General features: G+C 40.2%; 1 protein-coding gene across 2 annotated transcripts; it reads left to right on the top strand.

The window, feature by feature from the left end:
• The first annotated feature begins 51,412 nt into the window (after nucleotides 1-51,412).
• On the top strand, nucleotides 51,413-126,863 carry LOC140302181 (protein MTSS 2-like). 2 transcript variants are annotated; one of them, XM_072380989.1, is made up of 14 exons: nucleotides 51,413-51,925; nucleotides 81,373-81,434; nucleotides 81,689-81,762; nucleotides 108,755-108,839; nucleotides 109,865-109,956; nucleotides 110,815-110,880; nucleotides 114,920-115,095; nucleotides 116,831-116,938; nucleotides 117,034-117,131; nucleotides 118,161-118,428; nucleotides 119,340-119,414; nucleotides 121,785-121,967; nucleotides 122,130-122,295; nucleotides 122,783-126,863. In XM_072380989.1, the coding sequence occupies exons 1-14, from the start codon at nucleotides 51,839-51,841 to the stop codon at nucleotides 123,652-123,654; spliced, it is 2,412 nt and encodes an 803-aa protein (XP_072237090.1). In that variant the 5' UTR covers nucleotides 51,413-51,838; the 3' UTR covers nucleotides 123,655-126,863. The 2 variants fall into 2 exon arrangements, with proteins under 2 accessions (XP_072237090.1, XP_072237091.1); XM_072380990.1 differs by having other exon boundaries at nucleotides 51,414-51,925; nucleotides 110,815-110,889; nucleotides 114,938-115,095.
• The last annotated feature ends 17,316 nt before the right edge of the window (nucleotides 126,864-144,179 follow it).

The following is a 144,179-nucleotide window of genomic DNA, read 5'->3' as shown; positions in this document are numbered from 1 at the left end:
TTTCATGTTTTCTAGCAATTATTGATGGACATTCAGACCTTCTTGCAGCTGAACACCTCCGCTCCCGCTTTTGATCATACATGGTTGGGCATTCGCACCTTGTCTTACCAGCTTTTTAAAAACTTTAGTCGAACATTCACACTTTCTTGCAGCTGAACACCTCCGCTCCCGCTTTTGATGGTGTATAGTCGGGCTTTCGAGCCTTTTCTTCCCCGGTTTTTACAAATTATGGTTGGATATTCAGACTTTGCTGCCAAACACCTCCGCTCCCTCTTTTGATCATACATTGTCGGGCATTTGCACCTTGTCTTACCCGCTTTTTACCAACTATGGCCGGACATTCACACCGTGTTACAGCGGAACACCTCCGATTCCCTCTTTTGATGGTGCATGTTCGGGCATTTGAACCTTTTCTTACCCGCTTTTTACAAACTATGGTCGGACATTCAAACCTTCTTGTAGCCGAACACATCCACTCCCGCCTATGATCATGTGCGGTTTGATATTCGAAAATTTTCTTTCATGTTCTCTAGCAATTATTGATGGATATTCAGACCTTCTTGCAGCTGAACACATTGTCGGGCATTCGCACCTTTTTTTACCCGCTTTTTACAAACCATGGTCGGACTTTCACACCTTTTAGTAGCCAAACAACTCCGCTCCCGCTATTGATTGTGTACAGTCGGGTATTTTAACCTTTTCTTACCCGCTTTTTACCAACTATGGTTGGACATTCACACCTTCTTGCAGCTGAACCACCTCCGCTCCCTGTTTTGATCATGTATGGTCAGGCAATACTACCTTTTCTTACCCGTTTGTGAGTAATTATGGCTGGACATTCACAGCTTCTTGCAGCCGAACACCTCTCCCGCTTTTGATGATGTATGGACCGGCATTCTTACCTTTTCCAACTCATTTTTTATTAATTATGGTTGGACATTCACACCTACTCACAACCGAACACCTCCGCTTCCGCTTTTGATGGTGTATATTGGGGCATTCAAACCTTTTCTTACCCGCTTTTTACAAACCAAGGTCGGACTTTCACACCGTCTTTTAGCCGAACAACTCCGCTCCCACTATTGATTGTTTACAGTCAGGTATTTTAACCTTTTCTTACCCGCTTTTTACCAACTACGGTCGGACATTCACACCTTCTTACAGCGGAACACCTCCGCTTTAGATGTATGGTTGGGCATTCGAACCTTCTTGTTGCCCGCTTTTCATTAATTATGGGTGGACATTAACACCTTGTCACAGCCAAACACCTCCGCTCCCTGTTTTGATCATGTATGGTTGGACATTCGCACCTTTTCTCACCCGCTTTTTGCAAATTATGGTCGGCCATTCACACCGTCTTACAGCGGAACACCTCCGCTCCCTCTTTTGATGGTGTATGTTCGGGCATTCGAACCTTTTCCATCTCGATCCAGTAGAACCGCTGTCTAGCCAAGTAGAGCGTCCTCCTCTGCCCTTGGTGACCTGCCTCATCATGAATCCCTCTCAGGACCTTATCTTTTAGGTGAGTGGGCACGACATACCGGTAAGTCTTTCTCTTTGTCACAACATCCTTTGAAATGCGATACAGAACACCGGCTTTGATGGTAAGTTGTTCCCAATGTCGGAGAAGCCGCAAGGCTCCAGCTGGTTCATGTGGGCGTTCTCGTCTCGACGGCCGTCTCTGGCGTTCCACAAAGTAAAGCACTCGATCCGAGCACGGATCAACACGTTGCAACGATGTCAGTTTGTCCTTGGGCAACGGACGGAAATCAGACAGCTCAGAAGGCAGAAGAGATTGAGTGAGCTGCGGCAAGCAGAACGCATGCGAGGGCAAGCAGTCTCTTCCTAGGGAATGCTCCAGAACAGCAGATACTGCCTTTGAGGAGATAGGTGAATGCTGAGACACTGCCGCTGCACTGTTGAAGGCCACAGTCAAAGGCCGGTACTGCAGGTGGTTGAGAGGATCACAGGACAACCGAAAAGCATCCTGCACACAGTCAGGTTTTAGGGCATTCGCTTCTTCCAGAATGGCACCATAGGGGACTGTTGTGAGTCGATGGAGAACACTGGGGTGCACAAAAGGCTCACGGCTGACGGCATCTGCCACCACATTTTTAGGACCAGGAATGTACCTGATGTCAAAGTCATACGGGGCCAGTTTCGAGACCCACCTCTGCTCACAAGCGTCCAGCTTTGGTTTACTGAGAATGTAAGTGAGCGGGTTATTGTCGGTCCCGACAGTGAATTGCTGGCCTCTCAGCCAGTGGCTGAACTTGTCACACACAGCCCACTTAAGTGCGAGGAATTCCAGCCTGTGCGCTGGGTAGCGGGACTGGGCATAATTCAGCGACTTGCTGGCAAAGGCGATGGGCATTGCAACACTGTCCCCATCAGCCAGCTGAGAGAGCACTACCAAGGCCATTGGAGGAGGCATCAACTGACAGGAGAAAAGGCTTACTGAAGTCGGGGTGAGCAAGAGTGACGTTGTCCAGCAAAGCCTGTTTTAGCTTCCTGAAGGCCTCACTGCATGTAGGAGTCCAATCAGCAGAAGAGAGGTCCCGATACATAAGCTTGATCTTCTTACCCTTGGTACGTTGCGGTCTTTTCACACCAGACGTCAATGCGAACAAAGGTTTGCTAATACCAGAGTACCCCTCGAAAAACTGCTGATAAAACCCAACCATCCCAAGGAAGGATCTGATCTTGGTGGGAGCGGGGATGTTAGTGCCCTCCAACATTAAATCCTTCACAGGTCTTCAGAGAGCATCTCCTATCTTAGCACTTACCTTGTACTTCCCTACCCCCTCTATCTCTACACTTTATCTTTCTGCACTTCTTTATATGCCTACACCCTATCTATACTCTGTCACCTCTGACATAGTCAGACTAGTGGGTTCCTTCTATGTAGTTTATTGTTAGCTTTATATAGCATGTTAAATCTTCATTTGTAAGTCGCTTTGGATAAAAGCGTCTGCTAAATACATAAACATAAACATAAACATACTTTGTAGAATGAGAAAGAACTTCTTTAACAATAAGCATCTCTCGACATATGACGAAATACAGATTTTGCTATAAAATTAATTCCTTCTATCAGCCTGACTTAAAACTGTTTGTCCTCCTTATTTATCCACTTCAAATCAAATTTCAACAATTAAAAAAAATTTGTAGTTTGAGAAAGAACTACTTAATCTTCAGCAATCAGTATAAAAAGAGGGTAAGAAAAGGTGCAAATGCCGATCCATACATCAATAAAAGGTGGAGCGGAATTATTCGGCTGCAAGTAGGTGTGAATGTCCGACCATAATTTGTAAAAAGCGGGTAAGAAAAGGTTTGAATGCCCGACTATATATTAACAAAAGCGGGAGGAGAGGTCTTCGGATAAGAGTGGTGAGAATTTCCAACCATAATCTTTAAAATTCTGTGAAAAAAAAGGTGTGAATGCCCCATAGAACACTAAAAGGTGGAGTGGAAGTGTTCGGCTGCAAAAAGATGTGAATGTCCGACTATATTTGGTGAAAAGCAGGTGAAGCAAGGTCTGAATGCCCAACATTACATCATCAAAAGCGAGATCAGATGTGTTTGGCTGCAAGAAGGCCATAGTTTGCCAAAAGCGGGTAAAGTGCGAATGACCGACTAAATATCAACAAAAGTGGGGGCGGAGGTCTTCGGATGCAAGTGGGTGTGAATATCCCACAATACAAGTATGGTGGAGAGGAAGCTGTGAATGGCCGACCAAAGTTTGAAAAAAGCGGGTGAGAAAAGGTGCTAATGTCCAACCATACATGATCAAAACAGGGAGCGGAGGTGTTTGGCTGCGACAAGGTGCACCCATAATTAATGAAAAGTGGGCAACAAGTAGGTTCGAATGCCCAACCATACACCATCAAAAGAGGGAGCAGAGGTGTTCCGCTATAAGAAGGTGTGAATGTCCGACCATAGTTGGTAAAAAGAAGGTAAGAAAAGGTTAAAATACCCGACTGTACACAATCAATAGCGGGAGCGGATGTGTTCGGCTACAAGAAGGTGTGAAAGTCCGACCATGGTTTGTAAAAAGCGGGTAAGAAAAGGTTCGTGTGCCCGAATATACATCATCAAAAGCGGTAGCGGAGGTGTTCGGCTGCAAAAAGGTCTGAATGTCCATCAATAATTGCTAGAAAACATGAAAGACAATTTTCGAAAATCAAACCGCACATGATCATAAGTGGGAGAGGAGGTGTTCAGCTGCAAGACGGTGTGAATGTCCACCCATAATTCCTGAAAAATGGGTAAAAAAAGGTGCGAATGCCCAACCATGCATCATCAAAAGCAGGGCTGGATGTGTTCGGCTACAAGAAGGTGTGAACGTCCAACCAAAGTTTGTAAAAAGCAGTTACGAAAAGGTTCAAATATCCAACCAAACATAATCAAAAGCGGGAGCAGAGCTGTTCGACTGCAAGTAGGTGTGAATGTCAGATCATAATTTGCAAAAACCTGGTGAGAAAGGGTGAGAATGCCCGACTATACACCATCAAATGCGGTAGCGGAGTTGTTCGGCTGTGAGTAGGTGTGAATCTCCAACCATAATTGCTGAAAAATGTGTTACAAAAGGTAAGAATGCCGGTCCATACATCATCAAAAGCGAGAGAGGTGGTGTTTGGCTGCAAGTAGGTGTGAATGTCCGAATAAAGTTCAAATATATTAACAAAAGCGGGAGGAGAGGTCTTCGGATGAAAGTGGTTGAGAATTTACAACCATAATCTAAGAAATGCGGTGAAAAAAAAAGTGTGAAAGAACACTAAAAGGTGTGGAGCGGAAGTGTTCGGCTGCAAGAAGGTGTGAAAGTCCGACCATGGTTTGCAAAAAGCGGGTGAGAAAAAGTGCAAATGTCCAACCATACATGATCAAAACAGGGAGCGGAGGTGTTTGGCTGCGACAAGGTGTGAATGTCCACCCATAATTAATGAAAAGCGGGCAACAAGTAGGTTCGAATGCCCAACCAAACATCATCAAAAGCAGGAGTGAATGTGTTCCGCTGTAAGAAGGTGTGAATGTCCGACCGTAGTTGGTAAAAAGCGGGTAAGAAAAGGTTAAAATACCCAACTCTACACGATCAATAGCGGGAGCGGAGTTGTTCGGCTAAAAGAAGGTGTGAAAGTCCGACCATGGTTTGTAAAAAGTGGGTAAGAAAAGGTTCGAATGCCCGAATATACACCATCAAAAGCGGATGCGGAGGTGTTCGGCTGCAAGAAGGTGTGAACGTCCGACCAAAGTTTGTAAAGAGCAGTTATGAGACGGTTCGAATATCCAACCAAACATAATCAAAAGCGGAGCAGAGGTGTTCGACTGCAAGTAGGTGTGAATGTCAGATCATAATTTGCAAAAAGCTGATGGGAAAGGGTGTGAATGACCGACAATAATTGCTGAAAAATGTGTTAGAAAAGGTAAGAATGCCAGACCATTCATCATCAAAAGCGGGAAAAGAGGTGTTCGGCTGCAAGAAGCTGTGAATGTCCAGCCATAATTACTCACAAACGAGTAAGAAAAGGTGCGAATGCCCGACAATGTATGATGAGGTTGTTCCGCTGTAAGAAGGTGTGAATGTCCATCAATAATTGCTAGAAAACAAAAAGCTTTTCATGAGTTCTGCATGATTTGGGATTTTGCTTATAAAATGCATTCCTTCACTCAAACTATGTTAAAACTGTTTTGTCCATGTCTACAAAGATTTAAACAAAAAAACACGTTGTACTTTACAGTAAAAGAAAGAGCAAATCTAAAGTTTCAGGAATCCGAGTATAAGCTTGCGTTCATGATTTCGGATTTTGCTTTAAAATGAATTCCTTCACTCAAACTATGTTAAAACTGCTTTGTTCTTCATATGTACCCATTTCTACATATATTTCAAGCATAAACTTCCACATATTACCCTGAATGAGAAAGAACCACACTTGTGATTAAGCCATACGCCCCTTTTGATGAGTTCTGCATGATTTAGGATTTTATCTATAAAATGAATTTCTTCACTCAAACCAAGTGAAAACTGCTTTGTCCTTCATATTTATCAATGTCTAGATCGATTTCAACAAAGAAACAACATTGAATTTTGGAGTAGAAGAAAGAAAAACACTGAAGGATCAGGAATCAGAGAATAAGCTTATTTTCATACGTTCTGCATGATTTGGGATTTTATGTATAAAATGAATTCCTTCACTCAAACCAAGTGAAAACTGCTTTGTCCTTCATATTTATCAATGTCTAGATCGACTTCAAGAAAGAACAACATTGTATTTTGCAGGAGTAGAAAGAGCAACACTGAAGGATCAGGAATCCGAGAATTAGCTCATTTTCATACGTTCTGCGTGATTTTGTATTTTATGTATAAAATGAATTCCTTCACTCAAACTATGTTAAAACTGCTTTGTCCCTCATATTTATCAATGTTTAGATAGATTTAAAGAAAAAAAAACAACATTGGACTTTTCAGTAAAAGAAAGAGCAACACTGAAGTTTCAGGAATCCGAGAATAAGCTTACTTTCATGAGTTCTGCACGATTTGGGATTTTATCTATTAAATTAATTCTTTCACTCAAACTATGTTAAAACGGTTTTTATCTTCATATTTATCAATGTTTAGATATATTTAAACAAAAACAAACAACGTTGTACTTTGCAGTAAAAGAAAGAACATGTCAAAAGTTTCAGGAATCCGAGAATAAGCTTATTTTCATACGTTCTGCATGATTTCGGATTTTATGTATAAAATGAATTCCTTCACTCAAACCAAGTTAAAACTGCTTTGTCCTTCATAGTTATCAATGTCTAGATCGATTTGAACAAAGAACAACGTATTTTGCAGTAGAAGAAAGAGCAACACTGAAGGATCTGGAATCCGAGAATAAGCTTCTTTTCATGCGTTCTGCATGATTTGGGATTTTATTTTTTACAAATTATGGTTGGATATTCAGACCTTCTTGCAGGCGAAAACCGCTCCCTATTTTGATCATACATTGTCGGGCATTCGCACCTTGTCTTACCCGCTTTTTACAAACTTTCGTCAGACATTCACACCTTGCAGCTGATCCACCTCCGCTCCCGCATTTGATCATGTATGGTCTGGCAATACCACCTTTTCTTACCCGTTTGTGAGTAATTATGGCTTGACATTCACACCTACTTGCAGTCGAACAGCTCTGCTCCCGCTTTTGATTATGTTTGGTTGGATATTCGAACCTTTTCTTACCCGCTTTTTACAAACTTTGGTTCGGATGTTCACACCTTCTTGCAGCCGAAAACCTCCGCTTCCGCTTTTGATGGTGTATACTCGGGCATTCGAACCTTTTCTTACCCGCTTTTTACAAACCATGGTCGGACTTTCACACCGTCTTACAGCGGAACACCTCCGCTCCCTCGTTATTGATTGGGTACAGTCGGGTATTTTAACCTTTTCTTACCCGCTTTTGATGATGTATGGTTGGGCATTCGCACCTTTTTTTTTTTACCCATTTTGCAGGAATTATGGGTGGACATTCACACCTTCTTGCAGCTGAACACCTCCTCTCCCACTTATGTTCATGTGCGGTTTGATTTTCAAACATTTTCTTTCATGTTTTCTAGCAATTATTGATGGACATTCAGACCTTCTTGCAGCTGAACACCTCCGCTACCGCTTTTGATCATACATTGTTGGGCATTCGCACCTTGTCTTACCAGCTTTTTACAAACTTTAGTCGAACATTCACACCTTTTTGCAGCCGAACACCACCTCTCCCGCTTTTGATGATGTATGGTCCGGCATTCTTACCTTTTCTAACACATTTTTCAGCAATTATGGTCAGAGATTCACACCTACTCACAGCCGAATACCTCCGCTCTCGCATTTGATGGTGTATAGTCGGGCATTCTAACCCTTTCTCATCAGCTTTTTGCAAATTATGATCTGACATTCACACCTGCTTTTAATGATGTATGGTTGGTCATTCGCACCGTTTTTTACCCATTTTTCAGGAATTATGGGTTGTCATTCACACCTTCTTGCAGCTGAACCCCTCTGCTCCCGCTTTTGATGGTGTATAGTCGGGCTTTAGAGCCTTTTCTTCCCTGCTTTTTACAAACCATGGTTTGACTTTCACATATTTTAGTAGCCGAACAACTCCGCTCCCGCTATTGAGTGTGTACAGTCGGGTATTTTAACCTTTTCTTACCCGCTTTTTACCAAGTATGGTCGGACATTCACACCTTCTTACAGCGGAACACCTCCGCTCCCTGTTTTGATCATATATGATCTGGCAATACTACCTTTTCTTACTCGTTTGTGAGTATTTATGGCTGGACATTCACAGCTTCTTGCAGCCGAACACCTCTTTTCCCGCTTTAGATGATGAATGGTCTGGCATTCTTACCTTTTCTAACACATTTTTCAGCAATTATTGTCGGTCATTCACACCCTTTCCCATCAGCTTTTTGCAAATTATGATCTGACATTCACACCTACTTGCAGTCGAACAGCTCTGCTCCGCTTTTGATTATGTTTGGTTGGATATTCGAACCGTCTCATAACTGCTCTTTACAAACTTTGGTCGGACGTTCACACCTTCTTGCAGCCGAACACCTCCGCATCCGCTTTTGATGGTGTATATTCGGGCATTCGAACCTTTTCTTACCCACTTTTTACAAACCATGGTCGGACTTTCACACCTTCTTTTAGCCGAACAACTCCGCTCCCGCTATTGATCGTGTAGAGTTGGGTATTTTAACCTTTTCTTACCCGCTTTTTACCAACTACGGTCGGACATTCACACCTTCTTACAGCGGAACACATTCACTCCTGCTTTTGATGATGTTTGGTTGGGCATTCGAACCTACTTGTTGCCCGCTTTTCATTAATTATGGGTGGACATTCACACCTTGTCGCAGCCAAACACCTCGGCTCCCTGTTTTGATCATGTATGGTTGAACATTCGCACCTTTTCTCACCCGCTTTTTGCAAACCATGGTCAGACTTTCACACCTTCTTGCAGCCGAACACTTCCGCTCCACCTTTTAGTGTTCTATCACACCTTTTTTTTAACCGCATTTCATAGATTATGGTTGGAAATTCACAACCACTCTCATCCGAAGACCTCTCCTCCCGCTTTTGTTAATATATTTGAACTTTAGTCGCAGCTTTTTGCAGCTGAACCACCTTCGCTCCCTATTTTGATCATGTATTGTCTGGCAATACTACCTTTTCTTACCCGTTTGTGAGTAATTATGGCGTGACATTCACACCTACTTGCAGCCGAACACCACCTCTCTTGCTTTTGATGATGTATGGACCGGCATTCTTACCTTTTCTAACACATTTTTTAGCAATTATTGTCGGAGATTCACACCTAGTCACAGCCGAACAACTCAGCTCCCGCATTTGATGGTGTATGGTTGGGCATTTGCACCTGCTTATGATCATGTGCGGTTTGATATTCGAAAATTTTCTTACATGTTTTCTAGCAATTATTGATGGACATTCAGACCTTCTTGCAGCTGAACACCTCCACTCCCACTTTTGATGGTGTATAGTCGGGCATTCGAGCCTTTTCGTTCCCGGTTTTTACAAATTATGGTTGGACATTCAGACCTTGCAGCCGAACACCTCCGCTCCGTCTTTTGATCATACATTGTCGGGCATTCGCACCTTGTGTTACCCGCTTTTTACAAACTATAGTCAGACATTCACACCTTGCAGCTGAACCACCTCCGTACCATGTTTTGATCATGTTTGGTCTGGCAATACTACCTTTTCTTACCCGTTTGTGAGTAATTATGGCTGGACATTCACACCTACTTGCAGTCGAACAGCTCTGCTCCCACTTTTGATTATGTTTGCTTGAATATTCGAACCTTTTCTTAACTGCTTTTTACAAACTTTGGTCGGACGTTCACACCTTCTTGCAGCCGAACACCTCAGCTCCCGCTATTGATTGTGTACAGTCGGGTATTTTAACCTTTTCTTACCCGCTTTTTACCAACTATGGTCGGACATTCACACCGTCTTACAGCGGAACACCTCCGCTCCCTCTTTTGATGGTGTATGTTCGGGCATTCGAACCTTTTCTTACCCGCTTTTTACAAACTATGGTCGGATATTCAAACCTTTTAGCCGAACACATCCACTCCCGCTTATGATCATGTGCGGTTTGATATTCGAAAATTTTCTTTCATGTTTTCTAGCAATTATTGATGGACATCCAGACCTTCTTGCAGCTGAACACCTCCGCTCCCGCTTTTTATGGTGTATAGTCAGGCTTTCGAGCCTTTTCTACCCCAGTTTTTACAAATTATGGTTGGACATTCAGACCTTCTAGCAGCTTAACACCTCTGATCTTGCTTTTGATGATGTAAGGTTGGGCATTCAGACCTTGCTTCACCTGCTTTTCACCAAATATAGTCGGACATTCAGACCTTCTTGCAGCCGAAAACTTCCGCTCCCTCTTTTGATCATACATTGTCGGGCATTTTACAAACCATGGTTGGACTTTCACACCTTTTAGTAGCCGAACAACTCCGCTCCCGCTATTGATTTTGTACAGTCGGGTATTTTAACCTTTTCTTACTCGCTTTTTACCAACTATGGTCGGACATTCACACCTTCTTACAGCGGAACACCTCCGCTCCCTCTTTTGATGGTGTATGTTCGGGCATTCAAACCTTTTGTTGCCCGCTTTTCATTTATTATGGGTGGACATTCACACCTTGTCGCAGCCAAACACCTCCGCTCCCTGTTTTGATCTTGTATGGTTGGACATTCGAACCTTTTCTTACCCGCTTTTTACAAACTATGGTCGGACATTCAAACCTTCTTGTAGCCGAACACATCCACTCCCGCTTATGATCATGTGCGGTTTGATATTCGAAAATTTTCTTACATGTTTTCTAGCAATTATTGATGGACATTCAGACCTTCTTGCAGCTGAACACCTCCTCTCCCGCTTTTGATGGTGTATAGTCAGGCTTTCGAGCCTTTTCTTCCCCAGTTTTTACAAATTATGGTTGGACATTCAGACCTTCTTGCAGCCGAAAAGCTCCGCTCCCTCTTTTGATCATACATTGTCGGGCATTCGCACCTTTTCTTACCCGCTTTTTACAAACCACGGTCGGACTTTCACACCTTCTTGTAGCCGAACACATCCGCTCCCGCTATTGATTGGGTACAGTCGGGTATTTTAACCTTTTCTTACCCGCTTTTTACCAACTATGGTCGGACATTCACACCTTCTTATAGTGGAACACCTCCGCTCCCTCTTTTGATGGTGTATGTTCGGGCATTCGAGCCTTTTCTTACCCGCTTTTTACAAACTATGCTCGGACATTCAAACCTTCTTGTAGCCGAACACATCCACTCCTGCTTTTGATGATGTATGGTTGGGCATTTGAACTGACTTGTTGCCCGCTTTTCATTAATTATGGGTGGACATTCACACCTTGTCGCAGCCAAACACCTCCGCTCCCTGTTTTGATCATGTAAAAAAGCGGGTAAGAAAAGGTTCGAATATCCAACCGAACATAATCAAAAGCGGGAGCATAGCTGTTCGACTGCAAGTGGGTGTGAATGTCCAGCCATAATTACTCACAAACGGGTAAGAAAAGGTGGTATTGCCAGACCATACATGATCAAAACAGGGAGCGGAGGTGGTTCAATGCAAGTTGTGAATGTCCAACCATAATTTGTAAAAACCGGGGAATAAAAGGCTCGAAAGCCCGACAATATGTAGCGGTTATTTTACTCTCTCGTTGCGTTGTGTATTTCACAGAAAAAGATCTTCACTTTTGGCAACTTGCCGTTTATTTTGGGCATCTGGTAGGAGATTAACACAATCAGTCGCAGTTCCCTCACACACAATAAACATCAGGGATACAGCAAGGTCAGACTGCTCATTTTGTACTAAAATATAAACCGAATAACTTAACACATGTAATGTACCTGGTAGGAGATTAACACAATCAGTCGCAGTTCCCTCACACACAATAAACACCTAAAAAAAAAATCAAATGAAAAGAAAGTGCAAGTTAGCTAACAACATGCGCACTAGCATATAAAACGTGGAGCTCACACTCGTGCACCTACCAGGGATACAGCAAGGTCCGACTACTGCTCTCCCCCGGGATGCACGACCCTACCCCACAGGGGTGCTGCATTCAAATACCATAGGACGAATATGTTTGTGTTGTGTGATGAGTCTTTTTGTTTAATGGCAAGTGGAATCACACTACACCTCAACTCCGTTACACTCCCCCTTACTGATCTCCACTTGCCCATACAAACCGGACCAAAAGAAATAACAAAAAAAAAATGGTACTGGACAAAACGTTACATGACCCAAAAACATACCAGGCACCAACAACATATCAAGAAAAGGAAATGGGCAATAGAATAAAAAAAAAAAAAAACAAAGAATACCAAAGTGTACAGTGCTGCAAATCTCGCAGATACCAAATACTCCAGTCAAAAGACTATTCCTTAAGAATCAGAATGAGGAAGGGTTGCAAAGCCTTCCGACACTCATAGGAAAAACATGCCCACATACATGTCAAATTACTCAGATATCATGTCAGTACAGCAGCACGGAAATTCACCACCCGGACACACCCATATTGACACAGGTGTCAAACCATCACAGAAAAGAAAAGACACAAAACCAAAAAACAAAAACTCCTAAAAATAGAGCCAATAACCACATATTTAAGGCCGATACATGAAATAACGCTAGCGGCCAGCAAGAACTTTCTGATGCATGTTCTGAATAAGTCTGACAACTGGTCTAACAACCCTCCCACACCTTGTCCGTATTCCCTGCAGACTATCCCCGGAAAGGTTTTGCCCTGCCTCTGATACGATAACAGAACCAGCATCAGAAGGCAGCAAGGCAACAGAAAGAGTGGGGACAGTAGGTTGAGAGTCCGGTAAGTCAACAGAACAGTCAGCATCAACAACAGGACCACAAGGGTCGGACTGGTTCAGTTTGTCAGATCTGGTGTCATCTGGATTGTCAAGTCCACCTCCATCTTGATTGTCAGGATCAATTCGGTCAGGTGTGTCAGATCCTGGCTGGTCATGTTCATCCACATCATCCATAATAGTCGACTGATGGAGACTGGGAGCTGGGACCTTGGAGACTGGAAGCTGAGAGATCCAAAAGACAGTCCTGTCTTCGGGTCCCCTGCCAGGGAGAACAGTTGAACCATCATGTTCAGCACCTGGCACAGACTCATCCACAGCCTCATCAGTTAGGGAACTGTCAAAGGATCCGCCATCCTCTGGGTCAGCAGGGACAGGTAGGAAGTTCACAGGCATAATGAGGTTCCTGTGGACCACCTTCTCCTGGTTCGTGGCACAGTTCCTGAGCCTGAAGGTGTGAGTGCTATCCTGTTTTTCCACAACAGTGTATAGGTGACTCTACCAGCAATCAGCCAGCTTCCTTCGACCTCGTTCTCCTTTCTTAGCCAAGAAGACTCTATCCCCAACCTCCACAGGCACACCCCTCACCTTGCGGTTGTAAAGCTCAGTCTGCTTCTCTTGTTGTTTAGTGGTCGAAATCTGTGCAATCCTGATAGACTCTGCCAAGTCACGACGGAGGTACTGCACATACCCATCATAATCCACCACTAGCTCATCCATGAGCACAGACTGAAACATCATGTCCACAGGCAACCTGGGAATCCTGCCGAACATCAACAGAAAGGGTGCAAAACCTGTGGTTTCATGGACCGTTGCATTGTACGAGAAGGTGAGTGAACGCAGGAGTTGTGGCCATTTCTGCTTGGCTCTGGGTGGAAGAGCTCTGATCATGTTCCCAAGGGTGCGATTGAATCGTTCGACTGCTCCATTGCCCATGGGATGGTAAGGTGTCGTATGAGATTTCTCAACATCAGCGACTTGGAGCATCTCTGCAATCAGGCTGCTTTCAAAGTTCACACCTTGGTCTGAGTGCACTCGCTCTGGGAAGCCATACACGCAGAAGAACTTGTTCCAGAGTTGATGAGCAACAGCTTTAGCTGACTGGTTTGGGCATAGATATGCTTGAGCCAGCTTTGTGAAATGGTCAGTCACCACGAGTACATCCAGAGACTTGTTCGATGAGTCTTCCGCTGACCAAAAATCAATGCAGACAAACTCAAGAGGCCTTGAGGTCTTAACACTCTCAAGTGGTGCCCTGGCCTCAGGTTCAGGAGACTTACTGACCAGACAACGGCGACAACGCTGCACATACTCCTTGACATCCCTCTCCATCCCGATCCAGTAGAACCGCTGTCTAGCCAAGTAGAGCATCCTCCTCTGCCCTTGGTGACCTGCCTCATCATGAATCCCTCTCAGGACCTTATCTTTTTGGTGAGTGGGCACGACATACCGGTAAGTCTTTCTCTTTGTCACAACATTCTTTGAAGTGCGATACAGAACACCGGCTTTGATGGTAAGTTGTTCCCAATGTCGGAGAAGCCGCATGGCTCCGGCTGGTTTATGTGGGCGTTCTCGTCTCGACGGCCGTCTCTGGCGTTCCACAAAGTAAAGCACCCGACCCAAGCATGGATCAACACGTTGCAATGATGTCAGTTTGTCCTTGGGCAACGGACGGAAATCAGCCAGCTCAGAAGGCAGAAGAGATTGAGTGAGCTGCGGCAAGCAGAACGCATGCGAGTGCAAGCAGTCTCTTCCTAGGGAATGCTCCAGAACAGCAGATACTGCCTTTGAGGAGATAGGTGAATGCTGAGACACTGCCGCTGCACTGTTGAAGGCCACAGTCAAAGGCCGGTACTGCAGGTGGTTGAGAGGATCACAGGACAACCGAAAAGCATCCTGCACACAGTCAGGTTTTAGGGCATTCGCTTCTTCCAGAAGGGCACCATAGGGGACTGTTGTGAGTCGATGGAGAACACTGGGGTGCACAAAAGGCTCACGGCTGACGGCATCTGCCACCACATTTTTAGGACCAGGAATGTACCTGATGTCAAAGTCATACGGGGCCAGTTTCGAGACCCACCTCTGCTCACAAGCGTCCAGCTTTGGTTTACTGAGAATGTAAGTGAGCGGGTTATTGTCGGTCCAGACAGTGAATTGCTGGCCTCTCAGCCAGTGGTTGAACTTGTCACACACAGCCCACTTAAGTGCGAGGAATTCCAGCCTGTGCGCTGGGTAGCGAGACTGGGCATAATTCAGCGACTTGCTGGCAAAGGCGATGGGCCTTGCAACACTGTCCCCATCAGCCAGCTGAGAGAGCACTGCCCCAAGGCCCTTGGAGGAGGCATCAACTGACAGGAGAAAAGGCTTACTGAAGTCGGGGTGAGCAAGAGTGACATTGTCCAGCAAAGCCTGTTTTAGCTTCCTGAAGGCCTCACTGCATGCAGGAGTCCAATCAGCAGAAGAGAGGTCCCGATACATAAGCTTGATCTTCTTACCCTTGGTACGTTGCGGTCTTTTCACACCAGACGTCAATGCGAACAAAGGTTTGCTAATACCAGAGTACCCCTCGAAAAACTGCTGATAAAACCCAACCATCCCCGGTCAAGGGCTCCAGGGTCACTGCATGTTTGAGCTTAACAGTGCCCACCTTATCAGGACACTCATCCCCTCTCCATGTCTCCACAGTGTCCAACAGCTGCAGCAGGCCCTCCTCCTCCACTGGAATCTGATCAGCAGGAGACACTCCCCTCCCTAAGCCTCCATAGTGCTTCAGCACCCGAATGAGATGTTTCATGACATTGCTGCCAAGAATGAGATCATCACTTTGGCCCTCCACGATGAGTGTTGGAACAGAGAAGCTCCACCCAAACACCTTCATCTGCAACTCACACACACCAACAGGGTTTGTTTTTGAACCTCCACACCCGACAAGGACAACTGAAGTGGGGGAAATAGAGTCAGGGGAAACAACATTGTTCTGCTTCAGTAGAGAGAGTGCACGAGAGCTCAAGGAACAGGCCATAGAGCCGCTGTCAAGCATGGCTTGAAGTTTTACAGTATCTTGGATCATCACAGCAGTTTGAAAGAGGTCATCAGTTGCAGACAGTCTTTGTGTATTTTGAATAATCACAGTGGAGTTATCACCTGCTAAGAAGCAGCACTGCGAGTATACTGACTCAAGATCAACATCATCAGGCTCTTGTGGGGACATGTCATCTGGCCCTACACTACTCCCCTGCTCATGTGGGCCAACTAGTTTTCCTGTTGGTTTGAACCACCAGGCTGAGAAGCAGGTAAGTCAGAGGAAGGAGCACTCTGACAAGTCACAGCCTGATGTCCAGTAGCATAGCAGCAAAAACAAAGCCGCTCTCTCCTGCAGTGAGACATAGTGTCATGGTCATCACCCCCACAAATGGAACACGGGCCTCGAGACCTGCCGCGGCCACCAGCACCCGACCTTGGCGACCTGGAATGCTGGGAAGTCTCTCGCTGCAGCAACCACTCAAGGAGAGTGATGACATGTTCAAGCGACTGCCCCTCAGACTGCAACGTACTGCTGGCTGCAACCAGTTGAGGGACAGCCCCCCCCCCCTGCTGACTGGGCATGGCACTGCAAAACGTTCACAGCCTGGCTGGGTTGCAGGCTTCCAGCTGGGTTGCAGGCTTCCAGCTGGGTGGAGGCGCTTCTTCCGGTGGTGTTCATCCAACCTCACCTGTCACCAGCTCAATGTCCCTCCTACACAGGTAAAGCCTCATAGCTTCCTCCCACTCAGAGACTGAAATCCTATCATTGTTATCTCCCCTGAAAGGATGTGGCTCATAACTATCATGGTTAATTGTCAAGTTAACCTTAGAAAAATCAGCTGTGGTTAACTGAGTCATATTAGCATCATTAGTTGGGATGGACTTAAGACATGAAACAATGTTCTCACCTTTACTGGTCCCTATCTGTTTCACCAGGTCACTGAGAACATGGACATCTCGACCAGAAATTGCAGACTCACCATCCACCCCAGCATCTGCAGCGGCAAATGCACTCCCAGGACGATTGTGAGGAGTAGATGTAATGTGTCTGTCTTCACTAAGCCCACCCAGAGTAGGAAACTGACTGAACCACAGTTTAGAACCTCTACCAACATTTGACACATAATGTCCATCCATGTTCATGAAAAAAATATATATATATATATAGAAATACACAGATGAGAGTTTGTTACCCTATGCAGCTTTAAAAATCAACTAATCACATCACTATACCAATAGCATGTTCAATATTACAACCACAATGAAACTGAAATGTTTTTTTTTTTTTTTTTTTAACTGGGACACAGATAGGCCACCATACAACACAGAAAACACAGTCCAAAAACGGGCTCTAATCTACAACCGGACTCACGATACCAAGGGGAGTGAATAAAGCACCGGTGAAGCAGTCACGGGACGAGTCGAACTTGCAGGGTCACCATGGCAACCACAATTGATGCACACTCATAGTTTTTAATCCGGGTCACGGCACCATTGTAGCGGTTATTTTACTCTCTCGTTGCGTTGTGTATTTCACAGAAAAAGATCTTCACTGTTGGCAACTTGCCGTTTATTTTGGGCATCTGGTAGGAGATTAACACAATCAGTCGCAGTTCCCTCACACACAATAAACATCAGGGATACAGCAAGGTCCGACTGCTCATTTAGTACTAAAATAAACCGAATAACTTAACACATGTAATGTACCTGGTAGGAGATTAACACAATCAGTAGCAGTTCCCTCACACACAATAAACATCTGAAAAAAAAAATCAAAAGAAAAGAAAGTGCAAGTTAGCTAACAACATGCGCACTAGCATATAAAACGTGGAGCTCACACTCGTGCACCTACCAGGGATACAGCAAGGTCCGACTGCAGCTCTCCCCCGGGATGCAAGACCCTACCCCACAGGGGTGCTGCATTCAAATACCATAGGACGAATATGTTTGTGTTGTGTGATGAGTCTTTTTGTTTTATGGCAAGTGGAATCACACTACACCTCAACTCCGTTACATATACACCATCAAAAGCGGGAGCGGAGGTGTTCAGCTGCAAGAAGGTCTGAATGTCCACCAATAATTACTGAAAAACGGGTAAGAAAAGGTGCGAATGCCCAACCATACATAATCAAAAGCGCGAGTGGATGTGTTCGGCTACAACAATGTTTGAATGTCCGACAATAGTTTGTAAAAGGCGGGTAAGAAAAGGTTCGAATGCCCGAATATACACAATCAAAAGAGGGAGCGGAGTTGTTAAGCTACAAGAAGGTGTGAAAGCCCGACCATGGTTTGTAAAAAGCGGGTAAGAAAAGGTTCATGTGCCCGAATATACACCATCAAAAGCGGTAGCGGAGGTGTTCAGCTGCAAGACGGTGTGAATGTCCACCCATAATTCCTGAAAAATGGGTAAAAAAAGGTGCAAATGCCCAACCATGCATCATCAAAAGCAGGGCTGGATGTGTTCGGCTACAAGAAGGTGTGAACGTCTAACCAAAGTTTGTAAAAAGCAGTTAAGAAAAGGTTCGAATGTCTAACCAAACATAATCAAAAGCGGGAGCAGAGCTGTTCGACTGCAAGTAGGTGTGAATGTCAGATCATAATTTGCAAAAAGCTGATGAGAAAGGGTGAGAATGCCCGACTATACACCATCAAATGCGGGAGCGGAGTTGTTCGGCTGTGAGTGTGTGTGAATCTCCACCAATAATTGCTGAAAAATGTGTTAGAAAAGGTTAGAATGCCGGTCCATACATCATCAAAATCGAGAGAGGTGTTCGGCTGCAAGTAGGTGTGAATGTCCAGCCATATTTACTCACAAACGGGTAAGAAAAGGTAGTATTGCCAGACCATACATGATCAAAACAGGGAGCGGAGGTGGTTCAGCTGCAAGAAGTAATGAATGTCCGACTAAAGGTCAAAAATATTAACAAAAGCGATAGGAGACGTCTTCGAATGAGAGTGGTTGAGAATTTCCAACCATAATCTATAAAATGCAGTGAAAAAAAAGGTGTGATAGAACACTAAAAGGTGGAGCGGAAGTGTTCGGCTGCAAGAAGGTGTGAATGTCTGACCATAGTTGGTAAAAAGCGGGTAAGAAAAGGTTAAAATACCCGACTGTACACAATCAATAGCGGGAGCGGATGTGCTCGGCTACAAGAAGGTGTGAAAGTCCGACCATGGTTTGTAAAAAGCGGGTAATAAAAGGTGCGAATGCCCGACAATGTATGATCAAAAGAGGGAGCAGAGGTTTTCGGCTGCAAGAAGGTCTGAATGTCCAACCATAATTTGTAAAAACCGTGTAAGAAAAGGCTCGAATGCCCGACTATACACCATCAAAAGCGGGAGCGGAGGTGTTCAGCTGCAAGAAGGTCTGAATGACCATCAATAATTGCTAGAAAAACATGAAAGAAAATTTTCAAATATCAAACCGCACATGATCATGAGCGGGAGTGGATGTGTTCGGCTACAAGAAGGTTTGAATGTCCGACCATAGTTTGTAAAAAGCGGGTAAGAAAAGGTTCAAATGCCCGAACATACACCATCAAAAGAGGGAGCGGAGGTTTTCCACTGTAAGACGGTGTGAATGTCCGACTATAGTTGGTAAAAAGCGAGTAAGAAAAGGTTAAAATACCCGACTGTACAAAATCAAAAGCGGAAGCGGAGGTGTTCGGCTGCAAGAAGGTGTGAACGTCCGAACCAAAATTTGTAAAAAGCGGGTAAGAAAAGGTTCGAATATCCAACCAAACATAATCAAAAGCGGGAGCAGAGCTGTTCGACTGCAAGTAGGTGTGAATGTCCAGCCATAATTACTCACAAACGGGTAAGAAAAGGTTGTATTGCAAGACCATACATGATCAAAACAGGGAGCGGAGGTGGTTCAGCTGCAAGGTGTGAATGTCTGACTAAAGTTTGTAAAAAGCGGGTAAGACAAGTTGCGAATGCCCGACAATGTATGATCAATATAGGGAGCGGAGGTTTTCGGCTGCAAGGTCTGAATGTCCAACCATAATTTGTGAAAACCGGGGAAGAAAATGCTCGAAAGCCAGACTATACACCATCAAAAGCGGAAGCGGAGGTGTTCAGCTGCAAGAAGGTCTGAATGTCCACCAATAATTACTGAAAATTGGGTAAGATAAGGTGCGAATGCCCAACCTTACATCATCAAAAGCGGGAGGGGAGGTGTTCAGCTGCAAGAAGGTCTGAATGTCCATCAATATGTTTCGATCGAATTCAACAAAGAACAACATTGTATTTTGCAGTAGAAGAAAGAGTAACACTGAAGGATCAGGAATCCGAGAATAAGCTTCTTTTCATAAGTTCTGCATGATTTGGGATTTTATGTATAAAATGAAATCCTTCACTCAAACCAAGTGAAGATAGGTCAGATTCCTGATCCTTCAGTGTTGCTCTTTCTTCTGCTGCAAAATACAATGTTGTTCTTTGTTGAAGTCAATCTAGACATTGATAAATATGAAGGACAAAGCATTTTTAACTTGGTTTGAGTGAAGGAATTCATTTTATACATAAAATCCGAAATCGTTCTTAACTCATGAAAATAAGCTTATTCTCGGATTCCTGAATCTTTGGATTTGTTCTTTCTTTTACTGCAAAGTAAAACGTTGTTTTTTTTGTTTAAATCTATCTAGACATTGATAAATATGAAGGACAAAGCAGTTTTAACATAGTTTGAGTGAAGGAATTAATTTTATAGAAAAAATACCAAATCATGCAGAACGTATGAAAAGAAGCTTATTCCTGGATTCCTGATCCTTCAGTGTTGCTCTTTCTTCTACTGCAAAATACAACTTGTTCTTTGTTGAAATCGATCTAGACATTGATAAATATGAAGGACAAAGCAGTTTCCACTTGGTTTGAGTGAAGGAATTCATTTTATACATAAAATCCGAAATCGTGCAGAACTCATGAAAATAAGCTTATTCTCGAATTCCTGAATCTTTGGATTTGTTCTTTCTTTTACTGCAAAGTACAACGTTGTTTTTTTTGTTTAAATCTATCTAGACATTGATAAATATGAAGGACAAATCAGTTTTAACTTGGTTTGAGTGAAGGAATTAATTTTATACGTAAAATCCCAAATCATGCAGAACGTATGAAAAGAAGCTTATTCTTGGATTCTTGATCCTCCAGTGTTTCCTCTTTCCTATACTGCAAAATACAACGTTGTTCTTTGTTTAAATCGATCTAGACATTGATAAATATGAAGGTAAAAGCAGTTTTAACATAGTTTGAGGGAAGGAATTCATTTTATAGAAAAAATCCCAAATCATAAAGAACGTATGAAAAGAAGCTTATTCTCGGATTCCTGATCCTTCAGTGTTTCTCTTTCTTCTACTGCAAAATACAACGTTGCTCTTTGTTGAAATCGATCTAGACATTGATAAATATGAAGGACAAAGCCTTTTCCACTTGGTTTGAGTAAAGGAATTCATTTTATACATAATATCCCAAATCATGCAGAACGTATGAAAAGAAGCTTATTCTCGGATTCCTAAAACTTTTGATTTGCTCTTTCTTTTACTGCAAAGTACAACGTTGTTTTTTTTTTTTTTTTTTAAATCTATCTAGACATTGATAAATATGAAGGTAAAAGCCGTTTTAACATAGTTTGAGTGAAGGAATTCATTTTATAGATAAAATCCGAAAACATGCAGAACTCATGAAAATAAACTTATTCTCGGATACCTGAAACTTTAGCTTTGTTCTTTCTTTTACTGCAAAGTCCAATGTTGTTTTTTGTTTTTAAAATCTTTCTAAACATTGATAAATATGAAGGACAAAGCAGTTTTAACATAGTTTGAGTGAATGAATTAATTTTATAGCAAAATCCCAAATCATGCAGAACGTATGAAAATAAGCTTATTCTCGGACTCCTGATCCTTCAGTGTTCGTCTTTCTTCTACTGCAAAGTACATAGTGTTTTTTTTTGTTTAAATCTATCTCGACATTGATAAATATGGAAGGACAAAGCAGTTTTAACTTAGTTTGAGTGAAGGAATTTATTTTATAGCAAAATCCCAAATCATGCAGAACTCACGAAAAGCGTTTTCTCGGATTTCTGAAATTTTTGTGTTGCTTTTTCTTTTACTGCAAAATACAACGTTGTTTTTTGTTGAAATCTATTTAGATATTGATAAATACCAGCCGAAGATCTCTGCTGCCGCTTTTGATAATTTATGGTTCGGCATTCTTACCTTTTCTTACCCGCTTTTTACCAACTATGGTGGAACATTCACACCTTCTTGTAGCCGAACAACTCCGCTCCCGCTATTGATTGTGTACAGTCGGGTATTTTAACCTTTTCTTACACACTTTTTACCAACTATGGTCGGACATTCACACCTTCTTACAGCGGAACACCACCTCTCTCACTTTTGATGATGTATGGATCGGCATTCTTATCTTTTTTAACACATTTTTCAGCAATTATGGTTGGAGATTCACACCTACTCACAGCCGAACAACTCCGCTACCGCATTTGATGGTGTATAGTCGGGCATTCTCACCCTTTCTCACCAGGTTTTTGCAAATTATGATCTGACGTTCACACCTACTTGCAGTCGAACAGCTCTGCTCCCGCTTTTGATTATGTTTGGTTGGATATTCGAACCTTTTCTTAACTGCTTTTTACAAACTTTAGTTGGACGTTCACACCTTCTTGTAGCCGAACACATCAGCTCCTGCTTTTGATGATGTATGGTTGGGCATTCGCACCTTTTTTTTAACCATTTTTCAGGAATTATAGTTGGACATTCACACCTCCTTGCAGCTGAACACCTCCTCTCCCACTTATGATCATGTGCGGTTTGATTTTCAAAAATTTTCTTTCATGTTTTCTAGCAATTATTGATGGACATTCAGACCTTCTTGCAGCAGAACACCTCCGCTCCCGCTTTTGATCATACATTGTTGGACATTCGTACCTTGTCTTACCAGCTTTTTAAAAACTTTAGTCGAACATTCACACCTTCTTGCAGCTGAACACCTCCGCTCCCGCTTTTGATGGTGTATAGTCGGGCTTTCGAGCCTTTTCTTCCCCGGTTTTTACAAATTATGGTTGGATATTCAGACTTTGCTGCCAAACACCTCCGCTCCCTCTTTTGATCATACATTGTCGGGCATTCGCACCTTGTCTTACCCGCTTTTTACCAACTATGGCCGGACATTCACACCGTGTTACAGCGGAACACCTCCGATTCCCTCTTTTGATGGTGCATGTTCGGGCATTTGAACCTTTTCTTACCCGCTTTTTACAAACTATGGTCGGACATTCAACCCTTCTTGTAGCCGAACACATCCACTCCCGCTTATGATCATGTGCGGTTTGATATTCGAAAATTTTCTTTCATGTTTTCTAGCAATTATTGATGGACATTCAGACCTTCTTGCAGCTGAACACATTGTCGGGCATTCGCACCTTTTCTTACCCGCTTTTTACAAACCATGGTCGGACTTTCACACCTTTTAGTAGCCAAACAACTCCGCTCCCGCTATTGATTGTGTACAGTCGGGTATTTTAACCTTTTCTTACCCGCTTTTTACTAACTATGGTCGGACATTCACACCTTCTTGCAGCTGAACCACCTCCGCTCCCTGTTTTGATCATGTATGGTCAGGCAATACTACCTTTTCTTACCCGTTTGTGAGTAATTATGGCTGGACATTCACAGCTTCTTGCAGCCGAACACCTCTCCTGCTTTTGATGATGAATGGTCCGGCATTCTTACCTTTTCTAACACATTTTTTAGCAATTATGGTCGGACATTCACACCTACTCACAACCGAACACCTCCGCTTCCGCTTTTGATGGTGTATATTGGGGCATTCAAACCTTTTCTTACCCGCTTTTTACAAACCAAGGTCGGACTTTCACACCGTCTTTTAGCCGAACAACTCCGCTCCCACTATTGATTGTTTACAGTCGGGTATTTTAACCTTTTCTTACCCGCTTTTTACCAACTACGGTCGGACATTCACACCTTCTTACAGCGGAACACCTCCGCTTTAGATGTATGGTTGGGCATTCGAACCTACTTGTTGCCCGCTTTTCATTAATTATGGGTGGACATTAACACCTTGTCGCAGCCAAACACCTCCGCTCCCTGTTTTGATCATGTATGGTTGGACATTTGCACCTTTTCTCACCCGCTTTTTGCAAATTATGGTCGGCCATTCACACCGTCTTACAGCGGAACACCTCCGCTCCCTCTTTTGATGGTGTATGTTCGGGCATTCGAACCTTTTCCATCTCGATCCAGTAGAACCGCTGTCTAGCCAAGTAGAGCGTCCTCCTCTGCCCTTGGTGACCTGCCTCATCATGAATCCCTCTCAGGACCTTATCTTTTAGGTGAGTGGGCACGACATACCGGTAAGTCTTTCTCTTTGTCACAACATCCTTTGAAGTGCGATACAGAACACCGGCTTTGATGGTAAGTTGTTCCCAATGTCGGAGAAGCCGCAAGGCTCCAGCTGGTTCATGTGGGCGTTCTCGTCTCGACGGCCGTCTCTGGCGTTCCACAAAGTAAAGCACTCGACCCGAGCACGGATCAACACGTTGCAACGATGTCAGTTTGTCCTTGGGCAACGGACGGAAATCAGACAGCTCAGTAGGCAGAAGAGATTGAGTGAGCTGCGGCAAGCAGAACGCATGCGAGGGCAAGCAGTCTCTTCCTAGGGAATGCTCCAGAACAGCAGATCCTGCCTTTGAGGAGATAGGTGAATGCTGAGACACTGCCGCTGCACTGTTGAAGGCCACAGTCAAAGGCCGGTACTGCAGGTGGTTGAGAGGATCACAGGACAACCGAAAAGCATCCTGCACACAGTCAGGTTTTAGGGCATTCGCTTCTTCCAGAAGGGCACCATAGGGGACTGTTGTGAGTCGATGGAGAACACTGGGGTGCACAAAAGGCTCACGGCTGAGGGTATCTGCCACCACATTTTTAGGACCAGGAATGTACCTGATGTCAAAGTCATACGGGCCCAGTTTCGAGACCCACCTCTGCTCACAAGCGTCCAGCTTTGGTTTACTGAGAATGTAAGTGAGCGGGTTATTGTCGGTCCAGACAGTGAATTGCTGGCCTCTCAGCCAGTGGCTGAACTTGTCACACACAGCCCACTTAAGTGCGAGGAATTCCAGCCTGTGCGCTGGGTAGCGAGACTGGGCATAATTCAGCGACTTGCTGGCAAAGGCGATGGGCCTTGCAACACGGTCCCCATCAGCCAGCTGAGAGAGCACTGCCCCAAGGCCATTGGAGGAGGCATCAACTGACAGGAGAAAAGGCTTACTGAAGTCGGGGTGAGCAAGAGTGACGTTGTCCAGCAAAGCCTGTTTTAGCTTCCTGAAGGCCTCACTGCATGCAGGAGTCCAATCAGTAGAAGAGAGGTCCCGATACATAAGCTTGATCTTCTTACCCTTGGTACGTTGCGGTCTTTTCACACCAGACGTCAATGCGAACAAAGGTTTGCTAATACCAGAGTACCCCTCAAAAAACTGCTGATAAAACCCAACCATCCCAAGGAAGGATCTGATCTTGGTGGGAGCGGGGATGTTAGTGCCCTCCACCATTAAATCCTTCTCCTGTAGTGCAACAACTGCTTTCACTTTCTCCGGGTCAGTTGAAATCCCCTCTTTTGTTACAACATGCCCCAGAAACTTCACTGAAGGCCTCATGAAATGACACTTTTTGGGGGCCAGCTTCAGGTTGTGCTCCTTTAACCTCTCGAACACCATCTCCAACCTCTGCAACGCCAGCTGTTCAGTGGGGGCAAACACAAGGATGTCATCGAGATAACACAAGAGGCTCAGAAAGTTCTGATCACCGAATATGGCCATCATCATCCTCATGAATGTGGCTGGGCTGTTGCAAAGTCCTTGCGGGAGCCGGTTATATTAATATAGCCCAAATGGAGAGGTGAACACTGTGAACCTTTTGTCCTCCTCGTGGACCTCCACGTTGTAGTACCCAGAGGTCAGATCCATGGTCGAGAAGAATGCATTCCCCCCAGGGCAGCCAGGGCGTCAGCCTGATGAGGCAAGGGGTGCGCGTCATGGAAGGTTTGCGCGTTCAACCACCGAAAATCAGTGCAGAGTCGCGGGTCGCCATTCTTCTTCCAAACAAGAACAAGAGGTGATGCGTATTCACTTGTAGACTTCCTTATGATGTCACGCTCCTCCATCTCATTCAGAGCCACCCTCAGTTTCTCATAGTGAGACGGGGACAGTCGCCGATAGGGAAGTCTGAAGGGCTTGCTGTCACTCAGTCGGATGCGGTGAACAAAGTCTCTGGCTTTACCACAGTCCAGCCTGTGGCGAGAGAAGATGGACTCGTACTTAGCCAGCAGGTCAACCAGCTCCGCCTTCCAGAAGGGGGACAGGTGAGTCGCATCAATGTCAATGTCCTGCAGTCCCAGGTCAGAGAGGGTGGGACTAAGAGTCGGTCGAGCAGTACAGTCCGAGTCAACAGTCAAGCTCTTCTCACTGGCTGTGTCAGAATTGTCAGCCGTCTTTGTCACAGTACATTGCACTTCATCAGGTGAGTCAGTTACATAGAGGTAGTCAGTGTCAAAGTCTTCCAGTGACACACATGGTGACACGTCAGCAATCTTGCAGTTACGTCTCAAAGTCACTGGTCTTTGGGAGGGTTTAATGACCCTCACTGGAACCAATCCATCGCCGCACAGTGGTGTCACAACACGGCCCACCATCACTGAACGTGGCACTGTTCTTGCTTCACTTGGCTCCACAACCACTGTGCTGCCGGCTGAGAGATGTAGATGAGCAGGTAGGCGACCCCAAATCAGATGTTCGGTCAAGGGCTCCAGGGTCACTGCATGTTTGAGCTTAACAGTGCCCACCTTATCAGGACACTCATCCCCTCTCCATGTCTCCACAGTGTCCAACAGCTGCAGCAGGCCCTCCTCCTGCACTGGAATCTGATCAGCAGGAGACACTCCCCTCCCTAAGCCTCCATAGTGCTTCAGCACCCGAATGAGGTGTTTCATGACATTGCTGCCAAGAACGAGATCATCACTTTGGCCCTCCACGATGAGTGTTGGAACAGAGAAGCTCCACCCAAACACCTTCATCTGCAACTCACGCACACCAACAGGGTTTGTTTTTGAACCTCCACACCCGACAAGGACAACTGAAGTGGGGGAAATAGAGTCAGGGGAAACAACATTGTTCTGCTTCAGTAGAGAGATGCACGAGAGCTCAAGGAACAGGCAATAGAGCCGCTGTCAAGCATGGCTTGAAGTTTTACAGTATCTTGGATCATCACAGCAGTGTGAAAGAGGTCATCAGTTGCAGACAGTCTTTGTGTATTTTGAATAATCACAGTGGAGTTATCACCTGCTAAGAAGCAGCACTGCGAGTATACTGACTCAAGATCAACATCATCAGGCTCTTGTGGGGACATGTCATCTGGCCCTACACTACTCCCCTGCTCATGTGTGCCAACTAGTTTTCCTGTTGGTTTGAACCACCAGGCTGAGAAGCAGGTAAGTCAGAGGAAGGAGCACTCTGACAAGTCACAGCCTTATGTCCAGTAGCATAGCAGCGAAAACACAGCCGCTCTCTCCTGCAGTGAGACATAGTGTCATGGTCATCACCCCCACAAATGGAACACGGGTCTCGAGACCTGCCGCGGCCACCAGCACCCGACCTTGGCGACCTGGAATGCTGGGAAGTCTCTCGCTGCAGCAACCGCTCAAGGAGAGTGATGACATGTTCAAGCGACTGCCCCTCAGACTGCAACGTTCTGCTGGCTGCAACCAGTTGAGGGACAGCCCCCCCCCCCCCCTGCTGACTGGGCATGGCACTGCAAAACGTTCACAGCCTGGCTGGGTTGCAGGCTTCCAGCTGGGTGGAGACGCTTCTTCCGGTGGTTTTCATCCAACCTCACCTGAACATCAGTGGCAGTCCACTCCTCCAGGGGCTTGCAGCCAAAGACTAGGGACAACTCAGTATCCGGGCAGTGAGTGATAAACATGACTGTCACTTCACGAGAAGGATTGTCGAGAGTTTTTCCTTGTCCCTTTAATCCATCTACAGCAGTGTCAATGGCTTTGTTGAGCCGAATCCAATAGTCAACAGCAGTCTCAGTGGGCTGCGGCTTTGTATCATAAAAGTCCGCGAGAGGCATAAAAGAGGTCAGAGAGTCACTGAAGTGCTGCCTAAGTATGTCAAACACAGGTTGAGGGCCTGACTTCAAGTCCAAGGAGGGTCGACTGCGAAGCCCAATGGTCACCACATCACGTGCCCTCCCCCTTAGCTTGCTAAAAACCTCATCCACCTGGTAACAAAGCTTAATGTCCCTCCTACACAGGTAAAGCCTCATAGCTTCCTCCCACTCAGAGACTGAAATCCTATCATTGTTATCTCCCCTGAAAGGATGTGGCTCATAACTATCATGGTTAATTGTCAAGTTAACCTTAGAAAAATCAGCTGTGGTTAACTGAGTCATATTAGCATCATTAGTTGGGATGGACTTAAGACATGAAACAATGTTCTCACCTATACTGGTCCCTATCTGTTTCACCAGGTCACTGAGAACATGGACATCTCGACCAGAAAGTGCAGACTCACCATCCACCCCAGCATCTGCAGCGGCACATGCACTCCCAGGACGATTGTGAGGAGTAGATGTAATGTGTCTGTCTTCACTAAGCCCACCCAGAGTAGGAAACTGACTGAACCACAGTTTAGAACCTCTACCAACATTTGACACATAATGTTCATCCGTGTTCATGAAAAAAAAATATATATATATATATATAGAAATACATAGATAAGAGTCTGTTACCCTATGCAGCTTTAAAAATCAACCAATCACATCAATATACCAATAGCATGTTCAATATTACAACCACAATGAAACTGAATTTTTTTAATTTTTTTAACTGGGACACAGATAGGCCACCATACAACACAGAAAACACAGTTAAAAAACGGGCTCTATGCTACAACCGGACTCACGATACCAAGGGGAGTGAATAAAGCACCGGTGAAGCAGTCACGGGAAGAGTCGAACTTGCGGGGTCACCATGGCAACCACAATTGATGCACCCTCGTAGTTTTTAATCCGGGTCACGGCACCATTGTAGCGGTTATTTTACTCTCTCGTTGCGTTGTGTATTTCACAGAAAAAGATCTTCACTGTTGGCAACTTGCCGTTTATTTTGGGCATCTGGTAGGAGATTAACACAATCAGTCGCAGTTCCCTCACACACAATAAACATCAGGGATACAGCAAGGTCCGACTGCTCATTTAGTACTAAAATAAACCGAATAACTTAACACATGTAATGTACCTGGTAGGAGATTAACACAATCAGTCGCAGTTCCCTCACACACAATAAACATCTGAAAAAAAAAATCAAATGAAAAGAAAGTGCAAGTTAGCTAACAACATGCGCACTAGCATATAAAACGTGGAGCTCACACTCGTGCACCTAACAGGGATACAGCAAGGTCCGACTGCTGCTCTCCCCCGGGATGCACGATCCTACCCCACAGGGGTGCTGCATTCAAATACCATAAGACGAATATGTTTGTGTTGTGTGATGAGTCTTTTTGTTTTATGGCAAGTGGCATCACACTACACCTCAACTCCGTTACATATACACCATCAAAAGCGGGAGCGGAGGTGTTCAGCTGCAAGAAGGTCTGAATGTCCACCAATAATTACTGAAAAATGGGTAAGAAAAGGTGCGAATGCCCAACCATATATCATCAAAAGCGGGAGTGGATGTGTTCGGCTACAAGAATGTTTAATGTCCGACCATAGTTTGTAAAAGGCGGGTAAGAAAAGGTTCGAATGCCCGAATATACACCATCAAATGCGGGAGCTGAGTTGTTCGGCTGTGAGTAGGTGTGAATCTCCGACCATAATTGCTGAAAAATGTGTTAGAAAAGGTAAGAATGCCGGTCCATACGTCATCAAAAGCGAGAGAGGTTGTGTTTGCTTGCAAGAAGCTGTGAATGTCCAGCCATAATTACTCACAAACGGGTAAGAAAAGGTAGTATTGCCAGACCATACATGATCAAAACAGGGAGCGGAGGTGGTTCAGCTGCAAGAAGATGTGAATGTCCGACTAAAGTTCAAATATATTAACAAAAGCGGGAGGAGAGGTCTTCGGATGAGAGTGGTTGAGAATTTCCAACCATAATCTATAAAATGCCGTGAAAAAAAAGGTTTGATAGAACACTAAAAGGTGGAGCGGAAGTGTTTGGCTGCAAGTAGGTGTGAATGTCCGACCATAGTTGGTAAAAAGCGGGTAAGAAAAGGTTAAAATACCCGACTCTACACAATCAATAGCGGGAGCGGAGTTGTTCGGCTACAAGAAGGTGTGAATGTCCACCCATAATTCCTGAAAAATGGGTAAAAAAAGGTGCGAATGCCAAACCATACATCATCAAAAGCAGGACTGGATGTGTTCGGCTACAAGAAGGTGTGAACGTCCAACCAAAGTTTGTAAAAAGCAGTTAAGAAAAGGTTCGAATATCCAACCAAACATAATCAAAAGTTGGAGCAGAGCTGTTCGACTGCAAGTAGGTGTGAATGTCAGATAATAATTTGCAAAAAGCTGATGAGAAAGGGTGAGAATGCCCGATTATACACCATCAAATGCGGGAGCTGAGTTGTTCGGCTGTGAGTAGGTGTGAATCTCCGACCATAATTGCTGAAAAATGTATTAGAAAAGGTAAGAATGCCGGTCCATCCATCATCAAAAGCGAGAGAGGTTGTGTTTGGCTGCAAGAAGCTGTGAATGTCCAGCCATAATTACTCACAAACGGGTATATTTGTATTCTGCTAAGGTTTCTTCTCTTTTTCTTTTTTTCTTCATCATGTCAGTTGATGAGTGTGTTTTGACTGTGGGAGTACAAATGGTCTTCCATACCTTTTCTCAAATGGAGTTCATCTTGTGCTAGTTGGAGGATGCATTTTTAGGATGGTAAACAGTATACCCAATATTTCCCATTTCTTCCATGATTTTTTTCAGTCTTGACTTAATTATTCCATTGTGTCTCTCCACGAAACCTGCTGATTGTGGATGATATGCACAGTGGTTTGCCATCAGTGAGATGACATTGTTTACAAAGTGTGTCAAATTATCACTGAAGATCTTTTCAGGAATTTCAAATCTAGAAATGATTTATTTTACCCGTGCTTTTTCTACTGAGAATGCATCTGCTTGTGCACATGGAAATATTTCAGTCCATTTGGTAAAAACCTCTGTTGTCACTGAGCAGAATCGTTTCCCTTAACATTAATTTAGTTCAATGAAATCTACACAATAATGAAATAATGAAATCCAAACAAATATGTTGAAAAAGATACACTGGCTTAGGGAATTATCTTCGTTTTGGTCTTAGATTGCCCTGTGGATTGTAATTTGCACATATTTGACCTGCTAGACAAAACTTTATTCATTTATTTATTCTAAAAAAATTTTTTTCAATAATTAGTAAAACCATATGCTGTAACAACCTTGTTCATTATTGCTTCCATCCCTCCTGTTGAGACATGCCATAGTCCGTGGCTCAATACTGCAGCATATTTAAACAAATTCTTTGGCAGTATGGTTTTCCTTCCGGTCATTCATACAAGTCTATTGTAGATGGCAATTGAATAACATCTAATAATGCTAAAATATTTGTAGTTTATACATTTAGCTGTGGATGTCAACATACCTGTTTTTCCAATGCTGTGTTAACACATGTACAGTTGAGAAGGCATACTGACTGACAACCTTTTTGTTATTTAATTTACTAGCTTCAGTTAAAGCTACCAATTCGACTGCTTGAACAGAGTAATTTTTTGGTAGTGGTTGTTTTAAGAAAACTTCAGATCTGTATTCGTTAACTTGTATGAATCATTTCACTGTAGATGACATAAGTAAGATGAAATAATCTATCCAATTCACAGTTATCTATCAAGGCAAAATATATAGCTCACTGCCAGTCTCACCAGCATAGGATATATGCAGTTCATATTTGTTTATTTGGGTATGTTTTTTTGTTTTCGTTTTCGTTTTTTCTATCTCACACTTCCACTCTTTTGCACTGTTTTTCTATTCTGTCTTTCTTCCCCAACCCGCTGCGTTTCCACCTTAATAAGTAATGTTAACAAGCACGGCGCACATAGAGTTTTGAGCAGAGCACATAATCAAGTTCCACACAATATCGACAGCGCAAGTACGTATTGTAGCAAGCTCATATTGACAACTGAAACACCAACAATGGCATGTTCATGGAAGCATATATGCACACACACGCACGGGATGCTTTTAGCAAGCATCCAGCACTCACTGCGTTAGTCTGAGCATGTCCACGTTGAGGTTTATCTCATGGAATGTGCATGGAGCTGGGTCCAGGGAGAAGAGATTAAAAATCTCCAATAAATTGAAGGATTTACAGGCGGACATTGTTTTATTACAGGATATTCATTTATCAAAGACTGTAGCTTATGTTCTCACCACAGCACAGTTTCCTCATGTGTACTCAGCCTGTTACAACTCCAGACAAAGAGGTGTAGCCATTCTGATAAATAGAAGAGTAAATTTCACCGTAAACAACACAGTTATAGATCCAGAAGGTAGATTTCTAATAGTTAATTTATCTATTCAAAATATGAATTTATGCATTGCAAATATATATGGTCCAAATGTGGATGACCCCTCATTTTTTCACTCCTTTTTCACTTCACTCTCTGATCACTCAGATAACACACTCATCATAGGAGGGGACTTTAACATGGTATTAGACTCAGGAGTAGACAGACTCAGTACTTCAGGAAGTTAGCGGAACTGGCAGTCCACGAATATTGTTAAACAGTATATGAAAGATTTTGGTGTTTGTGATGCTTGGCGCTCCCACCACCCCACTCTTAGAGAATACACCTTCTTCTCACCGGTACACCACTTATATTCAAGAATAGATTATTTCTTAGTTAGCAGTTCCTTGATGAGGGATATTTCAGACACCAAAATCCACCCCATCACTATCAGTGATCAAGCTCCAGTTTCTATCACACTGAAGAATAACAGAGTTACACCACCAGCTAGGAATTGGAGATTTAATACATCATTACTAAAAGACCCTGATTTTATTAATTATTTCAAAAGGGAATGGTCTGTATATTTAGAAAATAATGACCTGCCAGGAATGTCAGCTTGTACTCTTTGGGAAGCCGGAAAAGCAGTTATGAGAGGCAAAATAATCTCTTTTTCATCAAATAAGAAAAAGAGGGAAAGTTCAAGGATATCAGATTTAGAACTCAGGATTAAATCATTAGAAATTGTCTACAGTACCTCCAAAGAGGAACACACACTGAATGAACTAAGAAAAGCTAAACTTGAATTAAACAAAATTATTGATAAACAAACACAGTTTCTGATACAAAGACTTCGCTTGGAGAACTTTGAGCACGGCAATAAATCTGGAAGGTTCCTAGCTAACACACTAAAGAGAAACAAAGAGAAAAAAACAATCACTTCTGTTAAAGACTCAAAAGGAAATGTCACCCATGACCCCGATGTAATCAACAATGCTTTTAGGGACTTCTATAAAACCTTATATTCATCACAAAATGATCCATCAGACAGTAACATAGATCAGTTTCTTAGTAATATCAACCTTCCAAAATTACAAACCGAACAGGCAATGGCTCTGGATTCACCTCTTTCAATAGGAGAACTCCATGAAGCCCTTCAACATATGCCTAGTAACAAAGCCCCGGGACCAGATGGTTTTCCAGCAGAGTTCTACAAAGAATTTTGGACTGTTTTGGCACCTGCATTTCACAAAATGGTATTACAAGTTAAGCAGAATGGCAGAGTATCCCCACACATGAACTCTGCTAACATTATCTTGCTACAGAAACCAGGAAAAGACCCCATACTTCCATCCAGCTACCGCCCAATATCTCTAATAAATGCAGACCTCAAAATAATTTGTAAAGCCCTTGCCAAAAGAATGGAAAAAATAACTCCACTTATAATACATCCTGATCAGACAGGTTTTATAAAGGGTAGACACTCATCCACTAACACTCGCAGGCTAATTAATCTCATAGACTATTCTAACATCAACAACCTGGAAACCACAATAGTCTCTCTAGATGCAGAAAAAGCATTTGATCGAGTGAACTGGAAATTTTTATTCGCAGCATTGAACAAATTTGGGTTTGGGTCACACTTCATCAACTGGATAAGGATATTATATAGCTCCCCAAATGCGTGTGTCAGGACAAATGATCAAACCTCTCCAAGCTGTCTGCTTGTCCAGCAGTCTGCAGAGAGGTACAAGACAGGGTTGCCCACTTTCTCCCTCACTTTTTACTATTTTCATCAAACCTTTAGCAGCTGCTATCAGACAAGATAGAAATATTAAAGGCATCCAACCCCAAAATATTGAGCATAAAATAAGTCTTTATGCTGATGATGTTTTACTTTTCCTTCAGAACTCTCAAACGTCTCTCACTCACACGATCACACTCATAAATAAATTCTCAGCACTTTCTGACTACTCTATCAATTGGTCTAAGACCACAGTTCTGCCCATTAACTGCAGAGTCCAGAATATACCTGCGATCACTTTACAGTCAGGAAATATTAGATATTTAGGCATAAACATTTCCTCCAGGCTCTCAGAGCTAACAAAGCTAAATTATGTGCAATTATTAAAGACCGTAGAGGACGATCTCTCTCGTTGGAAGTCCTTACCTATATCACTTATGGGGAGAGTTACAACCATTAAAATGATGATACTACCAAAAGTTAATTATTTGTTCTCAATGATCCCCATAAAACCATCTGCTACTTGGTATAAGTCACTAGATTCATGCATCTCCAAATTTCTGTGGAAAAACAAACCACCATTAACTGTGGTGGATTAGATTTACCTAATTTTCAGCACTATTCCTTGGCCAATAGGTTACAGTATATATCAAAATGGTTTAAACCTAGCCCAATAGATGAACCATGGATAAATATAGAACAAGCATTGTGTGATAATCTGGAAATCTCTGACCTGCCACTTATTAGTCAAAACGTAAAAAATCACAAATGTTTCAAAAGCATTAACATCAGCACCTCTCTGACAGCCTGGTGGGAATTTCTTAAAATAACAAAGTCTTCAATTGTCCCATGTAAGCTTACACCCATCTGGAACAATCCTGACATACTGCAAAACAAAAAAATGCTAAACTTTACTCTGTGGAAGATCAAAGGAATCAAACATCTGGAACATATAATCCAAAATCGAAATTTTATTTAATTTGATGAGCTCATATCACAACACGAGATAGGCAGCAATAACTTCCTAGAATATCAACAACTTAAGTCTATAATAACAAAGAAATATATCCTCCACCAACCAGACTTACAACTCCCGACTAGGGTAGCAGAATTTCTAAGCATCTCCACCCCAAAACTACTATCAAAAATATATAAATTATTGTCTAAAATAGATGACACAATGTCTCTTCCATCCTCAAAATGGGAGGCAGATTTATCCATCAGTTCTAGTCATAGCTTCTGGCCACAAATATGTTTGAACACCTTCAGAATGATTCAGAATTCTAATTTACAGCTCATACAATACAAAATCCTTCATAGAAAACACTATACAGGACAAAGGATGTTCAGGATAGGTCTAACACACTCAAACATCTGCTCACATTGCACAGATAACACACCTGATGATTATGCACACGCTTTGTGGTTCTGTGCGCCTGTCCAGAAGTTCTGGCTTGACGTCTGTGAGGACCTATCAACATGGCTAAAGTGTAGCATCCCTGCATGCCCCACACTGTGCATACTGGGTGACTTAGACAACATCAACATGGAAATTAACTCAGCACACATGGTTCTCACAGTGTTATGTATCGCAAAGAAAACTATTCTCATGAACTGGAAAGCGAAGAACAATCTGTGTATTAACCAGTTTAGAAATTTTCTTTTAGACTATATTAGCATGGAAACAATGTCTGCTTCCTCAAAACATCAATTGGCTGAATTTAATTCTCTCTGGTCCCCTCTGATTAGCTTTATCACATAGTGGTGGTGGTGGGTTGCTGTCCCGTCGCTCTGGGCGGTTGGGTGTGTGCTGGGGGGGGCTGTGTGGCTTCAGGCGTCTGGTGGTCTCTCGGGTCGTGGGGACCGGGTTGGTCATTGCTGGGGGGGACTGTGTGTCGGGCTTGGAGGGCAGTTTTGGGGGCTTGCGGGTGGGGCTGTCTTGCGGTGTGGGGCGGGGTCCCTTAGGGGCCTTGGGGTGGTGGCTGCTGGCTCTATGCCGGGTGGCCGGGCCGCTCTGGCGTGGGTGGTGGTGCTGGGCCTGGGCCCTGGTGGGTCTCAGGTCCGGGCTGCTGCGACTGGTGTGACCGGGTGGTTTGTTTGTTTGTTTTTTGTTGTTGTTTGTTTGTTTTTTGTAGAGGTCCTCCGGGGTGGGGTGGGGCGGGATGGGTACCTTCTGGGGGTACAGTAGCTCCCGGAATATGGTCGCTGCAGGCCCCGAGCCTGGTGGACATCAGCTCCTCCTGCCCTGGGTTAGCTCCCAGGTAGCGGGGATGCCTATTGCAGCCAGTCCCTGGCTGCCCTCTCCGGGGGAGAGTAGCTCCCCCGGTGTATATCCCCATACCCCTCTCCCTTCTGGCTCCTGTACACAGCACACACTCACACATGAAGGGTTTTGGGGGCGTGTGTGTTTGGTGGGGTGTAGTGGATGGGGCCACGTAGGTGGTCCCCTTTGGTTGCACTCTGCAGTTCCCCACCCCTGTTTTAATTACACCTTAGACATTACTACTTATCAAACACACTCACACACACACATCTGGTGGGCGGGGCTCTTTGGGTATGTAGGCTGCCCAGAGGGCCGCGCTCCCAGTTCTACAAGTTTGGCTGCCCCTCAATTTTAATCGCTCACTATTAGAAAATATTGAAGAGCCAGAAGGGTGAGGGGAGGGATCTTCTTCCCACACCCCTGCTTCCTGGTTGCTGCTCGGGGCGGGAGGGGCCAAGAGGATTAATTAATTGTTCTGCTGGTTCGGGTCTGTGGTGGCTGGGGGGCTGCTGGCCCCCTGGTGTGCCCGCTGCACTACACCCCAGCGGAGTCGAGGGAGGGAGGACGTGTGGATGTGTTGATGTATGGGACGTGAAAGTGTGTGTGGTAATGATTGGGCCTGGATCTGGGACTTGCTGTCGCCTGGCCTGCCTGTGCTTCTCCCGATGGGAGGGCGGCGTTGCCTCTCCCCGCTGCTCGCGACTTCACCCACCTGTGGGCACGTCTTGACTCCCAGGGCACTTGGCCAGGGGCGCTGGGGCAGGCGCTGACCCACAGTTGATAGAGTAGTCAGAAAGTGCTGAGAATTTATTCATGAGTGTGATCGTGTTGGACATTGACTCGGGTTATGGCTCCTCGCACAAGAAACAGTTTTGATTCGTTCACGAGTCAACTCCTCGGGTTATGGCTCCTCGCACAGGAAACAGTTTTGATTCGTTCACGAGTCAACTCCTCAGGTTATGGCTCCTCGCACAGGAAACAGTTTTGATTCGTTCACAACTCAACTGCTGGCGGCTGGCGGCTAAAAACACTGTGAGATCGGGATGTAGCCTAGTGACAGGATGTCAATAAATGATGTGGAAAGGAAGCTCAAAGAAGGTCTTTACAGCACAAAGACAAATCAAGGCAAGTGTGATATTTGGAGAAGTTTCTCAATTGTCCGTGAATCTCTTTATTAATAGCCTATAAAATGACGTGTTTTCTCCTGCGGGACGGGAGAAGACACAAAATCAGTGCATTTCTTTTATTGTGCGGGCATAAATTCTCAAAGTTTTGCGGTGAGTGTAACACACGTTGCGGTGGTAATGATCAGAAATTCAGCGGGAGCGGGGTGAAGAAAACAGTCCCGCACAGGGCTCTACTGTGGACTGAGAAACGAATTTGTCATGAAATCATAATTAATTAGTGGTCTTCGGTTCTTGTAGATATGTATAGTGTTGTGTGTAAATAGATAAATGATAATGTAATAATGTGAATAGATACTTTTGAAAATTATATAAACATATTGATTTTGTGTTATACTCTACCATAAAATAATAATATAATAATAATAATAATAATAATAATAATAATAATAATAATAATAATAATAATAATAATAAAAATAATAAAAATAATAATATTGTTGTCTTATTGTTACTTTTTTTCTCACTTAATTGTGTTACTAATTGTCAAAATCAATGTGAGTTTTACATTCACTTGTTCTCTACCAGCTGTCACGTGACAGGGCTGAACGATCGTTCTCGTTCGTTAATTTGTCACGTGACAGCTACTGAGTCAGTGTCGGGCTTTAAACAACAATGGCGGGGAGGATACAGACAGAGTCACCTTATTGTGTATTTGCTTTCCCAGGTTTTCACATGGTTTGAATTGTTTGTGGCATTTTGTGTATTGTATTTTGTTAGATCAGCTGAAGCAAACTATGTTTCCTTCAGTGTTAAGTGTTTAGAACCGTGGCCATTTTGTGCAACACCCACAGTAGGGTTACAGCGCCACCTGCTGGAAAAATGAACAAAATGATTCGTTCAAAGATTCGTTCAATTTACTGTTCGAGAGTAAATGATCCGATTCAGCCAAAAGAGTCAAAGTTCCCAACACTATGGCACACATCACATGTGCAGTTGGTTGTCTATAAATGCATGTGCATACATTAACCACTAGAGGGCAGGACTAAGCTGTGATGAGCAACTGTATGCCACAGCTGAACTGAGGTTAAACGTTCTCATATGCAGTACAAACTTTGCGCGTGGTTCCAACAGTCTCCAAACTTTGCTCTGATCCGTCTGCTGGGAGGGCTTATCCTTAGATTTCGTCCTTTAAGCTAAATCTTATTTAATTAGCCTCTGCCATTACATTGCTGCTAAGAGCCACATAGGTGTCTGTATCACTAATGTCTTTGTGCTTTTCTAAAATAGATTTACAGCCAGTGTTTCTGTGTTAAAAGAGAAAATTAAAACAATCATATTCACATTTGCTTTATACTGTCTGATGACGATGAAAAGTCAGTTGTATGAGAATTTAGATAATCAGGATACCATTGGTTTTTATCTGAACACTTGTGTAGACAACTTTTGATTATGCAAAGCTGAATACACAACAGGACTGAGAACTATCAAAGTCTGCAGTTACGTTTTTGTTCTGCTTTACTGCCCCTAATATTGGGGAATTCCTGTCTCATTACTTGAATCTTTTTTTTGGGCAGCGTTACACGTTCCAGCATATTACACTGCTCATGTCAACAACACTGAACTCATACATTCTGAAATATTCAAGTCTGAATTCTTGATCAACTGGCTCTCTGGAGCGGAGCTTTTCCTTTGCCTCCCATGGCATCCACCATCATCAAATGACATCCATCTTTCTCATTGTCTGTCTTCTCTTGCACTCTCATATGTGCTTCAGTGTGAACCCCCTCTCCCTTTCCCTGTGTGACTCCCTTTGTTTTTGGTTTCTACCTCTGTTTTCTTGGTCTCTGCAGTCCCGATGTTGTTTTCGGCTTTCCATTCCTTTTCTCTCTATTCTTTGATCAGATGCCTTGTTGCCATGCTGTATCCAGACAATGTGATGTATCTGGGCCAGCAGCAGACTATGTGTCTGAGGAGAAGAAGATACTCAGTGCTGCTGTTAACTTTTACACCTTCTGAAATTGGATAAGGATATGCAAGTCTGCTTTCTGGGAGTTCAATTATCGAACACTTCTGGTCGGCTTTTTGACATTTTGAATTCTTGAAGAAGTTTCAAGTTATTTCCCATTCAACAACATGTATGTGAGAGCCAGAATGGATTTGGTGAAAGTGAATGCACCACAGCTCTTTTTAATGATCGGTTAAACTCCTGGTTTTGTTTGTTTCCATAAATGCTGAAATTAGTACTCACAGTTTAGTAAATTAGTAAAAGGATCCCATGCACATGCTGTGTTGTGTGGGTGTAACGTCAATAGACCAAAACACAAATGTGTGCATATGTTCATTAATTTCACTATGTATTCACTACCAAAATGTAAAGACGTGTCACATGATTTTCAGCTCTTCCATAAGATCCATGGATTATTCATCAAACTGAATAACTTAACATAAAGAAACACACCACCATCTTCAACAGCAAGTCTGTACTCGGTGTGAGTGAAGATTTGCACAATCAATATAAAAAGAACTGACAATGGTGGTGGGGCACGTGCGGTTTGGGAAATAAGGAGACTGTTTGACATATATTAACCTAATCAGCTCTCCTGGGAAGGTCCATGTATGTCTTTATGCATGACAGTGACGGCGTGTCTACTTAATATTTTCAGTTGTGCTCAGTTCACACGTGTCCCTTTGTTAGTGTTTTATGAGTCTGAGGACTCATATTGTATCAGAGACGCCATGCAACATGGCTTTTAAAAAATCATTGAGATAAGTCACTTCACAATAATTTATTTAGAGAAATTCCAATACGGATGACGTTAGGGAATTCTAAGTGGGTCATATAAGCACAGATGATCTGCTTTTTAAATTAGTTTAATTTGTTTAGCTTGACTGTTTTGATGATGATCAATGGAAGAGTGAGTTTTGTTTTTATGGGAGGTTTATCTCAAGTGGCACATGCAGTATGCTGTTTGCTTTAAGGTCAAGAGAATGGCCAAACTTTCAAGGATGACCAATCAGTACTCACGATAGATGCCTCAGGGCTGACCTGGAGCACATGCTGAGTGTGTTTCATAGTTTGTTAACCGCACTCCAATCCCATGAAAAGCAGCCCTCGATAGTCTATATCGTCTTTGTCTAAATTTGATTAAATTAATCTACGCATGACGAGACCTTATACCTGTGGAGTTCTCCCATGAGAATAGTTTGACCACCACATTAGCTGAAACAATATACTATTTTTACATGCTTGGAACATTGAAAATAAAAAATAAGAATGAATAAATAAATAAACAATCAAAATTGTCATTCATCACTTTGCAGCTACTTTAAAAGTGTTCACATGTTCATCTTAAAGCTGAGCAATGAAGTTGACAATATTGGGGGGAGTGCATCTAGATTCTCCTTCTGTTAACCTGTGAAATATGATATCGTTCAAATGTTTGCTTCTATTTGTGCAGGCAATTGGAGTATCATGCCTCTGTATGCAGGTGGGATTGTTTTGTGTGTGTGTGTTTGTGATTGCAAGCATATTGCAGATGTGTCTATGTGCATCTGTGTGTTCTGCATGTCGTGATGTATGTGTTTTGTCTGGGAGATGCGTCAGTAACTGGGGCAGAACTGATTGTTGCTGATGGCTGTAGGCAAAGCACAGACCTACATTTTTGGTCCTCCATATAGTGGGGGGTTAATGAAAATTTTGGTTTTTACTATACTCCTCTCCCACTTCTCCGAGTATATGATAACCTCCCTCATTGCCTTTCTCCAGATTTGTATTTTTTCAGTTTCTTTCTCTCTCCTTCAGCCCCCTTCATCTTCTTATGTGGTCTGGTGTGACACTTTGTAAGGTCTTAATCGGAGCACAGAGAAGAAGTGACTGTGGATAGGAAGGAGGAAACAGGAAAAGGTAATGCTGAGCTGAGATCAAGTTTGGTAAGTACAGAACAATACAACAATACAATACAATACAAAACAATACAGCAATCTCAGTGGACCAGTTTGTTTCCCATAATGCCAGGCTTACCAGTTACGCCAGCAATTACACAGAGGTTATCTCTATTTAACAAGGAAATCTGGGATTCAGAGGAAGGAAGGAAGGAAGTCGTATTCAAATCTGAATTATTATTACACCCCTGCTTTAATTAACAGGTGCCCATAGTTTCTTGGATACCTCTAAAACTGGTACTTCTTTTGTAAAGTTTACAAGCTGTTTTATTTGTAGAAGGGCTGTGCGCAAATAAAAAACTTGTATCTTTATCTGTATGTGCAAACAAGGTGCTGGCACAAGTTTTGCTGTCTGTTGCATTGACAAGGTTGAAGCCTTCCATCTAGGAAATCTGACCCATGCTTACACCCGATATGACACATGTTAACATTTGATCGGGAGCTCTTGCCATTGCTTGTTGACACCAACTGTACCCATATTACATGAAGGATAACTTACAGATGGTGATTTAACTGTTGCAGAGTATGTCACAATGGCAACGCTGACAACTAAAAGGAGGAGCTTTCTGCATTGAAATGGTGTGTTTCAAAGCCTAACCATGATATTTTTATATGTTAAACCTGATAGTTTAATTAACTTAACCTCGGCAAGTACTTCTGATGCCTGAAGTTAAGCATGCAGAAAGTAAACAGCAAATGAAGTAAAAAAGATTAATCTCATACATATATCTTATGTTTACAGGTCCTGTCCTCTAACTACATTCCAACTTTCTTATATGGGTCTTGTCATCCCTTGACCCAAGCTGGGTTTCCATTACTATGTTTGAATCCCTATCAGATGATTTGAGTGAGAAAAGGTATAGAAAAGGTTCAGAGATTATAGTAATTCCTAAAGGAGATCTCTCTATTTTTCCTCTTATGAATATCCACCACAGTTTTTTTTCTATTATTCCTTGAGATTTCTTACTGTTTAAGACATATTAACCTTAAGCCAGTTAAGGGAAAAGTGTCTGATTTGCATTTCTCTTTTGCAGCTCTTCAAAAGATCTGTTTAGATTTGCTTTGTTGGTGAATTGAAATTAGTCTACTATAAGGGAGCGCAGAAGAATGACGTGCAGCATTTGATGCTGACATTTAGTGTTGGTGCAACCAGTGCGTCAGTTTCTAAGAACACTTGGCAAGATGCTGCTATAGATCTGCTGCCTACAAGTTTAAATAGAAGCTAAAGGGGCACCCACAGTAATAAAAACTGATAGCAAGCTCTACTTTCCCAGAGCAAATGGTACAATGAAATCCTGTAGGACAAGAATAACATTATCATTATAGTCAGACTAGTTGGGCAAAGTCAACAAATCTTTCTGCTGAGGAAATTTGATACCTCAGCAACTTAGATGGAGAGGCTGACAGTGTATGAAGTACTACTTCTTTGAAAAGCCAGGAAGTATGCTGCAGGCTTTAAATAAATGATTGTACTCTACAAAGTTTCATATTAGTTGGACTCTTCATACAGCCAGATCCACCATGTTTTCTGTCTTCTGGTGGCAAAGAATCCAAAGTAGCTCAGAGCAGGCTAATGATGACTCTCAAAGATCCACTGCACAACAAGTAAGTTAGAACTTTTATCAAGACTGGACAGCCAGCACCCTCACATAGCAGACAGAAAACTCCAGAAATATTTCATGTTACAGAAAAATCATGCACTGGAAGAGAATGTAGTCCACCTCAAAGAGGAGTTCAGAGGAGAAGCAAAGAACCAGGAAAGGTCATAGACAGAAGCCTGCACAACCACGGACAGTTTCAACCTTTTTGAAATGTTCTCTTTATTGTAGGCAGGGTCTGTCAGAGTGTATGCATGTAGGTGTCCTTCAACACACTAGACAAAAACACTCAACACACAATGCATATGACTGTCCATCTTTTTCTCCTTCCTAATGCCAATGTTCTTTTTTATTTCTATATTTCTGTATTATCTGCTGTAAACAGAAAGATTGTGATTATGGCAATAAAATTGTTATGAAAACATGGGAGTTATTCAACATACATTTGGATAAGGTTGCAAGAGAGTATATTATTATTAATGAAGGTAGGCAAAGGCCATGTCTTTGATTTTTGTATTTTCCCAGAGCATTCATGGATATGATTCCCGAGATACAGAGCTGCGGAAGATGTTTAAAATAGCTGAAAATGTCATCAGATTTATGTCCATCTTATGTATGTTGTATGTGCCATGTCAAATGATTCCTATTTCATTTTTGTTGTTGCCAGGAACCTTGAATAATCAGTCAGTTTTGCTTATGAACAAAACCTTTTTAGAAATTTTCCAAGGAAAATGACTTGCTCAATTCTGTTTTCTACAATTATATATTTTTGTTAAATCGGTTAGAATCGAGCCAAGCTGCTAATTCAAGCTTTTAATAAAACAGAGAGCTCAGGTTGGCTCTCTTTGAAATAACTTCCAACTGATAATCAACCAATCTCTTAAAAAAATGAAAAACTCAGCACACAAAAAACCCCACAAGTTCAAGAAATCAGATAACCTTTGTGTTTAGAACGCTCACATCTGCTTTTAGTACTCAGTATCAGTTTTGCTCAAGTTCAGCTTGCTATTCTGAAAAGAAATGCAGAGTCATCTGTTTTTAAGGTCAGCTGACCCCTGGCCTCACTCAGGGATATGGGTTTGGCAGATTTTTTGCTTTGCGTGTGTGTGTGTGTGTGTGTGCGTGTGCGTGTGTAGACACCACACACAGCTGAAACATTCATTCAAGATTTAATGACTTTTGGCCTAACCAATTATCAAATTAACCCTCAAATTAAAAGATTTGAAAAAAAAACTTTTGAAATGAAGTGGTAAATAAATAAATGGAACTGCCATAACTTAAATTAAATGGAAAAAAAGAGAGATCTGTTCACGACATAGATATCCATGGAGATTCACTCAGTCGAAACAATTCTAATATTCAGTTGTACAGCAAAAACAATGACGCCAGTTAACCAAACATGCACGTGTTTGGAAGGTGGAGGCAGGGTACCTGAGAAAACCGAAACAGGCACAGGTACAGCATGTGAACTCCACACAGGAAGGGACCACAGGTCGCCAGGTTCAAACCCAGAACTTTAAAATGACAGTCACTGCTGAGGCGCTCTGTGTACAGGAAGTGACTCAGCTTTTTTATTAGATGTCCATCTCTTGAAAAAGAACCATTTTCATTTTAGGCAGTATTACTTCTACCACTCCATAAAAGCAAACAAATAAATAAGAAAAATAACTAAAGAAAAAGTTGAATAAAACAAATAAACATGACAACAGTTTCCGTACAATTAGACGGCTTTCTTTCAGTGTTCAGCAGTTTTGTTTTATCAGCTCTTTATGCATGGTTTGCATGGGTTGGATTGATTCTTCTCTTTTATCAAGAATCATATCAATCGTGATGGTTAAACTAAATTCACAATGGTACAAATTACTTTAGAAGGTGACGTCAAATTTATCTTACCCAAGTAAATCAACTCGTATCAACATTAAAATAATTTCCATGATTGAATTACACTCGAATAAATGTAATTCATGATCTTTCCCTTCTAATCAAGTCATGTAGGCCTACAGTGGCATTCATTTGGTAGACACTTTTTTCCAAAGCATTGGGGAGAACTGTGAGATTCAGTGTCTTACTCAAGGATACTTTGATATGTAAACTGGTAAGTTGGGGATCAGACCAGAAATCTTCTAAGCAGCATACCTCCTGAGCTACAGGACAGCACAGACTAATACACAGTTAGTGTTCCCTGGTTGTGTAGTACAAACACCTCAAACATTTGTTGTTAAAACCTACATCTTCTATGAATTAGTTTGTTGCATTACTTGTGTCAGTTTTGCAGAATTAAAACTAATCTCATGGAAACAAAGAAATGAGCAGAATCAAACCACATGTGACACAAAACAACTACAATGAGATGTTAAACACAAACTGACAAGGAAAACTTGGAAGTTTTCCATTAAACAAAAACTTAGATTACTTCGAGCAAAAACCACCACACACAGACTGTCTTTGAAGCCACACTGCTGTAAGTGGTATAGAATGAGGTCAGACACTGTCCTGCTCAGATAATCACAGACCTCCTGGGAAAAGATGTCCCCTTCATGGTAACATATGTCTGTCCAATAGATGCCTTTATATCAGCAATATCCTCTCATATAAGCAAACCATCTATGCCATCTGACTAACCCATTGTGACAGAACACTTTTTTTTTAATGCCAATTTGAGATGAGTTCAGTGATTGGCAATGGTTTTCCAACGTCCTCTCAAGCCAATGTGACTATATCAACCACGGTGGCATGACATTTTCCTGTGTAGTGGCAACCTGAGAGCCTCAAGGTCACATGCATCCAACAGTGGTTTCTGTGCTTGGGCTTTAATCATTGACACTTCCCCAGGATTCCTGAGTCTTTTCACAGTGTTACGCACTCTAGAAGTAGAGAGGTTAGAGTTCTTTTTCCATATTGCAATACAATTGTTTTTTAAACTGATCTAACAGAGTTTAGCACAACATGATGAGCCACGACCCATCCCTGCCTGGAAAGCTTTTGATTAATGCTCCTTTTTATACCCAATCCAGACACTTTCATTCCTTTCGCAGATTCCTTCACCAAGGAATCTGCTGATTGGAGAAACTGTGTTACTTATGTCTTTTGGAAATTTATTTTCTTTCTTTGCCTTTCTCACAACATACACTGAATACTTTATAGCATCAAATTCTAGATTTGCCTAAATTGGGGTAAGTCATTTCCTTTGTACTTTGGGTTTGTTCAAAGAAGTTCACAAAATCATACAAGTTGTTGCATTTTAGAAAACTTCCAAATGTTTCCAGATATGGGGCTTGTTGATATAAAATAACCATAATGAGACACGAAGCATGTTGGCAAGGAAGAAGAACACAAGCGAAATGGCCAAAGAAAGCAATCAAAGATACAAAGATACCGCAAAGTTATGGAAAAATTATGCAAAACATCTGCTACATGCATAAATGAAGACACAATAGACATGTTTCCTCATAATCTGATGCATTTATGACTGATGCAAATTCTGCTTTTTTCCTTTTTTTGTTTTTGCAACCAATAGCCAAAGTAATTAGTAATTGAATATTGACCCTGACTGTTAGATACATCTTTTTAACTGACATTATGAGAGGAAAGTTTAAGTTCAAGTGCCCAAGGAGAGAGTTAGATTTGGTCACCAGCTTTAATTCTAATGGGGAGCTCTGGCTGTCAGACACAGCTGGGTCCAGACACTGTCAAATAATATCAAAGAGGAGACCCTGGAGTGCCACTGCCAGCTGCTTTGCATTATATGCAAAGACTTGGAGCAGGCACATGGTCAATGGACATATGTTTTGACAGATCATGCGATTAAACCCTATTTTAGGACCTATATGCTTGCGTTATTTCACCTTGAGTTTCAGTTACAGTTCTAGAATGATAAAATATTTTTCAGGAAGGTAAATTTACAGAAATGTCAGTTGTGAATAAAGGGGCATCCCAATCCTGTGTTTGTTCAAACATGTCTTCAACAAAATGTCTGATATCAAAAAGATAATGAGTAAGAAAATGTGACCAGGTTTTTCATGCGTACAAAGAGAAAAACAAACAACAAGCTAAATCAGTTCCACTGTTAGGAATGCAGTCAAACCTCATCAAATTGATTTAACCTAGCTGGAATCTGTCACTTCTCCATATGCAGCTGTTAATACACCCACACTGTTTTCATGTCTCTTTGAAGTAATATCACTTTCTACACTCCTCTGATCATTTTCAGGGAAAGCCTCATTGGAGATAATGAGAACCAAAATAAGTATTTCACCGTTCCTGAGCATATGCCCTTCACTTTTCTACAAAGTTCAGTATAGCCAGTATATTTTGCTGGTAGTTGTGTACGTGTCCAAAAAAGAAAGAAAAACAATGCATGGTTTTAATGACACTCATAAACATAAAGGAAGGGGTTAGAATAAGTATTGAAAATCTACCTACAATCTCAACCAGGGGATCACACTAATGTATACAATGTACATGTACCTATACATAAGAGGTACATGGGGTGTGTCCTCTCCTTCACCCACAGGAAGTTCCTCTTTGGATGCTGGAAATTTGACATCAACTTCGAGCTGAGCTTGTGTGTTTATGTTCTCACATGCATAACTCATTGTGTGAGGTCTGTTGCCACCTGCTCAATGCAGACAAAAGGGCCTTGTGATGTTTCTGTTATTTCTATATAACCCTGACAACTCCAACTAAAAAATCAGAGATATTCCAAGTGAAATCGCGTGGTTGGGTTTATTTTGAGAATAGTTCATGACTTCTGTGGTTTTTAAAGCTTAAAACTGAAGCTGTTCCAGTGAAAGGATAATATATCAACACCACATTCTGAAATCATCATGAGGTTATCATGTGACAACATCATCTCTCTGCCTGAAACCAATTTCAGGGAAAAGATTCCATCTAACACTCTCAAGTGTTGTCTCCTTTCCAAGCATTTCATTGATATGATCCATCTGTGGTCAAACCATCATTCTGGTTGATTATTGTGTCATGTTACTTTTAGACTCTGTCAGTGCATTTTATACACAGTCTTTACGCCAGATATACAGTTATATATTTCTTCTTTATTTTAACTAAAATTCTGACATAAAAAAACAACAAAAAAAACTTATCCTAACTGTAATGTTTAATTCAAAGGCTTTCTCCATGTCCAGGATTTACTGACCTGTCCAGACTCAAAATTACTATTCATGCAACAACTGCCCCAGAAAAAATATATATCTTTAGTTATTTATGACTATTATGGAACTGTGAAGATTAGTTTTTTTTCCAAACAGATGCCAACATAAATTTGTTAGTTTCACTTTAGTGGTGGTATCATACAACCAAGTGCTATATTAGCAGGGAACGGTAATCTTGAGTTACTCCTGACACTCTCGATATCAACCATAACTTTCACCAACTTTCTACTAACCTGCCATTGCCATTATTAGTATGCAGTTTGTAATTTTGTCTACAAGTAGTTTGGTGTCACTCAGAGTCACAGGAATGCACAGGAGTTCCTTTTTATAGTCATGAAGTAGCCATTTTTCCCCATTTCATTCATTTCCATGAATATGTGTGTCTGTTGCAAATTAATAAAAACGTCACAGCAGTAAGGGGAAAGACTAATATGAGCAGTTTCCCTGCCGAGTTTGATGGATTAACACATGGCATTACATGACAGAACAGGACAATTAATACAGGGGGAGGGGTGAGTTAAAAGAGGTCGGTAATCCTGGTGGTAATTTGTTAAAAGATGTGTAAACCCCTCATATGCATATCACTCCATATGCAACACAGCTTCTCATCACTTTAGTATAAATGTATCTTAATTACAAATACATACAATATTCACTTAAATGTGTTCAAAGTATAGGATCAGTTTGATTGTCAAGCTAGTTGTGCGTTTGCCTGTAGTGAGGAAGAACTGAGCTGTCAAATGGTGAGCAGGCAGATAAGTTGTGAAGGTGAGTTCTCCCACATGTATCCACAGGAACTGACACCAGGGAAACAGACTGGACTGAATCATTGATGGGAATCAGCATCGGTTTCCACAGAGGAAGCTGAGGAACAAAGGACATGCAGGTAAGTCAATCACTCAGCACAGTGGTAGAGAGACCTGATTACCACATGGAGGACGTTGACAATCTGGCAAATGTCCTAGTTGCTCCTGCTCGTTCTTAAGAAGGGCTACTGATGAGGTTGTATGAGGCACAGGTGTGCACGCAGGCGCCGGCCAGACTCCGCCCAGGAAAGCTTTTGCAGCCTGCTGAGCCCCAACCGAAGGCAACGAAACAAAAAAACATCACAGCCAGGCATAATCATGCCAATCATGTTATATTTACATGATGTGGAAAACTTGGAAATCATCCATCTTTAAGTATGGAAGGTTACATCACAAATTCAGCGACATAACAGTTATAGCTCCACGAGGATCAGTTTTAGTTTAAAAGGTGGTTACTGTTCTGGAAGCATAGAAATACAGGATAAAGTGAAAATAGCCAGGATGAAATAACATTTATGGCACAACACCTTATCTACCAAAACCTTTGTTTAACTATGTACTTCTACAACTACAAATCAGAAAAAGCTGGGACGTGTTAAAGCATGTTAAATACTAAATAATGAAAGTAATAATATCCCTACATTTACCTCTATTTAGATCTAATTGGAGTGGAAACCTAATACATTTGATGTTGTGTCTGATCAACCTCTATTTTTTTCTTTTTCTTTGTTAATGTACATCCATTTTTGCATTTTAGGCCCTTAAAAACATTGCAATGGGGGTAATGTAGGGATATAAATGAGTTATACAAATATTTCTGTTATTTCAGACAGGTAACGCAGCAGGCGAGTGTAAACTCGCCTTGGTACAAAAGCTTTATTTATGAAAGGGTGAGTTTCAGAAGTGCAAAGACGTGAAGCTGATATCCAGTTTACCAACAAACAAAATAAAAAAATAGTCTTGAAATAATATAAAACAGTGATTCACTTAGAAAGAATGGAAGGGATTTACATATTTCTCCCTCTATTGAACAAATCTGGTGAAATTTCAGTTCGAAAAGGGTGAAGGCGTGTGAGCTCCAATCTCTCATAACGCATTAAGAACTGTCGATCATCAATAGCTGATATAACCACATAGACAAGGAATTACTGTGAGAAATATTTGTCATCACAACAACACGGAGTTATATTCACAAATGCCACTTAAAACAGGCATGAAGCCTTGTGTTAACCTTGTCCAGAGGCTTTGTCAACTTCTTTGGGCTTGGAGGCATCTGGGATGGACAATCATGTACATGTACTCTTGTCAGACCAATCCGTGTTCAGATATCTGAATCTGGAAGAAATATGACCCAGACCAAAGAAGAAAACCACCATGCAGACTTTTAACATCAAATCCAAAAAAAACCCCAAAAAACAGACTCTGTAATGATTTGGGGTTGTATCAGTGCCCGTGGCCAATCTAATTTACACTGACGGCAGCATAATTGCAAAAATGTTTGTTGAGATTGTAGAGCAACAAGATGACATATTTTCATGGCATGCTTTTTCAACTCGAAAATCACATTACACATTACAAAGGCATGGTCGTGGAGGAAGAGGGTGCCCGGGCTTCCTGGCAGTTCAGTCAACAGAGTAAACAAAAATTGCAACAGCAGGTCTGCAAGTTCAGGTTATTTGGTTGTGTTAAATCACAAGAAACACATGCATGTATATAATTAAAATTAATCTTAAAAAAGGGTGTTGGATTGGATTTTAAGGTGCTTTGTTCCACGGGTAAACTTACGGACTTAAGCCGCAAGGTTGGAATTTCGGAAATCATCACAATGACACAAATGCCTGTTCACACAGGTCACGGAATGGTTACGTTTTTTCTCTAATAGTAATAAATTAGGGCTGCCGGGACACATTACGGCACGCACAGGTTGCAGGCCCTGCGGTATCTAAATCTATATGACATTTCCTCCGACTGTGTTTTTTTTTTCTGGTGGTCTTAGGTGCGCGCGCGCATGTGTGTGCGTGTGTGTACGCGTGCTTACACTCGGCCTTGTGACAGATTCTCCAGGATGCCCCCCCTCCACTCCTTTTTTTTGAGTCGCTTGCAGTTGCACGGATCGTATTACTGGCTCCTCTCCCCGCACCGCTGAGCCCACTGCCTCTGCACCAATCACAGCCTGCCTTTACATGCGAACGCATGCATACGCCGACATACACACTCTGACATACACGCACTCACGCGCACTTACGGCAACATATCTGTTCTCTCTGCTCTGCCTTCACATGCGTCTCCGCCGACTTCGCGTAGCGCCGGCTGCGCCAAGATGAGCGTGGTAGCCCCGGTACCATCTGAACGGTACCAACCCACAGTCTGACTGAGTCAGAGAGAGAGTGAGTGAGAGAGAGAGACAACAAGAGCGACACCATCGTTCCTCTCTAAAAACCCACCTTACCGTCACCAAGAGAAGACCGGAGGGCAAGCTGTTTGTTTCGGCATCTTTTTTCCAGCACCCTCCTCCTCCTGTTCTTTCTGCATAACTCTGATATTGTCGGTCTGTCGGATTCAAGGAGAAACCGGAGAGCCCGGTCGTGCTTTGGTGGAAATACATATTTGTATTCTTTTCTTTTCCCTGCTGGGTGTTGGTAGCGCGCAGTTGGCGTGCGCTCTTGCAAATTCTGGTGAATGGTGGATTTGGCAAACATGGAGACCGTGGAGAAGGAATGCGGGGCCCTCGGGGGTCTGTTCCAGGCGATTGTCAACGACATGAAGGTAAGTGAAAGTTTATTTTGTTATTATTGTTATTCAGCTCACATCAGTGGGTCTGTGATCAGGGTTCAGCACATGTGCTTCCTGTGATCTACATCTTAATCATATCGGAACCGATGTCTCACTCTCATATGTAAGAACCTATGAAGAAATGCCAGGGGATACACCTTTGGTAATACTTCTAGTTCTGAATATATTTAACATGAAAATGAATGATGGTTCGGCTTTACAAACAGTGATGCGACGAGATGTCAGTGAAGCCCGGCACAATCCGCCTCCTCCACCCCCAGAATACTGGCTGCGCATGTAAACGTCAATGCATCCATTTTTGGACGTGATCACCCACCCCCAAACAACACACACACACACACGCACTCACACGCACACACACATACATACAAAAAGAAAGAAAAACATGACCACACTCATTGAACACACAGTCCCATGTTTCCCATCATCAGTGCGTCTGAGAAATGTTGCGATGAGGCGCATAATTTTGGTCGTGTTCCGACGTGAATAGCTGCTGGGGCCTCCCGAAGTGTCCGGTGCTTTATAAATTAAGAGCTCCCTATATCTCGATGGCTTCATTGAATAAATTTGCCAAGACGATCCGATATGAATCAGGTCAGGTTTGCGTCCTGTGTTGACACATTCCGCCACACGTGTGAGCAATTAATGCTCCATCACCATCAATATCGTTTTGTTTCCCCATAAGCCAACACCTGCCGCTGTATTAAAGGTGCAGGCGTGACTGATGCCCCTTTGTACCATCCTTGCCTTTCTCGGCGGTTACTGTGCATCTATGAGAGTGCAGCGTCATTGATTTTCTGTCAGGCCGATCTGGCAGGAAAACACTGAAGGCGTGAGAGGCCATGCAGTCACTAGGCACCCAGCCTCCCTTGCCCCCTCGCTTCTCTGCCTGCCTGTCTGCTGGTACAGTCGGTCTGTCTGTCAGTCATTGAATCTGCAGCATATGGCTCCAGCATGGCACTCGGGGCTGCTGCTGTCAGGCTTTAGTGATTCGGTATCCACCCAAGTCAAAAGCTAAAGGGAGATGATAGTGTGTTTCTTTATCGAAGATGCCCACAGCTCTTTATGCTTTTTCATTAAAAAGAGCCTCTTTGTGTGTGCCATGCATCCCTATGTCTCTAAATATATTTATTTTGTCATTTGAGGTGAAATGTATGCCCTCCCCTAATTCAGGAAAGGATTATTATTTTTTCTTCTACAATGCATGATTTGTCTCTTGTCTGAAGACACAGAGGTCACAGCCAATGCTACACTCTCATTCTGTTTTATGAACAGATTATTGGCTTTCTGTAGCAATTGTAGAAAATATAATACTGGATATCAGTACAAATCATTTATCAAAGCCTAAGTCTTGTAGGAAATGTTTTGTCTGAAATATAGATTCATTACAGTTTATTGTCTGTCAGTATTTCATTTCGCCAGTTTACAGTTGTCAAGCAAAATGCTTAAAATGCAGACACGACATGGGAAATGTCATTGAAGTAATTTCTATACTATAGAATCCTATGTAAAAAGTGGAAGATTTAGTAATTTAAAGGTATAGTCTTAGAATTTATCTTGTCTTGTGTATTTACAACTGCAGAAACCTTTACAAGCTCCTATAGTTTTTGGTGAATTTTCCTTTATTTTTGTATCAGTGTCATGGTAAGTGTAACCCATCCTAGAAGCGCTGATTGTTTGTATCTTTATTCAGAAGTTAATTCTGAATTTTGATTAACATTCTAATTAATGTATGATAGTAACACTACCATTACAAAAAAAAGTAAATTTTGTACACATCATGAGAATTTTGCCCATGAAAAATACAGTTCTTTATGTTAATCACTTGAAAATATGCAATCTAGGAATTCAACAAGATTTTGATATTGTTACATCAGTTTAGTGTTCCTATATATGGTACAAATGCAACCAAGGAAAAAGACCTTGATGATATGTTATCCTTCAGTGAACTCCCTCGTCCTCAGTCACCATATCCATCAGAGAGCACCTTTAATCATACATCCTCTTGATGCGCCTGTACACGTCATCAGGGGTCACTGGGTGTTTTGGGTCTTTTAACATCATACACCCTCGCCCAGGCGACCACGCTGGGGGTGATTAAGCCCCAACTCGTGCCCAGCCAGTGCTACCCTACCCATGGCTCCACACAGCCACCTTGACGCAAGCTCTGTTGCCTCAGTGACCAGCTTCATTGCTTTGCGCTTGCGTGGGCCTGTGATGGCCATGCTTGTTGTAGGCCCTGCAGAGGGACTGGCCAATAAACCCTCTGCACCCCACCTCTATGGAGTCACACTTCACTCGCCACCTGTTACTCCAACACTTGCCCTCCAGCTCTACATATTTTGCCCTCTTTATCTCATTAGCCTCCTCCATGTGGTCGTCTCAAGGAACGGTCAGTTTGATGATGATGACCTGCTTCATGGCTTTTGAGATCAGCAACATGTCTAGCCTTAGCGTTGTGGTGATGATGGTTTCTGGAAACCTCAGTTGCTTCCCCATGGCAACTCTCAGCTCCCAGTCTTGTGTCTTTGCTAGTAGGCCAGAAGAGGTGGTCCTTTCTGATGCTGTTGGTTGTTCACCCGCCCAAAGGTGATGGTCCTCTTCTCTGGGCGGAGGCGCTTGAACTGGCTTATTCCATTGCAGATAGTGTTTGCTATTGCCTTCAGGAATTAGTTGTGGCATCAGCAGTTGCACCCCTTGGTCAGGGCTTTTGGACAGCAGCTGAGAATATGCTCGAGAGTCCCTCTCTCTGAGCACGGCTGGCAAGCTGGTGACTTCATTTTCCTCCAGCAGATGGGCTTGGTAGTAGAGGGCTGCATTGGGATTGGGTCCCGCTGGGTTCCACGGGACCCAACTCAAATCTCGCGGGAGATGGCGGTATGAACTTTGCTGCAAGCGGGAGCGAGCGGCTAAAAAAACCCACTGTGGGATCGGGAGGTATCCTTGCGACATGATGTCAATAAATGATGTGAAAGGAAGCTCAAAGAAGGTATTTACAGCACAAAGACAAAGCAAGGCAAGTCTGACATTTGGAGAAGTTTCTCAATTGTCCATGAATCTCTTTATTAATAGCCTATAAAATTATGTGTTTTCTCCTGCGGGACGGGAGAAGACACAAAATAAATGCATTTCTATTATTTTGCGGGCATAAATTCTCAAAGTTTTGTGGGTGGGAGTGGACATACACATCGCGGGAGCGGGCGGGAGTGTAACACACACGTTGCGGGTGCGGGCGGTAATGGTCAGAAATTCAGCAGGAGTGGGCGGGAAAGGGATGAAGAAAACAGTCCCGCGCAGGGCTCTGCTTGGTAATAGAGTGTCACGGCCTTTCACAGCTCAGCCCATGAGACCTTGCGTCCCACCACTTGTTCCTATCTTGTCCAGGCTCCCTGCTTCCATATCACTACCGCCCTGCTGGGTTGCTCTTATTGATGCACTGATGCATGCACCTCTTCCTGGATGAGCAACCTCCTGGCTTTCCTCTGTCTTGTCATAGTGAGGTTGTGTATTAGTGTCAAGGCCTGCCCTCCCCTGAGCTACCACCCACACAAGCGCTCTGTGCCTCAATCTTGACTCTGCAGTGCTCACTGCTTCTGATACCTTCCACTTTCGGCCTGATTTCAATCCCTGCCTGAGACACTTTCGGGTCAGCGGATTCCTAGTACTGCAGTACCTCCCTTGTGCGGGCCACCCTGAACTCTTTGTTCAGGCTGCTGAGGGGGAGCTTAAGTTTGTTTCTCTGTCCATACTAGGCGATGTTACTTAGGCTCTAAGGTAGTCCCAGCCACTTCCTCAGAAACCTACTCACTCTCCTCTCGAAGCCCTAGACTGTAGAGACCGGGACCTCATAGATCAAGAGAGGCGATAGAATCCTTGGGAGGATGACCTGTTGGTGAATCCAGGCCTTAAACTTGCCAGGTAGACCTGACTTATCGATTGCGGCTAGCCAAGTTTCCAGATCTTGGTTGATGGCTTGGATGGATGTTGTGTCTTTCAGGCTGCAGTTGAAATACCTTCCAAATGCTCTTCACTGGTTTATGGGTGATTGATGATATTTGTGCACTGCCTCGTGTGAGATTTTCCCTATCTTTAGCACCAGGGATTTGGACTGATAGCTTAAAGGTCATACGGGCCCAAGTCATTAGCTCCTCAAGACCCTTCAAGATCCACCTACTTCCTGGGACAGATGTCGTTGTCACTGTTAGTTTGTCCATAAAGGCCCTAATGGGTGGCTGTCTAACACTTGACCTGGTGAGTGGCCCCCTACACTCAACCTCTGCGGCAGCATGTTCATGGCAAGGGAGAAAAAGATTACAGAGATGGTGCACGCCGTGATGATTGCCTTCTTGAGCTTGTGCCATGCTGAAGTTGTTGTCCTAGAAATATTAGATCTTTTTTCTCCATAAAGTTAAGGGACTGACCAGTGTTTAAAGATTCTTTATCACTTAAGAAGCAGGGGTAAAAGTCTCTAAAATAAGTGGATCCCACACTATTGATGCTTTTGGGCCACACAAACATTTCAATATAGTTTTTTTTAAATACATTTCTGAGATATTTTTACTTCCTACGTAATAGAAGCTTTCCCTGTATGAGGGGAGCTATGTTTTATGTAACTGTGCAGTGAACACATGAACACAACACTTGCCATAAGAGAAAATAAAGTCTAAATATTGGAAAAACAAAACTAATATAAGCAATAGTTGTTAACCGCTAAACTTTAATCAAATCCCAGAAAATGAACCAACAGTGAAACCCTGGGTTTAATGACTCTATATAAGATATAGGAGGTAAAATGTGATTTTGACAAGTCTACCATCTGCCAGGTGATTGTTACACTGCTTCAGTGTTCCTATCTGCATAAGGAATGCAAGCAGAGAAAAAAAATCTTAAAAGGTCTCGTAACACCCTTTTCCAGTTCCTCCCCTCACCTTTAAAATGTGTATACAGTAGCTCCCCGTACAGCCAAAGTAGAAATTGTACAACACACTGGTAGTACTAAATAAATCAGGATCTAATGTTGTTGAAGATATTCCACATTCAACTAAGCAGCATTTCCAACAATGTATTGGTTGCTGTAAAAAAAATACTTCAGTATGTTAGGACCAAAATACTGGATATTAGTCACATATCTCTTTAGCATCTGGAAGAGAGTCAAAGGTCTGAGAATAATTTCTCTGTTGCAATAACCACAAAGTTGTAACACTGTGGAATGGATAGGCCAACCCCAAGGAATGCTACACAGCTGCCACAAAGGCAACATTCACCTTTTGGCTTTTTTCATGATTCAGTGTGCATGCACTGAATATTAGATAAATACTCAAAGACACAACAATAACATTTATGCTGGGCCCTGAATATAACACAAACAGGATCTCTTCTTTAAGGTTTGTTAATGGTACCATATGCATAGGTGGACGCTTGTCAGCCTCCTTGCCTGGCCGCCCACATCTCTGCCTGGGGCTTGAGTGATAGCTACCTGGGCACATCAGGTCTTTGCCTAAAACTATGCAGGGGATGGCTGCTGTTCCGAGATGAGCTCTGCGAGTTCAAAGCACTTGGATTGCATGTGTACGGGATTCCAGATTCCTCCACTTCCCTCAGAACCTTAATCTCAAAGCGCTGTGACAGTTTCACACTAACTGTCATGCACCTTGTGATACTCTTTCCCCTTCTCCTCACTCCTGTGGTGGAGTCATGGGGTGTTTGGAATCAGACCCCTTCAGTGTTCCAATTAAAGTTTTAAAACTGATTCTTAAGTTGTAAGCCGAGCTTCACCATCATGGTCCATTCCCGAAATTAGCTCCCCGATCTTAACCCTCAATTTTAAATGTCAAATTTGGAACTCTCCAGTGTCTATTCAAATCTACGGCAGATGACTCGCATGTTTATTGTATGCTGTACCTGAATTTTTAGACAAATGTAAATATCTACTTTTGTTTGTGATTTCAATTCAGTATTAAGTTACCCAGTTTATTAAAATGTTCTTTGGTGAACATTTGAGGGGTTGCTCCATGTGCTGCATGATGGGATACATAATGGGATCCCCCTTGCAGATCATAAATTAGGACAGTTTAAAAGATTCAGTTCTAAAGGGAAATGACTCTTCAGCTGGTTTGAGATGATAACAAAATGTCCTTCTCTTTTAAAACTGCAGCATATATATTGCCCTTTAACAGACTACAGGATGTAGGCATAAAATCAATAACTACACTGAAGATGTTTTACAGTGGCTATCACCATGTATCAGATTCAGCTTGTCCTCACAAGTACAGATGGTACAATACACACTGAAAACAACAAAATATAAATGGCAGAGTTCCACATTCATCGTCTTTTTTCATCTATTATTCATTTGTGTTTTAATGGCTCTCCTGTTTATGTTATCCAGCTCACTCTGAAATATATGGGTCACTACTTGTTGGGCTAAAAAACACAACTGCCCTAATCTGGAATGGATGAACTCAATAAACCACAAGGAGGCAAGAATGCTTGAGAGTGGATGAGAATCATCAGCCTTCAAAGTCCATTTTCTTCAACAGGAAACAATGCGTGTTTATAGCTGAACAAAGAAAAAGCCATTTGGCAGATGAAACAAATTGATTAATAATATAGCTTTGTTGGTTCTCGGAAACAGGCTGGTTTTGACAGCTGCGGTTATCGAATTTATGTCAGAAATGTGAAACCTAACGGTCAGTGCAGGAGAAAACATTTCCCTTTAGGCGCCAGAGGTTTTTTTCTAAAACCCTTGATTTTGACAAATAAATTTCAAAAGGCTATATCTTAAAACTGATAGGAGATAGAGACTTTCTGTAAATTAGAGAAATGTTGAGGATGACCCAAAGTTTATGTAGGAAGCAAATTGACACACCTAATTTGCATATTATGACGTCATGGCGTGGCGGCCATCTTGGATTATAGTATTTTTATGAAATTTTCATGTTTCAATGATGAAATGCAGCCCTTTTCCCCAAATACGCCCCTATGAATGTCTGTGCTATATTCAATATTCTATATTCAATGCGCTAGCCAAAGCAAAATGTTCAGGGAAATAGCAAAGAGTAAACCAACACTGTAAATTATTTCTAGTAAATGGCCGAAAAAATGCACATGAGCGATAACCTCACGTTTGCCTGCAGAGGTCAAAATAGGCCTATGCCTATCCATCCAGGTGACACTGTTTGTAGTTTTTTATGGTGTGATACCTCTCATTGCATGGTACCACACAAAGACCCACCCCACACTGCCTACACCTGCATTTTGTCTGACGGCGGCCTTTAGGCCGGGTTCGATCAGAACATACGACACAATCTGGGTGGTCATCAGCCTTATACAGAAAGTGACGTTCTGTGAGTCTCTGTGGCATTTCTCCCGATGACTTCTTCCTCCCTTTATGGCTCTCTTTCCTGGAGTAGCCTTCCAGTAAACCAGTTACCACGTCTTGCACAAAGACCTTCAGAAACTTGTGAGGAGCTGGAATACAGCTTCAGTAAATTATGTGAGCATTCACCATACTTATGCTAAGAATAGCATGGAAAATTCTGTTATACCACTTTCTTTATCTTTGGGGAAAGAGTTAGGTCTTCATTCTTTGATCTGCAGTGTCAATGCACCCCATGAATGAATTATAATCATCAACACACACAGGTGTATTTATTCATCTGTACCCATTGGTAGTGTATTTTGTCCTGATGCGTTTTCGCTTTCACTGACAGTTACACCAGACCACTGGTGAAATCTTGAATGTGGCTTGATTTCATGGGAGGCTAAAAACTGATGGGCATAATGATTTGTTTCTACAGTCAATAAATTCCAGAAATCATCATTGAGAAAAAGTGACAAAAAATCTAGGGCCGAATCAGCATTGGATAGTTCTCTGTCCCCCTGATATCCAACTGTTTCATCAAATGGCTTTATCCAATTTTGGTACCCCACCTCATCAGTCAAATACTCAAAGCCTGCATGTCCATAACCTGGCTTAGTGAGATGCATGTTGGCTGACTTTGCTCTGCGCTGAGTGACAGCGCGTCTGCCTCTAAATGCGCTCCTGTCATGTCTCCACCAAGTGTGCCAATACGCGCTCCGGTCAGTGAACAGACAGCATGGCTGCGTCTGCATGACCTGCGCCACTACGTTTTCCCCCAGCTCTCCCACTGACACTTCGACCACGTCTGACATGTCCATCGAGATTTGTCAAGCTACTGGCTGCGCGATCGCGGACACTTTGTGAAGGCACCGTGTCAGAAAGCACAGCGTTCACTTGGCGAGCTCGATAAAAAGACAGAACACGCACATTACTCCCAGCCTCGTTCCCTCCAGTACAACCATCCCTGTTAACTCCTCCATGCAAACTTCGACACGTGAAACATTTTCCTCACCACCAACATTGCTGGGCAAAGGATCTGAAGTTGGTGTTTGGTGTAGGGAAACACTTTGTTCGACTGCTGGTGAGGCAGGGATACGGCGCGGGAACGTGTCGCCACTAGCGGGACTAGCTAACAGCTGACCGTCATCTTCTGAAGGTAGATTTTCCCCTTCAGAATAAGGATTATCGAATAGAAGATCCAGCGCTTCTTTGCAGGTAAACTTTTTAGTGGATATTGTGCGATTATTGGAAAAAAAATGGAAGAACTCGTACTGATTCAACTTGCTGTAGCTCAAAAAAATTACATTGAAGGATGACGTTTTTTGCGTCAAAGGTGAAGTTTGACATGTCTGCCAACCAGAAGTGGAGAGTAGGAACAAAATATGACGTTATTTTTGCCACAATGGGCCGTTTTATTCAAGGCGCCATCTTGTCGACTTAAATCGACCATTGCGCTTAGAGGGTTAAAATAGCAATGCAGTGACTGTAAACAACACTGTTTCTGCTTGAACTACCATGTAAAACACATATTCACATATTTGTAACTCCAACAGAAGTACAACAGAAGTGGGATAATTATTTAATTACATCTGTAATTAAATCTACATTTAGAGCTACCTAGTCATTCCTTTTAAACATGATGTCACACATGATGCTACAGAATTGGGTGTGGAGGGGGCTGTAGTAAAAATAACAAAACAATGCAGTCCTGAAAGAGAGCCCATTGGAAAAAAGAATGCAGAAATCACCTTTTTGATTATTTTGGTTTTAAGTAATTTTTATGCAGGACAAAACTAGGAAATTGAAAGGGCCTAAGCTAAACTGTTTAGGAAACTGAAATTGTGTATACAAACATTTAGTGGCAACTAAAGAGGTGTGCTTAATGTGCTACAAACCTAACAACTCTCAGACGCTAACATTTGCACAGTTAACACTTGTCACACTCAATATATCCGTAACTCTACATGAAGCTAATCAGCAATGATGTTGTCACTCAGCAGGTTCTGTGACGCTGGCCTGATGTTTGTAAGCACACACTAACGTGAGGCTGAGCCTCCTCTGTTTGCTACATGTGACTTACCTTAGAGTAACAGTGGCAGGTTAACAAGGATGTCTTTTTGTCACCAGCCATTCTGGTTACGCCAGCTTGTGAACTGTTAATTGACATAGTTTATGATATATGCTTTACACTTTTATTATTTACTTAGTTAGATTATAGAAAAAGTAAAAACACTCAATTCTAAAAAACAAAACAGCTAAGGACTGAGCCATTTGCCATATTTTTGTTCAGTTGCCACACCTCAGTTGCCACACTCTAATTGTCAGGCAATTAAATTATTCAGATAGATTACTGATAACTTATGGGTAGATTGAAATATTAATTGAATACATTTGATATTATGATAACAGCACCAGCTTTGTCAGGTTGCAGAATTTATGAAATAAGAAAACTGCTGTCAGATAAGGGAAAATAAGTCCAAACAGTAGTTGCATTGTAGTTACAATATTGCTAATATGTCTTTATTTGTGAAGTGGTGAACTTTCCAACTCCCTAGTACTCATTTTAGCAATAGCTTAGATAGAGGAAGGAATGGAGGTATGGTAGAGGGTGCTTATTTTCAGACCTTGATGAAAGAGATAGCTGGTATGAGACTCATCTTGCATGTTTGCCACAGTCACTGCCCTTTTACATTTCTCATAATCATGATTTATTTTATTTTCTATTTTGCTCTCTCCTGTGGATAAGCAGGACTTGGAGTGGAAAGTTCATGGTTAGTTTCGGATTATTGTGGTTTTATGGTTAGGCGGTTACAAAATCCACACGGTTGCAGATTACACATTTATCCATTCATAGGTCAGAAGTCTCGCCATGTCACATGAGCACTGCCTGACAGAAAAGAACAGCCTCAAGATATGTTATCATCTCACAATTTACAATCATTGATTTTGAAACCAGTATGTTTTGCACACATTGACAAATGTACCTATCACACATTTTGTAGTGAGAGATGGCGGAATATTAATATCTACAGATGGGATACAAGTTAGTGTAACAGCCATGTTTTGGCCTCAAAATATATGTATATATATATATATATTTCTTTTACATAAAACCAATGTACTTGTATAGACCAAACATTCTCATGTGTTCACAACTATACTCAAACCATTGTATACTAGCATCAGCAGATTGGATTCACATGGTTTAGAAAGCACCTTTTCTTCCTCTTTCTCATCATCTTCCTCATTTTCCTCCTGCTCCTCCCTTCCTCTTTCTTTCCTTAGCAGGTCCTCCACCCAAAGCAACTACCCTCCTTGTGTATTTGTGATCTTTGTAACCTGGCTTTAGTCTGTTTTGTGTTGCATTGAATGATTTCTGAATAATGGAAACTTATTTCTCATCATTATGCTCATGATAATCAAACACTGGCATCAGGCACTGGGATTTCTTCATATGCTGCTGAAAAAGGAACGTTTTTGTCATTTAAAAAAGTCTTAACCTTAAAGCTGTACATCCTCATACAGTTAATTGTGTGCATTTGCATGTACATACTTTATGTGGATCCCTCGAGGCTACATCTCACAGCCTTTAAACACAGTGATTCTTGATGACTGATAGTGATTTACATACACACACTCAGGTCACAGAAGGGCATAAGAAGAAGCGGTCATGTTCACAGTCGGCTGACTACTGTGGACACCAGAGAATATTATCTAAAGCGTGGCAATAAGATGGGAAAATGGATTTGTTTGTAAATGTTTTTTCTCCTAGTCTTACTGACTGTTGTTGGCTACTTATTTAGTTTCCCATGAAAATGTATATCAATGTTTTTAATGACTGTTCATGAACTTCACATCCTTTGCTTTTATTTCACTTTTTGCATTTGCTCCATGCTACAGTAGCTTGTTATGTTGTTTATGATGTTGCATGTGCTTTTGTTGGGAGTGTCAATAAGCTGTATGAACGCATGCGCAAATGGGACCTAAATGCTTTTGTTTGTTTAATGCTTTCATAAAGTCTCATGCACACAGTGTTGAAAACTTAGTAACAAATAAGTTTGGTGCAAACATATCAATGTAAAAATATGTGGATTTTGCAAAGATAAACAAATGGCTTTGGTATGTGTGCGAAATCAAAGAAAAGTAGAAAAATGAGTAGGTTAGATGAATGCACAGTTAAGTTGAGGTAGGATTCTTGAATCGGACTACTTTTCTTGTTCCAATACAAAAATAAGGGAGAAGTATCGATTTACTGACGGAAGGATGTCTGCCTCCGCTTCAGTAGGTGGCGATATAACCTCTTTCAGCTCATTTGCATTGGGCTTTTTCTGGTTGACCATCAGAAACCGAAACAATTACCAAACAGTTTATCTGGCAGCAAATTTGTACCTTGTCTAGGAGTGAATTGGGGAGCTTTACAGCTCTGGATGTTCCATACAAGCAGTATGCTTTTGGATTCTGCCATGTTGATGTGGGAAATTCTTTGTGTTTAATGGCTTTTGTTATTTTTGCTTCTTCAGCAGGATCTGTGGAGTTTGCACAGAGGGCATTGGCTGGTTTGGTTGCATATTAGCATATACATGCAGGAGTTATTTCACAAATGTATTAAAAAATTTGGTGTTAGTCTGACTTTGAAAAATTTGCTTAGTACAATTTCAGCTAAGCTAAAATGGTTACATGTATTTCAGATGTCTGGTTTTGGTCAGTCTTACACGATAATTCGATTCTTTCTTAATGTTATGAGTGATATAAAGGTAAAACAAAAGTACAAGTGTAGCACCCTGCACGGCACCTACTCGATTTCTGTGCTAAAAATGATTGTAATATTAAAAACGGCAAATTTCTTCCTGTTTTACGTTATCCTTAGTGATTAATAACAAGGGATGCAATTGAAATAATAAATCAGAAAGATATTTTTTAAAAAGGAATTCATGTAGAGGTGCCTTCTTAGTCAAGTCAAGTCAAGTCAAATTTATTTGCATAGCACATTTCATGTACAAAACAATTCCAAGTGCTTTACATAAGATAAAAGTATTGCAGCAGAGAGTGGAAGAATCATTAAAAATGCATAAATGAATATAACGAGAAAAACAAATGAAATAATTAGAATGAAATTAAAATGATTAAAAACAAACAACAGTCTCGATAAATTAAAAGATACTATGCAGATTTCATGCATGGACACATGAGAAAATAAATGTTTTTATCCTGGATTTAAAAATGTCTACGTTTGGTGAAAGTTTAATCTCCACTGGCAGTTTGTTCCACTTGTTTGCAACATAGCAGCTAAATGCTGCTTCTCCATGTTTAGTCTGGACTCTGGACTGGACCAGCTGACCCGAGTCCTTGGATCTAAGAGCTCTGCTGGGTTTATATTATCTGAACATATTACAGATATATTTTGGGCCTAAACCATTCTGGGATTTGTAAACCATCAGTAGACTTTTAAAATCTATTCTGTGACTGACTGGAAGCCAGTGTAAAGATTTTAAAACTGGTGTGATGTGTTCAGATCTCTTAGTCCTGGTTAAAACTCAGCAGCAGCGTTCTGGATGAGCTGCAGATGTTTAATGCTCTTTTTGGGAAGTCCAGTTAAAAGACCATTACAGTAATCAAGTCTACTGGAGATGAATGCATGGATGATTTTCTCCTTTGATGTGGCTGCTGAAAGTCAGATCTGAGTCTATCAACACTCCAAGGTTACGAACTTGGTCAGTGATTGTAAGGGCCCGAGCCTCAAGATATTTACCAATGCTGACCCTCTTCTCTTTGCTACCAAACAGAATGATCTCAGTTTTGTCTTCATTTAATTGTAGACATTTCTCTCTCATCCAGGTGTTTATTTCCTCCAGACACTGACTGAGTATATCTGCTCTACGTCTTAGAGTAAAATCCCCATCCTAGGAAGAGACAGTGGCCTATGTTAGCCAACCATCTGCTTTGCATAAATTTCCTAGCCATGCACGTGTCACAGCACGCTGTGTGCATCCCACCATGTGACCCAAAGCACACACACAACTTTGTATATGCTTGCAGGTTAATGTCTCTGCAGTTTCTTTGGGGAACTGTTTCCCTTGACACATAGCAGATAGAAATATATGTTTTTCTCCAATATATCTGTGTTTGTCATGCAGAAGTTTAAGGTAGAATTATTTTTTAAAGTTTTGGTAACTGAGTGCAAATTTAAGGTGACAGCATAAGTCAGAGTGCTGCTCAGACAAAATACAGACAGGCAACCCACACAAACTCTGTATCAGTGATGTGCTCACTGCTCTTGCATACTTCTACTGAGCTTTCCTGTCCTACAGCTTTATTGCTCATTGCAAGCTTTGCGAAGGCTGACTGTTAGGCAGATAAGTCATGTTGAAACATTTCAGCCTAACGTTGGTACTCTTTGCCCATGAACTTGTTGTATTTGTTTTATATTAGTATTTAATATCCAAATTCTTTGAGTAGTAAATTCACTTGTCTCTAAAAAAAAGTCACATCTTGATATCTTTCCAACAAAGAAAGAGATGATCCCATTTTCATTGCAGCTATTGTTTTTCAGTGGCATTTCTCCATTCTAAACTGAAGAGTTATTCGTTGAAATAACTAATTTTAGCTAACAGAACTTGTAACGGTGACAGAACATCATATCTGGGACAAATTGTTGAGTCATGCATGCCAGTAAAGAAAATTTGAATTGAACACCTGCTACACTCACAGGCTTTCACTGGTTCTTTAGCTTTCTATAAGCTGACTCAATAGTCTAGTATTATGTTATATGTAGGATTTCACTTGCAAGAGCTCAAGGTACACCCATTCATACAGTACAGTGTATGGAGGAAATAAGGCTCAAATGGGAATCAATTCTGAAAATTTACAACTGCAAAGCTATGACTTATCTTACCATGGTCCTTAGCGAACAGCTGTTGACAACTTTCCGTACAAGTACCATCATTAATGGATGAACAGAGGGCTTTTCTCTCTCTGTAGGTATTTGAATCAAAACTATTCGTAATTTTGCAATAATCAATGCAGCTGCTACCGTTACAATGTCCTCAAAGTTCCTTTTTATAAGCATACAGCTTGTTTATGTCTTCATATTTATTACTTTAGACCTTATTTTGACTACTGGTGCAAATACCCTCACATGAACCCTCACTTTCAATCCCAACTTTATAATGTCCAGTATCTAAACTGAGCCTGCAAAGTCAAAACAACATTCAAATTCAATTAGAGCCATGTCCCACCTAAAAAAAAACAAAACTAAAATCAATCCATAAAGTTTGAGTAAGCCCACTAAAGACAAATAAGGAACCAAACCAACAACATAACATCCTAACCATTTAATGTATTTGTGTTTCGTGACACGCAGATGTTGTAACTGCTTCATCTTGCTGAAAATGTGAAATGTCACATGATACCCACTTGTCTCTGCAATCTTTACACATTTACATCTTGCCAACAGCATTTTGTGGGGTTCTTGTGTAACTATCTTACGTAAAAAAACATCAAGTCTCCATTGTACTTTATCCAGTTGTTATCTAAAAGTGTAGCTAGAAACTACCCAGAATGAGTTGTTTTCAACCATGCATTATTAGGATGTAACATGCTTTGTCCTGTAAGGTGTATCTGTATGGATAATAGGGATAGTTGTTGATTTATTCTAAGAATGATGAATTTGTTCAGTAACAGCAGGGGTTTGAGGTTTGTCTGTCTCCTCATTTAAGCAGTAAACCAGAGAGACAAAACATCAACAGACCAGGAGAACTGTTGTAAACAGGTCAGCATTCTCACTGACACTAAACATCGTTGTCCACATCTTCAAAAGCGTCTGCCACTTATGTCCCGTGACTGGGCCATATTCAGAACTGAAGATGCTCTGTGGAAGCGTATCATTAGTCCAATATGTGGTGGGTTTTTGTGTCTGTGTGGTCCTGGGGACTCCCCACCAAATAGCTGCTGTTGAGGCTTGAGAACGTGTCAACAGAGAGGAGGCAAAAAGACAGATCTCTCATCATTGTCTCACCCTGTATGTACATGACAAATCACAATATCTTCAATGAAAAATATCTGCTCCTTCAGATCTGTTGGTGCCTTGCACATTCCAGCTAGTAATACGAAAGTATTTTTTTATTATCTACATAGCTTACTTTCTATTTTGAATACACTTGGTTAATAGTTTAAGCGTATGTATTGGGTAATAGTAAGCATTCAGAGCCTTTTATAGAATTTTTTTAATGTTAAAGTATGGTTGTGTAAACTTGGATTGTACATGGATTCACTTCAGCCCCCTTTGCAAATCCACTTTTTTTTAGAAACGCCTTGCAAAAATTAATTTCACACCTGAAGGGTCAAGATATTTAGACTCCGAGATTCCTTGTAACTGAAGATTTTTTCAGCAAATTGATTTATGTTTGATAGTTGTATGCCAAATTTGCAAAACAAGGTGAATAAGCAGTCTGGTTTGTAGAGAAGCGGCAGAAGAGTATCAGTGAGTTGAGGCCAGGCTCGTGTTGTGTGTCTTGAATTACTCTCACCGACATAAAGCATTTCAAATTTAACCTTTGGATGTTTTCACTCCAGAAACAACCTGTAAAATATTTTGGTCATCCCATAAATTGCCTGCGAGCCCGTAAAATCATAGGACAAGTAAAGGAACATCTCTCTCATTAGAGCTTGTTAAAATCTCTGAGGTTGTTTGGGCCCCGAGGCTCGTTAGGGCCAGTGCAGATGAATGGAGAGGACTGGCTATGGAAGCATGGAGGCTGCTTGGGAGTCAGCCAAGACAGCCTCACTCAGTGAACCCTTTGTCAGGCCTGTCAAAGCCTTCTCATCAGACTCAGCTGTTCACTGTAAAACACACTGATCATTATGAACAGGCCAGATACTGACACAGGGAATAACAATGAATGTGCCAAATCAATACTATTCCATTCATTTTAAAATAAATGACTGAATAAAAAGAAAGATCCCTTCATGCTCTATATATCTCAGTTTCATCTAAGATCTATGTTTAAATTAGATTTAACTTTGTATGTCTTTATTAGTGTGATTAGCATGATTAGTGGACTGCAAAATTGTTATATTCATTGATACATGAACATCAAGGCTTGTTTGCTAAAACATCAGAAACATATTTCCATCTAATTTGTAGCTTGGCTGAGAGGTCAGTTCAGGAGATGGCCAATAATATATAATGATACTAGTGTTACAAACGGTATTCATTCTCATGGCGTCATACTCTGCTGTTTTGTCAGGAAATGTTACATCAATGCAGAGGTAACCTTTATACATCAGCTCTTATTGCAGTGGTAAAATAAACGACTAACATGGGCTAACATTGAGGAAAATGTAACTTAAACTCAGCCACAACATTTTCCCAAACCTAACAAAGTAGCTTTGGTTGCAAAAATTAACCAGTGCTGCCCAAAACAGTGGGTGAAAAGGGAAGAGAAACTGAGAATAAACAGCAAGTGAAAAAACATCAAATAAGAGGGAAGACTACTTTTTTGAAAAAAGCATTCTCATAATGGTCTTAAAATCAAGTTTCAATGTTTGTAAGTCTGGTGACCCTCCAAACTCTTCCTCTCAAGAATTTGGCATTTGCTCTCTGCGTCCACCTGCAGTCAGCTTGTTGTGGCAAGACCATTAAAGGACACCCTGTGTTTATCCTAAAAACACAAAAAATATAATTTGATATTTGTTCAATAACAATGGCTTGAGTGTACTAGCTGGTAAGGAAAGAGGACATAAAATTAAAAAAAATGCCAAGTATGCAGAGCATGGGAAAAGTTTGGGTATCAAGTGGTTGAGGACAGCTTTGCACACTATTATTGATATATTTTAACCATCTTAATAAGGTTGTCTTTTGGATTAGTTTTCCAAGTAACAGATGAGCATAGTCAGCAGCTAATTTGGTAAATATACAATTTTTTTTGCTGCATTTCTAATTATCAGCTGAGATATGCCAAGGTGTGTTAGGCTTAAGCAAATAGCTATATTCAGCTCCTGTAGGAAACCAACCCAGACAGAGCTTGAAATAGCTGTGTTGGTCCACAGCACTTAGCTTTGCGGTGTACAGTTTCTATGTTCTCCTTATGCTATGCCTTGTGCTATGTGTTCCCTACACAGCTATAGTTTAGAATCGCCAGCTAACTGCTAACTAGCTACAACTACCTCATTTCAGTCACAGTGATGATGTGTCATTAAGATTATGGTCATTTGATAATATTAAAATGTCATTATGATGAGAAAGTGTAGTATTATGGTTTTACAGAACAAAGTGGGATAAAAGTCATCCTCCTGTTTAGATTCTTATTGTAGAATCTCTCTAGAAACTTCCAATGAGAGTTTTGTTTGAACCTAATGCGTTCATTCCTTCATTCTCATGTTTCATACCTTCTTTGATACACTTGGACAAGACTATGTGCCTTAGTATATTGCCAGTATATTGCTCACTGTGTTACATGACATTCATTATAGCACTATTTTACAAAAACAATGCAGACAGTCCAGATGTGTAACTGAAAAGAGATCTATGAGTCCTTGCCATGCAGCGCAGTGACACAACAACACACAGATGGTTTCCTCTTTCCTCTCATCACTTTGTTTAGACTGGAATTAACCGCTGCACTTCATCAATTATGCAGTAAAGCAGCCTCTGTCTCATCATCTTCACACTGATTCGTTTCCCTTTGAAACAAACCGCTGGCCAGTGTGATGGGAGAAGTGTTTTACTCAGGTGGAGGGAATTATGAAGAAATAAAATACGGGTATATTCAGAATGTTTACAGGGGCCAAACATTCAATTAGTTGGACTTACTTATTTGTCGCCTCATCCTAATTGTGGTTTCCAACTGAAACTGCAACATAGCAACTGATGAGTACAAACTTGTTTAATTTGATCATAGGAAAATCAACATGCCAAAACATACATATCCAAATGCATGTCAGTATTGGTCTTGCAATGTATTTTAAGTTTTAAACTGTAACCACACTAATTAGATAAATTAGTGGTCTAGGGCCAGCATTTGCTTTACCTGAAGCCAAATATGATTTTGTCTGATATCAGCAGAGGCTCAATGACCAACAAATGCTGTTAGTTTTAAGCCAGATTTATCTGTGTTTTGAGTATGTGAAATAATAAAAAAACACACTAATGTACCATGATGAGTTATGTAGGAGGAGAGGGCACAAGTTGAAAAGTTACTGATGATTTTTACTCCAAACTCAGATCAGATTTTTTTTACCACGAGACTCCCACGAGATGTGGGCTGGGTTAAGAAATCTCTCACTTCAAGAAAAAAATGTGATTATTCTCTAGGTTACAGTAAATTACAATGCTACTTTTGGTTGTAGAATTCTTTAATTTGAAAAGACCAAGGTGAAAAAGGTCATCATTTTAGTATCCAAGGGAGGGCAGCTACTGTAACGTTTCTAGTGTCAGTAAATCCACGTTGTTAGATTTTACCACAGAGTGGAAAAAAATACCTAACTATCCTTTCTAGCAGGATTTATTTCTTAGTGGGTCATACATCCAATCCCAACTTTGATGAAAATGAGTTTGATCCTTTTTTTGAAAAAACACTGTGAAATTAGCTTCTTTTGTTTGGTTCTCGCATTTCTCTTTTAATATGTGAATTGGCTCAATGAAACGACAAAAAAATGAGTTAATCCCTACATCCCTCTCTGCCTGCCTCCACCCGTCCCCCCTCTCCCTCTGTCTCTCTTGCTGGATTTCCTCTGTTTTTCTGTCTTGCTGTGGGGGAAACAAAGGGAACAAAAGAACTCGGGGAGACAGTAAGCTTCTCGTCCACTGAGTGAGTGCTGGAGTGGGGCTCTCACTAGAATGCTGGGCAGACTGGGTGGACTGGTGCTATGAGAACTAGGCCAGAGGACTGTTGACAGCACCCCAGAGTCTAGAGTATTAACCAGATGAAATGAAGGATTACTGAAGGAAAAAAAGCGAAAAATTGCCAATATATTGCTCCATATCATGGACTGTTATTGGTGGGATAGAAGTAGATGGATCCCTTGAGATCGTTGGGTTTGAATAAGAGATAGATTGAAGGGTAAATCACAGTTTAACATAAACATGAAAAAAGCATGTCTGAAATAATTTTAATAAGAAAATGCACACATAAAGATCTCTTTAGAATCACGTCCTCATAAGTAAGTTCATCATCTTAAGTATTCAGGGTGATGAAAGTATTTTCATCTGACACTATATGTGGCCTGATCTGAAAGAAAAACTGTTATCATGCAGTTGTTGTTAATTAAACCTATTTACATTTTCAAGGCATTAAATATAGATATTTTTTTAAATCCATTGGCATCTCTGAGATATACACACAAATTGCATTTCAAACAACAGCCCCCAGAACTTAAATTACCTCAGATCTTTTTATTTTGGCCCTGGTTCTGTTGTGATTCCACTGAGCTTTGAGGTTCAGGTTAAAGTCTGCAAATTAAGTTCACTGAGGTGTGTTGCTGGGGCAGTCCTGCCCCGAGTGTCAGCACTGCTAGGCCTTTCATCCTTTACGAACAGTAAAACCAGGAAGTCTGCATAACCATAATTCAAAATCTGCTAACATTACATATTTCTGTGGTGTTTTTATTTGTGTCTAAGAACATAGCTCCTATGGAGAATTCACATATTAATGTTCTATCACTCTTGAGCTTTCTCATCACAATGTGAAGTATTCTCTCCTTCTGAAGCTTGCTTGACCACTGCAGCTGGCAGCATGTGCTGTATTTCCTCACCTTTATACCACTCCATGGTAATAACATGAAGCGCTTGTCAGCTCTATTCACATTAAATTAGCTAATGTTGCACATTTCTACAGGGTTTTGGGTGGTTTATTTGTGCCTGAGAGCAAAACCGACATGAAGCAATAGAAATTAATGTTTTTTTGCTCTAATTTAACTGCTTAACTGTTGCAGTTTGAGCTCCGTCTACTCATTTATTCTGGAGCTACCCCACCATTGCAGTTTGCAGGTCCCGCTGTGTCCCCTCAGCTGACTGAAGCTGTGTAAATGTCTGAGTTTGAATATTGTCTTTACAAACAGTAACACCTTCTCTTCGTGTACATCTTAAAGTCAACATTATTTTAAGAGCTATTGTGGATCTTAAACCTAAGAAAAAAGTGGAAATAAAACACTGGGAATAATCAACTGACCAATTGACAAATTGCCTGTTTCATGTTTTCTGCTCATAACCTTTTTGTTTTGAGAGAAGACTTGGCCGTACATATACAATATAAGCTCCGTTGGAGCTTATGTAGTTCTTGGTTTTCTTGCACTGAATTACTGAACTTATTTGGGTAAAAATGACTCCCACAACAAGGATATAATGTGAGTCCATAGAGGGCATTTTTACCCCTAAAGTTTTTTTCTTAAAGTTTATTAGCTTTCTGCTCACCTTTGTTTAAAAGTGTTTTTTTTTTCAAAGTTGCACATAACACGTATGACTTATGAAGAATTCAATCTCTCATAAGGTATTTAAGGAGGCATTAGGGAAAAGTGACAGGACTTACAAACCACCAATTACTTTTCAGACCCTTTTTATTCAAAAGAGGGACCATCAACAATTCTGAAGAGCATCTGGTGAAAATGTTGCTACTCGGAGGACAAAGATCCCCACAAGAGCGAAGTCTCTCTTTTGCTGGAGGAGCACGACTTTTCTTCAAGCAGTGCCTGTGAACTACTTGCACATGGGCAAAACATTAGGAAAATCATGATTTTATCAGAGAAGAGCAACAGTCTCAAAATGCTGTAATTACGACTGCAGGCTGACATGTAGTCTTAAGGGGTCACAATTTAATAAGTTCAGAGTTGTTTAACTGCCACAACAGAAAAAGGAAAATATGTGAATGACATATAAATGTCTTTAATAAAGTTTTTTTTTTATGTTTTTTAAAAAATGTCTGTGACATGCTTTGGCAAAAAAAACACAGAGACACTACAGTGACTCCCTTTTCTTCCAGTTATTTACTGCTATTTAAGCAGATCATTTAAGGGTGTGAATTGACCCACTCAACCCTGATCTGCTCATCTTTTCCTCAGGGTATGTCTCTTTTGAAATCTCTAGTACTAATAATGTTTAGAGTATTTTATTACTGTATAAGATCCTGATCCCGCTTGTAGTTACAGTCTCTTCACAAGTCATATGATGAGCAGCCCAAGCTGTTAAAACATATCGCATACCATAAAGGCTACTGGCTGGCTCATAACACTGTTGAGAAGTCATGTCATAATTCCTCTGTCACATTTTGGCTCCATGAACTCAGCACTTCACTGTCGCTCTGTTCCTCTGTGTTTTTAGTTTTTAGCAGTTAACATTAAAAACTGTTTCTCATGTGTATGCTCAATATATCACTAGTTGATGGTGAATCCATGACAAATAGCATATCTGAATTTCCAACTTCGTACTGGTGAGAAATGATAGAACATAAAATATTAGCCATATTTCCTTGATGATATAAAACATTAAACAAAGAACTGGTGGAGCGTTATTAGCTTATATGTTTCTTATGCTAAGTGAACTATGTAACTAATTACGAGATGGGATGTTCAGAGGAAAGCAAAAGCATGGGCAAAGGGGTGTCAACGCCCACTTCCAAAGTACAGTTAATGCAATCAATCTGAAGTTGTTTTTTCTAAGTTTCTGAGTGGGCAGTGACTTCAGACACCCAAACATATGCTCTCTGGCACAGAAAAAAGTGAATTTTCCATAATATGTCCCCTTTAATATACAGTGTGTTGTATGTGAGAACATAGAGAATGAGAGAAGCAAATAGATGTAAAGATGTCTGCTTTTTCACTTTGTTGCGTTCACGCACTCACTGTTTGTTTAGATATAGGCACTAAAACTGTTTCAGCAAAAAAAGTAAGTATGAATCTAAGTGTGTGTAAAAAGAACAGTGATGAGAGAACCTATGTATTCTCTAATATCCATCAGCTGTGAGTTCCAAGCAGCAGTTAAGGTTGCCATGGTGATGATAAGTGCCAACATTCTGTCTCACTCATACTGAAAGTTCTCTCAATGTTGTCTGGAATCACCACTATATAAGGAAAAACCATCACTTCTATTCACACAAGCTGTGCCATTGTGAGCAAAGAATGGTATTTCTGAACACATGGATGTTACACATGTGCGTTCATAGGAACAAAATGTGGACACACAGATGAGTTATAAATGAGTCCAATTTATACATAGAAAGCCAAATTTAAAAAATGTAGCCTAGCTAAGGAAAGCAGCAGATTGCACCGAAACTTCTGTTCGATCCAATCCTCCATCCTGAGTGTGAACAAAGGCGACTGTGGAAAAAAAACTAACCTTAACCCAGAAGCAGACTCAGGAAGGGTGGCCATCCGTCTCAACCAGCTGGGGTTTGAGAGGACAGGAAAGAGGTGACAACAAACACGTAACACCAAAAAAGGGACAACTGCTGACAAAGTGAAACAAGTTAATAGTATCAATAATGTTATATGTATATAGAGAAAAAAGAGAACAGAGTGAGGAAAGGTGTATCATGGGAGGTCCCAATCTAGGTCTATAGCAACATAACTATGGGATGTTTCATGGTCACCTGATCCAACTCAAAAACTATTAGCTTAGTCAAAAAGTAAAGTTTTAAGACTAATCTGAAAGTCAGAGAGGGTGTATGCTTCCTGGATATATACTGGTAGCTTGTTCCACATGAGGGGGGGCTGATAACTGAAGGCTCTGCCTCCAATTCTACTTTTAGAAGCTCTCAGAACTACAAATAAACCTGCAGACTGAGTGCAAAGTGCTTTGTTGTGAAAATATTGCATTATGAGATCTTTAAAGTATGATGGAGCTTGGTCATTAAGAGATTTATGTGTGATTTAGATTTTAAAATTCTAAAGAAATTTTAAATTAAATTCTGAATTTAACAGGGAGCCAATGAAGAGAAGCTAAAACTGGAGAAATATGATCTCTCCTGTTAGATCTCTTCAGAACTCTGGCTGCAGCATTTTGGATCGGCTTGAGGCTCTTCAGAGATTTTTTTGGACAGCCCAATAGAAGAATTACAGTTGTCAAATCCTGAAGTAACAAATGCATGGTCGGGTTTTTCTGCATCTCTCTGAGACGGGATGTTTCTAATTTTGACAATAATTTCAAGGTAAAAGAAGGCAGTCCTAGAGACCTGTTTTATTTGTGCATCAAAGGACAGATTCTGATAAAAAAATAACTCCAAGGTTCCTCACCGTAGTGCTAGAAGCCAAAGAGTAAAGCTATCTATGGTAATTATATAACGAGACAGACAGCTCAGCTCCAATGGCAACGACTACAGTTTTGTCTGAATTTCGCAGCAGAAAAAAATTCTGAATCATCCAGGTCTTTATTTCTTTAAAACATGCTCATAGTCTAACCAACTGATTGGTTGATGGTTTAGAAGAGACTATTGTTGTTGTTAGCTCAGAAAGATCAAGTGGAAATAAATACAAATCAGGTCTGAAAGATACTTCTAAAGCTGCTGTACTTGATGACACATCAGTGATAATAGTGGGAAGAATTCCATAATTTTCTCTCTAATAGAAACTCAACAGAGCTCAGACTCTTTGTCAGCCTGGCTATAGTGCTGAAAAGAAACCTGGGATTATTCTTTTTCTCTTCTATCAACGATGAAGAGTAAGCAGTTCTAGCTTTACGAAGGGTTTTCTTTCCAGACTGATTGCAAGTCTTCCAACTTTCTTGTAGTCTGCTTTAAAGCATACAGCTGTAAATTATACCAAGGAGCCAACCTCTTCTGACTGATTTCCTTCATTTTCAGAGGGGCAACATTGTCCAATGTAGTACGCATTGAAATTGTATTGATGGTAACAAGACAATCAAGTTCTGCGGGAGTAAAGTTTATGTCGCTGCCCTCTGTTGTTTTTAAATACACTGTAAATGGCAATGAAGAATATTATGATGGAATTTATTCTTTATATTTGGTTACAGCATTCTCCGATAGATATCTTCTATAAATAAATTTCTTCTCAGATGCTGTGTTGTCAAGTAATGTAAACTCAAAAGTTATCCAAAAAATGGTCAGATAAGACAGGATTAGGAGGGATTAGTTTCAATGCCATAAGTCAGCACAAGATCAAGGGTATGATTAAGATAGTGAGTAGGTCTGTGAAGACTTTGAGAAAATCCAGTTGAATCGAAAATAAAATTTAAGCTAATATTTAGGCTGTCATGTTCAACATTATGAATATTAAAGTTCCCCACTACAGTGACTTTTAGCTGTACTCAGCACTAACTGGGATAAAAAATCTGAAAATTAAGATGGAAACAAAAATAAAGGCCAGGTGGTCGATACTATATGTCTTAAAAGGGTCATTGTGTGACGTGTTAACTATATAAGTTTGTAGTTTGTCAATAATGGCAGTGAAAACAACGAAGAGAGTGAAATGTGTTTTTGTCCAATTGATAGTGACAATCAGCTGGAGATCAGGGAATAAAACTCTTTTTATTTAACAATATTGAGGATGGAGGAGCCTGCAAGAGCAAATTAAGACATAGGGAAAGAAATTGAATTTGTTATTCATACCATGTGTAAGAAAAGAAAATAGAGGTGGAGTCTTAGGAAGTTGGAACTAAAGTTACCGCCAGACCAAAAGTGATTTTACTCTCAATATGCTTGTCAACCTTTCAGTTTACCTTTCAGTTTCATGAGAAAAAATATTTGAAGGTTGATGCAGTGACTGTTTCTAAGTTGTTTTATAAGTGCTTTTGTTTTCTTTGAGATTATCTATGAAAAACATTGCATTGATCACTCATCATCTCTAAATTTGAGTTGCCTGTTCTGCTACATTTAGCTGAATGGATGTTATTTCTAGAAACTGAATACCAAACAGCCTACAATTTCAGTTATCTTTATTGTGAAGAAAATAGCAGTACAGGAAACAGGAAGGAAGGGAGGTTATGAGGGAAAATGAAAGGTGAAGTATAAAGGTGAAATGCATGAAGCTGGAAATTTCCCTCATTTTATCACTTAAAGGAAAGACAAAAATGTCCTGACTTCATGATTGTGTACAGACTGATATGATACAGTGAGTGCTTAGCATTTGATCTACTCGAGTTTTAATCAGTTACTTGGAAAATATGGATGAAGAAGGCTATGATATAATGTTTACAGTAGTTGTGGTATGTTTTCACTGGAGTGAACTGTACAGTTTGTGTGTGTGTGTGTGCGCTCCAGAGGTAATCATGCATGCCGGGCTGAGGTTTTTTTTTTCCTGACACAGGAAGTGCTGATGTAATACTGTACAAACCAAAAGCTTTTTCACACACTTACTGTCTCCCATTCTCAGTGTCTCACAGGCTGATGTATTTGCCCCCCAGTTACCATGAGACTCCAAGTCCCACAATCATGGGACAGTAGTGGTTATGGAGTTCTCTGGTTGAGACAAACACACACTCAAAGACACTGTTGGTGAGAATTAAGCTTTCTGGATGAGAGCATGTTAACATGACATTAAAGGCTAAACTGATTTCAGATGAATTAACGTAGCAGATCTTGGACCCTAACAGACAGTCACTCTCACATATGTCTTAAATTACACCATCACTATACCAGGAAACAAAGTCCTGATGCCATGTTTTATCAAAAGCATCCATGAATAGATGCAACCTCTCAATGACACATTTTTTCTTCTGTCTGGAACTTTCCGGCCCAACAAAAGTATTTTTTAATGATCAGAGTTCTCATCTAATTTTCTCAGGCTTCAAAACTCTATTGGAAGGATGAATGTCAGCCATCCAAATTCTATTCCCATTATAATATTATTATTATAATATTATATTAATAGTTATGGAAAATAAAAGCAGAATTTAAAACTGAAGGAATTTGGTTTATGTCCAAGGAGAGAGTATAAAGATGTGTCAGAGGGAGTGCAATAAGATCATCTGTTAGTTTTAAAAGCACAAGGCTCCAAATTATCTGGCCCCGACGATTTTCTGATGTTTAAAAGAGACTATGACCAGATTAAGACGAAAAAGAAAACTACTCTTCTGGAGCAGGTGTTGCCAGATTTTCAGACAGAAACAAGCAACCCAGTCAATGAAACCAAGTGACTGGTGTCTTCGAAAAAAAAAGCCTGAAGTCACTCTTTTCATTAACGGACCTGGAAACGGTGGAGATGAAGACATGAGTCATAAAACAACAGTATGTCATCAGACCAAAAATATTCACACACATGCAGACACACACAATCATGACTCGGTCACCCACCACCAGGCTCTTCTCCTGAATTAAACTACTAGAATTATGCTAATGAAGTACAGGGTTGTGTGTGTGTCTATATGGAGGAGGGAGTCACTTTGTGTTATCTTCCACTCACACTACTTCAGCTCCGCAGGGTGCTTCAAACACGCAGCAAGAGGAGAGATCTGTGTGAATGGGTGTGTGTATGTGTGTGTCCTGGGTGGTGGAGGGGGGTATCTTTCAGTGCAGTGCCATGGGGAAATAGGACTGTGATTTCAGACCAAATCAAGCCACATCAAACACGCCACATCAAAGAGTATGCACCCGTTACTGTCTGCGCCAGTTTTACATCTCCACAGGATACCCCACCCCCAACACACACCCACACGCATTTTATTGATACTGGCCCTCCTCATGTTCATATTTTTATCCCAAAATGTTCTAAATTTGCAGGATTTTCTGTCTCTCACTGCTTTTAAATTTATTTTGACCTCATACTGATACAAATACATTCACCAACCCCCTGTGCAGACATTTGAGCATTTAACAGGGTTATAGGTTAACCTGGATCAAGTGTAATGTAATATGTACTAAGGCTGGGGTTGTGTGATACAGCAGTCATTGAGTCTGAAGAAGTGCTTAGAGGATGGGGGAGTAGCATCCATTAGAGACACAGCTTCAGATCCAATGGTGTTAATGATCCTGGCTGTTTTCGTCAAACCCTTTGATGCTGCTTGATGCCAGAGGCTGTCGGGTGTTTTGTGTGTGCATGTGTTCATGTGTGTGTATATGTGTGTTTTGGTAGATGGATTAGATGGCTGCACAGGGAGGAGATGAGGGGTTTTGTGGATAAAAGGGGTGAAGGGAGGGTGAAAGTTTGGGGTAGGGGTACAGTGTGAGTGTTTTATGTTTTTGAGTAAAAGCAATTGAATTGAATTGACTTAATAACAGATGTGGTAAAATGTAGGATTAGAGGAGAGCAAGAACACAAAAATCTTTATGAATGAAAACAGATTAATTTCCTCATTGACAGATTTAAAAGAATATATAATGTATCTATATAAAAAAGCCTATATATGTGAATAATTCATTTTGTAAAAATATTTTTTTAAATCATTATCAGCAATTGTATCTTTCTGTGGATGCAGTGACATTATATCATTATTGCAGATGTTTTATCTTGAAAACAATATTTATCTGATGCTGCTGTTAGTGATGCAGAAGAATAGTTTGGGATGTAACTAGCAATAATTGTCTTTCGTCAGTATGATTTGGGGGCGGTGGTCACAGCTGGGACCTTACTGTATGGAGTTTGCATGTTCCCCATGTATGTGTGGGTTCTCTCCAGTACTCTGGCTTCCTCCCACCATCCAAAAACTGTTAGGTAAATCAGTGTCTCTAAAATTGTGAGTATGAGTATGTGTGTGTGGTTGTTGGTGTGTACCATACCTCTCTGACCACTGGGATAGGCTCCAGCCCCCCCCACAACCTGACCGACAGATTAAGCAGGCATAGAAGATGTGTAGTATATAGAAGATGGATATTATAATTTTCTGATTAATTACATTTTTCAAAGAAAATTATTTAAAAAAGAAATTTTTTTCAATTTGATGGTGGCATCAAGAAGACAAAATCAAATGTTAAAAGCAAAACACAATGTTAATAAGATGATGAACCTTTTTAACATCAGATCAGTTGGTTGACAAAAAAAGAAAGAGGAGAAAACAAGTTGTGTAACATCAAAGCAAGACTGCTATGTCAGTTAACAATCCAACTTTCTTTTTAACTCATACTCATAACAGAACATAACAAATTGCAAAAAATGCAATGACCACATTATTAACACATTTCCCTACATCTAGAGAAGTAGCCTTTGTCTCGCGATGTGACGACATAGATGTTCACCGTCTCACTGTGTCTGGTTATGTGACATTGATGCTTGTTAATGCCTTGCTACATAAAATGTACACATTAGACACTTCTGATTAGGCGACAGGAGGAAGTTCATCATCTCCTGTACTATTATTTCTAAATCTGGCCTACAGTCCTGTCACTTTTTTGTTCCCTCTCACTCACAAATGTTTAGTTAGGCTTTAAAGATTCCCAACATGGTTGGGATTACATATTTTTCTATTAATGCTTTGGAGATCCCTTCATGTTGCCTGGACGCCACCCTGCATTAAATAGTAGGCAAAAGATATGTTTCCATTTTGATATTCGCAATCATGTATAGTAACACTATGATGTTTTGGAGATGTGGATAAATGTTCTCATCCCACATTTTATCATGAGACTAAGCTGGCCATTTTTGAAGCCTCAAACTAGGCCATGACCACCAAATTTTTTTAAAGTGTGGCTCATTTGCAAAAGAAAAAAAAAAAAGCATTACCAGCCGGGCAAAGTTAGCTGGTGAAGGCAGAATGACTTGTGGGGAAAAAAAATGATTGACTTTGTATGTGGTGTGAATATTTGGCACTTTTTAAATGGGAGTCTGTTGGAATGGGAGATGTTTTGGGGTCAGCAGTCACACTTTAACCCGTGAAGTCCAAAAGCAGTTTTAGAACCATGGGCAGCGGCGTTGTGGGTTAAATCACTTTCTCAGTGGTTTCACATTTCAGATTCAGTCACTGCATCCACCTTTATATATATATATATGTATTTATCACATTTGGCAAGAGTGCCTACTTCATTCTCTTGGCTAAATATTGTCTCTGAACCTCCTTGTCTATCACTCTCCTTGTATACATTATTAAGTATATACTGATAATAGGTAAGCTACTAATGTTGGAGTTGTTATTTGTAAGAGTTATGTGTGATAGTAACACGTTTTCCTCTGTTTGTGTTGCCAGTGCTCCTATCCTGTGTGGGAGGACTTCAGCGCCAAGGCCACCAAGCTGCATTCCCAGCTCCGGTAAGCTCTGCTGAGTGCAGAACCATCCGTACAGAATAGTCCTTTAAATTGAGTATCAACTAAAAATATTGAGATAACATTTAACCAACACTTTATCCAACACAGTCATCAACACAACAGTCATCCAACACTTTATTAAATACTTCAGTAAATTTTTGTGTATCCAGTTGTATCAATAAAAAAAAAATCTTAGGCTATAAAGTTAAATCAAACTGCCAATTTTTTTAAGTTATTGGTATTTTCTGCCCATTTAGGACCACTGTTCTGGCAGCCGTCGCTTTCCTGGATGCCTTTCAGAAAGTAGCAGACATGGCTACCAACACTAGAGGTAGGATAACAGCGAGTGTGTGTGGGAAAGAGATAGTGTATGTTTGGAAAATAACTAATGCCCACCTGAAAACCAAAAGCTGTCTCCACTGGTATTTCTCTACTTTTCTCCTCTTTGTAGGAGAATTATTACGGTGTTGAGATATCATCAACTGGTCTCCTAAATTCCTCTTTTTGCTGATGAAAGTATTTCCAATGGCCCCAAAAGTACATCTTGTCCTAAACTTCAAAGCAGTTGTTCTACGCTCATTACTGAAACAGAGAAACCACTAGAGTCTCAGAGACATTGCTGAAAGCTGTTTTTCAGTTCTAGGAGATGATTGTTTAAATTTTTTGCTCCTAACATGAACTTTTGAATGTTGATTCAAATATTCTTAGGTGGAATTTGTGAAATCCCAAATTTGAGGTACATGAGACATAACGATTCAACTCTCCAAAGGACTATTGTGTTCAGGGTAGAAAACTTACAGAAGAAAAATACAAGATTCTTGTGAGGGAAATACCCTAATTTGGAATTGTTGGCTGCAGAGTGATGGATGAGCAATATGAATTGCTTTAACATAAAGGATGAAAAAACCAAAATTACTAAGAATTTATAATTAGATGGATGTGGAATGTTGATGTTTGGCCTTGAAATACACAAATTGCTCAAATAACAGGTGGAAAGTCTTCTGCATATGTCTCAGTGTTAATAAAGAATACATGTTTTAGCTCACAGTTTGATATTCCTATTTTTGGCAGTACTGTCTCAGTTTTTTTAATGGAATCATGTACTGGACTGTGTGGGTGAAAAGTTTGACTTGATTCAAAGAGGATAACATTTTAATAAAATGCAACTCACATATTCAATATGCTTTTCAAGCTCTGTGATCAAATCTATGGTCATCAGATGTGTTCAGAGTCTCAGCAGAAACTTGATGAGGGTGATGGATGTGCAAACAGAAGGTTTGGAAAGGAGAATGCATCACATCAGGGGCCTGTACTATTAAACAGTATAATATCACATACATAGAAAACAATGAAGAAATGGAAAATGCAATTCACATATAATCATTTTGATAGTATAATACTGATTAGCAAAAAGTAAGCTTTTTTACTTGATGGGCCTTGGCATGAACAGGGTGGCCTGGTTGGATCTGACAGAACATGGCCTTCTCACACAGTGCAATGATACACCTCCAGCACATTCATTTGATAAAATATGCAATTAGAAATGTTAGATCAAGGCTTACTTGTGCTTTAATGACATGTCAGCGATAAGCTTATGGAGCTACTCATTTATGTTGAATTTGTGAATTTGCGTTGTGATTTGTCAGCTGCCGCCAAAGTGTTTTTCAAGATCACTCACATATATATCTGGGTTGACTTATAAAGTTCATAACCAGCATCACAATACCCCTTATCAAGATATTCCAGAATATATTTCAGACAGATGGAAAGAATTTCAGAAAACACAAAAACTAAACAGAAAACACATTTCAGAGAACACATTTCACAAAATCCCATTTAACATTTATGCTAGTGTGAAATCTGGTTGTACCTTCTGTGATGTTTTGTTTTTCTTAATGTTGAGCCATTTGCTTGTTTTTTGTTTTTTTTGTGGCATGTTACTCTTGACATAGTCAATATTGGATGCACAGACTTAAAATTTGGCTGCAGTTTAGATAGAAATTGCACCAAGAACACAAAGATTAGTAAAAACGTTCACCACCTGCCCACCTATGACCATGTAAATTTACAACTTTATGGTACCACTGAGTAACAACAGGGAAACAAGGATGACCAATCAGACAACACTGCAACACAGGAAATTTCTCCTGCTCTTGTGACTCATTGCGTGCAGATGTCAGACTGAATATGTGATGATGTTGTGTGTGTGCAGCCCCAGGTGAGCTGCTATAACTGAGGATACAGGAAGAGGCTCATGCTGCTTTTACAGAGGAAACAGGAAGTCACTAAGCTTTGTCAGCTCATAATATGTGCACCCCTCCTCCCTCCCCACAGCCACACATGCAAAAAAAATATAACATAAGTAATGCTGTCACAACAATGTTAACTGTTCATCAGAAGTTCTTTGTCATTTCTGTACTGATGAGTCATTCCTATTGGACTCCATTTGTCAAATGTGATACAATTATGTCTTTTTCTCAGTGTGTGATGTTCACCAGTAGATTTGGTAAATGGAAGGAGGCAGGCGACGGCACCAATAATGATGCCCTCTGTCTTCACGTCATTTACTATATGAATGTGCCACTTATTACAGCGGGTGTGAATCAAGCCCATATGGTACTGAGGATCCTGGGCTCTTCTCTTGCACTGACAGTCTCATTTATGAGTCTGTATTGCCAATGTGGAACTGACATGCTGCAAAATGTTTTCAGGGGCTTGATGTTTTATTAAAAAACAAACAAACAAAAAACATTTTCTTCCAGAGGTATTATATTTAACAATGTTTTGCAGTCAATAGATAATGTATAACCACAAAACATGTTGATGTTGAACGAGCTGAATATGTAAGGTGAAAGGTGTACCATGTTAGGATGTTCCTCATCAAGTTATTTAGTCACACTTATGGTTTGGGTATACAAATGGTTGTGTCAATGTGTCTGTCACTTTGGTGCAGACTGAAAAATGGACAAACTGCCCTGGAATTCAGTAAAAACACACAGGGCCATTAAAAAGTTTGGCAGAATTTTAAAGTGCAGCTTAAGTCAACCCTACTGACTTAAAAGTGTAGGAACATGAAGCAAGGTTATTGAAACACTGAATGTCTATAAAGCCTCTCTAATGAACCTTTCCACTGTTTTAGTATAATTTTTTACCTTAAAAAAGCAGATCTGCAGTGACAGAGTTTTAGGGAGAACGACCAAGCTAAGGTGGGTGTAACAATAGAAAATATGGATCCATGCAGGAGTTTTGATGTGGAGTTGATTAAAATGTAGAAGTACAACTTTCTAATTATGAGCTCAATAAATGTTAAGACAAATGTTAAGACAATAGGAAAAGACCAGGTAAAATATTAGTCAAATTTTTTTTAATTTTTGTTGTGAGAGAAGAACCATTGGAAAACTGAGCTAGTGTGCTGGTGAGTTATTAGTTAAGTGTTGCTAATACTTTAATAATAATACAATACAATGATAAATACAAATACAAAATAAAATAATACAGTATTGTAAATTTCACTCATCACATATAAAAATATAACAAAATTATAGGGACATTCCAGTACTTCTAAAACTAAATATGTTCAAAACAGAACCAAATGCCAAAGGATCAGATGGTTTACTATTAGTCATATGTATAACAAGGTGGCACCACAATTTATGGTGCCATAGATGTTGGAACTTGACACAGCAGGGAATGTCAAGAGAGAAATGAAAGATGAAACATCAAATTCGAAAAGAAAACATATAGCACTTCATTCCTATCTCTGTCAAAGGGGATTTTGCACTGCTCATTAATTGTTGATCAAAGTGGTGTCCTGGCAGGATCCGGCTGCACAGAGTGAACTATATCAGTCTGAAACGATTCTCCATGAATTTCTCCATCTGCACAAAGTACTATTATTACTGAAACTAGTTTTGTTTGTGCAATCACAAACCACAAAAAAGCTACAAAAGCCTCACTGCCACCTATACGGTGCAAAGCACTCACCCAAGTCAAATTGGATAATTTGTTGACATATTTCTTGCAGTGTTGCTCAGAAGCATACTTGTCATTTTAATTTTAGCATTTATGTCTATTAGAATATGGATTAGTAACTTTTCCAACACAGATTTCTACACAATAGTATAGATGGAATTTGTGAATAACACAACCTTCAAGCTGCACTGTAAGTAAGTCGAGGACTATCTCATCTCCGGAAGGCACTTGACATAAGATGATGGCACTCGTGGACGCAGCAACTTGGAGATCTCCACTTTAGTGCATTTTGTACTATATACTATTATGTGTGTTTGAACGTTTGTGCGTGATGGCGTGAATGTGGATTGTTGTCGGGACATGGGGATACAGGGCAGGCCTACTAGCTAAGCTAAAGAGACAGCCTCACAGACCTGCACTACCAAGTAATTTCCTAATAAACGCCAGATCTGTTATCCACAAAACAGATGTATTGGAACGAATGATCGTAGGCAACAGCTTCATTTGGGACTGTTGTGTGACGATAATCACAAAAACTTGGCTACACCCACTCATCCCAGATACGGCTATTGAGTTAACTAGCCGCTCCATGCCCTGCTTTGATAGGACTGACAACTCCTGTAAGACCAGAGGATGAGGACTCGGTATATATTTACACCAAGACTGGTGTATCGATAGAAGAGTTATGTACATCCATTGCTCCCCTGAACTGGAATTGATGACTTTCACGTGTAGGCCTTTCTATCTGCCAAGAGGGAGATAACAGTAGTGCTTGTTACCGCGGTTTATTTTCCACCCGAGAATAACATTGGCATAGCTTGGCATAGCTTGACATAGCCAGTTAACAGCAGGCTCATCCTGAGTAAGCTTTGCGCAATATTCAATTAAATTAAATTGTATAAATAAATAAATGATAACTTCAAGCTTCCTCACTGTTGTACTAGAAGCCAAGGAAATGCCATCGTGAGTAAGTATATAACCAGACAGTTTCTTTCTGAAGCGCTCAGGTTCAAACAACTTCAATTTTGTCTGAACATTGGAGCAGAAAATTCTGAGTCATCCAGGTCTTTATGTCTTTAAGACAAGCTTGTAATCAGACCAACTGATTGATTTAATCTGTTTTCATAGACAGGTATAGCTGAGTATCATCAGCATAGCAATGGAAATTCATGCCAGGCTGTCTAATAAGACTACCTGATGGAAGCATGTATAAAGTGAAAAGGATGTATCCATGGGCTGCACGGTGGTGTGGTGGTTAGCACTGTCACCTCACAGCTGAGAACAGATCTAATAAGACTACCTGATGGAAGCATGTATAAAGTGAAAAGGATGTATCCATGGGCTGCACGGTGGTGTGGTGGTTAGCACTGTCACCTCACAGCTGACAGAGGGTTCCTGGTTCAAATCCCAGCTGAGGATGGAATACATGGCCTCCCACCCCTCAAAAACATTGGCCATGTTCAAATCAAATCAAGTTTTATTTATATGGCACCTTTCATACTTTAAAAGCAACACGAAGTGCCTCACAGAGGCTAAAAACAACAATGATAAAACATACCAACCCTCCCACCTCCATAAATACCCAGAGAGACACGGAGACGAACAGACACACACACCCACACACACACACACACACACAAGCTCAAACCCACTGCACCTATCGGACAGAGACATGGCCAGGTAACCAGACCTAAGGCAAGGAAAAAGCCACCCTTGGGGGCCGACCACACTGAGAGGGCTCCTGGGCCATGACCACAGGGAGCGCCGCCACGTTAATTGGGACTCTAGACTGACCCAAGGAGTAAGTGTGAGCGTGCATGGTTGTTTGTCTCTATGTGATTCTGTGATGGACTGGCAGTCGACTTAAGGAGAAAGAAGACGCCTTCACAGGCACTAAGGATCAGGTGGGAGGTGGTGGAGGAGGTGGAGGACTACAAATACCTTGGAGTAGTGATCGGAAACAGACTGGGTATCTAATACTGAGACTGTGTAAGAAGACTCTATTTCCTGTGGAAGCTGAGATCCTTCAACGTGTGCAGCAAGATGTTGGAAATATTCTATCAGAGTGTTGTTGCCGGCTCCATTTTCTTTGCTGCTGTGTGTTGGGGCAGCAACATCAGAGCCAGCAACACTAACAGACTGGACAAAAATCATTAAGAAAGCTGGCCCTGCACTTGGTCTCAGGTTGGAGTCTTTTGAGACTGTGATGGAGAGGGGGACACTGAATAAGCTGTTGTCCATTATGGATGATAATCAGCACCCTCTCCATCACACCATTGTCAGAGAGCGGAGCGCCTTCTCACACAGGCTGCTTCAGCTCTGCTGTCGAAGGGACAGATACAGGAAATCAATCCTGCCACATGGAATCACACTGTTTAATAAAAGCTGAAAGCACTGGTCATTATTCTCTATATGCACTTTAGATATATTTTTCTGTTAAACATACTGCTCATTTATGCACATCATCAGTAACCACTACTGGTACACTTTAATACTGCACAAGTGTACATTTTATTGTATATAGACGATATTCTTACTTGAATCTTATTTGTAATTACAATCTCAAAGGTTGAAATTGTACATTTTGTTTATACGACTACTTAATAGTAGGTGCTTTGTGCTTTCATGTCTATTTCACTGGGTGTAAATGCTGTAAAGTTACTGTAAAGTATTTTCCCAGTTTTGAATGAAAAAATTCTATTCTATTCTATTTTATATTCAATCGAGAGAGCTGGGATAGGCTGAAGCCCCCCGCAACCCTGTGTTTGATTAGGCAGGTATAGAAAATGGATAGATGGTTGGAATCGGTCCAAGCACCCTGCGGATCTCCATAACTTACTCTGATGTGCGAGGAGGATTCTTTTTTTACAAGAACAAATTGGAATCTATCAGATAAATGTGACTTAAACCAGCCTAATGCGGTTCCTTTAATCCCAATGACATGTTTGAAGCCTTTGTGATAAAATGCTGTGATCGATCATATCAAATGCAGCACTGAGAGCCAGACGGACAAGACGAGGCTAAGAGGAGATCATTGGTAACTTTCACCAGTGCTGTTTCTGTGCTATGATGCACTCTGAATCCTGACTGAAACTCTTCAAAGAGATTATCTCCATGTAAATGATCACAATGTTGAGCTGCAACAATTTTCACAAGAACAGTGAGAGTTTGCTTTTTAATTCTGTAGAAAAACAGTCGCTCTGTAGCTCTTTTCTGTAGCTCTTAGTTTGAACTGCTTTACCCCTAAATTGTACTGTTGCTCCCTTAATGATGGTGATGTTGATGCATCCCTTCATCTATGCACTCAATATTATCTGCTCTTTTTCTGCAGTAGCAGCAGTAAAACCTGGGTCAGTCCCAGGACTCGCTATATATGCACTCTTGGCACAGCATAGAGCAATAGAGCTCCCCCATGCATGGTAGCATTTGTGTGTGTGTGTCTTTGCATGTGTTTGAAGCAGAGATGATGAGGATGATGATTTCATGGTACAGGATAGCTGGTGGTTTTATTGCTCGGCTGCCTTCCTGCATCCAAATATAAGGTTTCATAATGAACATCATAAATCTTATTAATGCTCACACACTCATGTTTGCATCCAGTCATGCAGACAGGCAAACCTCTGCCATTCTACACATTTAATGATGGAAAACGATCTCCAACTGTTTATAAAGAAAAAGCCACAGTGACTGTTCTTCAGCTAAACAAGGAACAAGCAGCAACAAGGCTGAGGTTTATCTCAGCAGCAGATGGTGGAGAGCAGAGAAAACCGGCTGGAAAACTCATTTCCAACATTTTATCGTCTTCCCTGAGGCCAGATGGGGGCAGGAAGCAATGAGGTTTATGGGAAATGTGGTCTTGATTTTTAACCACTAATAATACCACTGGTGTCACAGAGTGGCTGCCGATGATCCTGGCCATGGTCACATGCATTTAGTCATTTTCTTTAACCCTTTTCTTTTAAGTTTTTATAAAACAATTTATTGATGTTTAAAACTGCTACACAAAGCATGTGTGAATTAAAAAGAGAAAGAACATGAATTTGTTAGAAAAAAATGTTATACTGTGTGGACATAAACAGCTAAGACAGTTCTCTGTAAATGGTGTTCAAATTTTATAAACCAACAGTTAAGGACTGTTCCAGCAGAAATGATGACTGTATGAAAATACAGTCATCAACGCTTGAGAGAGCGTTGAGCGTTGAGTGTGCCAAGTAATAAAGACAGAGAATGGACAGAGGACCGTTGTCATTGAGGAAGCCTTCAATGACACATTTGTGCCGTCACTGGATATAAAAACTGGCTATGACAATGGATCTCAACCATATCTTTAGATGAACTCTGCATACCTCTCAAATGAACTTAAATAACCTTCAATCAACAATTCCACATCTTTGTTGAGTCAGTGTTGCTAAATCTTCAACAAATTCTGAGACTCAGAGATTTGCATGGAAACACTATATGATCAGTGTTACTGAATATTGAAATATGTAGAACTATTGTCGTGAATTGCTGATGAGAAAGGCTGTTTTTTTTTCCTTTATCTTTTTAATGCTTAATTTTTTTTGGACAGGTTAGGAAATACTGACTTGTTAGTGAAGTGGAATTTCTATTTAGGATGACATTGCCCAAACACTGTAAACTTATAAATATTAGTGACATTAGCTCTGTATAACTCTGGAGCCATCAAGCTATAGAGTTGATACCGAGCCAACTAGCGGCTACCTTTGTCACACATCTTCTCTGGAAGTCAGAATGTGCCTAACAACTCAGGCTTGTCATTAAATTTGGTTTATGACATGCCTTGGACTATGCATCACCTTTACAACATATATTCTCAGTGGTATTTTATAGTTTGACATAGTTTGAACTATTTAAAAAATGTAATGGTTTTGGGGAATATTTTGAGTTTTCGTTCAATCAAATGCTATTTTCAAATTTAAGCTTTCAACAAAACAGATACAAAACAGTAGGTTGTGTCTGAATAGGGCGCTGTAGCTGGCCAATCGGCTTTTTGGGGACGGATAAAGCCTCCCAAACGTAATGTCCACACACGGCGGGACGGCGATGTCAGCGGGCTGGGCCGTGGCGGCGATGTCAGCTGGTCATATTTCTTCTATTTCACTTTGATATTGATCCGTTGCTTCACTTTGCATTTTAAGTTTGCCGTTGAAAGCTCAGAATAGTTTTCTTTTCATTTGAATACTTTTCATTTTATGTCTGATCTTGTAGTTGATTGTTGGTTCAATTAAAAAACATCAGGTCTGCTCATTGTCAAGTGTTAACGAGTCACATGTGTGAATGGCTAACTAAATATTCATTCAGTCATTCATTTTCCAAATCCGCTTCATTTGATTGCAGGTCGCAGTTTTGCTGCAGTCTATCTTGTAAACATTTTATGTGCCATCGGGCAGCTGGTGTAGGCTGGGACATGTATTCTAGAAAAGAGGCAAGGTGCACCCTGGACAGATTGCCAGTGTATGGCAGGGCCAGCAAATAGACAAACAAGCCAAACAACCACACACATTCACTTTTGAATCATCAGAAGAGGAGTTGCCTTCTCTTTAAAGCTTGTTGGCTGAGTTTATATATTTATGTGTGTGTGTATGTGTGTTTTGGGTGGTGGGGAGACTGAGGACAGACTGCGCTGGGAGCATTAGATTCTTGCTGTGCAAAACATGCTCAGCAGTTGTGAGAAAACAAAAGCGCATACTCCGAAAGTGTTTAATATTTGTAAATCCTAAATGCGATGCAAGTGTTTCCCCTTTTTTTTTTTGTCTGACCATGACATAGATGTACCTCACATGTAGCCAATCACAGACAAGTGTGATCCCTTTTACAAGCACGGTTGCCTGGCAACAAGGCGAGAGAGTATGAGAAAGAGAGAGCGAGAGAGAGAAAGAGAGAGAGAGAGAGAGAGTTGATGTGTGAGAAAGGGACGGAAGTGGTGGAAAAAATAGCCATGTTGTTGCCAAGAGGAGAGGAGAAAGAGAAAGGGAGGAGAAATCTGAGGAATATGGCTTAATTGTGTTTCACAGATAGCGTGCCATTCATGGTCAACTGCTGATTCTTTTGATCCAATATTGATAATCATGCAACCAAAGTGGTGGAAGTGGAGTTTTGTAGCATAGCCAGCACAACTTGGTTATAATGAGAATTAGTCAGCAAATGACCTTATCTTAACCCCACTGTAGTAACTGAATACGTAATGAGTCACAATTTAATTGTCTCCCTCTTCTATTTCAAATATTCGAGCAGTAATGTAGTTAGCCAGTTGCTAACTTGACATGGCATCAAGTTAGCAGCTAGCATACCTCCAAACCATATGTTTTTAAAGAAATATTTACATAGAATTCTTTATTATTTCTTTTTTACTGTCTCAGTTTTTTACAGGTGACAGTCTCATGCCATATTCTCTTCAAAATGGCTTTGTTTATGGCAACTTGTGAAAGTACTGTGCAAACCTAAGAACTGATTTCTTGATCGTATCTAGTAACCCAGTAGGCGCAATGTTATCATGACCAGAGATGCAACAAACTGGAATGATATTTTAGTACACTCTTTCTTTCATTCCTTAGTTCTTTCTGTCTTTCTTTTCTTCCCTCCCTTCTTCCTCGCTAAGTAGGCCTGTTGTTGTAGAGGGCTACATAACACCGTTATTGTATTTAATTAGGTCTCAGCAACAGTGTGCATCTATTTCGCTCCCTTTCTCCCCTCTCTTTGTTTTCTTTCTCACCTCCTCACTAAATCTAAATTCTGACTTTCTCTTACCTTTTTCCCTATGTGCTCTGTCTTATTTCCCAGCACATTTCTCACATCAATTCTCATCTCCCACAATTCCTGTTCCTTCTTTTTGCCTTTTCCTTTCCTCCATCCCTGTCTCTGTCTCTGGCAGCTCTTTTTGGACATTTCCTGATGTCATAGAACAGTATTGTCCCTGAGGTCAACAACACAGGCCATGCTCTGTTGGACACAAACACATACACACGCAGTGTACTCATTCAGTGGGCATGGGAAGTTGAGCTGAGTGAGTCTTGCTGCTCCAGGGCCAATCCCGTTTAATCAGACAAGAGGCACGGTTGAGGAGCAGTATGCATGTGAGAAAGCATGTGTGTAAGTGTGTGTGTTTTGTGGGATACTCAGTGATTCTTAAATTTTTTTCTGCCCTACCTGTTTTCGCTTTGTTTTTGTTCCCTGTCATCAAAATGTCAGTAACTGTAAAGGAATTTGCGAAAAATACTGAAGCAACACTTACAGCACAGAGGGAGAGCCTCGTATATTAGAGTGTGTCTGTGTGATCAGAGTTCACAAGCGTTAGGTGTTAATCCACAGCATTAACAGCCAGCAGCCAGGCGTGATAACTGGTGAGGCTGCTGCTGGCTCAGCTGTACACACACACCCTACATTCTTTGATGAGAACTTGCTACTTCAGGTAACAAAGATAAAACTACTTATAATATGCCACGTCAGCATACTAAATTTAGATTTATCCAGTTAATGTGAATTTCAATGATTGTCAATGTTGACTGTCTAAAATACAGTTTCACACAATTTGAAATTTAGAACAGAAACTATTGCTCATATTGGTCATGATTAAGCCTATCAAATATCTCCATATGTGATGATGAATAAATATGTATGACTTCAGCCATATTTTGGCATGTTTGTAATATCCCATTGTGCTTCTGGCATATCCGTTACAGACAGTGTTTGCCAAGTAGTGCTGCAGATTTATGTTTTCCTTCTCTGTTTTTTTTTTGCCTACCTTTCATCCCTGTTTATGTCCTCTCTAGCCCTCCCATTGGGTGTGTTGCCATGACAACAGTGGCACACAGATGTCAATGTGATGTTTTGGAGGGTTCTCTGTGTAACTCCTCATACACCCACACACCTTATTAGAAAAGAATGTTTCCTTAAGAGTTGTGACAGACTGTTTTCTTGTTCTTCTTGGTCTGCACTTTTTCTTCAAATTTAGAGTCAAAATTGTGTAGATTGGCAGATGAGCATATATGCCTCCAAGCCTACAATATCCACAATGCTATATTTAGACCACTGCAGTGTATGACTCAGCATAGACAAGCCTCTGGTCTGATGGTACAGCTCTGAATGGTTATGTTCTGCATGATACTGGTTGTTCTGTGTATTTTTGATTAATAAATTTTCTTTTAAGGAAAATGTATGTCAGTCACAAAATTTGACCGATAATTTTTGAAAAAAATCTCAGTAAAACAAGGTGACACATCCATGTGGCCTGCAAACAAATAAGAGTATTTCTACACACATTTTATACCATTTGAAGCTGATGAAAATATCTTTCTTCAAAAGTGAACATTTTTTAAAAGACACAACGAGCAGATATATGAACTAGTTGCCTTTGTTTTGTTGCTCTATACCTTAAAATTCTAAAACGATATACATTTCTGAAACATCTTTTATCTTAGTGAAAATTACAGTGTAACAAATCTTGATGAAACTGCTTGTTTTATAGTTTATTTTGTGCTAGCTTGAACTCATTAACAACATTAACAATTTATGAGCAAAATTATACACTTTTTTAAAGCCATTAACTTTTGTAAAGTCATTAACAGAGACTAAGGATTGGGTGGAAGTCTGCAGAGACGTGGATGTGTTTTTACGTGCTTTAGAACACGTGTGATATGTGATATGTTTCAGTATATGCTGACAGATATGCAAGAGTGTAACTGGTGGACTGAAGAGTGTATGGGCAGTGAATTCTAAACAGTTCTCCAATTAGTGTGCAGTCATGTATGTTAATTGTGTTATCATGCCTCTGAATGTGCTCCACATACAAATCAGAATGTTAGGAGATCACAGTGAGCCGTCAACCTGAGGGTTCTGTTAAACATGAGTGTAGCTTTTTTGTCAGTTGCCCTTTGTTATTAATGTGTCTTGAAAAAATGCCAGTTGACTTGACTCAACACAAATGCAAATACTATTAGAATAAAAGCTTGAGAGCTGTTAGAGTATCAGCTTTGTTGTGGTTTACTCGCAAAACATAATTCTTTGACCTCCAGGGTTGATTTACTGACTCAAAACTTATTGCTTTTGCACAAAAAATCAATCAAATCTTGAACTTAAGAGGTGCTGCACCAGGCATTTTCCGGTGTTTTCATACATTTAGGAAGAAACATATTTTACAGTTCTAGTTTCTGGTGCTAGCTACTGCTCAGTTTTGCCATTGGCCTACATATATTAAGTTACACCGATTTCATTTCCATTCTATAATTTCCAAAATGTTGAACTATTCTCATGATTATAATTAAAATATATGTGAGCTCATCTACTGTGGATGGACAGTGCTTGCCCTTATCTCATTGCTATTTTTTTATTCATTTTTCATTATGGTTAAACAATACAAAGAATAAGACAAATTATCACATTTTACTTGAAAATATTTTCTGCCTTTTAAGGGAAAAAACACAACTTTGGGTTAGACTAATCTTAATGATTAAGATTAATCTTTTAATGATTTATTGATAAGATTTGTTAACATTTTCACTGTGTTTATTTCCTTTGTTAGCCCTTGTAGTGAGGCAAAGTGACAAAATTGTACCATAACAGCAGAATTGTTCATCTGACTATTATATTAAAACAGAATACAGACACAAACCAGCAGAGCAACACAAATAAGTTACAGAGGTAACTTGATATGGAATGTTTGCATTGGTATTTGCTGGAGCAGTAAGAGCTCTTTATGATCATTTGTCATGTAGCTTTAAGACGTTGGAAAGTACAGTCACTTAGCAGCCAATACTCACAGAAGTACTTCCACCAACAACGAAAGCAAACAGCAACTTTGTTTAAAGTTATCCACTTATTTACAACATTAGATCAATTAAAAAGGTTTTCAGATTTGAATATTGGATTTTAGCTGTAAAAGAATGTATTATGTCTTGTGATGGACGAGCAACCTATCCAGGGTCGCCCAATAACAGCTGGTAAATAATCCAGCAAGACCCTGAGTTGGATTAAGCAGGTATAGAAAATGAATGGATGGATGGAAAAATGTATTACAGTGCTGATATTATAAGATCTTAAACTGAGACTTTAGCATTTACCGCATATTGATGATAGGAGAAATATCAAATCGAAATTAGGTTTTTAGAGTCAGTGCTGTGTTAGAGTAAAGTGAGTATGAAACATGTAATACACGATTCAGTGCTACTGTGTTTCAACAAGGATCAGGGTGTGTTTCAATGTATCGGTAAGGTCATCAATCATGGTGGGAGGTGGGAGGGATTCAATTTTTGGTTCAAAACCACTTTGCTTTATCCTTTATCCAGATCACTCATCCTTTAAAGTACGACTGGTGTTAATGTAATGCTCAGGAAAAAGTTTGCTCTCTCTGAACAGAACTACACACATGCATTCCTTGGAGCTGACAGAATATAATGAAATGCTAGCGGCAACTATCATGTAATTGGTCACTTATATAAACAATATAAGTCATTTAAGATATGTAAATGTTGACTGAACAAAAATATGAAGCAATACAATTTATTGTATATAAACCAGTATTTATTTGTTAATTAATTATTATTAAGAATTATTATTCATTCATCTATTTATTTATACATTTAGCTGTCTGGACAATTTTTTAGCATTAATCTGTTTTAGTTAAGTAATTCATGCTTAAACACTTAATTAACTTAACCATTGTAGCATGCTAGGAAGGGACGCTAGCTGACTGCTAGTAAGCAATATAGAATGTGAAGATGCATTACACCGTGTTCTATATTATGACATAAGTGCCATCTTGTTAGGCATGCTCTCCCATTACCTTTAGTTAAGATTTGTGTTGCCTTTTTTTTGTTTTGTTTAGCTTAAAACAGTCAAATGTAGCAGAAGAAAGAAGAGAAGAGTAGAGATGTATTTTTCCCCCCTAGCAAAACACATACATGATCAGCGATCATCTCAATATTTGTTTGACTTGTATTTTCCATAATTGGATGGGTTGGTTAGGTTTAGGCATGTGACTAAACAGCACAATATTGTTGAGAAATGCTAGTACATCTGGCACATTTAAGTGTCTCTAAAATGACTTATGTTCTCATGTCACTCATTATAAAACACAAAGCATTTCTAATTTGTTAGATAATTAATTTAAAGGAATTAGTAAATAAAACAAATAAATCAAGAGTCTAACTTCTCCAGGCACCACTACACTTCTGTTTATAGATCCTCTGTACTGAAACTTATGCTTTGCTTTTCTATTCATACTCTTTAGTGAGAGATGGAGTCTAAACTCCTGCCTGTTTTTGCTTTTCTTATAACATTTTTCTGTCAGCGCAAGATGGCCTGACTGGTTTCACTCTTTGTGTTGATATGTTTTTAGCATCAAAAACTGTCCTTTGGAAACAACCCACCATTTTTTCAGTAAACATGCTCTGTCTGAGGGCCAATAGTTCATCCCTGCCATGGTCTCCACGGAGTGATTGTGTATCTGTATTTCAGTTCTTTTTTTCATGTGCCTTTTTGTGTGTATTGCTGAGTAGCCTATGTGTGTAAGAGAAATTTAAAGCCTCTGTAATCAAAGCCAGAGAATGTGCATGCTTTCCCAGGCCCAGCTGACTCCACTCTAAACCATTACAGCAGCACATTCACTTTTCTACAGTAATATGGATCGTAATGAGTCCAAGTCTGTGGGATTTGCAACATGTGTGTACGTCTGTGCTTGTCTGTTTGAGGAGGGAGGAAGTTGTCCAGCAGTGGACTTCCTCTGTGATGGCAAAGTATGCTCTTTGAAGTCAAGGCTGTTTGCCAAGTAGTCTCTCCAGTTTAATCAGGTTTTGAAATGTCCAAGCTGTTTTCTAATGTCTGACATGATGCCAGGTGACTGTAATAATGAAAATCAGAAAGTAAATTAATCGCTGAGTAAATCTGATGCATGTTAAGCTGTAAGTGCTTTTTGACTGTCTCTTTTGTTGCATCAGCATATTAAATCTGTGCTTTTACTTGTCAGGTTGTTTTAAAAGTTTGGAAAGTAACACGTTTGTTTCTAAGACAGGATTCTGTGTGTAGTTGTTTTAGACAGAGAGACAGTGAAGGAGCCAAGCAAACACAGAAGACTAAGTCATAGAGCTGGTAGACTTCAACTTGTTGTTCTTAAAACAATAAAGCACACAGACACACACACACACACACACGGAGTCATCAGCTGTCTACAATTACTTTGAAGCCAAGCTTCTGGCTCTGACCTTGTGCAGCACCATCATAGGTATAAAGTCTGAGGGCAGATGCTGTGAACATTTTGAAATGTTAATTTTACCACAAATACCATCATACTTTATTGCAATGCCATTACTTCATCATTCAGGTCTGTCTGAAAACAGTGAGCAGGCAGCAAACAATCAAATCTTGATCATAAACCAGCACAGAAAACTCTTAATTACAAATGACAGAATTAAAAGCAACAGTAATGTGAAAGTAGTTTTGAGCTTATTAGCTGTCAGCGTGGAATCATCCTAACCCTAGAATCACCACACAGTAAGTTTTATTTTACTGCTGGATTTAATTTATTTTGTACTGTAAAAAAAGAGTTAGATAACCTGTTAAACATGTATAGATTAGTGCGGGGTAGAGCAGTTGCTTGTGTGTGTGGTCTGATTTATGTGAGAAATTCATACCAGATATGGTGTGAGTCTCCTTCTCTGTGACTGAGATAAATGCAGCATCAGCACAATTTCATCGGTAGAGTTTCAGCAGGTGACACCAGTAGACTAGACAATCAAAAAAATAAAGAAAATAAGGTAGTTTAATGAATGCAATTAGATTGTCCAATGAAGAGCTTCTTGTTCTTGTCTACTTGTGTTTTTGTGTGGCCGCACTACTTCATAACGATTAAATGATGCCATCAGGGAAGGAACTGACTGGCCATGGAAATCAACCACACTGGACCAGAACATTGATTGTTCAGGTTCATCAAAGCGGACAGTCTAGGTTACCCTCGTCAGGAGGATGGGTTGCAGTGCATTATTAGCTACTTTACTGACTGGTAACTCTAAAGAGGCATGCCTTCTTGCCAGTAGTTTGTGTGTATGAAAATTCTTCCAAACCACAGCCTGTTGTATCTTTTTTCTTGGTTGTAATGTTTCATACTGTAATGCATTCCTTCAGCATGTAGTATTGGGGGTTTGCTGCACAAGATTTACATTGGAACACTGTTCAGTGTGTGTACTGTAGATGCTGTTGTATCAGAGACTGCTTGTTTTGGCCAGGGTGGCTGGCTGCTTGCTTGTCTGGAAAACTCAATCCTCTGACTTCATGGTGAGAGGAATATCTAGGCCTCATGAATCATTCTGCTGTAACCGGCACTAGTACTACAGCAGTGCCTCTGCCTGTCTTTCATCCTTTTATCTGTCTCCTCATCATTCATCTGCCTTTTTCTTTTGGACTTACTGTGTATCTTCCAGTGTCTTGTTGTTGCTGTGTCACCAAGGAGATGCTAGCGTCAGGGGAACAGATGGGCGTTTGCTGCAGACATCAGTTACCTTGGCAACTGCAGCCTCATCTGCTCAAGCAAAAATCTTACCACCTTGATATGCCACCCAAGACACAAAAGCACCATGATCATTGATTCTATGTTATTCTTCCTCCTTGTCTACTACTTAGTTCTCCTTTTAATGTTCTCCATTTTTGCTTGTGTTGGTCTCATTTATCTCTTTGTAAGTGCCTGTTACTGACTGAATATAAATAAACAACAATCTGATAAAACTCTGAGGCTTCTATCTAATATCAGGGCTCCGATACAGTTCTGAAAGGTTATGAAAAGCACTGAAATTGTTTTTCAATATTTTCCAAGTATGGATTAGCACTAGAAAAAGAAAAGATAGTATGATAAAATACTTCCAGACTTTTAAAAGATGAAAAAATCAGAATTTGGTGAAACAAGAAAGGCTTTTTTTAACTGATTATATATAAAATATGGATAATTTTATCACCTCTTATTTTATCTCCCAATTTGACCAATGTCATCCATGTCTTTTAGGACACTACATTATGATTGACTGACTGAGAACAACTAATACAGCAGTATGTTGTGGGTGATGTCCTTAGCTGAAGAGGTAGAGCAATTTGCTATCTAATTAAGTTTTGCAATTCATTCCATGGCCGCTACAAATGTCAGTGTCCTTGTTCAAGACACTTAACTTCAAGTTGGTCACAATTTGTTTTCTTTTGTTTTTTTTTTTAAATGCAGTTATATGGCAGGGCAGGAGAGTAAATGTGAGCAAGCTGTGACAACAATATAAACTGGCTTGTCTTCCCTCTCAGTTAAATTAGTGACATATGTAGGAACTAAGCATTTTGAATATTTATAGTTTTACAGATTAAGCTAAATTTCAGGCACCTGTTCAGTTTCACTGCTTTGATAAAGGAACTATGCTATAAAACTAAAGGTGTCATGTAATTGTTAACTTGTTAGTCAAAGACAAAAGGTTGTCTATCATGTTTTAAAAAGCATAAATGTTTGGGTTGTGCAGTTTTCCTATAATGTGTTTTTAACTCTTGCAGCTCACACAGCAGATGCTTTTTAGCTGATAGGTGCCGCTGACAGATGTGTGGGTTTTAAAAGCAGGCTGTGTTTGTAAATTCTTTAAAGGAATTGTTGTTCCTTAAAGTTATAAATATGCTTATTTTCCCTTTTCCTGTCTGATGCCTTTTATTTATATTTGACAATTTCTTTATTTTACAGCAGAGCTGTAACAATAATTTGACATATTGACGTGTATATTGTTGCAGATATACATGACAGCAGATGGACTTGTGTATGTCTCAGCATGTGACTCAGAATGGTGCTCAAAATTAAGAAATAAAAAACATCCACTTTGAAAATAGAACCAACTTAAATTAATTGATTTAAATGATGACAAGTGAATGGATTAAGTTTATCCAAAGGAGCAAAGTCTAATTTTCAATTTCATTTAGTTCACAAAAGTACACTGCCGTCACCAAACCAGAAAGTAAAAAGGAATTCACATGAAAATGTGATATTAACTACAGCAGAACTGCTGCATCGAAACACCAGACTCTCAAATTGCATGCAGATGAGGAGTATGGGCCACAGCAGGAACAGACCATGTCAGAAATGTCATGCTAGACAGTAGAAGACTGGCAAGAACGGTCTGATGGATCTTGTAGAAGTGCAGCATTTAGCATTAACAGCAAGGTGCTTTTAAGATTACTGCTGACTATTTTTATACCTCTATGGCCACAACTGACCAAATTCTGTGCTCAGCTTAACATTCGCACATGTCACAACGCAAATGTTGTCTTTGCTTTTTTTATGAACGTGACAAAGAGTTGATAGTGTTTCACTGAGCTTCGTCACCAGCTCTGAATCCAGTTAAACATCTTTGGAATGTTGGAGAAAAGCATCTCTGCAGCAATAATGTGCAGCTGACAATTCTGCAAAAATTATGTGATGCAATCATGTGAACATGGAGCATGATCCCAAAGGAATGTTCTCAAGCATCCATGACACAAAACACTGAGGCTGATCTGAGAGCCAGAGGATGACTTGTCCTGTACTAGTCTCGTGCTCCTTTTAGGATGCTGAGTTTTGTAAAGCTGGATCTGAATGTTTGTTTTTTTTTCATTTTGATATTTGCATATTTATTTTTCTGAAAGGGGGAGATATTTCCTCAAATTTTGTCCCTCTCACACAAAGTAGTAGGTGTCAATTTCTTAAAATTTTTGCCCCATTAGCAATTTTATTTATTGACTTTTAAGATCCCATTATTACAGTATGAACTTTTTCCATTCTGTCTCTTGTATAAATGGCTGTACTGCACAGTTGCTGTATGTGTATGTGTTTATGCTGATTTTATCAGGGAGACGTTTCCCCCTCTAAGCAGTCATTTGTGGACAGATTATGGCACTCAAGAGTATGACTCTTTCATTTTCATATTCATTTCACAACTCACATTTTGTAATGCCTCTTCTTTTCTTCTTTGCACTGAAACGTACACACCTTAGTTGGTAATAGATAACTGGTCTGTGTGAGTCATCCTGTGTCTGTTCATTTAATCGTGAGTTGTCCCAGTAGACTGAAGCCAAAAAACATGGCTACTTTTGACTTTTTCCCAACAGTTGAGGACTGAAAATAGAAGACTGTGCACTTTTTTTAGTTGCATGTTTTCTTGCATTGCTCAGCTACAGGAAAGCCAGAAGCTGACAAATCCCTCTGCAAGATTGTAGATAATAGTTGCTATGGAGATGCTCTGGTGGGATGGCCAGAGATGCCCCAGGCAAAGAAACAGAGAGAATCAGAGACAGAGATGCTATCATTAGAGAGCAGGGGGGCTCAGGGATTTTCTGAGGAGGGTAATGGTATACCACAACATAAATGCGTGTGTATGTGCAACTGGAGCTGTAATCCTAAACTATCTGTAATTACTCCAGGATGGGATGATGTTTCCTAACTGGTCTTTCTACTGTGCTGAACAGAGCAAGAGTAGAGCTTCTCCTCATAATTTTCACTTTTAAAATGGCTGTGGAATGGCTGCTTGACTCTGAAAACCTTTAATAATTTATGGTAATCTTGATAATTAAGTTATGTAATCATGGTATGTGTCCTGGTTTTCTGTGTTCCTGTTCCCACCACTCTCAGCCTTCCTCAGAGAGGATACTGTGTGTGTGTGTGTGTGTGTGTTTGTGTAGTATTCTCTCTCTGTTCCTCAGTCTATTGCTCCCTCTCGCCAAGCAGTTCAGACATTCGTTTCCGTAGCAGCAGACAATTTGAACTTAGCAACAAACATTCTGATTCCCACCTTAGCAACAGGCCAAGATCTGCGCTGTCATGGAAACTGTTGCAAACCTGTCAGTTAAGTCAGTTGCTAAGTGATGAGGCAGAATAGTTACTTTACCACAGACTGGGAAGGCTCATGCTTTGCATGTTTAAATCTATTTGTTGTAAACAGGAAGGAGAGAGAGTGTGATATTTACTGATACAAAAAATAACAATTTTTCACAAATTACCATGTAAACTTCTACAATCACAAATCTTTCACGTCTATCTTGCTGGCATTTCGTTCTCATCAAAATTACAGAACATATCCTTTTGTATGTTATTAGTCTAATGCAGTTGCTAAACTAAGTGGACAATTCAAAGAAACGTAGTTGCTGGATATACTGAACAATACACTCTACAACATCCATCCTTCCATTTTCTATACCCGCTTTATTCGTCGGTCGGGTCGTGGGGGGCTGGAATCTATCCCAGCGGTCATCGGGCGAGAGGCAGGGTACACCCTGGACAGGTCACCAGTCCATCACAGGGTCACACAGAGACAAACGAGACAAACAACCACACACGCTCACACTCACTCCTACCGGATAATTTTTTAGAGACACCAATTAACCGAACATACATTGTTCTCAAAAGATGAAAAGCAGGAAAAGGAGAGTGGAAAAAGTCATGTTTCCCTTATTGGAAAAAAATTGTGAAATAGTTACTATATTTTACATTCAGTGAGAATGCTGAGAACAGCCACTAACACATTTAAAAGAAGGGGCTGCACGGTGGTGTAGTGGTTAGCACCATCACCTCACAGCAAGAGGTTCAATTCCCAGCTGGAGCCTTTCTGTGTGGAGTTTGCTTGTTCTCCCCGTGTATGTGTGGGTTCTCTCCTGGTACTCCGGTTTCCTCCCACCATCCAAAAACATGAATGTCAGGTTAATTGGTGACTCCAGATTGTCCATAGGAGTGAGTGTGAGCGTGCATGGTTGTTTGTCTCATTCGTCTCTATGTGGCCCTGTGATGGACTGGCGACCAGGGTGTCCCCCGCTTTTCGCCCGATGACTGCTGGGATAGGCTCCGGCCCACCCGCTACCCGATTAACGGTATAGAAAATGGATGTTTAAAAGAAATAAATCAATTTTATTTACATTGTATCATCCTATCTGAAGCAACTTTGACTAACTATAAAACAAACGTTTCCCCTCCTTCTCCGTGAACATATAAAAAAATTGGTTAATTTAAAGGGTTACTAGTGTCACATAGTTTGGACATTTTCATGTGTGGAAAGTGTTGCCATTTTATGTGTTCAGGAAAACAATTTTCCTTATTTTTTGTTTTAGTTTCTTTGTAATATCATCCAAAAAAGAGCCCTGTTTTGAGGGTAGGGTGAATGGAGGACAGTTGTAAGACATTTGCTGTCACCTGAAAGAACTGGGGCCAAGTCCCATATGAACTTTGTCTCCTCTGCTTATTTTACCTTGTAAGTCACTGTTTAATATGATTTTTGAAAAACAGTGTCTGGCTCCACATGAATTTTTCCTTTTATTAATCAATGTTTTGGCCCAAAGGCCTTCCTAAAAGTCAGAGCTAGTAAGAGAAAGGACTTGTTTGTCATATAGATCTCACCCTAATTACACATCTGATGGTGATTACATAATCCCTCACCAATACAAGGGTGAAGAAAACAAAACCACCCTTTTAACATAAGGAGAGTAGCCACAATCAGCCAATTAAAGATAAATGGGTATACATCCATCAGAGATATTGATAGAAATTCATATGAGACCTTTACAAAACACAAATGTATTTATTTATTTTACATGAAGGAGTAAATTGAAAAATAAAATCCGACTTATGATGAGGGAATAAAAGGGAGAAAAAAAAACATTAATGATTTTGGTGATTTACATAATTTCCACAGTTCTCACAGACTTTAACTATGTCACATGGTGATAGTTACACTGGACTACTTTGGATGAGGAATGTAAATCAGAAGCATAAAATTGTAACATATTTTCATGATGACTTGGCCACTGATTGAGTCTGTACCGTCACAGGTCAGGGGTATAAGTTTAGTCTAAAACAACTTTTGGCAGAAAGTATAGTTTTGTGCCTGATGAGTGCAGATTACTGCAACTTAAAACAACAGTCCACATGCAGTGCAGTGTTTGGTTTGTAAAAGATTTAACTGTGAATAGAATTTATTTCAGCTTGCACATAGATGTTTCAGAGTTCCCCAACTATAACCTGCTTTGCAGGTCAATGGCAACTATAATGTTTTATGGACGAGCAGATGAAAGAAAAGTGGTTACTGTAGTGTTTCTTTTTGTTTTGAACTACATTTTCACATTTTTTCAGCTTGCAAACCTCTCACCTCTTATTTATTTGTTTCATTGTTCCCAGAATTGTTCTCAACCTTCTTCCAAATCGTTACAGCATCACTTTTTAAAAAAATTCAGTTTGTGTATGTCTGCACATACGTGTGCATGTATAGTATGTATATATGTGAGTCTATGTCTATGTCTAATGGTACATACTTTTGTACATCTTTATCTGTCTATATATGTTTCTTTTTTTTATATTTTGTCTTTTTATATAAATAAACTTACCATTTCCATTAGTGTTAAGCTAATGTTTGTTCACACAACAGTATTTAATCAATCTGTAAAAAAAAATGTATCATTTAAAAAAAACGGTTTGAATATTGAAGCTCTTCAATTCAAGTAAAACGCTAAAACATGCTGGTTTGCATTTGGAGCAAAAATAAACAAAAAACACTGACTTGCACACACAGTAGCTCCAGATGTGAAGAGTGTGTGTTCTCATCTAGTTGTTGATCTCCTATAGAGTCTGAGAGGTCTGGTAATTGCAGGCAAACAGGAAACAGGAAGAGAACCGTCATAAATGTAGAGATCAAACACACACACACAGTTAGCTGTAACTGCAGTCCCATGGCTCTCACTCCAGCAGTGAGCTCATTAAAATTGGCAAGGCGACCCCTCTCATCCTCATGCTCTCTCCTTTTTCCAACTCTTCCTCTCTTATTTCTTTCTCACATCATCCTTTTCCTTCGATGTAGAAAATCACACGCACTCTTCTCTTATTGGCTTCACTCTGTTCTTATGCCACTGTCAAGAGCCACTCACTGATTTGAGATTGTGGTAGATCCCAGTCTCAGTGCACACAGTTCAAAATACTTAGAACTTATTGGCATGCATGGTGAATACGTCTATATCCTAAGCATGTTTGTGTCCATGAATGTGTGTGTTTGGGGAGGGTGGTTCTGCTTTAATGAATGGTTGCTGGGTAGAACAGGAGGCAAGAGGGAAGAATTTGTTAATTATGAATGGAGGGCTTCTCTCTGGATGTGAGGAACACTCAGTGTAAGTGCGTATGTGTGTGGTTTGGCATTTGTCAGTGTATGGCTATGCGGCAGCTTCAGTGAGGCTGCGCCTTGTGGTTGATTTGAATCTGCAAAACAGCTGGTGAGGAAAATAAAAAGAGCAATACTGATGATTTTGGAGATACCTTTGAGCAAGGCATTCAATATCAGCATAGAAATGCATAAAAAAACCCAAAAACTCTTTCTCTTGACTTCCTGGTACAATATAAAGCTTCGCTGTAAATTTCAGGCAGGTTTAACACTATATTGCTGTATTTCATGAAAACTGCAAGCTACTGTTGAATTTACACCCCAAACATTTATGTTAAAAGTTAATATTAGTCAATTAACAACAAAGTAGACCAATGAATAGACATTAGATAGATTCACTGACTTTTTGAAAACGTATGGCTCAAACTCGGCCCCTCCTCCCTTCCAACAGTAGCGTTAAAGCTGTGTGGTCACAGTGCTGTAAAATCTGAGGAATATGACTATATTTCCCTACTGACTCACGCCAGTTCTGATGTTACAAAAGAACACATCCACATCTCTGCAGGTTTCCACATACTGCTTTTTCTCTGATAATGGGTTAACTGAGCAGATCGACGACCACATTCCTTCATTCTGTCAATAAAAGACAGAGAGCCAGAGTGACAGCTGGGTTATTGAGAAATGTTGAGTTAAGACAGAATGCATCTGTTGATATAGATGTTGACTGTTCAAAATGAAAATGCAGTCTAATTAAAAATTTTGAGGAAGGTTTCCTCCATTAACAGTTTAATCTAGCCAGCTGGTGAGCTCAAGTCCATCATAAACTGTAAAGCAAACTATTTTGAAATCTCTCAGCATTATTAGGACAGTGGTGATTTGAACAGTGTCAGAATAAATTACACTACACTAAGTGATGTATGCCAATCAGACCAAATCCTAGCTAGCTACAGCATTAACTAATGAAAATGAATTAGCTTGCAGTCTTCTCTTTTTTGCCATGCCTCTCATAGTAACAAGACTTCATTTATATGATCCTATTAAGCTCTCCTATACTCCCATTTTAACATAGATAATGTATGTTGCAGAAATGTATTTCCTTTTCATTTTTAAGCTTCAGAGCTGCATGTAAATTGATTGAAGACTTATTCAAAATGTATGTTGGTCATGTGCTGACACCATTTGTGTCTTTTTTTAAATACAAACTGTTAAAGAGGGTTGTCAAGATTGTGGGTCTGAAATTTAATAGAACTCTGAAAATTCAGGGAAAGTTATGAAAATTTGAAATATATCAGTCAGTTCCCATTTTAATCTCACTATTTACATAATGTTCTATCATTGTTTCATCATAGTATGAATCTTGCGTTTATTTTTTATATAATATATACAGAAATTGTCAAATGACGCCAGTTAGATTTGCACCCTTTGTGTTCCTGAAACTACAGAGTCTTCTCCAGTGAACAAAGTCCAGTATAACCCCTGGGGTGTTAGTATATTTGATCTGGTGGTCTGATCTCAGTTTGGGATGGAAAAGCAAAAATCATCTGCTTTGCAACATTGGTTATTTGCAGCCTTACCTGCCATCGTGCTGGTTTCAGGATATAAAGACATAAATGATAATGTTATTCTTTTGAGTTCAGTAGTATTAATGTTGATATTAAATTGCAAAACTGCACTTTAAAATCCTCATTACTGTACAGCATAATCTTGTTTTAGTGACTTGTTAGTTTTTAATGTTACCCCAACAACGGGTCTTTGTTTTCTACTTTTTTAATTTATTCTATATAATGTAATTTGAAAAACCACAGGTAGCAGAATGTATTATCTTTTATCTTTTTTTTGTAAAAGTTTGTAGATACTGTAAAATGACAAGGGAATCTTTGTTATGCTATTGTGATAAACTTTAAGCCATAATACGGTAATATACCCTAAAATTAGTTAGTGTCTTTTATAAAGTGAATAAAATAAAACACTGGTGCCCTTGCTTCCTGTACTTTAATGCTATTTCAAGGCAAAATTGTTACCTTGCAGTGTACGTAATAGTAAGTCAAACTTATACAAGGTTCAAATAAGGTGACTAAACAACCAAAGCTGTGTTAGGGATCTATGAGCTCATGTTTAGGTGTAGCAGGGCTCTAAGCTAGATGGTGATATCAGCACACAAACATGCTCACTTTGACAGTACCACCATGCTGATATTTAGCAGATGATGTTTTCCATCATTCCTCATTCTGGATTTTATTTCAGTGTGCTTATATTTGCATGTTGCAACATTAAACCACTTTAAAAGTTGTCATGATATTTTAGTGATATTTTTTTAAATGGGAGTATTCTGTTACTACATATGCTGGAAGAAATGTGGCATTTTCATCAAAAATGGCTAAATTCCTTCAGCAATACATCCTCCTTGTGACTCAGAAATTGTGAAGTGTATCACTTTTCAAAAAAGTTATTTTCTGTTTTGGGTGAAAATATTAATCTGGCACACAGCATTCTGGAAAAATATCTGTCTTTCCTTCTCTTTTCCTGAATTTTACAGCGTAATCCTGTGTAAGTCTTTATGATAAACAGTGTCTTTAAAGAAAATCCCTTTTTCCTGTTGTTGAATTAGAATTTTCAGTTATGTTGAGTTTAAAATTCACTTGCTGTAGTGATTACGCTATCCTCCTGACACTTATAAGTTATAATGTATTAGAACAAAGCTAAAAGCCCATTTTCGTGTTGGCTGTCCACTTGTACAGTGCCGGCAGTAGTTCTAAGCACCTTGTTTGGAAGTCAGTGGTGTCTGCCATCATTTAAACTGACTAAGGTCAGCTTTTTCCACATGAACCCACTGCCTTAAAATAGACTGATGTTTATAGTTGCAGGTTAGCGGCACATGAAACTGGGTCTCTGAGCGGCTGTCTCTCACACGACTTTATTTGGACGAAGACAGGAGTGTGTGGGATCTCTAAGAGGCAGATCATATTCTTTTGTAAATAGTGACTGAGGGTGAAAGAAAAATGAAAGCTATGTTCGTTGTTCATTTGTTTGAGAGATTCAATGTTTTCATTAGCCTTTACTTTACGCAGCATTCTAATAGCTTTAATGTAAATACTGGTCTCAGACTTGCAATCTGCGGAGCAAAAAAGATCCTTTTGTGGTAATTATGCTGAGATACTTTTTTTTGCATCTGTGGCTGTGTGTGTGTGTCACAGGCTGATCTTGGTTTTGTTTTGTTTCCAGGGGCAACCAGAGATATTGGTTCAGCTCTGACCAGGATGTGCATGAGGCATCGCAGCATTGAGGCCAAACTTCGCCAGTTCACTAAGTAAGATGCATTTGTTTTCCTTCATTTCCTTTTCACTGTTTCTACCTTTCACCTTCTTCTCTAGCTTTTCGTATTCCTCTTTCAAATTTCACATTGTCCATCAGAATTGTTCAAAAGTGGTGTTTTGATATCAGCTGTAAGGATTCTACTGGCTATATTGCTCACCCAGTACATGTTTCAGTGATTGTAACAGAACACAGCCACTGGCATGCAACACAGACCACTTTGGAAACCTCACCAATATCCTGTTCCCAACCATGCTTTTCCTTGTTCTTTATTCTCTAACTCCATCTTTATTCTTCTTAAAACAACAATATTTTACAGCATAAGAAATCAGACCACAGTAATGTTAGTGTAATTGGCTGTACGGGGCAGCCAGCATTTCTGTTTCTCATCAACACAGTTCCACATATAACTGCTACTCGTTTTAAAATCGTTCTGACAACAGAAGTGAGAATAGTGAATCAGAGTTTCAGAAGGTTACAGAGAAATGTTCTTAATAAAACAGAATTAAATGCCAGCTAATGATCTGCTCTGCCTCCACCTGCTGTCTGTTGTCTTAACTAGCTTACTTATAGTGTTGATTAGCTTTCAAAACATTTAACTTACCAAAAAGGTTTTAGCTGGCACTCCAGTCATTACAGTTTTGTGTAAGCAGCAGATTATGTCGATTTGAAACGCTCACCTTCATGAAAAGCTGGAGCTCACACCCCCTCGATGTTCAAATTTGAACCTACTTTGCATCATTTAGGACAGCTGCCAGTCAAAAGTGCCAATTATGACATCACAACCTGTTTTTTTTTTTTTTTTAATCAAAAAACGTATGGCGTTGGGGGTTATAACCTATGCTGCAACCAGTCACTTGGGAGCAATAATTCCATGAGCCTTTCTGTTGTCCATTTTTTCTACAATTTAGTGCTTTTCAGAATGGAAAAAAATGACCGCCTGATTCTGATTGCATGCTTTGTGTCTGATCTCTCTTAAAATTGAAGAGCACCACTCTTACATGTCTGCCTCTCTTGCAGTGCTTTGATGGAGAGTCTGATCACTCCTCTCCAGGACAAGATTGAGGACTGGAAGAAGACAGCCAACCAGCTGGATAAGGATCATGCCAAAGGTACAGACACATCACAAGTTAAGATGCTAATTCAGTCAACAGCAGCCTAACCAAGCTGTAGCCAGATATCCTTCCTGTTGAAGTACTTCTGTCGTAAGTGCATACTGCCAACAGCCTTGTGAGGTGATACTGTGAAGATTGAATAAAAGAGAAGAGGATCCCTTAGTCAAACCAAAACAGAAACAGAACATGGGATAACACTGGTCTTGTGGTCCTGTACAGCAGGCTTTATTACAGTGAGGTTGAACAATTATTGCCAGAGGAACAGATTAAACAAACTGCAGATCCTCATATCACAAATGAACCTCAAAAGCTCAAAGTAAGATCAAAATAAAGACCAAAAGAAATGACTGATTGTTTCATAATAAGCCTGTAGCACACAGTGATACATATATACAAACGGGATGTTAGCAGCCATTGTATGGGCAATGATACTGGGAAGAATATTGTTTTGATGTCCTATTTAACCTGTTTTGCCACTTTTTGATTTAAGAATATCCAAACTGTGGCTTAGCTCATTTATATTTTCAAATGAAAAACCCAATTTGTCATATGTTGAGGCATCTCTGTTATGTCTATGGACAGCCTTGCAGAAACATCAACATTACATGCAGATGAGTTAGAAGATTGTTTTTATAATATCTTAACTGGCATGTTAGATTGATCTGATGATAGTTTTTATCAGGTTCCAAAGGATTTTCCCTCCAGACAATGTCAAGTCTGTGTCTATGACCTGCAAGTTGAGCAGCTTCGGGAAGTTGTTCTATTTAAGTAAATATGGAAAATGCAAGATAATAGGATTTCACCCTGTGGCTTTACATTCCTCTTTGAAAGCATCTCCGTTCCTTCTTTTTCAAGAGTACAAGAGGTCACGCCACGAGATCAAGAAGAAGTCATCTGACACCATGAAACTGCAGAAGAAGGCTCGTAAAGGTAACAGTCAGCACTGACACAGTCGTGTATTTACTCAGACACTCTGGGTCAAATCTATTTCTGTCATTGGTGTAACACTTGTTGTAGCTGTGGACATATTTGATTACATCCAGTTGATATTTACCACCGTTTCATGCTCCTACCACTTCTGATATTAGTTTAAGAGGACTATTAATTAATTACTCATAGAATAGAGTGAAAAATATTTTTTTTCAATAATACTCAGAAAATATTGTGAGCACATAGTTATATCAAACAGAAACCCGAGTCATAACTGGGAAAAAAGATAAAATGTAGATTATATTAAGTTTGGGTTTATACTGCCATCTAGTGACTATCGGTAGTATTGCATGTGTTTACCCATTTGTTCTGAATAATTTCAATCAGGGAGGCAGCGGCCAGAAAAAGTTACTGCCTCAGCTTCCTCTCAGGTGCCAGGCAGATGAATATAAACATTCAACATGCCTGTTATGGAAATTTTAAAATCATTACTTGTACTCAAATAATCCACTGTATAACCCAAGACTTTTAAAGAAATAATATTTTAGAGCAATATTGAAAACATTCAAACTGTGACATAACCCTGTATTTATGTAGTTCACAAAAGCGTGTAAACAAAATAGAAATGTTTTAGAAAAGTTGATAAGTTAGAAAAGTTAACGATAGCCTGGTCGGTAGTAATATGTCTATATTCTCAAAATCAACATGAGCTGTATTATTTTGGAAAGAAATACTAGAACTTGAGAATTCACAACATTCACTCAAAAAATGTGCTGTTTTACTTGGTGATTTAGCAAGTAACTGCTTCTAAAGATAACAGAAAAATAAAGGCAGTACTTTTATCTTGGAATACAAACTTGCTTTACAAAGCAGGGAACCACTGCTGCTTTAATTGTACAGCAGCTGTTGTATTAGTGTCTTGAAATGTTTGAATAACATGCAGACACCGCGGATGTGATTCAAAATGCTGTGCCAGAATAGTCACCTGGCCTTAATTTGAGCTGCTTAATGTGAAGGGGGTTACATTCAACCTAATAAAGCTTAAAATCCAAGTTTCTAACATCCTGAATCTCTGTATAATGTTCAAGTTTCCATTACATGGCTGTCAGAGTGCTATTAGCTTACACATATTCGGATAGTTAGGCAAACTATCAGTCTGACCTGAATATGCTTAGCTACACTTTTCTGATCAGGCACCGCCCACCATGCTGTATCAGTCCTGCAGAAATTCAACTCAAACTGTTTCATCAGATGCTAAACTGGGTACAGAGTGCAAAATTAAAACACAAATGCCTAAATGGTAATAAAATTGAGAATTTTTCATTGTTGGGCCAGATACTGAAGTATACAGCAGGTGAAGTATAGTGACAGGCAGCTTCTATTCAAACTTTTAAACATCATATTTAGGGGCCTTGAATTGACATGCGAGCCCCACGCTGTCACCAGCAAAAACAGACAACAGGAAAAATGATTTATTTAATGTTTTCACAAATTTTTTGCACAACTTGCCAGTAATACTATTTGTATTTCTTATATAAATTAGTGGTAATGCAGGAAATATTGTGGGGTAAATATGCAATTAACAATAACAGAACATTTCCAAAACAATGTTTGGTAGAACTGATGTCGAAACGTGCAGTGTCTTTGCTTTGTGACTATGTTTGCAAATGTCCGATTAGCCCAGTCACAGCTGACGCTTGGTGGTATCATTGTTTCTCGATCAGTTTTTGGTTTTGTTATTTTGGTTGTGTTTTATTTTGCTCTAACATGTGGCATTGTGGCTGTCTTGTGATGGCTTCCTTGTACTAACCTTAACAATGAGTTCTGCTATTTCTGCCCTCTCCCCCTCCCTCCCTCTGTCTCCTCTTTCTCTTTTCTTATTTTGCTTCCTTTTTTGCTGTCTCCTGCTCTGTCTCTCCTTCTCTGTGGCATTTATCTCCCTGTAATAGAGATGCAGGGTAAGTATCAGCCTGCCGCTCGCTGCTGCTGTACCGCATCGTCTCCTCTGATTCACACACCCAACCTCTTCTTGCAGACAGTATTTGCAGAATCTGTGATACATTTCAAGGGTACATCAGGACACTTAATGAAATAGTGATGAAAGAAGACTTTTGGAAAGCAGAGATCAAAGATGGATTAACCTGCTGCAAAAAAAACCTTTATTTATTAATAAGATCAGTTTGTAGTATCTTGATTTAAGTCAATTTATTTGGCTACCTACACCACTCCCATATGGAAAAAACAGAAATAATGACAACATTAAAGCTAGATTTTTTTTATCCAAGTACATAGCCTGCTGTACAATGTGTGAAGTACTCAGAGACTCAAATACAACATCAAGCCCATTCTAATACTCTAAATGCATTTTTAACCAAATCTTTTAACCCTGTTGTCATAATGATGAAAAGTTTAAAGGTTCTTTAGAAATCAAGCTTATGTTGCAGTATCTTTTATTGCGGTTGAAATGAATAAGCTACATTATTGCAGTCCAGAGTCGGTGAAGACAGCTCCCATATCTGAGGTTTTAGGTTTCAGTCACACACAGGCATGAAGAAACTGAGAATTTAGTTTTTGTGCCAAGTTATCAATTGGTGATTTAAATAATCAATCATTTTCACATAAACTAATGGAAACACAGTTAACCTGATTGTTTTGGCCCCGATCCATATGTATACACTGCAGGGAGCAGCCTTGCTAATCATAGACATCATTCTGCCAAGAAACAACAAAGGATTTCAAAGAACAAAGCTTTTGATGTTTCATAATCCCTGACTGGAGGTCATTTAGCACTTATTTTCAAAATAAAAAATGTGTGAAACTAAAGGGACAGTAGAAGAGAACAGTCCACTGCTAAGGCTAATGTCTTAGTTTAAAGTTTCAAATTATGTGACCCAGATTTACACCATATTCTGGTGTGTTTCCTACATGTTCCTCTCCCACCAAGTCAGCCTTTTAGAGACAAACAGAAAGCAGAGTAAACATCCCTCCACCTTCTCAGAGGAACCAGCTACCATGACCTTTAAGACAAAGTAACTGCAACACTGGAGCTCATAAACATGCATCATCAAGGGTGCTGTCTCCTGGTGACGTATTATAGAGTTGAGCCTCTGTAGTAACTTATAGTTAGATGAGTTCCACTCTCGATGATGCATAATGTAATTTAACTTACTCCTTGACTCCTGCATGACTTTCGTAGCTTCTGTTATTAGCTTTGTTGTGACACCGCAGGCTTTCTTCTGTCATGCTACCACTCTTTTCTCACTCTTTCTCTTACTCTGTCCCTGATACGAGTGACATCTTCCTTGATTTCTTTGCATGCTGTAACACTACAGAGATTTATTTCATGTCTTGCTTTCTATTCATTGCATTTCATGTTTTTTTCTCTAGTTAGCAGACAGGATTCAGATCTCGAACACCATACTTTTTTGCACTAATGTCTAACCTTTTGTCATCGCTGTGAAATCACATGAAGTCATGTTTTAAGACAGAAACTCTGTATTTTTGTTTTGGCTCTGTGCTAAAGCTTCCACAATAACAGAGAGGGAAAATTGTACCTACTCTGACATTGGGACCATTTTTTTGACGATATTAATTTAATCTTAGATAGATAACAGTTTATCTATAAGTCTTTAGCTAGATTAGATGTTTCAACAAAAAGCAGGTATGATAAAGCTTCCTTTCCCCCTAATATTGCACATAGTATAGCACAGCATAGTGACGAAACCTCATGTATTAATGCAGACACTGCTCCACATACAGTATATGATAGTAGTACAGACTTTTTACTTGATGTGAGTTCAATAATCTGTGTCAGTGCTTTGCTGGTGCACTTTGTTCTGGAAAGCAAAAGGTGGTGGATAGATATCCAATAAAACCTTTTTGCCTTTCTTTCCTCACTTATGTAAATACCCTCATGTATTTTCCTGCACCTTCAACTTTCTATTGTCATGTTTAACTCCACTCATTTTGGTGAAAACTTCGACCTGCCTGTCTCACCCTCCTCTGCCTCATTTCAGAAACTTTCTCTAACCACAACTTTGCATCTCAGGGCGCGGGGACCTGCAGCCTCAGCTTGACAGCGCCATGCAGGATGTGACCGACATGTGCCTGTTGATGGAGGAGACTGAGAAGCAGGCGGTGCGCCGTGCTCTGGTGGAGGAGAGGGGTCGATTCTGCACCTTCATTGGCTTCCTTCAGCCTGTTGTGGTGAGGAGGCAGTGTGGTTAAATAAAAAAACATCTATCATTCATTCATATGTGTTTGTGCTATGATTATTATGGCCACAAATATGTCCAAGATAAAGTGCATTTTGATTCTTCCTTCAATATTCCAAAGGCAATATTTGGGGTGTCTGATATCACAACATTATATTTTTATTGGAACCATTATAGGTTATTTTATAACTTTTATTACAAACAAAAACTTATGCAGAATACAATTTGCGTTTTATGTGACGTTCATTCTGAAGTTGAAATAAAAGCTTAGTTATGGGTATAGCTAAGGCTGGGTTTGTGCATTTGGCGACAGGATTTTCGTGGTGGTGTCATTTAATACAAGTTCCACCTCATGATGTTACAACTACACTCCACAAAGTGTTTCTTCCAAAAAAAACAAAAATAACCACAATGAAACTAGTATACTCACACTTCTATTTAAATGAATAATGACATGAATATTCCCCAAATAGCAACATGCGGGCTTATATGAAATGAATTGCCCCTCACTCATTTCTCACACACTAAAAATACATAGTCTCTATTTTTCTCAAATATTTTGTTGGATCACCGTTAGGTTAACACTTTCATGGGATTGTTTCAGTAAGCAATGTCACAACATTAATTTCCATCCAATGTTGCATTCACATTTAGCCACAATCTTGTATTGATGATGGGAGACTCGCACCGCTGTTTAAGCTGTTCTTCAGCACATCCCAAAGACTCTCAATGAAGTTAAAGTCCGCACTCTGTGGTGGTCAACCCATGTGTGAAAATGATGTCTCATGCTCCCTGAACTACTCTGTAACAGTTTGAGCCTGGTGAATCCTGGCATTATCATCAGTGAACATGCCTTTGCCACCCAGAAAAGAAAAAAATGTCTATTAGATTATGCTAATGTAAAACGCTGCTGAATGAAGATCTGACCAACTGAAGCAACCACAGATCATAACGCTGCCCCAACAGACTTGTACAGTAGGTACTCGTCATGATGGATGCAGAACTTCATCTGCTGCTCTTCTTACCCTTTTTTTAATTGACTCACTAATAAGTAGTTTTCTTAATGTCTCACTACATTACGTTCTCTTCACATTGTGCTTAAGGGAAAAACTATTGCCTGCACTTTTAAACATTGCCTAAAGTCCTGCAGTTAATTTTCTTCGATTTGAATTTTCCTCTGAGAATTTCAGGTTTTAATGATTACACTAATTATGCCATTCTTAACCTAATGTTTGTAGTTTGAGTTGTCTCTTTAGTTATTTTGTTTGCTTGATGCAAACCAATAATTTTACCCTTCTGAAATAAGAGTAACATATTTTCCATGACCACTGGACTGAGAAGTTGCTCATACCATCAGTTATAGTTTAATAAATTGTTGCCAGTTGAAACATATTAATCCAGGTGGCGACCTCCTGTCCTTTTGTATGTTAAAAATAATTTGGAGTTTATTTAATTTACAAAATGATATAAAGCTCTATAAAAACTGCCACACTGGCACAGGGGGAATGTCCCCACACAGAAAACCACTATCAAGACTTTGACCCAGAATTAGAATTAGACTAAAAGACATTTGATGACTAAAGTATGTGTTAACTATGTGTTATGATTGTTGTAGAACTTGTTAATCTGAGAAAGTGGTTGAAAGCTCTCTGTGTTTTGGACTTGGAAACACAAAAAGAGAAACATAATAACAAAAGAAATATGTATTGTTCCGCCTTGTTTGTCAGAACGGAGAGATCGCCATGCTGGGCGAGATCACTCACCTTCAGGCCATCATTGATGACCTCACTGTGCTGACGACCGATCCTCATAAACTGCCTCCTGCTAGTGAACAGGTGAAAGGCATGCACACCCCACAACAGGTAGAACGCATTAAAAACTAAAAGAAGTATCAAATAATAACCAAACTGTGTCATTTGCTTTCTCTCAGGTGATTAAAGATCTGAAGGGGTCAGATTACAGCTGGTCCTATCAGACCCCTCCATCATCCCCAAGCAGCTCTGGCTCCCGCAAGAGCAGCATGTGCAGGTGCTCACAAACACATCTACACACAAGCGCACACGGACATATCCAACACTTTGCGCCTGTTCTGCAGTGATGGACAGTATCAAAAAGAGGAGCCTTCTGTGATGTTCGTGTTTCACTGTGACTGTCAGTCTTTCTGTCTGTATGTCAGTCCATCATATTACTGTCCAGTCACATTCACTTTTCTATAATCCACAGATATTAAACTACAGACTTCAGACCCAAAAACACCACAGACTAAAATCATTTTGGCCTGAATACTAGATTTGACATTCTGTGCTTCATTTAACTGTAAACACATGCAAGTTTAAAAACACTGAGGGTACACTGAAAACCAAGAAAGAATTTTGGTGGTTTTCTCTATTAAAAACAAAAATCACATAATAATCTCTTTGTGTGTGTGAGTCTGTTCGTGTGCAGCCTTTAAGTCCAGTCTTTCACCTGCATTGTTTCTATAGTGTTTGTGTGCCCCAGATCATCCTGAGCTCACACACTCTCTGTTTTCCTTCTCCTGCCCTTGTCTTCTCCCCACATTTTCCATTCACCAAAACCACCTTTCTCTATACTTTTCCCTTCTCCACTTGTCAATCTTCTCCCTCTCGTATCGTTTTTGTGTGTACTTGTGTGGCTTGCCCTCTTTCTCTCTGCTGGGTGTTGGTTGCCTGGTTTTCTTTCTTTTTTGGGGTCTCTACTTTTAACTGTGACTGGTATGTGCCATTACATTGCTGGTTTTCACTAACCTGATGATCCAAAAAATTGCTCTGAACTACTCCTGCACTTCAACCCCTCCTGTAACACAATCTCACACTCTCACTTTTCCCATGTTCTCTAATCATCGATTCATCATCTTCAACATTAACCAACCACTCCTCTCACAAATTTCATTTCAACTTCCTTCTGCTCTATCAAACCATACCTTTTGGTTTGTTGTAATCATAACTACTGTATTCACCGAACATTCTTACCAAATGTGCCTCACGCCTTCATCACTCTGCCCTCCCCCTGTTCCTATTCAATTCCCTACCCCCACAGCAGTGTCAACAGTGCCCACAGTAGTGCCTCCCGTTCATCAGGGGGAGGCGTAGGTATTGCTGGTGGAGGAGGCTCCCAGCCACACTCACCCACCTCCTCCTCCTCCTATCGGTACCGCAGCAGCTTGCCGCAGCAACCTCCACCGCCTGGGGGCATCGCCGCCCACCGCCTCAGCAGCGTCTCCTCTCACGATTCAGGCTTTGTGTCCCAGGATGCAAACATCTACTCCAAGCCTCCTTCGCCTATGCCCTCTGACATCACTAGTCAGGTATAAAAGATTGTGTTCAATCTGATCCATTGATACACTCTGCATACGTTCATAGACACAAATTATACATTTATAAGGGGATGAGGCTTAAAATGTTAGTGATGAGCCACTGATGAACTTTCCATTGGAGAAAGAGACCAAAATCTGCTTGTTTTTGGTTGTTTTACATTTGCATCAGTGACGTCTTCCAGATGAAGCCAAACTCATATTGTGGTATCTTTTATATCAGTCATATATAAACAATCAAGAAACAAAATCCATCCCTCCATCCATTTTCTATACCCGCTTAATCCAACTGTCGGGTTGCGGGGGTGCTGGAGCCTATCCCAGCTGTCATTGGGTGAGAGGCGAGGTACACCCTGCACAGGTCGCAGCCCATCACAAGGACACACAGAGACAAATGAGACAAACAACCACACACATGCTCACACTCACTCCTAAGGACAATTTTAGAGACACCAATGAACCTAACATGCATGTTTTTGGACGGTGGGAGGAAGCTGGGGTACCTGGAGAGAACCCATGCATACACGGGGAGAACATGCACTCATGACTCAAGAAATAAAATAGCAGACGAAATATCAATGTTAGATGGACAATAATGAATTATTCTCCAAGACCGGAGCATACCTAAAACCCTGGGTTCTTATGGGATTGGCCCAGTTCGGCCCTTCAGTAAACCATATTTAATTAGAACAAAATAACTGACATTGTATTTTACCAATACCCTTCAGAAATCAACAGAAACCATGTTAGTTCAGGAGCATATTTAACTTAGTTATTGAAAAAGTTTTAAGGATATTTGGCTTCGTGTGTGATACATCTACATCTACATTGTGTACCTATATGAGTTCCTAACAAGTATTGTTTAAGTAAAACAAAGTCCATTTTTGTCTGTTTTGCTGCTGTAGAAGTCATCCAGCTCTGCATCATCAGAGGCCTCAGAAACGTGCCAGTCAGTCAGCGAATGCAGCTCCCCCACTACTGTAAGTATTCTCATTCATGCAGTCCAACATGGCATCCTCGTCGGTATGACAGGAATAAACAAATTAAAAAAAGATAATTACAATTAAGCTGTGGAGCAAATGAATCATGCATTCATCATATTATATTGTTTACTTCACAGTAAACACACAACGCTCTTAATCTAATTGATACTGAAAGAGAAGGTTGCTTTTCATCAGTCATTAAGTTGATAAGATCATGTGTACAGTATGTTAAAGCTGTTGGGATGTGTCGTAAGTTCACACTACATTAGGAAACAGCAACAGGGAATTAATTGTGAAGTTTTAAGTTTTCAATACTAAAGTAGCATGCAGTAAACTCTACATCTTTGTATTTTCCTGTCTGGTCAGCTGTGATACTACTATTGTAGAGCAAATTAGTGGGATAGGTAATCTCTAAAACTCCTGTTCAAACTGGTGTAAGATGTCATTCATGTCATTTATGTGATTTATTATGCAGTAAAGAAAAGGGTTTGTTGTCAGCTGTGCTATAGACTCACTTTTGTTGACTGAAATATTTTAATTTGAATTGACAATATTGATTTTTGGAGACGCTAAAGAACAAGTTTTCATTACTGTTAAAAAAAGCAAAAGACAGTTGTCATTATTATGGTAGTAGAGAGTAACTCTTAAATCCATATATAAGATGTTTTGTTTTTTTTAAATACCTGCTGCAATTAAAAACTTACGCACGTGGTTTGCAGTTATTTCTTCCTAAGCATAAACTAAATTTAACAAACACACATAAAATGCTCATACACTGTCTCTGTGATGCCATTTGTTCAGGTGTGAGAGCTAATCTCTTTCTCTTTCAGTTAGTCTTTGGAAAGTATGCACATCTTTTTGCATGAAAAAACACAATCCTATAGATGATGCTGAGGAGCCAAAGTAAAGATTTATCTTATTTTTAGCAGCATCTGTCACCCACAAAAGTTTGCACATATGAGCTATTTTATTATCCCTTGCCATCTGTCATGCATCTCTACTTTGAGTGACAAATATTGTCAGGAATGGTAATTTGCCCCACCTGTACAGACTATTGCAAGAACAGATCTTGCAATCTTGAAATCTTTTTGTTCTTGTTGTACATCAGACTTAAGAAATATGAGGTGATGGCAACCGCAGGACATATAAGGCACATAATAAAAAAATCATGACACACTTAAAACTTGTCTGCTCCATACAGCTCTGAAGCCCTTTAGATCAGTTTCAGCATTTCATCTCTCTGAATCCACTTCAAACAGTTCTGGTGCAACAGCCGCATGTAACAAAGCTGGAGCTACCGATAACAGCAAGACCGTAAAGCAATCAAAAAAGTATTCACTGTGCTGGTTTAATTACTGAGGCCATTTAAACCTGTTAAATAAAGTAAATTAAACTGATAGCAACCTTGATAATAATTTTTGTTGAAGCATAGAACACTGAGCTACTGAAGTATTCTTTGTGCGTAAAGCCACCAAAATACCAGAAGTACACACTATACCATTTTCTCTGTGCATCACACACTTTGTAGGGTAGCTGTATATAATGGTATGCCTCAGAGCTAACAGGAATCTTATTCCCATATATAAACCCAATTACCCAAATTCAGCATGTGACATGGACTTCACATTTTCCATTGTAAGTGTTCGTGCTTGCATTCTCATGTGTTTGGCCCAGTGGTTCCATAGCTGGCTGTCTCTATCTGCTGCTTTTCCATTCTCTGCTGACATGACTATGTCTCTCGTCCCGCAGTTTGGCTCGTCCTTCGCTACCTTCCGCCCTGCTCTTTCTCACTCTGGCTCCACCAGGCCTCTCTCTGTCATTCTTCCTGTTCCTGCGTCCCCACCCTATAACCGCCCCTCAGGATCCAGCTCCTCCTCTCCCACATCAAAGGTTCCCATGTGGAAGGTTTGTTCTCCATTCGCTGCCATCTCTTCAGTTGCACATTTTCTTCTGTTCCTTTCCATTAAGTTCCACTTAATACACACGTCTTTTTATTTTAATTTTCTTCACCAGATTAACTCATTCATAACCACATTGCTTTGCTTCATTAAAACCTTCATTCCCTCTAGGTGTGTGTGTGTGTGTGTATATATTTTTTGGCTTCCCCTGCCTCACTGGTGATCGGCCAAAACTAAGTAGGGTTTTACTTTCCCAACTTAGATACCTTTAAGCACGGAAAACAGCCCCTGCCCACATACATAGACTTACACCCATATAAATACACACACACTGAGACTCAGTCCACCCCTAAGGCCCCGCTTTCTATACACTCAGATGAAGGGCTTCAAACTGCTGGACAGTGGACAAGTCTCTCATACTAATCCTACACACTACTTCCTGTTATATTAATTCCACTCACCTCTTCAGGATTGGTCCAAAGCAGGTCAGTATGAACAGCCAGTGGCTGCAGCACCAGTTCAGAGGAGAAAGGAACCTCTTGATCGGCTGAGGGAAAATGAGGGGTCGCCGGGCTCCCAGGGATATGCTGGGGCATCACACCCTGACGATGGCCAGAGACCCAGGATGACACCGGCTACAATCGCTGCCAAGGTAACGTTGGACGGCAGGTACACTGTATAGTTTTCAACTAACTAGCCTGTTCAGAAGGAGCATTGAAGTGGTTAGTTGGTGGATTTTTTTTCATATTCCACATGTAACTAACAAAAACAAACACAAAAAGGCTCTTACAAAGCTTTCCCTGTGTGTCCATAGCATGGGGAGGAGGTTTCTCCAGCAGCCAGTGACCTGGCCATGGTGCTGACCAGAGGACTTAGTATGGAGCAGCAGAAAAGCAGCAGAGACTCCCTGCAGTACTCCAGTGGTTATAGCACAGAGACAACAACCCCATCCTGCTCTGAGGACACAATTCCTTCACAAGGTCAAAGTCTGATCTGCTACACTCACTATTACACTATTGTTTAATCTTGTTCAGCCAAAGGATGGTCACATTTATCTCACCTGGCTGCATTCATCATCTTATTTCTGGAAGCATCTCAAGAAAAAAAGACATTGAGGCTTTTAACTGTATTGTCAATATTTACAGGCTCTGCGGAAGTTTTTATTTTATAGTATTACTTTCACTGTCAGTGTTACAATTATAGTGAATTATCCATTTAATCATCCGGGCAGCCGAGCTTTATGGCAGATGTGTTCTGGCAGTTCCCTTGACAGCATCTGGTAAACAATAAATAAATAAAGATAAATTAGAAATGTGTGAAGTCTTTCCCTACATACGTGTGTTTGCTCCAGACAGTCAAGGCTGATCTGATATTGTCAACGAAAGTACATTTTCTTACAGTGCAGTGTTTTTCTATTTTTTTCTCAATGACTTCCATTTTTTTTTCAATTTCTACCCCCCTTTTTAGGTTCAGATTATGACTGCTATTCTGTGAATGGTGACACCGAGGGTCCAGATGGACAGGCAGAGTTTGACAAGTCCTCCACAATTCCTCGTCACTCCAACATTGCCCAGAACTACAGACGCATGATCCAAACCAAGAGGCCAGCCAGTACAGCTGGCCTGCCCAGTGGAGTTCTTGGTCCAGGAGTTCATGGGATACCAGGGCAATCAGGTGGAGGAGGGGCAGGAACTCCGGGAACTGCCACCATTCGCCGAACTCCTTCTACCAAACCAGGAGTGAGGCGCACATTGTCCAATGCAGGCCCCATCCCCATCCGACCACCCATTGTGCCTGTCAAAACACCCACTGTTCCCGGAGACTCACATTCACCTGGAATGGGCGGGTACGCAGGTGGAGGGCATACAGGTGGCGTGCCTGTCCGTGTGGGCAGTGAAGAGTGTGTTTTCTTCACTGGAGCTGAGGACACACAGGGAGGGCTTGATTATGTGAAGGCATCACCAAAGCGCCTCAGCCTGCCCAACACCGCCTGGGGATCAGGGGCAGCATTAGAGGTCTATGCTCAGCAGCATGGGGGTCTTGTGATGGCAGCGGGCTCAGGAGCTGGATTGGAAGAGGATCAGATGATCGCGGCGAATCGTCACAGCTTAGTGGAGAAGATCGGCGAGCTGGTTGCCAGCGCGCACGCCCTTGGTGAAGGGCAGTTTCCTTTCCCCACCCTCCCAGATGATTTAGCCCCACCACCAACAGGCTCCACTGACTCTCAGGCAGGGACAGAGGGGGCAGAGGGGTCTGGTGACATGCTTACCACCATCAGGAGAGGAGTTCGCCTGCGCAAAACAGTCTCCAACGACCGCTCAGCTCCACGTATATTGTGATTGGAGAATAAGCAGAACGAGGAGGATACTTGTCAGCTGATGAGGGTCAGGTGTTAGTGTTGAGTAACCCAACCACCTAGTACATACACAAATACCTTAACCTTGTAGGGAGAGATATAATATATCAGAAGATGAATGAAAACAAAAACATACACAAACTATGTTTAAAAAAACACCTTTAGAGTAAATGATATATAATATATTGATAATGATAACATTGATAATGTTAACCAACTCTGACAATTAAAAGTTAGATACTCAATATTCGACAGGCTTTTAGCAGGCCTCTATAACTAGTGTGTGTTGGACGCATGTTTGTCTTCTATACACCCTCATCCAGGGACGGAAAGACTCACAGGAAGAGCAGATAAGATTTTAAAAAAAGAGGCAAAGAAAGAGTGAAACATTGAGTTTTGTTCTGTTTGCCAAAATACCCCCCTTTACAACTAACTTGACTGTCTGATCTCAGATGAGACTGATGACAGAGGGAGGGTCTGAAAGTGGGGTGAAAGAGAGAGGGGAGTCAGAGTGCCATGTGACCAGCTGGATTTGAACCCAGGCTGTCTCAGCAGCGATGCACTGTACTTCTAAGACCAATGAGCTTATGCTTTGGTACTAGTACGGGGAGCTAACAAACCAGAGGGCCTTTCTGGTTCATCCTAATGTAAAAGACTCAAAAAATACTGTTGGCATTGAACCGTGCTAGTTCCCCCTTCCCCTCTCTCTCTGCATAGTGTGCGCGTGCATTCATGTGTATGCATGTGGGCCAATGTAAAATTGAGCGTGTGGGTACATTTGACTGATATATTGTGTGTATGTATGTGTGTGAGGGGGGCGGGTAGAGCTCTGCTGCAGGACAGCTGGTTACCCAATGAGGGCAGGGCTTTTCTCCTGTATGTTGTGTGTGCATTTTCTTGTTTATATTGTGACGTCCTTTACCTTGTTACCACTGTACGAGAAGTTACGAGACGTACTCCAGGCGTATAGATATATTCATATATATTTTCTAGAACCAGAGAGAAAATGTTAAATCAGAAATGGAGCAATAAATGTGTTTTATTTTCTTGTTTCAAAGAATCGGATCAATGGAGGATTCTCCTTTGTCTCATTCAGGCAATCATCAGGAATGCAAAATTACACATCGACTGTGAATTAATGCGTAGTCGGTTTTGTCATGTGTCTCTCTCTGTCCCTGTCTCTTTCTGGAAAATGAAATGGATTAGAAAATCTTTTTTAAAAAAAAGGAAAACTGTAAGCACTTTGATGGGGTTAGAGTATGTACAATAGCCAGTAGATGTTGCTGTAGTCATACTGTGTGATAGGGAAAGTGAGAGTGACAGTTGTGTCCTGAGAAAGTTATTTAATTTCTGAAAGAAGAAAACAGAGAAGGATGAAGAGGAAGTGATGAGAACTCGTGGTACTGGAGGGATTGGTCAAACATGAGACAGGATAAGAAAGTAACAGAAAATATTGACCTATTAATGGATCAGGCATCAGTTGTAGACTGTGTGTGATGCAGAAGCATTTTATGAAATGGTTGCACTGGTATTTGAACATGTGAAGGAAAAAATTTGAAAATTAGAATAAAGAAATGCACTGTACCTTTCAGTGAGACTATCTTTAGATTATCCTTCTTGTGCTGCTATTTTAATATATATGAATGGTAACACAAGCATATCAGAAAATATAGTCTCATTTGTGAATACAGTAGAATTTTGCATTCATAGGAAAGCAAATTTAGGCCTTGGACATAGCTGTACAGTAGTTTTTTTAAATAACTACACTCAATCTTCCGTCACTCTTGTGTTTAATATAAAATGAGAGAAGTTATACAAGAAGACTCTCTGTTGCCCAGGCAGCACTCTAAATTCTAAAACACGTAAAAAAGAACATGAGTAGTTGGTTGCTAACAGTGTTGGGCAGTTCTTGGTAGTGCTTTGCTTGTTTTCAGTCAACCATAAAGGATTACAGTTTGAAATTAATCTGCTTCAATACAAAGTCCACTCTTGAATGTGGGTGTCATCATGTTTGCCATTTCTACAGGTAATAGGACTTAAAGCAGCTGGAGTTAGCTTGTTGAAGTCTGCGCCAAGTGTCGGTTTTGAGCTACCAGCTAGCTACTGGAGCCTTTGTCTCTTTCCTAATCCCTCAATTGAGCAATAGATGTGTACAGAAGATTTAAAATCTTGATATAAAGTTGTTGAAAGGCACCTTTGATGAAGCAAACTTTTTTGATTTGAAACTTTTGTAGAACTTGCCCAACACTAGATGCAGATTACCTGACATTTATTGAGTCTAAAAAAAAATTAATTCCAAGTGATTAGTTTTATGATAGTGCTAACAAAACATTGTTGTCAGATGAAATAAGGTAGTAAAATAAAAAGTTCAGCTTAGTTCAGTGCAAATAACCGAGTTCAGTTTAGTCTAGTCGAGATAACCCAGCTAAGCTCAGGACATGACTTTGCAAAAGGATTATTTATAGTCATTAAGCTGTGGAAATAGGTGAACCCTTCTTGCTCTGCTCATTGATGGCAAAGAAACAGGAAGACTTAGATCAGACTTCTGAAGTTGACAGGGAAAGGAGAAAATGTGTGGAATAAGCATTTCACTGCCTGTTCATACAATATGTACTGTGTGTGCTGTACTTGTAAAGAGAATCAGGCGCACAGATTTGGTATAAAGGTTTGCTAGAAAATATTACATGGAATTATCCGTTTGTTATGTTTTCCTTCTACAGTACTGTTTGAATACTAAGTCTTACTTTTGATTAATGTAAAAAAACTCCAGTTGTAACACAAACTACTAAGCTGTATAACATATGGATGTAGGATGTCTGGGCCAAGAGTGAGTGTGTCCTTGTTTGGCTGTTGATCTGTAGGCTAGTAAACTCTTTCTCACCATGTCTGTACACTCCTCTAGCAGTGACCTGAACATAGGCAGTGATATCAGCTCTCTCATTAATTTTATGCCTTGACTAGAAAATGTAGAGCAACAATAAGATGCTTTATTTTAGTTAGAAAGAAGAACATTTTGTTTAACTCTGACACCTTCTGCAAGCACACTTTTTTTGGTTGAAATTTTGCAACCTTTCTTTAGCATGTCTTATTTTCTTTTGTCCGGGGGACCCACTGTACTGTAAGAGTGCTGTTACAAGTGGACGCTGCGTGCTGACTGAATGAGAGGGTGGAAGGGGAAAAAAGCAGGCTTGGGTTCCATTCTTTGAAAGAAAAATATTTATATATTGGTGAGAATATGTTCATCTGAAAAGTTTGTTTTAAAGACCACCTGTCAGGATCACACTGTACAAGAATCTATATGGGTATGTTGAATGTACTACAAAATGAAGGGGGACATCAAACTGGATGTTTGATTTGCTTGAACTATTGCAATGCCAGAGCTTTGCTCTCGAACAACTGAATTAAGTATAGACTTAAAACAGTATGAAAGCAATACAGGGGTAGTGTGCATGTATGTACATTCACAATGATGTTCCATTATGGGTATGATACAGGAAAATACCACTGTTTCTCTCACTGTATGAGTATTCCTTCCCCATCCTAAAGCCGTCTCACAGTACATGGCTCTGATGTCTGAATGTGCATGTTCAACTGCATTCACTGCCACTTACAGACAGTCAGTTTTTCTTTATGTGAAGAGCCTGTAAAATAGACACTGTTGATTAATTTAAACTGATGTATAACAACTTGGCACCAGACACATATTCTACACTGTAGAATATTCAAATTGAATGAGACTCTACAGGCTAAACAGCACACATCATCTCATGATGATAGGATGGCTGATGATATGATCAGTGTGAAATGAGAATTGACGAAACACTGCTATTTTCTTTCAAAATACCCAGTTAACAGCACAAAAATATTACAAAATAAAATTGTTTTAACATGATAATTAACTGTGTACTGAACTAACAGTGTGAACATGCTGAAATATCTATTCTGCTGCATTGTCAACATGTCAATTTTATGAGTGTGTGGGTATGTGAATAGAAATGTGCTTACCAGCAAATAGGTAACGCTGGTGCCTGTACATACAAAGGAACTTTGATTTAAATGCGTGCAGGTATGCGTGCAGGTATGCGTGCATACACACAAACACACACATACACACATAGCAAAGATATACAGAATTCCTTCTTCCTTCACAGAGAAACATCACACCCTCCTAATAACAGTTGAAGGGAACAAACATTGTGTAGAGTCATATTTTAATTAGTTCCATAATTTGGTCAAAAAGGCTGAAACTTAACTTCTAATAACTTTCATACATTTTAATTAGTTTTTCTGTCAGCTTTTTTGTTTCTTACTTTGGCTGGTGTGTAAGGAAGACAAATACGATATAAAATAGTGCTTCATTATCAGGATTAGTAATTCGAAATGTAGAAAAAATGTCACAAAAGTGAAAGTTGTCATAGGCCGCTCACTCTCAACCTGCAGGCCTTTACATGAATCACAGTTATTACTAGCTAAAAATTATTGAGCGCCACTTTAAATGTTGTAGTTGTAGCGCATAATTGTAGGACGGAATTATCTTTTTTCTTTTCATAAAGAACGATCCAATGTTCCTTGTTCTAAAGGAGAAAATGAATGGAGCACTAAATGTCTTTATTTTTAGCATTTATACAATTCAACCACCATCTTATCAAGGCTATTACTCAGATACTTTCTGGAGGTTTCTGTCAGTCAGGAACCTTAAATGACTATTTGACCAGACCCATCATCTTTTTTAAGAAACAGACATGTCACAAAGCTTTTCACTTACAGTAGTTATGGGAAGTATGCATACTTAGAAGTAGAAATATTGAATAATCTTCTACCGGCCTGCTCAAAATACGGTGCTAGTAATCTACTCGTGATTAATAGAATGTTACAAAGGCTATCAAGTGTTAAAGTAATAAATTATAATTTGGGAAATACTCTTGAGCCCTGTGATAGACTGGTGACCTGTCCAGAGTGTACCCCGCCTCACGCCCACTGGCAGCTGGGATAGGCTCCAGCCCCCTGTGACCCTGAAATGGATTAAGCAGGTATAGAAAATGGATGGATGGATGTAAATACTCTTGATTAATCTCTTGCTAAGACTAAGAGATGAAGAGTGATATGACTCGTAAGTCAGTTTACTCAGTAGTGTATGCCACACAATATACCATTGTCTGATCAGCCTGGAGGGACATTAAAGCTGACAGTTAAGCAATTATTACCAACTGAAGAAAACAACAGACTACTGAGTCTATCTTCAGCCTTTTACACAGGTATAGCCTTCTCATCCTTTACTTCTCTATTTACTCCCTCTTTATTTTCTCACATAGCCCCTCAACCCTCATCCTCTCCACGGATCAGTACACTCGGGGATGCTAAGGAGCTGGCAAACATAAAAAACAGTGCTTATCATGGCAGATGATGGGAGCTCCTATTGGCTGTAGTCTGTCGCTCAGTGCCTCTCAGCCCATCAAAGCTCATGAAAAATAATTTGGATGAAGTCTTTATTTCCACCGCAGTCCATGGTGAAACCCAGTGAATACACACTCAGTTTATTGTAGGTGTCTGTTTTCCCTTCATCCTCCACAGCTCTGTATCTGTAAACTACCTGTCAGTATGCTTGTGTGAGAAGGTATAAATGCATGTGCCATGTGTATGTATATATCGTAATGGCTAATGTGTCCTGGTTGTGTTGTTCAAAGTGTTGAAATCATTAACTAGGGTCTAGCTTTTCCCTGGTGGACACAGTTACAGGAGCTGTCTTCAAAGCAAACAGATGGATTTTTAACACTCCCTCTTAATGCTAGATTACATTTTAATTAATTTTGATAAGACTTTTAAACATCGTTTTGGCAGCATCTCAAATACAGCATATATGACTTTGATGGTTTCTCAGTGAGCTTCTATCAGAGAAACCTAGAAAGTGGGAGCAGTAATATGTGCACTGATAGACTGTTAAAATGCTGTAAGTAAGGCCTTGTCCACATGTACAAGGGTAGTTTTGAAAACAGCTGTTTTAGGCATTTTGGCCATTCATGCACATGCATGTTTCAGTTCATAGAGTGTGCCATTTTTCCAAAATGTGGACCATTTGTTTACAAGCCGTGCAAAGATAGAGATAATCTCACGTGCAGGACGTTTTACTTGATTGAAAGTCATCGTACAGTTGATGTCCCAGTATGGTGAGGAACTCAGACGTCAAAATGCACTGTGAAGGACACTGGTACATTATTCAACACTCCCGCAATACAAAGCACACCACAAATGTTGACAACTTTGAGAACGAAGTGCTCATTTTTACCGAATGTTCGACCCGTTCTCACAGCAAAACTTGAAAAAATCAGTCTTTATTTGTTGAAATTATTTTTCGTGACATGAAAATAAGTACATTAAAGCTGCATTTTGAAGTTTCAGGGGTTGAAGAGGAAGCTGCAGTTTGACTCCCATACCAGACAGTGATGTTTTACTGTAACTTTTTGGAGTTGATCGCTGTTTCCTTGAGCTTCCAGTAACTATATCTCTGCTGTTTGTATGCTTTGATTAAGGTTACGCTTTACAGTAATATTTGGCATTTGACTATTTGAGTCAGAAAACTTAAAGTTGAGTTAAAACAATTAGACCAACTGCATAAAACAGACACTGTCATAACATATCACATCAAATTATACTTTTCCTGAATTACTGGCTGATGAGTCCCACCCCTTTCAGCTTGACACACAAACTGTGTTGAACACAGATGTCCTATTAAAATATGTTATTTTGAATGTTGCTCTGGGTGCCATGTAAAAATACAGATATTGTTTTAATCAGCCATAATTTGTCTTGTCGATTCACCCACACATTGAAGGATGGACAACTGGAATGAGATTGTTTTCCAGTGCTAAAAAAATGTGTGAGCTCTGTACTATTTTGCTAGCGAGGGGAGAATATGGATGATGGCGAACACATTTGTCATACAGACAGCAAACAGTTATCATCTATTTACAGGCCTGGAATACTTGTCTTCCTGGTTATGTCCATTTAATTGTTGGCGTAGAGGAAACTTGTGTTCTGCGTTTCCATATGGTTAGGATTCAAAACTGTGCTGTGTAGACAGGATTTGTTAAGAATAGAGGAAATATTCATTATTTAAATATACCTGTGTACCTGTGGACTAGGCCTATATATTTGAATTATTGAAAGTTATGATGAACTGGGTTAGCTTTGCGCTCCCTGTACTGAGTCTGGCTGTGTTATAAAAACAACAACCTATGGTCTTTTCAAAATGTTTCCAAGCATGTCACATTCACTAAAGAGACTGCCTTTGTCTGCTTAAAGTCGCTTTCTTTTACCATTTCTACCATTTAAACTATCCATTTTTACCATTTAAACTATCGAAAGCAAATCATTCAGACAAAACAAGCCAAAAGCGCTTCAAGTGATCACTTTTTGAGATAAATCACTTTAAGAGGTTTTTAATTATGTAGAGACTGAAGGGGTTCCAGTAGTCATCATCTAATCATTTATAACTTTTTCCAGATGTGACACAACTAAATTAAAACTAGAGTAGCTCAGATGGCCTGTTTAAACTATTAAGCCGTGGCCAACTTCTCTCAGTGAGTTAATTTCCTGACCAGCCTCAGAACAGTTTCCCTGGTAACTGAGATTTCTACCAGGTTGGAAGATTTCCACTTTAAGCATTTGCTCACAGCTTGAACTTAGAAACCATTAGAAACCTATTAGGACATTTTGTGAACAACAGTGGTGGGAATTGTTGTCTTCATAACTTCATAACTCAGAAAAACTGCATTAATAAAGTGTAAAAAAAATTATCGGATATGAAGTTTAAAATGATCATTTTTATCTTTTAATAATAAAAAAGAATAGTGTTGTTCTTTATCTGACTGGTCAAATAAGAAAATATGTGTGCTGACATTACTATAGAGGGTATTTTTTGTTTCTAATCTGACCAAAAGCAGTAATGTGAATTAGCTGTACACAACCCACTCTTGTAGCCATCTGCCCAAGTTATATCAAATTATGTATTTGTGTGTGCGTGTGTGTGTGTTACATAAGGACACATGGTTAAGACCCCTACTGTTCCTCCCTTCCACATCCCACTCACAGTCTGTCAATCCTTCCTACTGTCTAATACTGGAGAAGTACATTCACACACACTTCTGCACACTCGTATGAAAGAAACATGACTAAGGTAGATTCTCAGTGTCCACATGAGGGTGCACTGAGGTCCTCTGGGGACTCATGATGAAACACAATACAAGTTCCCGTCAAACAGTCATCCTAGAGGACACAACAACCTTGAGGTGCCACTGTCACTGTAACTGAATTGAATGTCTACCTGTCTATACTCCAGTTCTCAGTAGTGTCTCTCGCTCTCTTTCTCTTCTTCCTCGACAGCCAACATCTGAACTCTCCAGAGAAATCTCTATAAAACTAACCACCGGGGCTTTTCCTATGGGGCTACTTTGTTCAAAGAATGACAATGTGGCAGAGTCAACACTTGCTTCATCTTTCTATACAAAGTGATCTTTTATTCTTCTCCCTCCCTAGTAGCCCTGCAGTCACTGTGCTCTTGTCTATCTCTCTTCTTTCTTTCCCCCACTTATGCTCTTTTTTTTTAATTTATTGTGAAATAATTTCTGAGGTTGTTTCGCCTCTGTTGCTGAAGATAAAGTTTTGTTTTGTCTTCCTTTGTTTGTAAAATTGACTCTTTTTTTGTTAACTTTAGTCACTGCTAATGTAACAAAACGCACTGTGATGATTCCAGTATTAATAAAAGTTGTACTTAAACTGTGTGCCGATGTGCAAAGCTGATTTTATTATTCAGGAACTACGGCCAAAGTCCTAAACTATCCACACAGCTGTACGAGTATGCTTGGAGATGTGATCATAGATCATTCAATTGTGAGAGTCAGTACTTTAACTATGGAGGTTCTGTGAGATAATGTCTACTTTCCACAAGTAGAGTCAATTTGGCTGCAAACCTTTAAATTGCGGAAAGACTGGATGGCCATTGCATTTTCTACTCCCTCCCACTCTCGAATGGCTGGGGTTAATACTCACAATTACATGGTTAGGATAAGATATTCATGAATGCTTGGGTAGGCTTTTACAAAGATCTATAGGCTTTGCACATTTTTGCATCACACGTATGTAACGTGAACACTTCCTGACAAGACACTTGAGGCGATGGATATGTTTTGATAGAATGGGTCGGACATGAGAACAAACATACCAATAACATCCAAGAAAGGTCAACTGAAAAGATGGAACAAACTTTGTCAATGCACAAAAAATTCATTTGAAACAATTCTGTTTGGCGTTTGGACTCCAATGTATTGTCTCAGTGGGAATAAAGGAAAGTGGTAGGACCTGAGTGAGACAGATATGCTCAAAAATTATCAGAAAAGAAGTTAATTTGACCAGAATAGTGACGACAGCAATAAAAATGAGGAATGTCGGATGGTCGCCCTCCCTGAGTCTGGTTCTGCCAGAAGTTTTTTCTTGTTAAAAAGGAGTTTTTTCTTTCCACAGTCGCCTTGTGCTTGCTCAGGATGGGGGATTGGATCAAAGAGAGGTTTCGGTGCAATCTGTTGGTTTCCTTAGCTCGGTAACTTCTTTTCTAATTGGTTCTGTATGAATTGAGGCAATTTGATTTGATTAGATTATGATTGCATTACATACATTGACTTGAAATGGACTGTATCTTTGAAGTGCCATGAGAAAACCTTTGTTGTTATTTGGTATATAAATCCACCTTAGCTCGTGACTGATTTGAATTTTAAATTAATGTCACAAAATAATATTATCACCATAATGATAATAAAAAAAACATTTAGAAAACACCATGTTTATTTAATTGATTTTCAAGGTTTATTTTAAGATACTAATAAAAATGTCCAACAATTGAAAATGTGTTCTTACACAAATAGTTTTAATTCCAGTAAATAGTTGTACCACGATACCTTTGGAGCTCGATTGCTATCTTAAAAGAGAGTCACCTCGAATCAGGTAATTTAAAGGCAGAACTCGAACAACAAGGCTCTATAAAATGTGCATGTTGACAGAAAATACAGCAAATTAGCAGTCCCTAGAGAAGTTGGAATTAATGGAATACAATATGTGGAATTTATGATTAAAAAATACAAAAAAAACTATTCATGTTGCCAGAATCCGAGAAAATTTAGCAGGTCCTGATCACACTTTGGTGGGCCTTCCAGTTTTCCTATATCAATTTTGAGTGTGTCATCAGTACTTAATTTCCCCCCATGTCACTTCCCCTGAGAAGGAGCTGTACTCCTGACGGTGGAAAAAAAGTTAGAGGTAATTAGATGTGTTCTGTTTTGTGCTGGTAGGGGGCGCCCAAGACTTTCACTGCAACTCTCTCATGTCAAACTGAGTCTCAGGCAGATGAAGCAGTAATGGTACAAGCTCATATTTATTCAGATGTCAGACACATGGGATGTTCAGAAATAAGTTAAGAGGCATCCAGACTTCACAACATAGACATCCTCAAGTGGCTTGAATTTCTTAAAAACTCAAGGAAGTTTCTTAAGAACATGACAAATGTAACAAGCTCCTCTGTTCAATATAAGTTGGTGAATGACTTCTCTCTTTCAAGCATGACAACAGATTTTTCATTATCCTAACATTGAGTTTCTGGAGATTTATGCTCAGTTTGCTTAAAAACAAACAAAAGCTACTGCTTCAGGCCATTGTCTGCTCAGAATCAGTAAGTAGTTGCTTGGTAATCAAACCAAATCTCATCAGCTGGTCTTGATTAAACAACAAGGACAGACTTATTTTACTTAACATTAATTCCCACATTACCAGCAAGGAACTACACAAAGTACTTTAATTAAAAATAAGTGTGCCGCAATTAATATGAGGGAGGCATGCTTCATTCGAGCTCACAGCATCTTGAGACTGTAAGCCTGATTTACAGCTTTTTTGTCAGTGAGTGGGTGTGCATATCTGTGTGTGAGCACTTATAGCATATAATAGAATATAAGGGTGAAAATTAAATGGTAGTAACATGAGTGAAAATGTGTCTGCTTCTCAGTTTTTATGAAATGTAATGGGATTCAGTATTAGCAGCACTTTAGTGAACCACTGGATGACATTTTGAAACAAATGTGCATGTAGTTGTGATTTATCCTCAGAAAAGTCGCACAGCTGAAGGCTTGAGATCTCAGCATGGCAGGCAAATCCAAAACGAAACAAACAACAAATAAAAAAAAGTCGTAAAATGTTTCTAGATTATGTCATGCTCTAATTAGTATATTTATACATTTCCCCATCTTGTATTCTGCTCTGCGGCAGCTTTTTACAACTGTGTGCTTCTCTCTGTGCTCACATTTTCCGGACAATAATCCATCCAAATCCCCCAAAACCTCTCTCATACATATATTATATTTTATATTTCTGTTGTGAAACTAAAGTCTGAAATTGTGATCATCAGAACATTTTAAGAGTGATGCTCTGCTCTAATAAAATCCTGATTTTAGAAACATTGTATCATCTGAGAAAACCACCATGCACATAAGTTAAACACAACATCTGTGCATTGATTGTGGGTTAGTTTACATGTACAGCACTGTATGAGAGTCTTGAGTGTCCGCTCATTTCTTTTTTTTGTCTCCAATCAGCCAGACTTGCTTGTACTGAAGTGGTCTTGAGAAATGGTTCTGCTTGATTCCATAATGACTTTCAAAGATTTTTGGGCATTGCTGCTTTTTTATGACGTATTGTTACTGAAAGCGTGTCACAATGAGACATTATTTGTTCCCGTTTTTTTTTTTGTTGCATCTATGAAAAATGTCAAACATAATACAGTGTGACAGACATAAAATAGTATTTTTGCACAAGCATTGTTATTAAAGAGCAGTTAGGCTTGGCATATCTCAGCAGTTTTTGCAGTGTATCCTTGAAGAATTTTCGGAGAATAAAAGAAAGGTATCTGCTCAAATGAACAGTATCTGAAAGTGAAAGACAGAAATCAGGGAAAAAAATCCACCAAAGACCTTAGATAGGACATGAGAGATGCATCAGACTCTTCAGTTAATTATTTTTGCATTATAAATTATTTTTCCATTTATGTTCACAAATGTTTTGATAAATTGCTGCTATACTGTTTCCTATTGCCATGGCAAAAGACAAAAACCCTAAAGAAAAATAAGGGTTAGCTCATAAACTTTGAGCAGTGCAGTCTGGTGATCAGTCAGAGAAAAAGTTAGAAGTGATAGAATGTTTCAAATGTTTTCTCACACAGTCCCCAGCCTTATAATGAACCAGAAATACTGCGCATGTGCAAGCAGCTCACTTGTGCTACTGCTTTTTCTCTCTGCAGCTGAAGTAGAAGTTGTAGAGTACAGTGAAAGCAGAGGTTCCTGCAGAGAGAAAGAGACCTCACTCTTTAGGACAGTACTGTATAGAAAGAAAATTGCCAGAAAATTGTTTTTGAATTGACTCTGTATTTATGAATTTAATTAATTTGATTGGATTATGATTGCAATGAATGTAACTCCAATTGCCTTGAATTGGACTATATTATTGAAGTGCCTTGAGATGACTTTTGTTGTAATTTGGCGCTACATCAATAAAAGTGAACTGAATTGAATTGAATTGAATTGAAAAGAAATGAAATGAAATGAAATGAAATGAAATGAAATGAATTTAATTTAATTTAATTTAATTTAATTTAATTTAATTTAATTTAATTTAATTTAATTTAATTTAATTTAATTTAATTTAATTTAATTTAATTTAATTTAATTACTGGGGATGTTCTAAAAATTGCTCAATTTTCTTGATTGATGCTTAAAAAGAAGTCTTACCGGCATCAAAGTGCTCTGCTGGGCTTTCGAGGTGGGTAGATAAAGTTAAGAAGAGACACAGTGCAAGTTAAGCCTTTGGTTTCTGAGCACAGAAATATACTTACAAATGAACAACAGTCATGGTTTGAAAATGCTTCAGCAACCACTCTGCATTGGTGTTTTCAAATCTAAATGTTATAGCATTTTTCTGCCACTTGGAAGCAGTCTCAGAAATACAGTATGAGGAACAGTCAGAAGTGTATAGGTTATTTTTGGTTGTGTTATTGTGCTGTTTTGGTTTTTTCCCTTTTAGCTTTTACGTGTCTGTGAAAAGACAGGAGTCATAGTTAACAAAGATGTGCTTTTTCATGGAGGCAAACTAAGCATTCAATAGTGATTATTGCCAATGGCAGCTGCTGTGTGTGCGTTATATCCACGCTTCTTTGCTCTTAATAATTTTTTAGGCTTAATCCTCTTTGTGATGGAATCAGTTGTTGTCAGCCCCTCCTGATTCAAGCTGTCCTTCAACCAACCAGCATACGATCTGCATGTCGCGCTATCCCAAAGGGTTGTGTCCCTTTTTTTGGAGGGATGCCTCAGTTGAATACCAAAAACTTTTACTATGCATGGGATGATGTAAAAAAAGGGATGATGTGCTACCAATGAGCTACGATAAACACAACAACATTACTGAGTTATTTATTGAATAAAAGTACCGTTTGCCAGGCTTCATGGTGGTTAACCCTCACAGCAAGAGGGTTCCTGGTTTGAGTCCTGGCTGGATTGTGTGGAGTTCGCATGTGCTCCCTGTGTATGCGTGGGTCCTCTCCAGGTATTCCTGCTTCCACCATCCAAAAACATGCATGTTAGGCTGGTGATTCAAAACTGTCTCCCCAGGAGTGTGCACAAGTGTGCATGGTCGTTTGTCTTGTGTGGTGCTGTGATGGACTGGCGATCCGTTCAGGGTGTACCCCGCTGCTCGCTAATGACAGCTGGAATAGGCTCAAGCCCCACCGAGGCCCTGCATTGGATTCAGTGGGTACAGAAAATGGATAGGTGGATGTTTGCCACTGGATATGTTTTGTTTTTCTTTCGCTTTTCTTTTTTTGTAGTGTCTTGTCATGTAGTTCAGTCACAGTTATAGTTTTGTCTCGTTTTTTGTCTCTATTTAAAAATATTTATGGGCAGCACCATGTGGGTCCAAGGAAAATTACATTTAATTACACTGTATACTTCATATGGCTGTGTTGACAAATAAATTATCTTCAGTCTTAACTTTTACACAAAAATGATCTTACCTGCTTTGCTAATTGTCCTCACTAAATCCTAAGTATGTGAGGAGATTTTGAATGAATCACAGATGACAGAAATTGGATGGTATTGCTGATTTCGTTAATGGTCATTTATATCCACTGGATAACAAAGCTTTATTTTATTTTATTCTTTTGTTTAGATTTTGCATTATTCTCTTAAGCTTTTTATTAATGTAATGAAGAAATCAACATATTCTGCACAGTTTCAATCTGAGAGTGGTCTTTCTCTTTTTGTAGAAAAGAAAAGAGAAGACATATTTAGTGTTTAGCCAAGTGTTTGACTAAAGGTTCTGCTGATTTTTTCTATTGTCTGGGACCACCTTAAATCCATGCTTGAGAAACAAACTGGCTCCGTTTAAATGACACATTAATAATTTATTTTGTTTCTTTTAAGTTCACATCTTACACGACTTCCCAACATTTTTGGAAATGGAATTTTAATACCTTGGAAGGCTTGCTTGTTATTGTATTTTACCCCCCCCCCCCCCCCCCCCCCCCCCAAAAAAAAAAAAAGGTTAGGTTTTTTGAAGAACTGAATGCAAGTTCATCTGCATCAGCTGAATACCAACAGTCTCTTACTCTGCATGGGATGATATCTAAGCAGGTGAATGAGCTACCATTACCACAACCTCAGTTAGAAAAAATTACCAAGCTAGTTATTGCACAACAGTACCGTGTGTGACTGGATATGTTTTGAAACATTTTTTCATGTATGTGTGGAGATTTGAATGGATCACAGGTGACACTCTTAGGAACATATAAGAGGGTATGGCTGATTTTGTTAAGGGTCATTTACTGTATATCCACTTGATAACATAGGTTGTCTCAATGAGACAGTGAGCTAGAAAAAACACAGCTGGGAAAGTGTGGGACATCAACAAACTGTTTACTATCATTGGTGTAAATAACTCTTACTTTAAGTCTTACTTACTTACTACATTTCTGTCCTTAATCTATAATCTGATGGACAGAATACCACAGCCAAGCATTGTTTTAATTTATTTTATTTAGCCTCGTCTCTTTTGTTTAGATTTCTCATTATTCTGTGAATATTTTCATCAATCTTCAAATCAACAAATTCTATGCAGTTTCACACACAGAAGTGGTCTTGGTCTTTAGCCGCTCAACTATTCACTCGCAGCGTTCTGCCTGATGGTTTTCTCAGCTTTTTCTGAGATTCTCTAGTTATTCATAGAAAAGAAAAATGGAACAAAAAAAAATACATTCAAGAAGAGCAAAAGCATTCTGGCATAACACCCACAAATCATTGTTTGCAAGTCACTGTGTTTGATTAAAGAGACTCGCACATGCCCGTGGATCACCAGAACACAAATTAAGAATTCTGATGTGTGTTATATCCATGCAGGTTTTCTTTCCGATGCAAGACATGTCTGCTTAGACAGGATTCACACATGCATTCAAGTGAATGACATTACATTTGGAGTTGAATAGTGCAAATTCAGTAAAAAAGGAGAAAGCATGCTCTGATTTGAGTTTGTCAAAAAACATGTTTTACAGAGTGCTTATCCTCCTAGCTGTAGAAGATTTAATCATGTCAACCTGGCACATATCTCCAGGATAAATAAAAGTTTGGTTGTTTTTTTAAGGAGGTGTGTTTTGTGAATGAATTGATTGCAAGCAGTGAACGGCGAGTACCTGCAGGTCTCACCGCTTGCTGTACCTTCCACTCAGGTCACTATTTCTGGTTTATTATCCCTGTTTATTGCAGACGGTGTGTTGGACTGAGAGCTACAGCGCTTAGGGAAGCTTGCAAGCGGTTTGAGATCTGTAGGTTTAGGTTGCAAGAGTGAAAAGCTGAAGCATTCTCAGTGTCTTAGGAAACAAGTGTTCATATTTTTAAATTCCCCATCACTAACGCTGTAGGGGTTATTCAGAGTAAAGCATGGAGACAGTCATTACATGTTGTATGCCAGTACAGGCAGCATGAAATGCTTTGACTATGGGACACAAGCTGGCAGCTTGCCCTCATAAGTCGTCCGAGGATCGGGTTGTGTTGTCAACCCTGCCTGCCGAAATCTCTGCGAGCACTGCACTGGGGTGGATTCCCTCCCCACCGGCTAATGTTGATGCTGGAGAGGGATGTAGCGGATGGACAGGCGATCAGTAAAGACTGATGTAGTAGAATGGACTACGACACTGACTCTGATTGCACCTCCATTTCAGGTTCACACTTTGGGGATCTATACATAATTAAGGAAATCAGAGGTTTTCTGAATGAAAATTCTGGTAAATAAGTCTGATTACTCCCCTGATGTTGAAAAATGTATATAGAGTGCGTTGACTGAGCTAAATATTGATGGCACTGATTTATTGGATGAAAAGAAATGTTTTTGTTCAAAGAAACACATGACTAATCTTAGAAAGCAGGTAAAGGCAAATAAAGGAAAAGGACTGAAAAGGATGAGGCTTCATGATTGTGTTGCACTTTTCTACACCAGTCGATACACCAGTCATTCTACTGTGAGAGTTGAAAAAATTATTCAAAGCCCACCAATCAGAAGGTCGGTGGTTTAACTCTGGCTTCACCAGGCCACATTTTGAAGTGTCCTTGGACAAGACACTGAACCCCATGTTGCCTACTGATGCATCCATCGGTGTATGAATGTGTGTGAATAGATAGGAAGCAAGTAGTTATGCATAGACTAAGACGTCCTATATGAGTGTGTGTGAATGGGTGAATGTGGCATGTAGTGTTAGAAGCGCTTTGAGTGGTCAGTTAGACTAGAAAAGCGCTATACAAGTACAGTCCATTTGACAGTTTGTCAACACAGTTTGTTGGCAAAAGAAACTACAGTTTTTTTCTTGCATGAAAAAGCAAAGGGAGCTTTAGTTAGATTGAAGTTCATTAGTGAAAGGGACAGAGATGCTCCCACCTCTTTTCTCACAGATGAAGCAGATAATATGTCTCCACCTCCCCATGTCATGGTTGCATGGGTTGTCTGTTTTTGGGTGTTTTTTCCTGAGCCGTAGCTTGGGATGGGCAGGAGTATGTGTTCTTCATCCTGGGAGCTCTCCTGCTGCTACACATGCTTCTCATAAGCCTCTTTACCAGAGCTGTTCATAAAGACCAGAGAAACTCCATCAGATTGTCTGCGTCCTCAGTGTGGTAATTCTCTGAGGGAGTAGAATCCTTGTGTTAACCTTTCCACTCTTGGACCTTCCAGTTTGCTTCTCGTGTTTCAGAAGTGGTTTCAGCAGAGAACACAACACATGTGACAACTTGACATGGACCTGGTGCAGACCTCAGAGCACTGCCTGCACTGGTGGCTGAAACCAACTGCATCCAAAACCTGTAACCTCTGTCCTCCACCTCTAAATGCCTCTTTTTAATTAATAGTCTTTCTAAATGGCCAGAGGATCAAGCATGCCTCTACCCCATCATATCTTTGAGTCACATTGGCTCGCACATTGATATACCAAGAACATATTACTAAGACAGTCAATAAATTTAAAAGTTGTAATAATCTACTGATGGAACCAGCAGTCACCAGCTGGGGAGAAACCGCCAGTGTGTTACAATCTTATGCCCTGGCTTTGTGTTTCTCAGGAGCTGAGTACTGCGTTCCGTTCCACACACTAAACTCTACAATGAGACTCATCACTGGCACCTTGAGATAAACTCTACCACCGTGGCTTCCAGTCCTTTCCAACACTGCTCCTCCCCACCTCAGACATAAAGAAGCTGTGAATAAATTTGTTGCACACACATGAGGAATGCACAAGTCCAATGTGCCTCCCCACCAACGTCTCATGTCCGGGAAACCAATCTGGAGTGACCTAGTCCCGACTGATATCAACACACAGTGGCAACACTTTGGTGGTCAACTCCTCCTTGGTGACTGACCCCACTATCAGCCAACCTGGCTTTGATCAACTACAGCAAGAGTTGTCCCTATCAAACCATTTCTGTATTTCTCAAGGTCTCTGTGGTGCCACTCATAAGAAGTGGAAGCATACGGACAGCGATCTGTGTAAATGTGGGGACATCCAAACTATGTTACATCATTGATTCATGTCCTTTGACAAATTTGGAAGGCGGTCTTACATGTCTACACTCAATGATGAAGGAACAATCATTGCCATGAGGCAATGATGAAGGTATCACTTGGTTGACATTGCTTGGTGGTTAATGCACACGGCAACAACAATAGATAGGCGACATCCAGTGGATGACTATGCATGGGGCTATAGCTGCAAACACATATCTGCTACGTATGAATCCAGACATGGGGCATTGTTGTCCTTTTTGGTGTACATCATCTGTTTATTCAATGCTCACGTCCAGTGGACGTCTTGGTTTTCTTAAAAGTCTAAAAGATATGTCTTTTGGTATGTTTATATATGTCCACAGTATTCTGTGAAAATACTAATAAACTTCCTGTCAGGTGAGGCCAAATTAGCATTCTGGAGAACTAGGAAAAATCGTATGAAGGGGGTGGGCTCAGGAGTTTGAGTTTTATAAGCTCATAAAGAAGATGAGTCTTCTAAATATTTGGGCTGCACAGAATATGTTGGGTTCAGTTTGTGAGGATTCTTTTGTGCTTAATCGCTTTATTTGATATATGTATGAATATTATTGATATTGATAAGAACAGAGGAGAGAGCTGTAGTTTTTCTGCGGTGAAATAAAATTCAATCAATGTGCAACAAGGCCAGAGTGACATGTTTTGATTTTTACACTGATAGGTGGCCTGCTGCGAGACTTCACCATGACTCAGGCAGAGCTCATGTTTAAATGTATATATCATTGAAAATAGAAGGAAAGCTTGTGGTGAAAGAGAAGGAGATGAATTAGTGGAGAGAATAACAAAGCAATGTTGCAAAAGATAAAAGGGAGATGTTGAGTTTGGTTGTCTAAGACAGTGACAGAAAAATGTCAGTCTTCTCTACTTTTTTGTGGCTCTCATCATATTATGACATGGCTGTCAGACTTCAGGGAGAATGGCGACCCTTTCGTTTGAAAGCCAAATCACAAATCATCGAACACTTCAGCTTACAGCAAAAGGCATATAAAATGCCTTCTCTGCATACACAGTGGCCTTGAAGAGGAGTGGGGATCAGAGAGAAGGAAGAAAGATGTAGAATTTGACAGGAAAGACAGTCTGCATGAATATCTGACAATCTGTATGCTCTCACATGTTCACAACAGGAGAAATGACTAATTGTAAACATGCAACAAGGAATTTCGACTGTGAAGAAATAAGAAACCAAACACAAAATAAGTATAAATATTGGCAGAATATATCTAACTTTCACAAACACACAGGAGCAGGAATATTTGACATAAGATTTTGATTTCAGTCCCATGCACTGCTAGGACATTTAGGATTAGGCTCTAGCTTTTCAAAGACATGTATGTTTAGTTTTGACAGACACCGCCTTAACAAATGCTGACTTTGTCTTCTTTAGATTGGATTTTGTTTACTTGCACACATGTTCTTGCATACATGTTCAATCACGGTACAACAGAGTTCACCTGACACACAATAGAAATTGAGATAACTCTTGTGATACAGTTTGACTGCTTGTGTGATGCTGTGGAACAATCTGAAACGCATGACCTTGAACTCTGTGATATCACAAATACCCTCCCATGGATGCATCACAATTCTTAAGTCATAGGCAAACTAATTATTTATGTAATCAATTATTACTACACATCATCACTTTGGGATATACAACTATAGGATAATCTGTGTCAAGCTTGAGCTGCAGCAATTCAAATCAAAACACACACACACACACACACACTCAAAACCGAAAGTGAAACCTACAGAATGGCCTTCCAAAGCACTTTGAAAAATGTCTATATACTAAAAACAGACCGATTTGATTTTGAATCGTATCCCTCTCTCTGTCTTTTTAACTGAAGAATGAGGATTAATCAGTGGTAGAAAGACTAGAACATTGGGTGCGCCGACAGAAGGTGCGTTCCCATCAGCCTGTTTAGATGCGCATCGAGAACTATCGCATTGGAAAATTATGATGGAAACGCCATAATTCGAATTAAAATCCCCTGATTCGCACAAATGAAAATACGTTTGCTAGCGCCGGGTTTTGGTTGAATCGAAAGGGATGGAAAAAGCTGTGTTCGCATCAAGTCTAATTTAGCGCACTTTCACCCCAACTGCTTCCGGTGTCACTCACAAGACAACAAACATGGCGGACAACTGAAGGTTTGTGTGGACGGAGGAAGAAGTTGTGGCGTTAAGCTTGTTTTATAGTTCAATTCAATTCAGTTTATTTATATAGTGCCAAATTACAACAAATGCCATCTCAAGGCACTTAAATAATATAGTCCAATTCAAGCCAATTGGAATTCAATTCATTGTCAATTCATTTGTTGACGCGTCACGCACGGTGTGTGACGGCAAAAT

The sequence above is a fragment of the Leuresthes tenuis genome, unplaced genomic scaffold (genome assembly GCF_036924035.1).
Source record: "Leuresthes tenuis unplaced genomic scaffold, fLeuTen1.0.hap1 SCAF_2, whole genome shotgun sequence".
Classification (NCBI taxonomy): domain Eukaryota; kingdom Metazoa; phylum Chordata; class Actinopteri; order Atheriniformes; family Atherinopsidae; genus Leuresthes; species Leuresthes tenuis.
This window is presented reverse-complemented; position numbering and strand designations above follow the sequence as displayed.

What these genes read in the sequence shown, in the direction of transcription:
- LOC140302181 (XM_072380989.1), top strand. Translation starts at nt 51,839, where the DNA reads ATGGTGGATTTGGCAAACATGGAGACCGTGGAGAAGGAATGCGGGGCC. An exon ending in AATGCAGCTCCCCCACTACT is followed by an intron (nt 119,415 to 121,784) that starts GTAAGTATTCTC and finishes TCACCTCTTCAG; the next exon opens with GATTGGTCCAAAGCAGGTCA. An exon ending in GGACACAATTCCTTCACAAG is followed by an intron (nt 122,296 to 122,782) that starts GTCAAAGTCTGA and finishes CCCCCTTTTTAG; the next exon opens with GTTCAGATTATGACTGCTAT.